General features: G+C 43.3%; 2 protein-coding genes across 3 annotated transcripts; one reads left to right on the top strand and one right to left on the bottom strand.

Annotated features, from left to right (window-relative positions):
• The first annotated feature begins 1,941 nt into the window (after nt 1–1,941).
• On the top strand, nt 1,942–11,824 carry slc38a8a (solute carrier family 38 member 8a). Its single transcript, XM_088939023.1, has 10 exons — nt 1,942–2,130; nt 5,924–6,122; nt 6,515–6,671; nt 7,398–7,502; nt 9,001–9,058; nt 9,268–9,382; nt 9,613–9,760; nt 10,214–10,413; nt 11,135–11,198; nt 11,722–11,824. The coding sequence occupies exons 1-10, from the start codon at nt 1,942–1,944 to the stop codon at nt 11,822–11,824; spliced, it is 1,338 nt and encodes a 445-aa protein (XP_088795149.1).
• Nucleotides 11,825–13,087: 1,263 nt separating this feature from the next.
• necab2 (N-terminal EF-hand calcium binding protein 2) lies at nt 13,088–107,903 on the bottom strand. Of its 2 annotated transcripts, XM_088938551.1 has the most exons (13): nt 107,552–107,868; nt 100,957–100,981; nt 79,905–80,013; nt 73,998–74,023; nt 73,175–73,272; nt 47,505–47,641; nt 46,666–46,790; nt 39,276–39,355; nt 33,207–33,263; nt 21,646–21,758; nt 18,472–18,549; nt 16,206–16,297; nt 13,088–14,141 (listed from the first exon to the last, which is right to left on the bottom strand). In XM_088938551.1, the coding sequence occupies exons 1-13, from the start codon at nt 107,852–107,854 to the stop codon at nt 14,113–14,115; spliced, it is 1,272 nt and encodes a 423-aa protein (XP_088794677.1). In that variant the 5' UTR covers nt 107,855–107,868; the 3' UTR covers nt 13,088–14,112. The 2 variants fall into 2 exon arrangements, with proteins under 2 accessions (XP_088794677.1, XP_088794678.1); XM_088938552.1 differs by lacking the exon at nt 33,207–33,263 and having other exon boundaries at nt 107,552–107,903.
• Between the last annotated feature and the right edge of the window lie 8,600 nt (nt 107,904–116,503).

Raw genomic sequence — 116,503 nt, 5'->3', positions numbered from 1 at the left:
CGGCCGTTTCCCGTAAACGCCAAATGTAAACCCGGCCTTCCGGCACTAAACCGTATAGTAATAGACTGTTACACGAGGGACCTGAAAATGTGGTCTTAACGCACTTGAGTGAATATTATGTGGATCCCTGGTTTCTAAAGCGCCTGGGGGATAAGTCACAAAAGTGCGCTTTCAGTTGTCCGAGCTGTGAATTCAGCTAATTCCAATTAAAGGTGGTCGCCCGTGCTCTCCAAAACCAGCTGATCCGCTTTTAATCGGAACAAGTGGCCTGTGAAAATGTCATCCGCGCTCTCGGGTGGCCAGCTCCGATAGATGTTAATTATCAGCCAAACATGAGAACTGACCCTGTGACCAGTATCTGTGGCTAAATGGATTTAAAATCTTTCCTAAATGAGGTCACATGCCCCCTTTTCCTGGATGGTTCCCAGCTTTGTTCCGACTCCGGGCCGCCGCTGTCCTCAGATTCGTCTGAGTGACGGCCTGTCCGCACCCCCCCACCCGTGTCGGGTTTATCAGAGCCGGCCGAGGTGACCCGGTGACCCGGTGTCCAGCTCCGGCGCACGCGGTTCCCAAGGTGACCCCAGAAATATGCCCAGGGTACACAGATCGCTCGTGCTGCCTTACAGCACGCAGGTGAAACAATTTCTCCGGAGCCGTCGTCCTGAGCTCAGTGCGAAAACGGGCAGGACTTGATTTGGCAGGACTACGTGCAGTATAGATGTGTGAATCAGGTGACCACAGGTCAGCAGGGTTAGAGCGTAGCCCTGCTCCAAAGGGCGCAGTGACAATATCCAGCATTCGCAATTTTAAAGAAGAGAAACATAACTCCCAAGTCATCGTAGGGATATCAGAGACCTTCCTACCGATCTCAGAACCATTCTTACGGACAGATTGGCGTTTTTAAACAATTCAAAAATAATTTTAAAACATCTCTTGAGCTGTGATAACACAAAACAGTCTACCTTTTTTTGTATGTGTGCGCACTCTTGAGTTCGTATTGAACTTGCTTTTTTAAAAAAAATATTGTTGCCTCGTATTTTACTGATGACCGAATGGAGGAGCGCCGGCCGCCTGCGTCGTGCTGTCCAAATAATTTAACAGTTTCAAGCTAAACGCGGCCACGGGTCATTCTGCGGGTGAGCTGCAGCGAGACATTTTCTACTCATTTTCAAACATTTCACTCCACTTCCAAAGGTGGTACCCCCGCGTTAATTATAAAGACCCATTTACGGCAAAAAAAAAAAAATACTTGTCGACCAGGTAACAGATTCAGCACCCAGCCGTTCGGTTTGTTAATCTGGGTAGGGGCTATTTCAGCTTTGGCTGTGTGGTTTAATTAAACTGCGCTTGTCTTGGACTGTGGACCTGTCTGCTGTATCTGAGGAGAAGGGCAGAAGAAGAGCTCAGAAGAAAAAAAGTTCCTTACTCATCAGAAAGTCCCCGCAGAGTTACAGTTCCCACGGAGACTTTACACCACGTCTGACATCATTACACAAAGAGGGATTAGACATTCTGTCCAGTTACTGGAATTCTTCGTTCAACACAGATAGAAAACTACAAAAGTACAAAAAACAACTTATTTCGCCGCGGAAGACATTGAGCACCTGATTGTAACCAAGCAATCCTTTCTCCTGCAGCCCCCCTTTTCACTCGGAGTGAACTGTTGCAGTTCAGCACAGAGTGAGGCACGGCACACCTGAAACAATCCACTTCACTAAACCATAGCTGGGATCCATCCATCAAAACGTTGAGGTTTGGGATATTAAAGTAGGGAGGGAAAAGCTAGTCTGGACCGGGCTGGAAATTTTGGCTACACCTCCACTAACACCAGCGCCTGTTTGACCCAGATCCCCACCCCTCAACGTGAGCTGGAGAAGTTCCCTCGGGCGAAGCCGCTTGACTGGGGTTGCCTGGGAATTTAAGCCGAGAGCCCGCCCGAGGATGGAAGAACTGGCCCGAGAGAGCATCAGCCTGATGGCCAAGCCTGCGCTGGACACGGATGGGCCGAAGCTCTCGTCGTCCGGGGCGGTTTTCATCATGCTGAAGTCCGCGTTGGGCGCCGGGCTCCTCAACTTCCCCTGGGCTTTTGAAAGAGCCGGGGGCATCAGTACCGCTATCGCGGTCGAAATGGTGAGCTACGGATCACTTTCCAAACTGATTAAAATTCATGTTTATTTTTGTTAATTTTGCTTGTCCTTACAATCGCCGGTAATTATTTTAGTTTTCATTGATGTGGATTTCTTCCACTGCCTTACAGACCGGTTTACGGCGTGAGATGTCTTTTAGGAAATAGAGCAAAAAAAAAACAACTCGAAGTTCATGGTACGTATCGCAGATGGTTATAGAAACACGCACCATCTGGCCTTTAACATACATTGTGCAGCTTAACCTTTGAATCATCCTCCTCTGACCCCCCTGACCACAACTACTGCATTAATAACTTCAGCGCACTATTTGTCAGTAATATCTGAAATCTATAGAAGATATGTTAACTCCTAAAAGCGGTTGATGCTAATTAGGTCCGCGGTAAATCCTTGATGTTTAATTTCCTTATAGTACCAAAAACATTACTTGTGTTATGCAGGATAAAATAGTATTAATACTATTGTTTACCATATGAATGTACCTATATGATATCATATGGTACATTCTGACAGGCCCTCATCATTTCTATTGCTTCATTTTATTTAACGTGACAGTTTCTCGGAGTGAAACAATCCCGTCATTGTGACACCTAGCAATAATCGGTGACACTAAGAATTAATGATGCCAGAGAGCCTTTTTTAAAAAGAGAGCCTTTTTTGGCTCTTTGGGGTCTTCTGCTAAAACCAATGTGCTTATGGTGCTGTGTGTAGAGGCCATGGATGTTGGAAAGTCGATCCCTGGCAACGTTAACGTAAATAACTGTTTTTATCATTGTGTTCAATTTCATGGAGCCTTTTCAAACATGCTTCTCTGAAAAGTGTGAAAACACAATTATTGTCAAGTTACAGCCTAAAACAGAGTAGTAAACCGTGTTGAAGTGAGTGCATGTGACCGTCTTCTGTGGACAGCTCAATCAGCTTTGGAATAATACACATTTTAAAACAAATTCAAGATATGATTTTCTTCTTTGTGGAACCAAACTACCTGAACGTGGCTTCTTTCAAGCCAAGTACAGCCCAGTGTACTTTGTCATAAAATGATGGGGGACTTGTTATTCCTGCCATCACAGCAGAACACACCATAATAACAGGACTAATTGAATTCAGACTTGCAATGTAGAATGCTGTCAACATAGATACACGAGCTAGATAACAAGCTGTTATCTGCACAGAAATTGAAAAGAAGGTCATGTCCAAACTGTCTCTTCTAAGTTCTTGTGCTTAGAGAAAGCAGCACTTATTATGAGAAAAGCTTTTTTGAAGGTAAGCAGGCTAGTTAAAACTCTAGGGCTCTGCTTTGTCTTTCTGATCTGGACAGGTGACTTGATTGTACCCCTATGCCACAGCATGTCTAAAAGTGGACCCTGAACATATAACTGCCAGGTTGCAGGTTCGAGTCCCTGCTGCAGACACTGCTGTTGTACCCTGAATGAGGTGCTGCACCCCAGTTGTTCCAGTCCGCCCAGCTGTTTAAGTGGGGATCAGCATCGCTGGGGGGGTCATGTCTGTAATGGTTGGTGATGGACTCACGTCCCAGCAGGGCCAGATTTCGGGGTTCGTAGGCCCTAGGCACTTTCACTCCGAAATGTGCAAAAAGAGGGGTCAACGCCAATTGAATGACGTCGATTGACACGATGCACTTTAAACTATTCTAATGCTAAACCACCTGATTGATGGAGCAAGTCGAGTGGCCATCACTTCAATACTTCTAGTTTCTAGAACAGCTGCTAGACAGCGTATGATTATTGATTTGGAGCGCCTAGAGTCGATCGCAAGCATGTTGTTTCAGCTCGTTTTTCATTAGTTGTTTCATCCTTCGCAGGCCCTAAAAAGTTCGTAGGCCCTAATGGGAAAGCCGGCACTGGTCCCATCGAGAGGCAGGGAGGAGTCACATGCTCTCATTCCGCTCACCGTCACCCTGTCTTGTTCGTAAACCCCTCCTCTTAAGGACGCTCCAGCCCTTCCTAGTTTTCGACTCATCCCCCGCACCTGCTCCCCGTTCGAACCCCCTTTTCAGTTCTCCTTAAACGCCAGGCGCTCACTCTGTTCCGGGCTCGGCCCTGGTTTCCGTACCAGGCGAGTCCGGACCTGGAAGCGCCTGGTCCCGTCAAGGTTTTAGTTCCTGTTCCTGTTCCTGTTCCCGTGCCGGTCCCGACCCGGTTCCTGTTTATAACCCCGTTTGTCTTGGATGGACCGCCCGGCTTTGGACTTTTGCCTCCTTTTGGATTCCCCCTTGGACTTATTTCTGGATTGTTTGCCTCGGCCACACCTCCCCCGTACACCAGCGCACCATGGACACGCCCCCTGTTTTCATTCTCGACTCCCGCACGCTTTTCCCCCGCGTTTTCCCCCACTCTACCCCGGATTGTGTCGTCTGCATAGGGTCCTGAAAGAACTCTTTCGTGACACACCCTAACCAGAGGTAGATGACCTGGGGACAATGCTTGCACAGCACGCCAGGCTCCTTAACAGCCTCCCACACTGCAAGGGTGAGGAAAGCAGAGCAATCCCAGGCACGCTTTCTAGTAACGGAGTCAGTCCTCACCTTGGCTGGCAGGAGGAGCTGCTGCAGGTGCCAGAGCTGAGGCTGGCAATGAACCTGAGCCAGTCGGTGCCCAGGGGGGCTGGGGGCAGGGACTCTGAGGCTTTTGTGGTAGAAGAGGAACAAGAAAAGTATATTGAAGTATCTGGCTGCTGGGGGTGTCGTAAGGCTGAATTCCAGTTGTCTAGATTCTCAAGGCCTTTTTTCTGTGCTGCGCCGTTCATGTTTTGCGTATTTCCACTGGTTGCAGTAGGAAAAAGTGGAAAAAGTGCATTTAAAACTGAGAACGGGAGGCACTTCTTCACCCAAAGGGTGGTGGGAGCATGGAACAAGCTATCCAGCCATTCTGTTGCAAATGACACCCTGTCTTCCTTCAGGAAACAGCTGGATGGGGTCCATCAAAGGGGATCCCAGCCGGCCTCCTTTCATGTGTAGCTGTTCTTGAAAAGCACTCACAATCCCTTAGATGAGAGACAAAAAAAGGCAAAAATAGTAATGGCAAGTATTTTTAATTTCCAAAGGCTGATTTCTATTTAGGATACCACCAAAACTCTTTTATAAACAGCCTGACAAATTCCAAAGGTAAGTATTATCGTTTTTTTTTTGTTACTGTTAGTGCTCAAGAGCTGAGTGAAAGTAGGCAATGCCTGTATAATAATGTGATATATGGGTCTTTGTTCCTGTGGGGTCAGCTCCTGGGTTCCAAAGTGAAGGCTCGCAGTCTGACTGTTGCTTGAAGACTTTACTCAGTGAGGTGTGAACTTGGCTCAGCTTCTCACAGGAAGGTGCTAATTGAAGGACTGGGAGGGGGAAAGGGGACAATCTCCTGATCTGCATACCTTCTGGTTCCTTGAAGGTCTGATCACGTGGTTTTGGTATTCCAAGAAGTAACAGCATGTGTCTGGCAGCTCGGCACAATCCCAGACGGATTTTGGCACGGCCGCACAAAATCCTAGGTGGGTCCGTTGGCATGGCTCTCAGCCAATCAGGTGCTCTGTCTATGTAAAACCGTGCAACTTATGTTACAGTGGGTGTGACGCCATATGGGGCTGCACGTGTTTTGGAAAAAGAAACACACGTTTCCTTTTCCTTCAGTGACATTCACTGCAGGTTTTTTTTTAAAATCTGCCCCACAGTTTTTAAATTGCGCTTAGAGTTCAAGAACCACTAGCTTGCCTCTGTAGGATGTGCCATTACAGCCGAAGTGCCTCTTCCCTCCCGCCCCACTCCTCCCCAGGTGTCTCTGGTCTTCCTGATCAGCGGGCTGGTCATCCTGGGGTACTCCTCCTCCATCAGCGGCCAGTCCACCTACCAGGATGTGGTGCGGGCGCTGTGCGGCCTGGCCGTGGGCAAGCTGTGCGAGATCTGCTTCGTCTTCAATCTCTTCATGATCTCCGTGGCCTTCCTGGTGGTGGTGCAGGACCAGTTGGAGAAGTGTGAGTACACGACCGCGTGTGCTCCCTTGCTTGGTGGCAGCAGCCTCGTCCCTCATCCTGTGCTTGCCGCCGGGCAAAATAGTCTTTTCCTGCTCTGCTTTGAGGAAGCCAAAGCGTTTTGCTAATTTAGCCTAATCGGGCGAGACGCTGTAAAGCTGCCTGCAGGGGTTAATTAGCAGGCTGTAGTTTCATAGACTGCAGTGGTTTTTAATGAATACGGCCCTTTGATTCTCATTTCGTTGCTCCTTTGCAATCATTTCTCTTTAATGTGAGCCGAGAGGGAGATTGTTCAGGGCCTTGAATAACAAACACGTAGCTGGGCTTCTCCAGCAGCTCTCAAGCTGCTTGTCACTGTTTGGTGAACCGGGATCTCAGTGACTCTTCCCTCGCAGTGTGTGACTCCCTGTACCTGACTGTGATGGCTACCGCAGGGGCAGAGGTGCCCCATCACTGGTACATGGACCAGCGCTTTGCCTTGTTCATCCTGTGTGTCGTGGTCATCCTCCCTCTGTCCATCCCCAAAGAGATCGGCTTCCAGAAATACACCAGGTGAGCGACTGGAGCAGGGTCCCCTGGTATCTCTGTTAACTGTTACCACACTACAGCACTCGGCCTGTGTCACTCACAGGATTTATTACCTTGGATATCTCTGTAGTATGACTTGCACTTATTCCCCTCAAAATTTGCTGCGCCAAGCCCCAGGACTTTGCTGTACTGCATGTAAGATTTCTGTTTCAGTGAGAAAGCCTGCCTAAAGCGGTACAATTCCTTTATACTTCTTTCTTCCTCCGGTGAATCTGGCCGTGGGCTGGCGTATGTCCCCACCCTCAGTTCCCGAATCCCGCTGGCCGTGCCTGCGGTGCTGAAGGCCTGGCGTGACCTCAGCTGGCTGCTGACTGACGGGTGTTTTGATAAGGCAGGGACCTCAGGAATGGGGGGCTTTCTTTATCTTGGCATATTCGCACAATAAATGGGAGCTCAGCTCCGTCCTAATGAACTCTTGATTGCCCAATTAAACTAATTGTTGTCTTAACTGGAGCACTGCAGGATGGTGTCTTTTTTCGATATGGGAGTGATTTAAGGAGTAGAATTTGACTGCTACAGCTCTAGGCTGTACTGTGCCTGGTTATGTGAGGCCGCTAATACAGAGCGAGGCTCTGTTTGGGTGGCTCAAGGATATACAGAGCAGGCATCCAGCAGCTAATCACTAAGGAAAAGAAGCTGCTCATTTCCGTGGAAGATGTAGCCTTGGCTGACCACGGTCTCCTTGCACAGTATTTTAGGTACTTTAGCTGCGACCTACTTGACTGTGGTGATCATCGTAAAGTACTGCCTGACGGAGCACAGCGGTGTCATCTACACTCCGACCCACAGCACTGGGTGAGTCAGCGCCAGCAGGAATCCACCCATAGCAAGGGTCTTCCTGGGGGTAGTGAAAGCAGCCGTTTCCATTTCTGTATGAGTGCGTCACATGTAGAAATAGCTGTAGTTTTCTTATTTAGGCGCCAATGTAGGGGTGTTTGTGTCTTCCAGTGTCCACATCTTTATATTGTAGCTCTTAAGCTTCATTGTGTCAAGTATTGCAGTATATCGCGTGGTTTTTCAAAATGCTGCACCTATTACAGCACTGATATTCACTACTGAATATTCACTACTGAAGCCATCACTTTGTTTCTGGTTCTCATTCCATTCCAAACCCTAAATGACTCAATGTGATTCAAGTGCTCATTTAATTGGAGAAGGTCTAGTTTCAAAATCAATACCTGAAAGAATATTAGGTGACAAAAAACACTAAGGAATGGTTTTTGTTATCCCTTCACCTCTGCTGTAATATGTTCTTGACTCTTTTCATTAAAGACCTGGAACCTTTTTGTTCTCAGACTTAAAGCGCCTCTTACTTCAAAGGTTTTGATGGCAGTGCCTCTGACTTTCTGAGTTTCCTCAGCAACATCTCCTACCCTGCGGCCACAGCCCCTGTGCTGTGGCTTCTGTCAGCTAATGACTGTCACCGAAAGCTCTCTAGACCTCTGTGTGAACAGAAAGGTGTTAAATGGGCTGTGAAGTTCATCACAAGACTTGGGTGAACACGCCAGAGGGGAAACTAGAATGATGCTTCACAATGACAAAGGAATACTGCAGGTTTCTGTTTTACGCCGTCTCTGAAAAAATGGCGTATAATTCTGGGATGGAAGCAGACCTTGATTTTCATGTGCCTGTTCTGCAGGGGTTCCTAAACCAGGTTTTGGGGGAGACACAGACCTTCTAGCTCTCATTGTGGCCAAAGTGGAATTCCTTAATTGAACAGACAATAGGTGCAACAAACACCTTCGTTAGCTTTCTTTCAACACAGGCTGCTTATGAAACACACAAGGTAAAATCTCCGACGCGTTTAGCAAATGAAACCAACTAAAGAGCTCCATTGGATCTGGTTTTGAGGTCCATTAAGAGGGTTAATGATATGACACAGAGCTCAGCTGGAATGAAAACCAGCAGGTGTGTGAGTCCCTCAGAAGCAGGACTGGGAACCCCTGCAGTACAGTTTCCACTCCTTAGATGAAACCCTCAGTAGTAAAGCTTCTGAAAACATGAAATAGTAATTAAAAACAACCGTTAAGTCACAACCTGCTTAGTTTTTAATTTTCTTCAACGATAAATGGCAAACTCAAAGGAGCACGAACGTGCGGGTTTCATTGGTCAGTTTTTTACAGTAGGCTACAGCTGACAAAAATGGCGTTGCAGTGTCACAGAGGTCTGGTGCCTGCTAGTGATTTGTAGTGACGGTGTTAATGTGCGGTTCAGATTTCCTTTAAGGTCAGAGCACTGACCACTCATAGGAAGTGGGACTGAACTGATTGGACTTTTAAATTTGATTTTCCAGGATAGGCTCTTGGGCTTCCATGTTCAGTGTCATTCCAACCATTTGTTTTGGATTTCAGGTAAGCCGCCTTCGTATTCCAGTGCCTTGAAATCGTTTTTTGCTGTTCTGCTTTAGGAACGAGCCTAGTCTAGTGTACAGCTGCAATGTGGTTCAGTGAGAGAGAGGAAATAAAGGTCTTAAATTCTAGTTGAAAAGCTGTCCAGATTCCCAGCCTTGTGCTTATGTAGGGTCTGCACGAGCTGAGTAACCTGCCTGTCTGTGTTCCAGTGCCACGAAGCCTGCATTGCCATCTACAGCAGCATGGAGAACAAGAGGATCTCCCACTGGGTGATCATCTCTGTCACTTCCATGTTCTTCTGCTTGCTCATCTACACCCTCACTGGTGAGCTGGGCCCAAGTTGAGAAAAACTGCTACTGCTTCAAATACGCAACTGTTGTGTTGTGATTCTAAAGCCTCCCAGGATACATCCAAGTTTTACATGTTTAATCACTATTGTCCAGACACTAATTTGGGAACATTAGCACACACAAGTGAGATGGCCTGCCTTTTTGTTTTGGGGAACCTACTCTTTCTGTTTCAGTTCTCTGGGAAAGTCTCTTTTTTCAATTCAGGTGTTTTTGGATATTTAACTTTTGGGAGGAACGTGGCTGCAGACATCCTGATGTCCTACCCTGGAAGTGATGTTGTCATCATCGTCGCCCGGCTGCTGTTTGGTGTGTCTATCATCACCATCTATCCCATCATTCTCCTGCTGGGAAGGTCAGTGGTTTCAGCCCGAGACAGAGAGTTGTCACAGCTAAAAGTGCAGGGCCCTGAGTCACCAGACACTGGTAGGCTTTTGACATTCGGTCTGAAGTTTTTGAACTGTCTTCAAGTTAGGTACTGCTAACCGTGGGACCGTGGGGGTGTGATTCTGAATATCCTAATTCCACACAACAAAATACAGATGCTTTCTTTTATAGTGCTTCTCATGCCCAGGCATCCCTGAGCTTCAGATCCCAGCTGGACAACGAGTAGCACAAATGGCAGAGTTTTAGAATTGGTGTCAGATTTAGAAAGGTGTGAGCTGTGGAGAACAAACATCACATGCCTTCTAAAACAATATCAAACAGCTAGTGGTCATTCTGAGTCTGGGGAAAATACGGATGGTTTATATCCCACCCGGAATTGCACCTCTGCTCAGCTCGTCTGCTCGTGTGCTCGGCCCTGCAGGTCTGTGATCCAGGAGCTCTTCCTGAGATACCGCAGGCAACGTGCGGTTGTCACGCAGTCGTACGAGAACAGGACGCAGGTCGCGCTGACCGTAGCCTGGATCGCCGTCACCCTCATCATCGCCATGTTCGTGCCGGACATCAGCGAGGTCATCAGTGTCATCGGGGGCATCAGCGCCTTCTTCATCTTCATTTTCCCAGGTCAGAGGACTGGCCACTGTAGAGATTTGCTTTCCCCCCGCATCACTTGCTTTGCGTGAAAAGCAGGCCAGATTAGTGCATGAAGCTCTATCACCTCACTACTTTATTGTACGTATGTCAGCCAGCAGCTATATCAGCCTGCAACTCAAAGCTAGCAACCAACTTAAGCTCAGCAGGTGTGAGCCTGGTCAGTACCTGGATGGGAGACCTCCTGGGAAAACTAAGGTTACTGCTGGAAGAGGTGTTATAGGGGCCAGTAGTGGGTGCTCACCCTGCAGTCTGTGTGGGTCCTAATGCCCCAGTATAGTGACGGGGACACTAGACTACAAATAGGCGCTGTCCTTCAGATGAGGCGTAAAGCCGAGGTCCTGACTCTCTGTGGTCATTAAAATTCCCAAGGTGTTTCCCAAAAAGAGGAGGGGTTTTACTAATTTTCCCCTGGCCTTTACCAATCATGGCCTCCTAATAATCCCCATCTATGAACTGGCTTCATCACTCTGCTCTCCTCCCCACTGAGACTTTGTGTGTGGTGAGCATACTGGCATCCGAGTGGGGGCTGCACATTGGTGGTGGAGGGGAGTCCCCATTACCTGTCGAGCGCTTTGAGTGGAGTGTCCAGAAAAGCGCTATAGAAGTGTAAGAAATTATTATTACCTCCGATATGTCGATATGAAGGTCCGCAATGTGGTCAATTAAACCTTTTAATTTCGTTCTCCTGCAGGCCTGTGCTTGATATTTGCCATGCAGTCGGCATCTGTTTCTGAGACTGTTTCGCCAAGGACAAGGTAAGCATGGCCTTTCAGACAGCTCCCAACAGCTTCAAGCGCAAACAAGACGCCGGCCGTCTCTCGCGGAATGTCATTTCGCACTCAGGTTTTGGTGCGTTCAAGCGCACTTTTAATTTTCTCCTGAAATCAAACAAACTTGAGTGATATTCATTTTCAAACCTCGGAATATTTGCATTCTGCAGCAAAAAATAGATCCTAATGTCTAAATTGCTAATATGCACCTCCCGCTTCCTTGTCCTGGTGGTGTTTGAACCTGCATCATTCGTGGGGAAAAAGCGACTGGCTTATTGGGGGTAAACTGCATCCCCAGTGCCTTGGAATTGCACAGAAATGCCAGGAAACACGACTGTTTTGCTGCCCCAGTCTGTGCTCAAGAGGAGCTTCTCAGACACTTTGAGAGAAACGTGTTGAAAAGCGTTCCGGTTAGGGTGTGTATCAGGTCGCGTGGTTTATCAGAACTGTATTAAAAGGGTACCATGCCATCCTGCTCTCTCCCCCCCCCACTCTTCCTCTTTTCCAGGCTTGCCCTGTCAGCCTGGGGCGTTCTCTCCGTTCTGTGCGGAGCCTTTATCTTCGGCCAGAGCACCACCATCGCGATCATGGAACTTTTCAACAAGTTTTAACTGGAAGAACCGGGGTGTCGGAGTATGACGTTTTCATACCTGCCTTGAAAATCATTTCAGTTGGGGATGTTTTTTTTTTTTTTAAATCTATCAGTTGTTTTTATATGTTAGGGGAGAGAAACTGTTTGAACTGCATGTTTTAATATTGTTGCCAAAGAAAAAAATAAAAAAAAGAATTAGAATTGATCTCCATTTTATTATCATCGTTATTTTCGCATCCCTCTTCAATAACTGTTCTGTCACGATTGTAGTCCCTCCCCCTTAAGGGCGCTCCGGCTCTTCCTTGTTGGCCTCATTCCCCGCACCTGTTCCTTGTTCTAGCCTCCTTCCAGCCCCCCTTAAAAGCCAGGCGCTGACGTTAATCCGGGCTCTGCATCTGATCTCCGTATCGGAAGCGCCTGGTCCCGTTAAGGTTTTATTCTCTGTTCCCGTTCCCCTCCTGCCGGTTCCGACCCGGTTCCAGTTTTTAATCCTTTGTTTTGGATGGATCTCCTGGCCATGGACTTTTGCGCTGTTTTGGATTCTCCTTTGGACTTCTTCCTTGGATTGTTTGCCCCGGACTCACCCCCCTGGACACCTGCGCAGTTTGGACATGCCCCCCCGTATTTATCCCCGATTCCTGCATGGCTTTTCTCCCCAGTGTTTCCTCACTACCCCGGATTGTGTCGTCTGCATAGGGTCTGGAAAGAACTGTTTTGTTACATGTTCAGACAGGGCTGGAGTGAAGTGGAGTTAATCTGATAGACAAGGCAGGATGGACCCTATCCATTGCAGGGCACATCCACCCATTCATAAGTGAGACAATTTGGAGACACCAGTTAACTATCCTGTCTTTGGACGATGAAATCCACTGAGCTGCAAGGTGAACATGCAAACTCCACACATAATGTGCTCCAGGCTAGCACTGCACCTAGGACCCAAGAACTGTAAGGCAGCAGTGCTGTTCACATTTGCCACACTCGTTATTTAATTTGACTGAGTAGTGTTTCTTTTCGTTTCCAAAATATATATACGGTTGAAATTGGCTTGGAAACTGCATGTGTTTTTGTGAACAACTTGCTTTGAGCGAGTCAATAAAAACTGAATTCCAAAAGGTGACGCAGCATGCATTATTAAATCTCACCCTGAGACGTTCTCTAGAATATGAGGCTGGTATTGATTAGTCTTTTGAGCTTCTGATACCACTGGGACTGAGGAATTTTTCCTTTCACCATTAGTTGCCAGTTTTTCAAAAGCATTAAATGAGGATAAAAACAGATTAAGTTTCTTTTCAACAGTTTTATTTCAGTTTTTGTTCAACAGTTTCAGAGTACCTTTACTGTACATGAGCTATAAGTAAACTAATTTCAGATGGAATATAACACATCCCTGCACTCCCGATGCTCAGAGTAAAACAGCAATAGGGAGCATACTGAAACACAGACTTATAAGTAGTATTTTAATCAATGCCATAAAAGTGAATTGATTGACCCATTTTTTTCTTTCTAATGAGCCAGCTGTAGGATTATAAAAGAAATTAGAAATGCACGAAAATCCATTAAAAGTAGCACAGCTAAATTCTACTGCAAATAAGATACTGGACGCCCAGACTACATGCACTTGCTTGGAAAGTGAAGGAAAGCAAAACAGAGTCAGATCGCAAAGTTCATGTGAGGCAGATAAGTAGAATGCGCATCTTGAGGAGATCAATGTGGGACGTTACCCATCTCTTCGGAGTTAAAAGTAAAATCTAAGACTCAGTGGCTCCCATAAAATTCTGTTAAGAGCTCTGGTGTTATTCTATCTAATATCTACAAAGAAAGCCGCTGGGGACCAATGCTGCCTCCTTTGCTGAGTGAAAAGACAAATCAAAACATTTGTCACACACCTTCTAATAGATCCTGTAGTCTCTGTTTGAACACTGTATGTACATTCATAGAAAGTGAACCGTGAAGGAGCTGTGAGTTGGATCTGGGCTGAGAAAGATCACATTGAATCTTCCTGTATTTATGGCACAGTTTCTATCCAGTAGTAGTTATGTTCAGTCCAGGTAGGTGGAATTACATAAATATTGATTCGTTTTTGTTTTCCTTCACTTTTTGTTAACAGCAACATCACAAAGCCCCTCATATACCCAGCATTCCCTGCGGTGTGCTCGGTTAAGTATCTAACAGACACTGTTTGTAAACAAGTCATTATAAAGGAGAGGAGAGTCGTCTGCAGCCTGCAGTGGGGGTGGGGGGGGCACTGGAGACGGGGCTCTGCAGACAGCGGCTCAGGGGCGTCTGTGCGGGGAGTCGCACCCCCAGTCAGTCTCTGTTCAGGCTGCACCAGGCCGCTGGGGGGACGTGGAGAGAGAGAGGGGAGCATTAGAACTAGCACAGCCTCACAGCAAGGGGAGCACAGCTGCTGGCCCTGCAGGATTCAAAGGCCTCTTTCCATGGAAGGAATCCCTGCTTTTTAGGCCCTCAAGAACCGTCTTACTGTTTTGTGCACTCCTAGCTGGCCTACGTTTCTTCAGGGTCTCTCGAGTGGAGGTGTAACTCATGTATCCTACCAGAGATTGAGCAACATGAAACATGACATCAGCGACAACGTCATTGGAGACACTGGGGCCAGGATGCTGGCCAAGGCTCTGCAGATTAACACCAAGCTCAGGTATCCAGGCACAGAGTCTCTCAGGGAGTGCACACCCAGAAGGATAGAGGAGATCTCCTCCTGATCTGTATGCTGCCTTCTGTATTGACTCTACTCTCAGCTTGCTCTGCACTGAAGGAACCTAAGCCTGTTAGGAATGAGCAATTAGGCCCTCAAGAACCATTTTACTGTTTTGTGCTCTCCCAGCTGTATCTGCAAGGTCTCTCGAGTGGAGGTGTAACTCATGTATCCTACCAGTGAATTAGCAACATTTAACAAATGAAAGGGAACAGGGGTCTTAGCTGATTAGGGTCTTGGTTAATTGCCCAAGGCTGACCTAACTGCTTAACTCTCTGACCTTGTTTACACCTTATAGGGTAATAAACTGCTACCGACCAATCCAAATGCATGGTTTTTATATGGAAATGTGCTCATATTCAAGAAAAGAAAAAGCCTGTTACTGTGAGTGAGAGACGAGATTCACTTGGTAACTTCATCGGTCCTCCTTTCTTTACTGCGATAAAGAAAATGTCCAGTTTCCTTTACCAAAGCTGTGTGGTTCACAGAGGAAAGACTCTAGCACCATGAAGAGCTGGGAAAAGGGACTGAAGCTGTCTGATTCTGCTAAGACTTCAATCAGGTGGACTACAGCTCAGGATGAGTGAAGAGTGAAAACTGGATCTGCACTCAGACCTTTATGGCCTTGCAGGACTGGAGCTGTGTTTCACCCCCCCCCCCCCCACCATTGCCATCTTTCAATCTCAAAACCCCAGCCAGCCCATGCAATCCTCTTGATTTCTTAGGTCTTTGTAAACTGTTAATGGCTCTTGACCTGGAATTGGTATTTTTTTTTGGCTCTTCAAGAATAAATTGTGCAGAGGATTGTAAAGATGCCAGAAGATATTTAAAGTAGAGCTGCATAAATGTACTGGTCATTCGCATGTAATAAGAATGAAAGGTTTTATGCACTTAAATCCAATATTCATTGAAATAAAGCTATTTGTGAAGGAAAGCAAGAGCTCTTAAGAGGTTAAAAAAGCCTTTTCCGTCTGATTATTCACTCAGGTTTCAGCTCGCATTTTCATTTAGTAGAGAAAGGAACATTCTGTAGATGAATACCGATATAGAAAGACGTGGGAAGGTAAGAACTGTTAGCAGTTCTTGCTTTTCTTTGATGGGCGCCGAGAGGAGCAGGTGGCATTATGAGCTGGAAAACCAAAACTGATCCCACAGAGAGATTTCAGCTAAAATGGAAAACCAATTCAGCAGGCTGCAGTTATACAATATTGATTCTCTTCCAGGTGATTCCTGCATTCCTATTGTCATGGCCCTCTGGGTCCAGACCAAACTGTATAGATCCAAATGGCATTAAGATTTCTCTTTCACTGACTCAACTCTCCTCTTTCTGTCTCTGTGATCCAGCATCTTAAAGAGCCCAGGTGGTGGCGTGCTGGGATCGTGGATTTCTAAAGCTTTTCCTGACGGAAGTCTTGTTTCTACTGGAATGGAGGCAACTGATGAAATAAGCTCAGTTGTCTCAACTGGGCAAATGTTCAGATTACAGAATCACCTAACAAAGCTCCACCCGACACAATAAAAATGAACGATGCTGTGCAGGTTGCATGGTACAAGCCTTGAGATGAGTAGGCAAGGGGCTTTTTTCATAATTGTTATCATGCCCAGAAAGGGCCCTCAAGATCAAAGGCTGGATTTCAGTCTCCAGAATGGCCTGTTTAATATTTGTTTAACATTTATTGATGCTGACCTGGCACTGCCACAGTGGAGACGGCCTCGGGCTGGCACAGAGTATCCACCTTGACGTGTTGGAACACCTTGCAGGGCACACTCTGGAGATGTCTGGCAGGGGATGGGGTGAGAGGGAAGGGGGGGGGGTTATAAGAAATGATTAGAAAAACACCTCCTGCTTTTACAGACAGTGAGCAACACATTTTGGTCAACATAATCTATGCAAACAAATATCTCTTTGATTAAGAGATCTGTACGTTACCTACCCTAAAAACGTCTTAGATTTGACAAAGGACAACAGTTGAACACTTCCAACATAACATGAGGGAGCAGTAGCCCATAGGGTCTTTAGTGGCACTGGTGTTTGAGGCAATCACTTTCAGTGTGAACAACAGGACTCATCAGGGGAACACGCAAAGTGCTGTGATAAGAGTGTCAAGGGGTTTTGGTTTTCTGGGCTTAATCCCCTCTCTGCAAGGCTTGGCTAGGCCATGAGATTCTGCTGCCGAAAAGCTAACTGATAATATGCTTATAGTGCAGCACACAATTGGTACATGGCCTTTGAAAGACAGGTGGTGTGGCGCAGAGAATTGTACAGACCTCTTCCCTTAGACTGACAAATGCTTTTCCTTGGCAAAACTCCATCGCTGTACCAGGCAGCTGGCCAGATCAAGACTTGTTTGTGCGAGTGCAGGTACATAAAAGTGTCATAAAAAACCGTCTGTGCTTGTTGGAGGTTCAAGTCAGTTTCATTGTCAACACAACAGGTTGTTTTAGCTGTAAATGGGAGGTAACACGTGTTTGGAAATAGCTTACGAGAGCTGACAACATTTCTGTACCTGCACGTGCACGTGATCGCTGGCTGTTTGTGGTTGAAACACTGAAAGCAGCTGATTTTTTCTTCACACATTGAAGTTTTGGCTTGAAGGGGGTCAGCAATGCACATAGCCCCCCTTCAAAAGACACCTTCTCGTGCTTCTTGGTCCATGGCAAGACTGTTAGTTTCTTGAAATATATCTTGCTGTGGTGCCAGCCCCTCCTCACATTGTGTTCATGCACTCGTGTTTGTGCAAAAACAGAAGGTTATCACTTTTGCGTCAATCTCATCACTTGAGTACTATTTCTGTAGTTTGTTCAAATGTTAATTGAAATACAATGAGTTGAACAATTTGAAGGGATAGTGTAACAATGAGTTGAACAATTTGAAGGGATAGTGTACTTAATACTTGAGTGTTTGGAGTGAACTCGCTTGGCTGAAGATCAGTGCTCTCACAACACCCCTTACCTATGAGGAATGAGCCAAGGAGGCAGCAGTAAGAGTGAAGATGAGGTAGAGGGAGACGAGATAGAAAAGATGCATACAGAGCTGTGGACAGCTGGTGAGTATTGATATGTAAGAGAGCAGAAGTGCAACAAGATTACAGTTCAATGTCATCCTGAACTTTTGTTTAACACTATTTTCTGGAAACAGAATCTTACCCATGGGCAATGCAAATATGTAAAATCTCTAAATCTGCTGCTTCAAACAGGAAATAAAACACAAAATTTGTTGGAAAGCATTCAACTGGGACAGAAGACTAATTCAAACTTTTATAATCCAAGCTTTTACAATGGCCAGATATATGTATAAAAAGTTTTTGACTCCCAGCAGCAGATAGCCTGTGAGCCCAATAATGACAATTGTGCTACTTTGTTATTAAGAGTTCTGCCAAAACACATGCACTGAAAGGAACTGAAATTTTAAATAGCAACAAGCAATAACATCGGAATCAGTTATATGTACGCAAAGTAGTCCACTTGGAAAGAGACAGTGCTGCCATAGTAACAGCATTGAAGAATCTGAGTATTTAACACAAGCAATCAAAGCCTGCAGAATCTAGGCCACAAGCAGCGCAGCTATAATAAGGTGAGCTACAGAAATGCTCAGTAGTGCTTACTCAAGGTTAGGATAAGTGGAATGCCACCAATGAACACGATTTGAAGGAGACAAAATGAGTGCAGAATAATTATTGTAAACTTCTGTAATTGTGCCCTGCCTGGCATCAAAAATGCTGCAGATTCTTTAAGCCAGACATGGAACAGCATGATTCAAGGCACTTTTTTTTCCACAAAGGAGTGAGGAATGAGATACCCAGCCATGCTGTCAAACCTGAAACCCTAGCTTCTGTCAAATGGCTTCTAGCAACTAAATGAGCTGGGTACAATTATTCTGGCTCAATCATTTTGCTGTCTTTTGTGGAAAATGCAACATCTCCCCCCCGATAAAAAACCCCAATAAATATTACCTCTTCCACTCCTCCTCTCCTTCCCAGAACTCGTAAACGACAAAGGTCATTCCGTCGGGGAGCCTTACAGCAGTCACACTGAGGAGAGAAAAGGGAGCGCAGCCCATGAACGACTGGACAAGGATGTGTCCCACTGGGAAAGCACTTAGTTCCTGCAGATGAGAAATCTCGGCACTCCAGCACAACAGGGAAAGCAGTCTTAACAATAACAATGCAGGGATTCTCAAGATTTTGTGCTCTAAAAGACAAAAAGGGTCTCTCTGCTCTCTGAAAAGTAAAGTGTAGGAGGTGAACATTTTACTAGGAGATAATTTTAGCACGACAATAGCAAAAACTTTTTAGAAAGTTTGCTGGCGTTTGTTTGGAGGTAAAAAGCTTTAAGCATCTTTTACTTTGGACTAAGAGGCTTTGAATGTCTTCAGTGTATGTTATCATGCCTGTTCAGCACAATTTTAAAACTTACACAATGTACCAGGTGGAGGAACATTAGGGCTTTTGTTTTTACATTTTCTGGTTAATTTGAGCCCCTAGGTGGCAGTATTTTCTCAGGTATGTCAGAGACACAGGAATCACAGAAACAAAAACTGATATTCTAAAGTTCTATAAGAAGATATTCTTTGTTGTGTGTATTAGCATGAGCAGGGTGTGAAAGAGCACAATCTTGAAATTTTCACAGTTCTCCTCCTATGAATTTCGACAGGAAGCAGTCAAAGCAACAAGCACAGGAGAAAGATGCTATGTGCTGCAGTTGGATACGTGTGCAGCCCTTGGGCTCTGCTTGAGTTCTAGGCTGGTATGTCTTCTGTGAGGAGTTTGCATGTTCATGGGGCTTTTGGCAGGCTGTTTTGTTTTCTTGACTCTTCCAAAGACATACTTGTTCACTGGTGTCCCTAAATTGTCTCTATGCATCCATGCATCTAGAATTTAGTCCCTCCTGTGCTTCCAATATATTGAGCCAAGCAAATTCTCTGGAGCATTGACTGGACTGGGTGGGTCAGTGTGATTTGTGAGCATCTGTGTAGAATCCATCCTAACCTAGTCAACTCTCATTAAATGATCTTCTTACAGTCACATGTGCCTGCTCCTGCTCTTTGAAAGTCAGGTCAACTTTCCTCTCGTCACAAAGCAGGACTGATATTGGATGCTGCTTGCACGACTTTTCCTTCCTCTTTATCGAGTGGAATGGGACTAACGCCTGCCTGTGATGAAAAGCCATGCGCTCCTGCGAGATGGAAAGGCTCAAAGAGGAACAGCGAACGCCAGACGTATGAATGGGTGATTCAGGGGCCGAAGGGCCTCCTCTCGTTGGGAAGCTGAAGTGCCACAGATTATTTATTCCCGATCAGAGCACTTCTTTGTGAATTTTTGATCACTGTGGTCCTTCAGTCCTCTCCAGGAAATAAAAAATCAATACCAGCCTTGAAATGTCAGTAGTGCACTGAAGGGCTGGCTGTATTACTAAGCCGCCCCAGTGTCTGCACACTACCGGGCCCTGTTGCCGGGCTTTGAAAGTGTGCTGGGTTACACGGACGGGGTATCGAATTTCTGTAAATGAAAATGCAAGGAGGCTGTCGGAGCTGAGCCAGGCGGAATGCTAATCGATGCGCCGCGACGATCACAATTTACTTTCACACTCGGTGTTTCTGCGGCACTTCTTGTGTCCTTGTGCCCGGGCGTCTAGAGGATCTCCAGAAGTCACAAGGAGAGAAGAGGAGCTCAAAAAGCAACTTTCAGACAGAGCAGAATGCCATTGACGAGATTTCATTAAAAGACTTTATTGCTTTTTGCTTTGGGTTTTGGTTTGCTTTTTAACGGTGCGCTGAAAAATATACTGTAATGGTTTGAGATTCCAGCCAGCGAGATGGGCAGACCATCATGGACCACACTGCACATTGAGACTCACCCTTTTAAGGAAGGATCTCCCACTAAATAACGTGGATCTAATTTTCCTCTGCAGAGGTTGGTAACAATGCGGAGTTGAACAGCATTTGGAGAAAACCCTTTGTTTCTTTCCCTCAGCACTTTTACTGCCTGGTTTAATATTAACTGGAGGCAGTGCAGTGTAGGAGATGAGTCTCTGTCCTCGTGGCTGCTGGGTTGTGGGTTCGAGTCTTTGCTGCTGACACTACTGTTGTACCTTGAGGGAGGTACTGTATCCTAGTTGCTCCAGTCCAACCATCTGTGTAAGTGGGGATCAGAACCAGTGTCCTTTCCAGGGGGGCGGTTATGTGCTCTCTTGTCAGCATAACACTACAGAAACCATTACCATCTCTGGTCCAATGAGATGCTGTGGCTCGGATATGGAAATAGACAATTATATGTCAAGTGAAAACTTGACATTAACATTGCAATGATACAGTCTTGTATTTCGAGGTCATTTGCATTTCTCTTTATTTGTTTCAGCCTCGAAGTGTCTTCATTTCCTTATTGTCTAATGTCATTTATTTTTTCAGACAAGGCAACTGGGTACAACTCAAGTACAAAACATGTTGCAGATGGATAATGAGGCGGCTACAATTTGCACTTTTTTAAAAAGGACAAAAATCTAACGATCAGATTGGGATACTAGAGAACAGTCTGGATGTTCACTGTGTCGGCACGCTTTCATTTCAACTCAGTATTCTTCATCAAATGGCAAGCGCTATACTGCTACAGTGTCAGACTGACAACACTTTGGTTGGGGATAAAACTATTGATCACCACAGAGTGATACCATAATGATTGTAGGATTTAGCAATCTACTTCTTGAAGTGATCTTGTATTCTCCATTATATTTGAATTGTTTTGCTCTTTTGTGAATTTATGTGCGATATCTTCTAATGAAGATATTGTACAAAAACTAATTATTAAATCCCGAAGGAGCTCCTGATTAACTTCTGCTCTGGTGCTATGCAGCTGTGATGGGCTTCATATTATTATTTAATAATACATGCTCGATAAATCCACTCCATGATCCACTATATTAGAGAGTTTTCAAAAGTTCTCCAATTCTATTGATTCCTGTCTTTAAATAAATATTTGGGATAATATTGCCTCTGAGAAAAATTAAATTCAAAATGTTCACAGAAAAGAATGCATGCAGGTTCAAAAGGTATTCACTAACAGATGAGCATTTTCTAAGTAGATACAAGACCTGCCATCTTAATTTTCACACACACAGGCATCTATACTCACTGGAAACAGTCTCTCTGGGCAGAGACATTCTTCAGGTACTGTTTCAGGGCCTCGCAGAACTCTCCCAGGTGCTTCTGGGATACCGCCATCTCTTGGCGCACCAGATAGAGGGACTGGAAAACGACAGAGGGAAGAGTGACAGGGGGACACGGAGACCCACAGCTTCTGGCTATGAGGACCCTTGCTATCTCAAGTGAAGGCTCTCACACCAGGAAAAGCTCAAGACGCTGGAGAAGAAAGCACAGGTTAGAGCACGTGGGACTAGAGGAGAATGATGGCAATTTGTGAGAGAAAACCTCAAACGATTTGGAGCAGGGATTAGTCTTGTGTTGGTGTTATTTTGTGTCTGACTGACAGGGGTATTTTAATGCCGTCTACCTGTAAATCACTTCCTAAAAACCTTTCTCAGCCACTCCTGTGTTACTGTACTTCAGCATATCTGGTACAGTGCTTCCCAGACTCGAACGAGAGAGAAGACTCGACAGGAAATTAAGCTTTCCGACAGGTCTCCTGTGTCAGCCCGAGAGGAATTGTCTTCTTTCTCCTGTCAGTGCTCTGTACATTTCAATCAGGGAGGGCCTGACTCCCTGACAGGTCGTTTTATCAAAAAGAAGCCTGACAGGCCGCAGTGGCAAATACTGATGCAGACCAGCTCAGACAGCGAGCAGATGAGACCCTGGTACACAGGCAAGGAGGAGTCATAGCTGCGTTACTGCCTGAGCCTGTCAACATTTAGGACATTTAAAACTGAGAACAGGAGGCACTTCTTTACCAAGAGAGTTGTGGGAGCGTGGAGCAAGTGACCTAGTCATGATGTGGAAGCCATAACCTGAATGAGACCATCAGACCCGTTAACTGCCAACTACCAAGCAACCTGGATGGGCCAAATGGCTCCCCTCATTTGTATCCTTGTACTTCTTTCCTGCCCCCCTGGAGGAAGGCAAAGAGAAGTTACAGTAGTTAAATATATTTTAATGGAGTGAAAACTTCAACTGTTAAATTTGGCACCCTTTTTTTTGCAGGACTTACATGAAGTATAAAATATTAGTAACACCAAATCTGATCAGAATGTACAAATGGCAAATCATGTTTGCCTGCTTTTGTAAGTTTGGACATTTAAAATGATGGTTTCTATCTCTTGGGTGTAATTCAGATCCTGGGATTTGCAAAGGTGAGATGCTAGCAGTACGGGGACTCCAGATTATTAAGAAAAAGTGACATAGGTAGGACTAGAAAGAGCTTGAAAGTTCGCAATCGTTTTATTTAAAACAAAAGGATGACATCAATATGACAATACATTAACACTGCTACAATGAATGATCAGCTGCAATTGGAGTGTTATGTCATAATTCAGTTTGAAAAGTGGCACACAAAAATGCATTTACTTGTCATTTATCATCTGCAAATAAAATAAATGCATGTGTTTTTTTGTGTTGAAACTGGTTATCACATTTCTCGAAAAGTCAAAGTCAAACCTTAGTCCCACAACACAGTGGTTGCAACAAATTACATAATTAGGGGTACTAATTACATTTTGCCAAGAGAAATGTTTTAATAGCAAACAGGATCCTGTTAAGCCATCTAAGCTATTTCTGAAACAGCACGACAGGGGCATGAGGATTTTAATTGTTTCCTTTTATTTCCTTTGTGCTAATGAGCATCCAAAATGACTAAACAGAAAAGAGAAGTTTGGTAGAAAGCTCTCTGCTCAAGAGTGATACAACACATACACATTTTCCTTCTGTCTGTTTCTTGAGCTGCCAACTCAGGCCACTGGGAAGCAGAACTGAGATCCCAGACTATCTTTGTTCATAAGCTACCTGCCTTTAAAGCGATCCTTGACTCAGACTCACAGCCAATCAATGCATTATAAATTCACTCCAGACCTACAACAAATCTTTACCTGACAAGCTGCCAGAAGCACCACTGATATTCAGTCAGTTTGCATGAGATGCAAAGAGTTTCTAGATCAGTTTCTGGATGACACTGGAAGATGCTCATGATCGATTTTCTTGATTATAAAATGATATATTAAAAATAGAAGACAGCAAAAGCATGCACAAGAAATTTGGAACATGTGGAGGATTTTAAAAGGCTACATTAGGATAGTAACCTAAGTCATGTCACCTAATTTCAGAAATACAAGGCAGACACTAGGTATCACCCAGTCTCTAGACCTCTCACCTATCAGAACTGTAGGATGAATGTGATAGAAAATTTGAGAGATGAAATACAGACAGGTGGAGCATCTAGTCACAGGAAAGTACTGGGTTAACACAGGTTACCTACTGACAGAAGCTACACAGATTTCATCATTACAGTAGACATCTTTCTTGGAGTGAGACTCCCAGAGTAAGAAAATAGTGACTGTGCGGTTAATTGTCCATACAGCAACAGCTTCAGCATTTCACATTTTTATTAAGTGACAGCAGGATCATTTTATGAAGGCAATGATGCTACACTGGCATTAATCAGTTAATTAAATGTATTATTGCAAAATGCAGATTCGCTAAATTACACTTCTGGAAGCATTAGAATTTTTACATCTAAAATCCAATTTAGAATTAATGTTGGTGGAAGGGGTTGTCACAGTATTTTTTGCCATATCACAGTTTCTATTTTGAGAACAACTGAAATGTACTGAAAATTTGCTGAAATACTGTTCTCCTATAGAATCCATCCACATATTTATTTCATGCAATAAATCCAAATATTGCTGAAGCACTAAAGATTGACTGAGGAGGAATCACACGTTTGTGTGGTAGCTCTTATGTAACATGATGATTAACCACAAAAATGTGTTACTCCTGCACTTTTTTGCTCACATACTCACTGTGTCAACGTCTTTACATTCCTTCTCTAACATCAAATTCCAAAAGACAAAGTCTGTTTCTAGATGACCTACCACACGAAACATCTAAGTCACCACCAGTCATACTAGTCTGTTCCTGGTAGTCAAGACTCTGCAAGTCTATCAAATTTCTTTAATTCATCACCTGCTTAACAACTGGCAGAATGGTAATAGTGGGCAATTAACTACTTAAAAAGGTCAACTACGTCCTGAAGCTTCATGATGGAATAAAACCCTACAAGCACTGCAGCTCCTTCTTGCACAAACCTGTCTTGGGTTTTGCTAGCTGTTTCACCACAGAGTGGCTATTGAACTGCAGGAGGTTTATCTGAAGGTCTTTGTGCAGATACAGGTAGGGAGAATTTCCCAGACGACCCCGAGACTCTGGGCCTGCTGTCTGAAACACGGCTCCAATTACATCTGAGAAATCCAGGCTGTCTGCTTTTAACTGGGGCAGCTAGCTCAGGTTGGGTCTAGTTAATAAGGTGCTATTGAATCAAAGCCGTCCTGATGTCATTGCTGAGCTTTTTGTGGGCAGCAGTTTCTTCACACATCATTCACACATTTTAATACAAAGAAGTTTGCACATCCACTACTCAGACTTTGGAACACTGCTGGACTACGGGGAGTGACAGTGGTCATCAGAGATGAGACCTCGTGGTTCAGCTCAAGGGGTCGGAGAGTGGTTTGCTTTGTGGTTGCACAATTCCTGCCATGTTCGGATTTGCATTAAAGTTGGTGCTGGGCTGCAGGGATCCGTAGTGTGAGTCATCACAGTCAGATACAGCAGCTGCAGACTGTCCCGCTCACAGCTGATGGTTTCTAATAAAGCAGAGGCACAACCCCACCCCACACCCCATATTCCTGACCCCATATTCCTGCTTCTCCTTTTTTCCTTGCTTCTTTTCAACTTGCGATGTGTACAGTACTTTCAAGACAGTGTGTGACTTTTAGATAGCACTTTTCTGAATTGATCTTGTATCGGTTTCACACCTGTAACAAGCATCCTAGGTTTTACTTCAGGGTACAAGATGTCTGTTGCCACAGAATCAACAGGTTGGAATGAATTGTGGGGAAATGGCTTAACAGGCTAGCCATGCATTCATCTTAACAAGCAACTCCACCACGTGGTTGAAGAGGAGACCCCTGCTTCCTTCAAGAAACAGCCGGATGAGATCCTTAGATCAATTAACTGCTAACGTTGGGCAGATGGGTCAAATGGCTCCTCTCATTTTTAACTATTATTATGTTCACTGGATACAACTTCCTGTCTCAATCCTCAAAAACCAAAAGTAAAACAAAAGAAATGTGCTCTGCTCCTGTGTTAGATCACCTGCTATGTCTTCCCCTTCATTTCCAGCAGAGTGCCCATCGCCTGCAGGAGGTTTATCTGAAGGTCTTTGTGCAGATACAGGTAGAGAGAATTTCCCAGCCGACCCCGAGACTGTGGGCCTGCTGTCTGAAACACGACTCCAATTACAGCTGAGAAATCCAGGCTGTCTGCTTTTAACTGGAGCAGCTAGCGGACAGAGCTCAAGTTGGGTCTAGTTAATAAGGTGCTATCTAGCCCCACAAACAGAGTGTTGCTTCATATTAGCTTGACCCGAGAATGCAATGGAGTGTGACTCTGTATATCGAGACAGCCAACTGACCTCCCTGAGAAAGTGTCCAGCAGTGGGAATGAACTGCTTTGCCACAGGAACTGCCCTATTTTAAGCCAGAAAGAAGACAAAGTCAGACTACAGACACAGAGGCCTGGCTTGGGAACTTGAGAAACAGATGAAAAAGTTTTCTTTTGGTCTGTCCCCTCCAACCCATCAATTTTACACGTCTAACTTCAGCTCCTGGTTGCACTCAGGAGGGGAAAAGAAAATCCAAATTCCAAAAGCTCCACAGGGGCTCCCAATGCTCAAGCAGGTGAAGCAGAAAAAAAACCAAACACAACGGAATTATCACAGCCACCACCTTGGCTAAAAAAAAATCCACTTCCTGTGTGAGACTTCCCCTTTTAAACTCTACTGCCACACAGGAACAACTTGTGACAGAACACCAAGCATAAAGCGCAGCATGCACAGACAAAGCTGTATCATGGTCTTTTGCATCATAAAGGCCCTGAAGCAGATGCACGTACAGTATGTAAATAGTTCATACAAAACTTTGATTGTCTCCAGCAACAGAACAATAAATATTCATACGCGGTATGCTCAAAGTAATCACTGGCAATGATTTACTAAGCCTGAATCTGGCATGCACAAACTTGTCTTCTTACTTTGATGAATGATTAGCCTGAATGATTTTTTTTTTGGCACTCCAGTTCTGTATCCGGACTACAATGTCAGAGAACACTTGTTTCCAGATGGATTTTATACTTCCATGCACATTGTGATGGAGTCAGTGTGTCTCAGGCCAGGGGACCCATCCTGATCAAGCAGCCCCCAACACCGGGTCTTTGCTCCAGCCAAACTCTTTCACACAACCGAACCTTTAATGGACTTTGTTGGAGTGCTGTTGCCTTCTTGACGGTTTTCAACGCTTAAACTACTGAAGGTTGCCTTTTAACTACTGCATTTCATATGGAAAATAAAATGTCATATTCTGAGTAGAAAAAAATGGCAAATATTCCAATTCAAGCTACTTGTTAGTTTGATTAAGGCTTCAATTAGGCAATTAAGCTCAGCTGGAAAGAAACCCAGCAGGTGTGTGGGTGTCTAAGTGCTGGACTGGGATCCTCTGACTACAGGTGTCATTTAAGGAACAGAGTTGGGAGATGTTATTTTGTGACACTCAAAAGTGTTAGGTGAACATGTGTGTTTGAAGGGCATGATAAGCATTTTTCATATTTTGTAAATCTGACAACCAGAAATGTGTCCTTTAAGTCCAGAAAAGTGTATTGAAAAGTGCAATAAAGGTATATGTGTTGGCTTCTATTTTCCTGAAGAAAAATGCCATTTGATCTGTTGATGTTATTGTTGCATAAATGTCAACACAGCTTGCTTAGTTGATGCTGCAGTCATATGCAACCTGTTAAATCACTGAATAGTTTATGAAGTCAATCTCTTCTTAATTGTTCATAATTATGTGCTATATTTGCAGCGGACACATTGCTGAACTCCTGTAATTAAACTGTGGATACCAGCTTCAATTTGGTTCTGTCTCCAAAGGATGATCAGGCATCATTCTTGATATTACAGACTGTTTATATACCCTTTTCTTGCCAGGTGGATAATTAGAACCCTCTCAAAGCAGCATTTCTCAATCCTGCAGACATCCTCTTCTGGGGGAATTATAAAGCTCCTAAAAATCTTTTTCAGGGGAAGATTTTACACTCTTTAATAAAAGTCCCATTACAAATGTTACATAAAGGAACAATAAAATATACAGTGTTGGTGGTCTGCAGGTAATAGTAAAGCATTCTGTACAGCATAAAATTCCTAAATGATTAAGAAAGTCTTCTGTGCATTGCTGATATTTTGGAAGAGAGGGGAAAAAACTCACACTACATTTTAACTGAACACAACACCATCCATTTTCGAACCATTTTATACAGGAGTGGGTTGCGGAGTAGCCAGAGCCTATTCCAGCAGGCAACAGGGGCAAGACAGGGTACACCTACAGTCTTCAGACCATGGGAGGAAACTGGAGCCTCCGGGTGAACCCCACGCAAACATGTAAACTCCACACGGGCAGCCCCCAGGAACTGAACCCAGGGCTCCAGGCTCCAGGCAAGACAGCAATGCTAAGCACTGATCCCTGAGGGGTTAAGATCAGGTGTCTCGAACCCCGTCCCTGTGTCTTCTGGTTTTAACTCCTCTCCAGCTCTCAGTTATACAGTTGCCTAGTTATGTTAACTAACTCCACAAGTATTCAGACCCAGAGTTGGTTTTAGAAGGAACCTGTACATTGAAGGAGTGCATGATCTGAGTAATCAATGGTAAAAGACCGTAGGGAAGATCCTACATGCTGTGTGCTTAGAGGAATTCCATAGAGGAATGCGGCACGGATCTGTAACCCCTCCGTTCTCTCTGGTCTTTCAGGCGGTGCAGCTGGCCGTGAGCAATGTGTGTGGAGCGCAGAGGGGCAGATCTCGATCCACTCTGTGTAAGGAAACACAGAAGCGCCAGGCGAGACGTACGACACTCACAGGGCTCTGTGTTTTGGAAGAATGGCGGAGGAGCACAGCTCTCGGGCAGGCAAGGACAGGCTGGGGACCCCAAAGGGAGCTGGAGGGAGGAATCCAGTGCGGGCCCACGCAGCCTCCGCACGGAGACAGTGGGAACAGATGTGCGCCCCCTGGGGCTGTTGGTGGGGGGAGGGGGCAGGTGGGGGGAGGACAGGCCTTCCACTGCAGGAGCCGAGTGCAACGGTTGCCATGGCGACCTAGCGATCCTACCTTAGTAACCCCCCCCCACCTCCCACCACAACACCCCCTCCAAGCACCATGTGGCTTTTCTCTCGCACAGCTCTCTGTGGCAGCAGCAGTACCTGCCAACGAACACTGCTGCTCCCTCTCCGAGCAGAGCCAGAGCAGGATTATTTATTCATTTGCTTGCTTATTGACCTATTGAGCCTCTCAAATCTTTTGAAAGAGGGCAGCTGTTCTAAGGATGAAACGTGGCTCATGAGCTAGGGCAGCCAAATCAGAACACAGTGACGGAATCTGACAAACTCTTCTCTCTCTCTCTCTTTCCCAAATAATGCCAGAAAATCTCTTTCAGATGGATGTACCTCAAGGCTCTTTTCAAAGATCTTGTTTTTTTCTGAAAAGGCAGTTTCATGGCAGGGAGCCCTGGAGGATGTATATTTGCATGGGTATAGTTACAGTATGTTTCTACATTGAAATCCTAAGTTACAGCAGATGAAGTTTTAGAAATAAACTTTATTATCCCTGCCATGTCTAATGGCATTTATAGCACATGTGCACCATTGAATGTGTATTTATATACAGCATACATATATACATGTACAGAACACACTCTATCTCCCTGTTTGGAGTACACAAATGATACTCTATGGGTGTGTATATGTACTTATAAGGCAGTGAGCTTTTAAGAATTTGTGTTTGTGAAAAGATCTATCAATAAACTGCAGGAGGTGAAGACTGAACTATAATAGCTGTGGCAGAGCAGCCCCCATTAGACTCAAAGCTACACTCCCCACTCCTGCCTTCGACTCCTCAGAGAGTTCATGACAGGGATGATTGCCTTGGTAGCACTGAAGGGCAGCACAATTTCTGTATGCCCTACTTACACTGATCAAGGCTGAAGCGTGATGGCAAAGGAGAAGCCTCAGCATGGCTTTCTGCCGGGAAACAAAGTTGATACTTCACCTGTCAAGTGAAGGACTGAACTTTTTTTTAATAAAATCACCCGGCTGGTAGTCAATAGTAAATAAGCAGCACCTCAGGAGAGAGAACTTAGCATTAATCAGCAAATAAATTACAAAGCCCTGCTTTTAAACTGTGCTCACAAATCTCTGCCAACCACTGCACGCCCATAAGGACTCAGATGTTTCTGAAACATAGCAATCTGTTACGCACTTGCCTTGTTATGTCAGTCATTACAGTGAACACTGACACATGGCCTGATGCCTTGGTAGACCATTCACAAGTGTGTGGTCACTCAGTGTAGCAGTACTGCTCCTTCTCTGGTCTCTAACATCCAAAGAGCCCAGCAAGGCAGGCTCTCCCTCTGACAGCCGTGCAGCGTGTGACAAGACATGAGAGCCGACAGAGAGCGGCTGATTACAGAATCCATTGAGAACCTAGAGCTGTCCATCACCATCTCATATCAGCCACTGACGCACGCCTGCTGTTCCTCTCCGGGAATGTGGCTATAACAGTGGAGCCTGAGTTGGTGTCAACTCCCCTGGTTTTGATTGAGGCTAGATAATTCCTTCACACGGCACACATTTGAAAACCCTCAGGAGCTGCAGGCTGTTGCGTTTTATTCCCACACCTACTGTCACCAAAGTCCCAGTGTTTTGAGCCTCATTATCCAGGTATCAAAGGGACGATTGCTGTTGTAAAGAGGAAAAAAATGATTTTTCAGGGCGCCAAAACATACAGCTGCCAGCTATTGCTAAGATTATTAGTCACCAAATTTTCAAATGTCCATAAAACCTATTCCGTTGCACAAAAACTTCACATGTTTGTAGCCACTTAAGGGGAACTGATGCAGCATGAAAATAATGGGGTTAAGTCACAAGGATTTTTGTTCATATTGAATTTTGAAACATGTTTTAGAAAGCCTCTTCTCCAAAACTCCTTGTAGCAGAAGTGTGAACCTATGTCCACAGCAGGGCTGGTGTTAGCTAACTGGACTTCCCTGAACCTTCAAACTATAAGCATAAGAGACAATGCATTAATGCTTCGCACTTTAAAATGCCACCAACAACATAAAGTTGTTCATTTAGGATGGCTTTCCAATGGTTGACCTTTTTTCCCTGCAGCTTGTCTTTGTTTAAGTGCTGCTCAGATAGGAACTCTTCATGGATTGTGAACATATTTTTAAAGTTAAATTTCTCCCTCAGGGTCTAGTTTACTTTTATGAGTGTGAGTGTCTGTGATCTACCACCTGAAATTGAATGTTGCTGACATTCACAAGTTTTGAAAGAAGAAAAATGTAGGGTTCCCCCTAGTGGTTGGAGGTCAGATGATGAATAACAACAGAGTTCCAGAAGATTTTTGCTAAAATCTCCAGAAGAGCTGACAGTTTGGCCCTCTGTTTGGAACAGCCTCAGAGGTATGCATCATTCCAACTGGATTATTGACCTCATATGACTGAACTCAAGCCCAGTCTTATCTAGTTCAGCAAGTTCTCAATTACGAGATCACCTTAAACGGACAGCAGAAGTAATGTAATGATTGTGCACAATGTCTGTTAGCAGGCCCTTAAACAGCAGCTGTGATTTGTTCTGTGGCAAGAACCTGTGCTAGTGGGATCCAGTTCATCAGACAGCACTAACTAGCTTTGTGTTACCATGTGCTAGCATTCCTGGTGATCTCAAGGCACCTGGTTTGCACTCTTAATTCATCCCAATACACATAATAAAGACATAAATCAATGAGAGAGCACAAGCAAGCATCAGTCATATGCTAGGCTGTCAGGTAAACTTGTGGTAATCCCACTGGGAGGTATAAATGGGAAAGCATAAAAACTGACAAGGACAAATGTAATATATATTTCCCAGGTAATAAAGGATGATTCAATTTCATATGATTCTTCGAGAATAATGCCAGAGTTAAATCAATTTTGAATTCCTGGGGCTGAGCTCAAAATTGTTTTAATGTATTCTTCTGAGGGAAGGGACGGCTACCAAAAGCCATTCTTTCACAGTCCTCTTCACTTCAGAGAAAGCGCATTTTTCAAGTGCGTTTTGCACACCACAGAGACAGAAGCCATATCTACTGTACTATGCCTGTAACCAAGGGCTGTGTCACGTGACTGGAAAAATAAAATAAATCCTTACATTAATTAGCATGCTGGCAATTAAAAAAAATAAATTTAACGGGAACAAAGCAAATGCTTGCCTTGAAAAAAGATATCTTCACACGGAGAGCTGCAATTTAGGTTCTTAGCACAACTCATGATTTTCCCTTTATGGAAATGTACATAAAATGTAATTTCACATTTTTAAAATGTACCCGGCTCACTCATAAAACATTATTCAACATTATCTCTGTCAGCAGACTCACGAGGCTGTAGTTAAATCCACTGTTCACATCCTACTGAGAAACCTATCAACCTTACAGTGCTTCCCTGCAAATCTAAAGAGCTCCATACTACTCCTTTTAAAACAAATACAACACAAACATATACTGCAGAAACATATATTTGTGGTTCTTCTACAGTACATATTACACTGGATATATAACAGCTATTTCCTTTAAAATAATTTGCATTTATTTCCAGTGAAAAAGCAACTTTCCAGCTTTTCATGCCATCATATATTATGAAAGTATACAAGTGCATTAAGCACAGATCTAATTCTCTAATCTTGTCCTAGGTATGAACTGAGCTGTCCAAAGTTCACTTCCTTGTTCTTTAACAATGAAGAATATGGGATTGTTTTACCTGGTCACTTCTTTACGTAAATACACACAAAAGTGATCTTACCTTTGAGAATGTACAGTACTGTATGTACTTCAAGTGAAAAGTTCATGCACCACAACATAAAGCATGCTCATGCTTTAAACTGGCTACAAGGACATTCTCTGGCATTCATACATACTAGGAGCAGACTGTATAGCAGACAATGCACAATTTTGCAGGCCACTCTGTATAAAAGAATCTAAATCCACGAATCATTGCCCAACCGTTAACCCATTGGAAAAGAGCCCATGACAAGCATCTCACTGCAGTCTGGGTTATACAGCAAAGACACTGAACTGCACCACGTGTCACCTGTGCCAAGCGCTTCTGAATCCTGCCAACCCGAACTGTTGGGAGTTGGGAGTGATGACTAAGCAGGTGCAAAGCAAGCCTGAGACCCAATCCCACAGTCTTCGAGACAAGAAAGTCAGGACAAACATGTCTGGGGTGAGGCGCGGTCCGGCACGTGGTGTCAATGAGGAACATGGGAACTGAAAGGCCGTTGCTCAGAGCACATGCATGGTGCAAAGTGAGGATTTCGGAATGGAACTGTGAAATGTCCCAAGAAGCTAAAAGTGATTTGTCCCCACAATGTGCTCCACTGAGTTCATGCTACTTACTGCGCTGGCTGTGCCATCAGTGTCTGTTAGCCTCTGGTGCAGGTCAAACCACACTGTCTGCAACAAGAACCACAGAGAACCACACATGAATTTCCACTGAGCAGGTCGTGCTGCAGTACCCAGTGGTGGGACCGGTATTGCTAACATCTATGGCTGCACTTATTTTATAAAAAATGATTTTAAATCAATCACTGTCTTCATAGGACGACGCTTTTTTTTCTCCGGGCCTGGAAACGTATTTCTGCGTTCTCTACATCATCACGAAAGAAAACAACAGGTTCACGTTTCTAAGTACTCAGATTGCAGAAATAAAAATATCAAAAATGCCGCCTTTGTTATAAGAATGTCCTTTTCATTGGCCCACAGTCAAAAACGATAAAAATGTCAAGTTACTCAAAACAGCCCACTATAAATCTGTTACTGTAATGATTAATTAATTATTACTGAAAGCTATGCAATGGAGTGGGGGCTACACAGTAATGGCTTGATAATTCCACACAATATACTGGGGTGCTAGCCTGCTTTCAAGCTCACTGCAGCTACTGAGCAGTGGAATTCTGGAACAATACCCTAGAATATTCTTCCTGATGGAACACAGGACTCGGTTCTGTAGGAGCCTTCCCTTCCTTCCCATAAATTAGTGGACTAGTCCTTTTTAGGTTAAAATATATGGTATCTCTGCTACCTTAACTTGCTACCTCTCTAAGTTATCCAGAACAATTAGTTAATGAGCACCGGAAAGCAAGACTGTTAGAGTTTATGGGCTACCTTCAGTATTTCATGACCTAAACCATCTACATGTAAACCAGTGGTTCAAAATAATATTCCTGTTTCTCCTTTAATCCCATTTTTCCTGTACTTATATGGGATGTGACAATACAGATGGTATACTGTAAACTGAGCTTTGAAAGCTATTGAGGAACAACATTCTTCATTTCTGCAAAGCTTCTAATCTGCATTCCTTTTCTAACGTTTTCATAATTTCTGCTCATTGCATGGCACATTTTTGACTTATTTTAAATGTATTCGATGTATACAGACTGAACTGATTCCGTGATTAAAACAAATGATTTTTCTATACTGCGGTCTCCCGTCCTTTTGGAACAAAATCAATAACCATTGAAATACGAACAAAATATATCGCTGATGCTTCAGCTCTTCTGAGTGCTGCTTTTCTGAATGACTGTAGTTATGCCATCAGGGCCCACTGATTCTTTCATTAATGCAGCTGATGGGTGCAGTACCCTACAGTAAGCAGAGAGAAAGCACTATAATGAGCCTTCACCACATTAAAACGAACAAAATGCAACCTGTCTCTGCGAAAATCTTCACTTGGCATGTAAGTGAATAAAAAATAATGGCTTGGCTGCAATAAATACAGTACCCCATTTATTTTACACCTTTTTGCTGGCAGTCTCAGTGCTGGGGTGTAGTAAATTGGTGACAACTAGTAATTGAGAGGTATCTCCAAGGTACAAGGTTATAAAATAATTCACTTCCCAATTGTGAGAAGAGACTGGAAGATCCGTTATTAAGATTTATGAGTTACGAGACGATTTCTGCAGGCAGAACAAAGTAGCTGTTCTAGGGAAATGCCACCTTGCTGTTTGTTTCAGACAAAATTGCTAAAAAACAGGAAGTCCACAATTCTTCTTCCTGGCTGTCCAAACAGAGCATATTTATTCCACAGGAGGAGAGACAACCCTTTCTCCGCGCGAGCTTCAAAGTGGCTTCTTTCATTCTGACTGTTGGAGTATTCTTTTCTGGGGGCAAAGCGACCCTTGTTTGTCAAACGTTGGAGTTGGTAAAAAAATAATTAGGTGAGAATGAAACTATAGAGAAATATGAAACTGTGTTCTCTTCACAAAGCAGAGCAATTCATTTCAACTGCTGGCGGCACTTTGGGACACTACAGAGAATATGAAACATCTGTCTGGAAATTTTCAAATTTGGAAAAATAACCTCTACATATACAAATAAATACAATTGTTAACGTTAGATTTTCCTATACCTTTGAAGAGGTGTGGGATCATGTACATTGGAATGTAATTACTACACTGGATTAGTCTGCAATGTTGGATATTATGATATAATAATACCACGAAGATTGTGAACAGCAGGCTTTTAATTGTGAGCCAAAGACAGAATGACAACAAATGGCAGTCACAGTCACTTAAACTCTAAAATTCCTTAAATGATCTTGCTTATTCATAAGCAAGAAGAAGCCAGCACTTCAGCCATAATGGCATCAGCAGACTTTCTGGTCCAGGATGACGAAGCTCTGTTCAGGGACTCCGTCTTGCTTGTGACCATATTCATCATAAGCCATTTCACATTGGGCTACACCTTCTGCAGATTTTTGAGACTTGAACTCCAAAAAATCCTGGGGCTTTTATGGGCACTGCCCACTGTATCTCAGACTATGCAGGGAGAGATGGAGTGGATCTGCTTGCTTGCTACTGAAACACTGCTGGATGAAGCTTTGGCATCTCCGTGTGTCAATTAGGTTAATGAGGAGGATTCTGGGAAGTCGTGCAAAGGTCAGGAAACAGCATTATGTGGAATGGGAGGTCTGACAGGAGGTGACAGAGCGCAGTACAGTGTGTGCTGAAGCTAGGAACCAATTTATATTTGCCTGGAAACCATTGCCAGTTGTCTAGAGTTGAGCATTAAAAATTCACCTTCTGGAACGATATTAACAAGGAGCAGAGTCAGCTATCTTCCTACTGTATATGCATGCTTTTGCAGCAGACAAATGCAAAATATTGGCACAGCCCACAAATCATGGCAAGGTCAGCTTTTTCTTGAGTCCACAGCTCACCAGCCTCTTTTCATGCTCTCCAAAATAGGCTTCAGCCTTTCACCACTCCTCAACCCGGCTGTGTCCAGCCATCGATTGATAAGCCAGCAGGCTAAAGAAACTGGAGTTCAGGTGAACTTCAGATGTAAATGAGCCTCAGTCATGGTGATGCTTCAGATTGTCCATTTGTGAGAAATACGAAGCACACGACACAAACTGTCTGTTCTGCCACTGAGGAGCTAGAGTCCATCCCTGATTGTCTTTTTAGTAGACCTGTCTTGCTGCTCATGTAGTACTATGTAGTACGATGAGTAAGGCAGTGCTTTGAGTTTCTGACTGCTGTGTGTTAACGATGACTTCTGCACATCTCTGACTCTTGATCGGCACAGCTCTGTGACAGTGACTGTGAAAGGTCGGGCCAGGTTCTGCTGTCAGAAGAGTGCACTGTCTGAAAGAGTGTTAAAGTTTCAGCCGTGTGGAAGAATCAACCTCTTTTCAACGGCCTGTTCTAATCAAAACATATCGGTACAGCTTCTAGATGTTCTCTTTTCCTTTTTAAAGTAACATGGAGGACAAACATAAAAATGAAACCTACTCTATAAGTCACTCTTTGTAAAAATAATTAATAGAGAGGGCGGTTGAGATTGATGTATTTCATTGCTTATTGGCATAATTTAATATGTTGAGTTTTACACCACAACATTAGGTGTGCTGTGGGGGAAACAGAATTAAATATTATACAGCGATGACTGAGGGAATAACAATGATGAAATTATGAGCTAGGACAGTATGCCTTTTTAAGGCGCAGTGCTGGGGTGAGCAGGACTGACAAGGACTGTACTATCTTAATAATTCACTCATGTGTCTTCATGCTGCTGAGAAATGCTTTATCATACCATCCCAAATGCCAGAAAGAGATACCAGTACACCTCTGAGAAAGAAGGTAGGATACTAATGGGTAAGTAAGGATGGACTGAGGGGAGAAGTGAGGTGGAGACTCTGAAATAAGTATATGCCAGCAGCTATATCACCCTGCAACTCACAACTAGCAACCCACTGAAGCTCAGCAGGGGTGAGCCTGGCCAGTGCCTGGATGGGAGACCTCCCAGGGAAAACTAAGGTTACTGCTGGAAGAGGTGTTAGAGGGGCCAGTAGGGGGCGCTCGCCCCACGGTCTGTTTGGATCCTAATGCCCCAGTGTAGTGACGGGGACACTATACTGTAAAAAAAGTGCTGTCCTTCAGATGAGACATAAAATTGAGGTCCTGACTCTCATTCCATTAAGAATCACAGGGTGTTTCTTGAAAAGACTAGGAGTGTCCTGGCCTTTACCAATCATGGCCTCCTTATAATCCCTATCTATGTAATGGCTTCATCATTCTGTTCTCCTCCCCACTGAGAGCTGGTGTGTGGGGAGTGTACTGGAGCACTCTGGCTGCCGTCGCATCATCCAGGTGGGGCTGCACACTGGTGGCGGTGGAGGGGAGTCCCCATTACCTGTAAAGCACTTTGAGTGGAGTGTCCAGAAAAGCCCTATATATTATTTATTTATATGGAGAAGGCACCATTTCAATGAGAACACATGCAAGTTTTCACTAATGTAGCGTACTAGGTGGAGTTGCAGTCATTTTGCAGTTAGCATGCCATTTTTAATGTGTCTTGCAAAAACACTGCAGGAACAATCCAGGAACACTGGTTTGATCTCACTGTGAGCCTTGAAGACGTTTGTTTTGCCTTCACATTCTCCATGGTAACTCTCACTCCTTGTTCATATTCAGCTTATCGTTTGGTGCTTATTTCGAGCTCTCTGGAGAAGGTGGCACCGGACTGCAGCAGAGGAATAGTCACCCCATCATGACAGGCAGACGTCACTAACCCCACTGTGCTAGAACTGTACATGATGAAGGTCATTTTGACCTCTGTTCCTTTTGACCAATTAGAGGACGCTTACCTTCAGAGCAAGCTAACGAGGAGGACAATGATCTTATGTGACTCTGTCCAGCACGAAGTCTACCTCACCCCGAATCCTGAGCTGAACGAGTGACAAGTGGCACACGAAGACAATATTACAAATAAAGTCCGTGGGGAATGCGATGAAAAACCCAGACATTTTACCCCCTGATTTCCCGAAAGAGAAACCGAAGCTGAAACAGATTCAAATATCATGTGTTCACCATGAATTAAAAATCCTCTGCTATTAATGAACCTGGTGCTTGGTCAAGCTCTCACTGTGCAGTTTCCAGAGCTCCTGCAGGGGCAATGTGACGTAGTCGAGGCTTAAACTCTTGCTGGCTAAAATGATTAGCCATGCTTACCAGCATGATGTTTCTAAAAGGATCTAGCAGATCCAGTTAGGACTTTGACAGTGGAAGTTCCTGTTAGCTTTATAGAGGGAGCAAGTTCTCAAAAGCCTTCAACCTTGATTCCTTCTAAAACCAGCACAGCGTTTCTGAGATGTCTGTGCTCACAAACCTGCCTATTATTAGAAGATGCAATAAACTGTTGCCTCCAAGAAAGGCAATATTAACTGGAGACTCCATTAGCTCATGTTCAGTGATTGTAGGCACAAGGAATGGGCGAGAAAGAGAGGGAGCGAGCAAGAGACATTGCTGCACATTCCTCTGCAATTGAATGTCAGGCCCCTATAATTACTCTTTCTCTGCCCATACAGTAGCAAAACAATAATAACCAAGAAGTAAATTGCTGGGTTACTGCAGGGCATTTCAAACACAAGCAAAGATGAAATCTTGTTATCTGGCCGAGAATGTTCAGAGAATAATTAGGCTGGAGTTTTTCGTAGCTTGCTGACACATTTTTGAGGGTTTATTAAAGCCAGCAGGGCCATATTTTAGATGGATTCTGGCCATTGTCTGAGTTTTGGCCGGTCTGTTTGTCTGACAATAGGTTTAGCCTTGAAACTTGATAACTAGATCGTAAGATATAGAGATTGGGGAAATGAAGGCAGATGTGAGAAAAAAGCTTCTGAAAGTCTCTAAAGACTCCCCACCCAGCAGCACCGGTTACAGACATGAAGTAAAAGTCAAGTGAAGGAGTTGCAAGAGCAGGGCGATGGTACCCTCGGGGCTCTCTTGCATAGCTGTGTGCCTTCAGAACGAGCCTTCAGAATTGCGCCACTGCAGAAGAAAGACGGAACGATGCGAACAAAACCACAAAAGACCAAAAGAGCGGCACTTCAGGGGAACTCGTATTGTGAGGTGTGGATTCAGGAGACTTCAACAGTTTGCAAAGAGTCTTCCGGAGAGCTCTTACCTTGTTCTCTAGTCGTCCAATGAGCTCTGCCAGCCTGTTGATCTGGGCCTCCAGGCCCTCCTCTCTCATCTCCACCGTTCCTGCGGGGGGTCAAAGGGAACATGGGCGTGTCAGGCAGGGGCTCACAGAAACCCCCTGCCCTCACCACGGGCTGCTTCTGCATGCCAGAAATGGACACACTTCAAAATAAAGCTGCATTCATTAGTGTGCATCTACACTTTAATTACCTTGTAATTATGTGGCACCTACATTTTGAAATACAGGTATTTTCATCTAAATCTCATGACTGATACAGTAAATACATTGTTATTAAGAAGCACATTTTACAAGGATAGATTGGAGGTCACTGGATCCTGTCGCAGGATTATGTCCAATAACATGTATAGAAAAATGTAACTACACTGCAATGTACAGTACTAGAAAGCAATATTTCAGAATGCAGATTAGACATCTGGACATGACATAATCAATAAATTAATAATTTCACAATGCAGATATGATATTGGTTATATGGTAAATAAATCAAGTACATGCATTTCAAGGAGTACATATCACACAATTACAAAGGAATTACATTGTTATTACAATTCTTAATTCTGCAGTCCTTGTTTTCAAGAGCCTAAGTCCAGAAGGTTCCAATTGGAATGTGATTTAAATCTTAAATCTGATGAGATGGGTCCTTTGGTACAATTAAGTATTCATTTTCTGTGTGTCTCAGGCTAGTGGTTAACATTAAAACTTGTTTGACAGCAAATCTAAAGGTCTGGAGCCTAGCATCGCCTCTGTAGCTGATCATGTCAGTAAAGTTCGAGATATAAAAGGAAGAAGTAGTATGAACTTGTAGAAAATGCAGAATTATCATTGATGTTTGATCATTTTATTGCGTTCCAAATGATTAGTTCTTCTAGAAGCTACTTGGCCATTTTCTGTATTCTCTCCATGGAAGCAGCCTTATCTACATACACACTTCACCCCACTGAGCTAGCCTGCTTTGTAAATATCAGCGCATATTTTTTTATAATCAATTTTCCTTGGCAAACACAAATTGTCAACACTGTGGGATTTGAGGGACAAAATATTTCCTTCAGTGTTGTATTGATCTGAGCAATTAATTAAATGAGTTAATCGCTGCTAGCATTTTAACAACCGGGCTGAGCTGAGCCCCTCCGTACAGCTGGGGTTTTGCTTTTCCCAGAGCTGTCATTGTGAAGCATGTGGGCTCAGATCCCTGTATTTAGAAAGTCCCAACTGGCACGAGTTCCTTAATTTCAATGACACACTTGAATTGTGGGAGGCATGATGGCATGGGGTTTACTGCTGCTGCCTCCTGGGTCCTGGGTTCGATTCACGATTGGGGTGCCTTTTGGGGACTTCCCGTGTGGGAGTTCCATGTTGTCCACATGCTCACAGGAGTTTCCTCTGGGGACTTCGGTTTCCTGTCACCTCCTGAACAGACACTGGCAAGGTTTGATCAGCAGGTCTTTCTTCATGACCTTGTGACGGACTGGCTTCCTGTCCAGAGTGGTCTCGCCCTGATTGCTTTAACTGGATAGCTAAAGTATGGGGAATAACGAAGCTGGGGTTGAGGCCAGACCAATCCTGTTGTGATAACAACCATCCCACTCTTCCTTGATCCATAACCTGCTTTTGCCCACCCGGATTTTCCTTATGAAGAAAGACAAAACAGTACATCTCCCTTCAAACCTTTAAATCCACAGCACTCACTTTGTTATGTACTATACTAACTCTTCCCTGGTGTAGTCACTAATCCCTTGACTGCTCTCCCCACCACTGGCCTGACTCCTGGATTAGCTGAATAGATGACTTGCCCAGTGTTCTTTCCTCTGTTAAAAGAGAAGTTGAATGAAACTCAGCCACCACAGATGTAACTCTCACACCCCTCAGCAAATACCTGCACTTATTTTCTCTTGAAACTGTCTCAAAGACACACACCTACAGCTCTCAGTCTAACACAGACAGCTTGGAGAGACAGCTGCTCTGGTACAGGGAATCGCGAGTGGAGTTCTGCATTTGGACCTTTGAATAGGTCCAGGAAAGTGACCAGTTGAATAAAGGGGTACAAACAGAAGTCACCCACGTAAATGAATAAGCATAGGCTATGCTCTATTTAAGCAGTGAAAGCCCACCCCACCTCCCTGGTAACATTTAGTTACTCTGCCATAACCATCAACAGAAAGGACTGTTCTGCAAGAGAAAAAAGACAACCAGGACAGTTGTTCTACAAAACACTGGCTAAACAAGGGAGGCCAAGTTAATTTGAGCCGCACTGCAAAAGAAAGTAAATCTCATTATGGCTGGCTTTAAAAACTCCTTGAAGAGCAATACAAACTTGAATGCCACTTTAATTTCTCTCTTCATTGATAACAGCTAATTAGTGGGTAAAATGACTTTCTACTTTAACAACGTCATTGTGACTTACGGTGCCAGTTCAATTTCGAGCGGATGTTCTAGAGTGCCAGCAAAATGAACAGGCTACAATTGGTTAATGCCTGAAGGTGTCACAAAAGACAGCCGAGCTGGCAATTGGCAATTACTGCAATAGGTTCACAAGCTACAGATTGGAAAATCACTGTGCCACTTGTTAACATCTGTAGACTGCTGCATGTGTCATTTAGTCTGTGTCACAGGAAGCTGATGGGAGCTTCTATAATATAGATGGTTGAAGAGCAACTCTGCAAAGACTCCTGGATTTCTGCAGCATGTGTCTCCCCTGTGCACTCTCTCTCCATTAGCAGCAAATGACCATATTGTCCAGCATATGGTTCCTCTCATCTAAATAGAGAGAGCGTCTGTATCAAATACCTGGGAACACAGATGGAACTGTAGAAGTGTCTGGAACACTGAAGGAAAACAATGCGTACTGAGCATTCCAGATTAGGGCTGTGAATTAGGAAGTATGGAACATACCTGGGAATTCACAGATTTTAAACTGAGATTTATAAATTCATTTGGGATTTCAGAGGTAAAGGGAGCTGACCTTAAAAGTCAATGTCTCTGTAAAAGATCAGCCTCACAGATGCTCCCCAACATTAAATGGCTAGATTTCATATAGAAAACAGAAAGCCGAAAATGAAAGGAAAAAGGGATTGTAAAATCAGGAGGCACAGGACTTACTATTTAATGGACATTGCCTATCAAACTTAATTTCTGAGGGGCATAGTGTCTTCTGATTTTTGGTCCAACCGAGCTGTCAGTCGTATAGTTTAGTCTATTTATTTAACTGCTCGATTGTAACTGCACCTTTAATTAATTAAATAGTTTTACATCAATTGTAAAATAAATATTTAACCTACAAAAACAGTAACATGTTTTGAATGGATACTCAGGGTGAAACAAAAAACATAAAACACTAGGCTTTCAGAAAATGACATTTAAGATGTCTGTTCTAAGATTGATCTAAGGACCATTTAAGATAACCATGTTTGAGCACACACCTCTTTCTGTTGAGATAGATCATTTTTAGAAAGGAACTTCCCTTTTCTTGCAGACTGTATCTGTAGTGTCAAACTGCAATCTTTTAAAATTAAGCACAAACACCTTTGTAGCTGTGCTTCTGTGCTTGTAACAGAGGCTACCTGGAGTACTTGACCTGTAATATTCTAGATATTCTAGAGAAGTTAAATCCCCACAAGCTTATTGATAAATGTGAATAGTGCAGGCAGACCACAATATCGAGCAGCAGGTGAAATACAGGATCAGGGCTTATTTTAAGACTTATGGACGGTCTTATCTCACTGCTTTATTAATAAGAGGTAAATTCCTATTTCACCAATTGACAATTACAATGACTCATACCTGAATATTCTCAGATTTAAACTGAAATGTAAAGGAATTGCTTTCAGAGGTAAAGGGAGCTGACCTTAAAAATCAATGCTTGTTTAAGAGGTTGGGCTTGAAGTTGGAAATACATGTGCTTTTAGATTCCTGTTGATGCTCACTGATATTAGACAGATTTTACATTGAAAATGGGAAGCAGAGAGAGGGAAGAGGCATGGTAAAAATCAGGAGGAAATCAGGAGGCACAGAGCCTGACTTACTATCAATATACACAACCTGTCAATAAAACACTTCCTCAATTTATTGGAAATGTTTAATTAAAGATGTGCACATTAACAGAGGTGAGTAGCTAAGGGACAGACTGGCAGGATTCTGGAAAAAGGATGATCGATAACATCTGGACAGCACCCAGGTAGAGTGCTTTAAGATTGCTATCTGTCTGCAATTGGCACCCTCACCCCCAGGGAAATAAATGATGCAGAGCCTCCTCAAGCTCTCTAAAGGCCCAGAGTGATTTAATGACTCTTTAAGGTAGTATTTAGCCTGTCAAAACCCACCCAACCCTGAACTGGGAGCTGGGAGCTCCAGCCAGGTCTGTTGTGCCACAGGGAGTTGGGCTCATCAAGTACTGTGAGCCACAGCTCAATGGAGGACTCAGAGCATCTCCTACACATGCCACTCATTCGCACACTGCCAATCAGCTACCATAGCACCTTGCCCGCTGGAGCCTGAACAAAACATGTCTCTTAAACTCGTCAATATCGGCAGCTCTATTCCCGGCCATAGGACATAAATGCTGCATCGCGGTCCCAATATGTATAACAGTGCTTGCAACCAAAGAAGTATTCAACTATCTTTAAGCATGTAAGAGCTCTATTTTAATGAGGGGAAAGACCATTATTTTAATTGGTATTTTGTTTTGCTGTTCATACAATTATTTTTCTCATCATCAGTACAATGTTAAATGGTATAGATATACATGTACCGAAGACATTCGTTTCTCCCTCCTCAGCATCCACCACTATGCCTGCAGACAAGACAACTTCGATGCTGATTATCTTCCATCTGCTGTTGCCAGCATGAATTCCATCTCTAGTCAAACACATGGAGAACATTTGATACCCTGATGCCTGAGAATCTTTAACAAAGTAAGGTGGGAGAGGAGCCTGCAGCTGAAAGCCGATACAGAGCACTCCAGCCCCTGCATATTGTCCATAGCCTTCACCATGGGCATAAGCTCTAGCTACAGGCTTTATCACAACAACCTCAACATAAAATCACAGGGGTGTGCCACACCGACTAAAGTCAGTGTCCATGAACTGAAGGCTGTGTGTGGCCTCCCTGAGCACGTCAAGCAGCAGTTCTGTTGTGGAATGGCTTCATCACAGTTTATTCCCAAGCCTTAAAGTTTCGTGATCTGCAATGGACCTGTTATAGCTCTGTCACGCTGCAGGGACAGGGTCACAGGAAATAAGCCATGTGAGGCTACCAGCCCTTTCTACACAAAGTCACTAATGCCTTAGCATACTGTGAAATCAGGACTATTGAAACACAAGTTTAACAGAAACGTGACCCATGTGACAAGCTTTAAGATATGCAAACAATCTTCAAAGAGCTGATGAGCCCTGAGTGACAAAATGAAGGGCCAAAAGCAATAGCGTACCACGCAGGAGCTCTCATGCCTCGCTTGCACTATTAAAAGGAAATGAAAACTATTGATGGACAGACGCAGGCGAAGAACAGGGATTTATGTATTGAAGCACACCTGGCAGGTGACTGCTTTGACAGCTCTCCAGGGAACAGATAACAGAATTGAATGCCTACAGATGTTGAATCGAGTTGTAGGGGAGAAGTTAAAAACACTGTAAGGAGATGAGAAGCCAGGTATTTACAGATACACTCCCTCGGCTCATCTTCCCTTGGAGAGACATCACCTGAAGTTGTTCCAGTCCTCATTGCAGTTACCACACGAGGCACACGCCAGGTTAGCTAGATAGCAGTTCAGATCTGCAGTTACAATGGCTGCACTAAACAGCAACAGGACCTATTAAATGTGCCCTCAGACATCTCGATCTGCAAATGTATGGGCTCACTAATGAAAGGTCCTTATATCACAGACATGTAATATTAAATTGTAGACCATTACTACCAGAACACTGCAGTGCACTGGGCCACATGGTGCAGTTGATGAGAGTGTGCAGTAATCCTGTACTATCAGGTCAATTCTACATTTAATTAACGGCCTTTGACTGCAGGTGACTAGCACACCACATCCTTAAAACAGCATCGAGGGAGGCTGCAATTCATGCAAGTATGTCAAAAAATATCCTGCTTTGTACACGGCATTTAAAGGAAAGAAAAATAACAAAAATAATATGAGAAAAAAAATGTGCTGCATTACAAAGAGATTCATTTACATCTGTCTCTGTAACCAAACTGCTGCATTTCATTTGTGAAGTTGGAGCCAGAAGGACCTTCTTCCTATTTCCTTTAGAATTCATCTTATTAAAAACTGACAGAAACATGAGACACATCCCCGTGGCTATAAAAAGTCCTACCCAAAAGTATTTTATTTACCATTTTAATACAAGAGATGTGTTTGAAAGCTCATTTTATGTGACTTAATTATGACAACTTCAGTAAAAGCTTTAGCTCAGCCCTAATAAATACTGGAATCCTATTTTTTTTCCAACTGTAGATAAACATTTCTTAAAGGGAACTTGACTCAGCTCTGATACCAATGCTTACTAAATGGAAGAAAAATGACCAGACACAGACTGCATTTTGAGCAGTCTCCTTATACATCATTCTTCCTGAACTTGAGTCGTTTTCGGACCAGACAAAGTTGCTGCAATTAAGTGCCCTCACAGATATTTTCTCTTGTCTGTCTCCTGCTGGCGACTATGGCCAATTAGCTAAAAGCCAAATTTATTTGACTGCAATGTTCTAAATGAGAGGACTCTGAAAGGCAACTGTCTCCTCCGCAAGTCTGAAAAGGCCATAGTTATTAAAGAGACCCATTCTAACATTAAAACAAAACAATCTAATGAAGGAGTCCATGTTGCCAGTAACACTAAGTCATTTGTGTTTGTGGGTAATTTGAACGAGAAAAACTGCAGAGGTTTACTGCAGTAAATTATAATTATCTGGAGGAGGGGGTACTTTAAGTACGGAAATAAATTACCCAAAGCCCTGAGGCAGTGTCCAGATTAGAGGGGAGCTTTAATCACATTGAATTTAATTAATCAGATGGGCGTATGCAAAAACACCCAGAAGGAAGCTACAGTTTATTGCTCAGCTCTACATGTACAAAACTGTCACAACAGTCTGATTGCACATCCTTGATCTGTCTTCTTAAAAACTCTCCAAGAGTCCCCTGCAACTTCTGTTATGTCCACAGGCACAACCTTGACCTTTGACCTGCCTGGAGCTCTATATACAGCTTCAATCCTGCCCTCAGTCCAAACCCTAGTGATCACTGTGTACAGCGTTCAGCAACAATGCCAGTGCGGGCACAGCAGGAGTGTTTTCAAATAGCTTGATCAGGAGCCTGTGTGCAGAACAGGAAAGAGTGAGAGAAGCTGTACTGTACCTTTACCGGTCTGGATGTTCTTCTTGGCCTCTTTGGTGGTGACTCTGTTGTTCGGGGGGTACTCCGGGACAGGACTCTCGTACCTGGTATCTGCTATACGGTGACCCCCCCTGCTGGGGTAGTGTCTGTGTGGGAGGAGAGCAAATTCATTATACTCTTAGCAGTTGTTATTATAAAAAAGGAGAAAGAAGAAAGCCTACCCAAAGCTGATGAGGTTCTGTCAAATAACTTGTCTTTTGTACCAGAAAATGTCAAGGTTTTGGCATTTATTACATCTAACATCTCATTCCTTCATTTTGGTAGTAGCAAATGTAGCTCTCATATTTTACATGTTTCACAGTTCTTAAATCCTGTGTTTCTATTGGGATTAATGTTATATAAATTTTCAATTCTTTAAAAAATCCCATAATCATTTATCCTCTCCCTCATGAATATACTGTGATGAGGGGTCATAACTTCAATGGCCAAAAAGACAGCTATCACAGTGAATTAAGAATTTTAAAGAATTTGACTATTAGATGGATAGGAAGTCCTGCCTTGTGCCTTGTAGGATATAGCAGCTACAGGTATGAATGATGGATAGATGAATAGGTTTAATTTGCCTGGCATTTAAATACCCGGTTAATTATTTCAAATACATTTCTATTAGTTTTATTTTGTGTTGACACCCTGTTTCACAGAATAACACTGCAAAGGCAATTGGACACACCCACTAAGCCTGAAAGGTGCCGCCCACTCAGTTAGGACACTCCCCCTGCCTCAAAGGTCCAGCCTCCTGAGATGCAGGGCTTAGCAGTTTTGACACGCCCCCTGTGTCTCAACAGCCTATCCTGGCTCACCCTGACTGGGAGGACTGCTCTTCAATGGCATCTACAGCGCTCTCCACAGAGTTCAGCAGGGACTGAATCTGATTGGCCGACTCCTTCAGCAGGAAGCGGGTCACAAACTGGTCCACATTGGTGCCTCGCTCGTACACCTAGGAACATATCGGAGACAAAAAAGTGGTCAAAACCTTTGTCTTACTTTCCTCAAGCAAGCCGCTTACCACATTCTGAAATTCCTCACAGGTGGAACTGCGGATATACAGTATGTGTTCCAGAAACCAAAGCACGCAGCTAAATCCTGGAAAAGAAAAGCATGCTTACTCTAGTGAAGGATAACAAAGGGCAGGGAAAGGGAAAAGAAAAGTTCAAACTTGAGTTTGGAAAGTACACCAGTTAGCTCTAGCTGCCACAGGGCTGCAGGGTCTTGTCAGCGATGCTGCACCTTTACAGAGACAATCTATAAGCAATCAAGTACTGATGCACACTTGAGCGCAATCCTAACTCCTTCCACACACTATCCCCGTGCTGCATTAATTACTCCCAGAGGAGCTCTCCGTTCATCACCTCGCTGGAGAGCAGCCCAGGGCGGATACATTTACCAACGAAGACGAGCCAAGCCAAAGAGCTCTTTCCTGCTGACCACACGGGGAAACACGTCGCCTGTTCCTGTTCTGAAATTACACCTCTGAGCTTTGCAATGCAGGCCTTTGAAAGAAAAGAAGAGACTCTGGCACGCGAAACAATCACAAAGTATCAAGCATAAGAAAAGCCTGACCACGACTGATGGAGCTGGGCTGATGACTCTGGAGCACACAGACTGATATTGTTTTCCTCTCGTCAACAGGACTGTATGGTGAGGACAGAAACAATGCCCAGACTCGCATCTTAACCCCTTCGGATTTCACAGCACAGCTCCAGTTATAAGCATTTTCTTTGATTCAAGCAACACTCGTAATATTAATAATGCTCATAGTATTTGTGCGACACGCTGCAGTGCAACATTTTCAAGTAAAGTGATGTCCAGTCCATGCACCTGTTTGCAATCATCACAACTGTATGTAAAAGCACATATCTTTTGGATAGTGCACAACAGTTCAGGCTTTTTAGTGCTCCATTCTGTAAATGAACAATTCCACTATTCAGCAAAAATGTGTTCAGCTTTTTCTGTTGTCGCAGCTGTTTGGAGGTTTTATATCTTAGACAGTATTGTCTACTGGGGGGGTCTTTGGCTGTGAAACATTCCTGGCTTGGCCCTGCCCTAGTGCCCCTTGCTAAGGAGTTTATGGCAGTCAAAGCTGAGCTAGAGCTGCCTTTACTAGCATGTAATTCATTTGAAGAAAACAGAGCTGCAGCACAAAAATGATCCTAACTCTAGGATAGCCTTAATCCACCTTTCAAGTTTCATGGCCACGTTTCATATTTATTGTCAGATGTCTCCTCACATGACAAATGACAAAACAGGAGACATAGCACATGACATCACAAATTGTTGGAGGCAGGAACACGGCATCTTAAGCAGCATCCAGATAGCAGCAATGTGGAAGTTTCAAGCAGTGGCAATATTTTGAGTGAAGAAACAGCAGGGTGTCAGTAGGGGTAGGGAGATTTAAGAGGTGGAGATGAGGAGTTTTATGGCTGTGGGGTAGAACCGAGGGGTTCAGAAGATCTATGCCTTTCTGATCATGCAAAATGGCAACACACCCCCTTCTAACTCTAATCCAAAAGCAGCATCTGAGTGTGGGACTGAAGAACCAGTATGGGGTCTGACCCAGCAGAGGTGGAGACAACGCTCCCAGCAGGTGTTACTCCTGTATGAGTCTATAAGGACGTGAGTGCATGAATGCTCTGGGCTAGCAGACACTCCTGTTTCTTGACCCCAGAGTCCTGCATTTGTCTGCAGCACGTCCCACAAGCTTTCACTTCCTGCTGACAATGTCTTTTTCACATTCCATTTAAGACCCGATAATTGCAAGGTGGAAAAACTGCTTAGTACAGAGGGGCAGGCCTATGAATTATGGCTTGAACAGTATGTGGCTCGAAGATTATCAGTGCACATAAGTGATTGTGTGGCACCAGTCTGAAAGCTGCATCCATGCTGGTATAATTCCACCCACTGAAATGGCCAGAGGAGTTGCAGAGGAAATTCAGTGAACAAAGAAGCTGCACAGAAGCCAAGCAACAGGTGCTGAGTAAAAGGCTTGAGCTGTGTCTGTCCCTGAGGAGATAACATACCTCAGCAGGAGGATTATGAAGAGGCTTGAAGCAAAATGTGTGAGCCATAGTCTTTTTTAAACGTGGGGGAACAGCTTGCTTTGTTCTTGTTTTGTTATTTTACATAGCACTGTAGCACACTTATTCAGGATATATAAATATATTGTATACTCTAATACTTAGCTGTGCAAGTGAACTATTTTCTAAGGAAAAAAAATAATTCAAAATACTGAGGAAATGAAAGCACAACAGTGTACTTTTCTGATTATACAGAGACCCTGCTTTTTTAAAACACAGCCTCAGACACCAGATAGCTGGAGTCCTACTGAATACTGCACTCAGTTCTTTAATGAATATCAGGGCTCTGCTCATGGGTCATCTTGCCTCTATTTGACTGTGTTTCATCTGCAATGTGATGAATGAGCGAGCTATTCTTTAAAGGCAGCAGACATTTTGCCCCTGTCTCTTGGGGCAGTCACAGACGTGAGCCTAATCTATGGAGCCTAGCCATAGTCATACATACATAGCCTCCAACCACCCTTGCATTATCCGACCTTAGCTTATTTCAAAGCTGGAGAATATCCTGGACAGAACAACTCTCCATCACAGGGCAGACACGGACCAGCATAACTTAGGAAGGTGTTGAAAAACCCCAAAGCACCTAAAGAAAGTTCACAGGAAGACAGAAGACGCCCCAGTCTGGAATCAGACCTGCAACCCCGGAGCTGTGGGGCTAATGGTCACACCACTCAGCTATGTAACAATACTTACTGTATTTATTATTGTTTTACCATACAAACAGATTACATACACACCTACACTTTCTGAAGAGCAATGCGCCAAGGAATCAATACAAGACATGAACAATGACTCTAATGCAGAGGCTGAGCTAGAGGTCTCAGACTGACGTCTTCCTACTCATTTGTCTGAGCCAGAGACAGGGGGATTGATCCTTTTCACAGATAAATCTATTACACTGCTTTATGAAACTCTCTGGTCTGGTTGGACTAAATAACAAAATGAGCTGTTATTCATGCAATAATGTTTTTTTTTTTAAAAGGATCATGGGAGAGACATCAAAATGCTTTTTCCTCTGAAGTGCCTTAAAATGATGAATGAAAAGATGATGGTGTTCATGAACAGAAGAGCTCACTGCTGTCGTGACATAGCGCGATGCTAGTCTGGAGCACAAGCAAGATATATATACGACTGAAGTGCAGTGAGGATCGAAAGGCTTTTGAGAATTAGCTCGTCTTGTAGCCACTGTTGCTATCTGCCAAATTAGCACAGCAGGTCTTTGATTAAACACTTATGTGGAAAAACAATCTATTAACTACCAATGCTCTTAATAAAAAAAAAAAACAGGACAAAAGTGCAACAGTCACCGTAGATAATTAATAATGACCAGACATAATTGCACTTAATTGATGCACTTTGCTAGATTAAAAGTCTAATGATAAATAGGAGGCAGTTTTATTTATTAACAGAGGCACAGATAGCATGTCTGATGATCAGGCCTTGCTGAGGCCCTAGATGGTCATGGCTATCCGAAGAAACCCTGCCTGCTATGGACTGACACCTATCTTTCCAATGGTCCAGTGTGTTCTCTGCCGGCTCTGGACTAGGAATACCGTCTATGTGGGCCTGCAGACAGAGGAGGGCAAATGAACACATCCCAGGATCAACTGGCATGGTGAAGAAGCTTTGTTTTCACCAGATAAGACCATTATAAAAACACAGAGGAGAGAGGGGGCTTGGAGACAACCAACAAGCTTTTCCTGGAGAATTAAGATTATCAGGTGTAAAGACGGGTCCTTTCATCAAACCACATGAATTGCAGAGTGACTATCCTCCACACAGAAAGGAATAAGGAGGAATTTCGTATCTCCAACCAAGCAAGTAGCCTCATCTTGCTTACAAAAGTCCTCATGGTCTTAAAACATAATCTGATAAATGTGCCGGTTCCAGCTGATTGCCTTCTTTCTTCAGCTGTGGCTAAAAAAGTGGTTAAATGTGAAAAGACCATTTTCCCCAAGACAGCCACCCGTCCAAACTCAGCAACAATAAAGGCACAACATGTGAATACAGGCTGCCTTGCAAACACACTCAGGTTCAATGAAGTGGTGCTTCTGTGTTTTCTGACAACTCCAAGCAAACCCCCTATGTGAACAGCAGCAGGACTGATTGTCATTTGCCAGCCTTCAGAGTGGCTGTAGTCTCTGATCCGCATGACAGGATGCTCATTCACTCACACTAATGTGAATATAATCAATATAATCAATCTTAGTAATGTGCTTCATCTGGCCTTATCTCTCATCTCATGGACTTAATAACCCCAGCTATTGCTCCCCTGGGAACCTGTGCAGTTATTAGGAGATTTATTCAGACAACTTGGGTTTTTTACTTTTTTTATTTCCTTTTAGGTCCAGTTTTTAAAACACAAATTGTGAAGGAGAGAGGACTGAATTGTGTTGCTTGGTAAAAATAGAAAGTGCTTGGGATATTTGTGCAAATAAAGCCCCCACCCCCCCCATCAGCAGGGAATGTCAAGGCTGCAAAAACAGCTGAAAATGAGCGCAGGCTCAGATGCAGAGACTTGAAGAGGAGGATCATCATTTTTGACTGCTGGCATTGAAGAAATATACTCAATGATCACAATTGGTTGTGCCACTCACTCAAAAAAGTATACAAACACCTCTGTTGGGTGTCTGAAAACTGAACCCCAAGGTTAAAACATAGCGTTAGCATTTGTACAAAAGATAATGCAGATTTTACTGATCTGGTTACATTGTGATAAAACAATATATCATCCCTTCAGATCTATTCCTGTTGCTAGGATACAATTAATAGGATACAAATGCTTTGATTTAACAGCTTCCTTTCCACAAACATGTTTGCCCTGGTCTATAAACATGTTTTTCCTCTTGTGTGCTCTCTCCTTGTCTTAGGTGTCAAACCAAGTTATTGAAATGCAATCCCAAATCAGAGACGTTCAATCAATAAATAATCAATTGATTTGTTCAGTGTGTGCATATTTGATCTAACTTCAATATATTGAAGTAAGCATGTCTCTACACTGCTTTTTTCCCCAGACAGTTCCTGAGATTAGCAGGCAAACTGAAATGAGGCACAAATGCCATTACTGAGAAAATGATATCTGACCCTGTGACATTCTTCCTCGGCTGATATAATTACACGAAATGCCAACACGCTTTCACCTCTTTGTACTTATTTGTTCTTAAAAGGGGGTCCTGTGTTAAGGAAGCTTAAAGTCCTGTATTTGGGATAAGTCGTCTTAAATGGAACCTAAGTCTAGCCAGCTACAATCACGAGATTAGTGAAAGCTAATACTTATTTCATTCTTTCACGCTTCTTAGTACCACCCTAGAACTTGGTCTTTTGATACAAACCTGTGTCAGATAAGTGATTGGGGGCTGCCAGGAATGAACCTAGCTGGGAAAAAAGGAGCAGGACTCAAAAAGGATCAATTGAAGTGGGGTTTGGAGTTGAATTAAAGGATAATCTTTTTCAGGCAGGATGTCTATTCACTTCGGAAATCACGCCAAACCTGTTCTTAATGCCTGGGTTTAAATCACAGCTCTGAAAACACAAACACAAAAAAGACTGCAGGATTTATTTTTCTTCTTTACAGCAGGGGGGCAATCCCTATTGAACAAAATGTTGTAGACTGCACATTCAGGAGAGCCATTCAGCAGCACACAGCTTAGCGCTCTTGGTTGCTGTATTGGGACAGATGCAGAGCCGGTTACAGTTATCTTTGATTCAAACTTGCTTGGCTGAGAGACAACAGCCTGACCTTGAGGATAAAACAGCTGAAACACTGTCTCTGTTTTAAGTACTGAAGCATCTTTCTAAGGAAGAACTTGATAGTATCCCTTTCCACTCCCTGCAGGACGTTAGGTAAGTTGGCTGTTTTCTCTCCTGAGGTTTTGTTTGTAAACTTCCTATAATGTGTCTTTAATCTCACAGCTTGTTTTGTTGTCCACCTTTTGCTTTCATTTTTTTAAGGGTACAGACTCTTCACATCAGATGTCTCAGTCTGAAGACTGACTGCTTCTGAAACCTTATGAGGACAAGGAAGCTGTTTCCTGTGATGGCTGTACAGTCCTTGAGTGCTTGTACAACAACTGCAAGCCCACATAACAATAAAACCCTTTAGCCCATGCTGAGACAAGGAGGCTGTGGAAATTACTGAGCTGAGATTGAGCTGGAGGAAGTGACTTCTACCACTCCCAGATTCAGAGAGATTTCTAACAAGTGATTTATTTGCACCTAACAGAAATCGGAATCTGTACTGTGAAAAATATTTTTGAACAGTTTTTAGTGCCTGCCCTGGTCAGCTCTCAGTGCCTAAAAAGCATTTTAATCTCTTTAGGCTGTAATCTTACCTCTTGAATAAAGGAGACCAATTGCTTTTGTTGAGTAATAGATGTCTACCTTCTGGAAATTGCTAGCCATTTTTTTTTCATGTTGAGGTGGTCCGATTTCCCTGATGAAAGCCGGGAAAAGCAGGAAAAGCAATGACCTGGTTTATTCTTGCCCCTCTGCAGAGCCAGAAATAAAATCTAAAAATGGTCTACTTGGAAAATAAAATGTTTCGGATTCTACATAAAGCTGGGCAAAGCTGGGAATTGATTTTTCCAATCAATTTGGAATTGCAAACTATTTGTCTCCTCATATACCCACCTTAATTGTAATTGAAAATGAATGAAGAATATGTGTCTCGGTTGACAGCGGTGACCCCTATAACCTCACAGAGTGAATGAGGAAGCATAGATGGGTCTCAGCGACTCACCTGCCCATTGAGCAAGTTCTCCTTTTAGCAAACTACAAGCTCTGCAACACCATACAGGAGGAGCCGTGCTGATTGGAGGGGAGGCACCTCCCTCAATGACATCACCGAGAACCAGGAAGTGCAAGGGGAAGCTTCTGGGGTCGCTGTTTCCGGTTTCAGTTGGATTGTTGAGCCCACTCTGTACTATTGCTCAGGGAATCCAGGCCACAGTTGGCTATCGTCAGGATCCAGGATCAAACAAGTGACATCTGGACCACAGAGTCTCAACGTTCTCTTGGGAGAGAACGTTTTCACTGGTTGAGTGGTTTTGGAGCCCCATGACAGGGAATTGTTTTTTTGTTTTCCCCACAATGAAAGAGAACAAAATGACAAAATGAACAAAGTTAAAGAGAACAAAATGACAAACCAAGCCATTGAGACCAATGCTTTACAGCTTGCCCTTGTGACTCTCCCTCGAATTGCTGGAAAGTTCAGGTCTGTCCTTTTGAAGCAGAAGGCTGTATTAAAAAGCTTAACAATGGGAGCTATTAGTGATAAGCCCTGCAGTCTTTCAATCTTTGCTACTGATGATTTAGTGCTGTGAAAACTCTCCATTTTCTTAACTTATCCAAAGCTATAATGGTCTGGTCTGATCTGCTGGAGACGCCAGGTTGAAGTAAAAAGTCTTTTATATTTTAAACACTTCGTATCTTGTAACTTTCCATTCCAACGGTTGTGAAAGTATATATTTCTGCTTTTGTCTATATATGCTGAATTGTCAACGTATGTTATGTCGCAAGGCATAACTGTCATATGTTCCTGGTAGAGTTACAAAAACAATGAGGAACTTGCTTGACTGCTCTTCACAAGCACAGCCAATGTTAAATCCCATTTATGGACAGGTTTTACAGACCTTACTGTATCAAAAGACCACTCTTTGTAATACTTCTTTGAGTCTGGCCTGCAAGAGCTAGGCTCCCATATGCATATGTAATAAGGAAGACTTCTGCTACACGGACACCCGAATTGCTGTCATTTGTTTGACACAACAGTGTCTAAAGACCAGGAAATAGTAGTAATACAGACCAATTAAGTGACCATTTGATTCAAGTGAATCTTGCAAATAGCCATTTGTATATACAACGGGACAAAAACCCTGAATAAATACTAGAACCCGACACTGGAGAGTTATCCCAATCTTGTCAGAGAGCACTAGAAGTTTATAATGTAAACGAGTGACAACGAATTACATTACAATTAATAGATGCTATTAACGCTGAAAAACAAAATCTTGAATTATAATCACTGCCGCCCTTTTAAAGCAATTTTAATCATCTGAATTAGCCTGCTTTGTGTTGTGCGCTTTCTCTGGATGGCAGAGGATGGGGAGTACATTCTATTTCTGTAAATCTTTTGTGCTCTCTTTGACTGGGTCACAAAGCAACCCCCTTTATCTAAACATCCTGTAATCAAAATGACAGTGCTGCTGCATGCATTGACAGAGAAACAAGTACAGCAGACAGGGTTAATGATTATGAGCATTACTGTAAGAAAGAAAAGCCCCCCTTTACAGTCACACAAAGTTAATGATTCTGACCCCAGCTCTAAACACTGAACATCCTTCTGAAATAAAGGGAATATTGAGATGCAAAGTAGGAGCGCCAGTGACTGCAGACCTGCACTAGAATCAAGCCTGCTACTCATTTTATGCCACCAAGTTCTCTGATTCCAAGACATGAATACATAATTATGGATTATTACTCGTGTGAGGAAAAAAGCCTTTGGTAAGAAGAAAACTGAATACAGTAATTAAAGAGCGCAACCTAGCACTGAAGCATGGACAGTGACTGAGACTGACACTTCTATCCCATCAGATTAATGTGATCTGGATATATAATAGTCACCAGGACACGAGCTGAGTTTTTTTTCTCCTGGCACAGGCGACATGGGGCAAAATTAAATAGCTTTTCCACAATGTGTTTCAGGGAGATAATCAATGACATTCAAGGGGTTTTGCTACCTGAACTAAATCCACACACTAATAAAGTGCTGCCTTGGAACATTACAACTCTCGACAATCCCCGATACTACGTACAGTTGTCAATGTCACACCTGGTCTTTAGGAATCAGGATAACCACGGAACAGGAAAAGGACAAAACTAGAAAAAATAGTTTCTTCGCTGGCTGCCTTGATTCTGCATATTAAATTATACTGACATGCATTGATAAAATACTGCATGCACATATAATATTTATATGAAACAAAATAAATATTATCACGTGTAACTCCTCTATAACATTTTTTTAAGTTATGACACACCATAGATAAAATTAGGAACAGCTGAAAGCATCTGAAGACCTTAAAAAAAGGTACATTGAATCTATTGTACATTAGTCTAAGATAACACCGGCATTTCACAGAACAATTTCTTCATATTTCTCTATCTGAATGCTTATTCTAGAGCAAATGGTAATTTTAGGGTAGGAACATCATCCAGTTACTTGGCAATCAAAATATAATCAAGCGTTTCATGAAATCTACAGAAAAGAACAATGGTTTAGATATGGTGTTTTTTTCATGGTATAATTTCCACATTTTCCATCTTAATGGTTAAGCAAGCAGGAACAAGAGTTAATGTTCTGTAGGTACATCACCGCACAGAACTAAAAGAGAGAGAACATTATTGAATGTAAATTACATTTCTGCCAGTCAAGCACAGTTAGGATGATCTGTGTTAATTTTTTTAAGTTGAAAGATAAAAATCCACTAACCAAAGCCTTTTAAACTCGCTCTTCTGATCTTTACATTTATCTGTATATTATGGAAGTTTGCCTACAGACACCCAATCTCAAAGTTAAATGGAATGATCTATAGATGTCAGCTTGCTGAAAAAGATTCAGAACTATTTAATGAGTTTTCACTATCATAACTGAGATGCATCAGCCACCGAAAACCATGGTCAAGTCACAGGTTACTTAACTGCAGTGCAAGAAAGCGTACTGTAATTATTTCTGCAGACACAAGCCTTTGATACGAAACAAAATATCCTTTGAAGCCATAGCTGGAAAATTAATTTCGTCTTGCTCAGATAATTCAGCGCCTCGTTAAGTCCTACTTATTGAACCATCAGAAAGAAGGAAAGAAAAAACAGTTCAGTTCTGCCCACCCCCTGACAAGCTTTTGAGAAGCATAAATGTTTCATAGTTGCTGAAGCTTCAACCTTAAATTTAACAACAAAGAGAAGGCATCCAATTAGGTTTTACCATGCTCAGCTGGCATCAGCAGTTCAGCTGTTTTCTCTCCTGCCTTATACAACACAAAATGTGTGTGATTAATATTATCCTTTCAATTCGCATTCTGTATTTTGGTATTTTCCCTCTGTTCCGGATTTTACAAGCTTGTTTTGATGCAGTATGCCCTTAGGGATTCTCTGTTCGAAAAGTGATCAATAACAGACAGTTTTAGAGTGTAGAAGATGTGCTTGAATTATACAGCGGTGTTCAATAATATTCCAGCTCCTTTAGGCGACTGGTGCATGTTTTCCTATTGTCTTCTTCCATAAGAGCATGGCAAGCTAAAGCACAGAAGTGCCTGTCATCTAATCAGGAGCTCCTGAGGTATCATCTAGTAGCTCCTACTGAGGCAACAGAAGGAGCTGCAGCAAGCAGGGTTCAGTTAACTTCTCAGAGGAGCTCAGTACTGGTTTCTAGGCTCGGTCAATCAGTTCTGTGATAATTCACTGTTTAAGGTGGTGTTATTGATTTTAGTAGGTTGCTTTTGTGTTTGTTATTTATTCTGCTGAGCTAACAAAACTGGGTGCTGTGATCCATAATGCAGCCCAGAGATTAATCAGTTTGAGTTTATCCTAGTACATATTAGCAAAGTTAAATATTATAGCGGGTACTTGTCAGGACCATGTCTTCACCCCGAGGAGACGAACACACACGGGCCAGGAAGAACCTGGTCCATTGAAAAAACATCCAACAACTATCAAAGACGAAGAAAGCAGATCCCCGATCCTCTCCAGAGAGCTCCAGAGATCCTCTATGACTGAAAAATGAATAAAACCCGTCATGGAATATCTTTTGATTTTATGAAAGCATTTTTTATTTTACCTCCAAGCATAGCTCAGAAATTAAACCAGCAGCATCTTCCTCCATACCGGAGGACCTTTTGGCAGTGGATACTGGGTCGGGTCTTTGGATAGGGATTACTCTCTCCTCTCCCTCCCGCATTTACAGAAAACCGGTACCGTGGGCAGCGGGAATGAAAATTAGTCACAGGTTGCCATATTGTATGAAGGCTCCTAATTATTTCTCAAGCATGAAACAGCTAGAAGCTCAGCCTGCATCTCCTGGTTTCCTTGGTGCTACTGCACCCAGAAAAGCGCACGCGCACGCACACACACACACACACACACACACACTAAGGGACTGACCAACCTGTCTTTCTAACTGGCCCTGTGTGAATGACAGAGCAGCCTCAGCTCTTAAACCCAACAGAATATGGACTGCACGAAACTAAATTACAGCATTCACCAGCAGACCATAATCAATATACAGTATGACACATAACAACATTTTAGCGTAATTCTGAATAATTAAATTAAATAATGAGAATGGTCTTCTCAAACTAAAGCCTGCATTCTCTGAATTCCTAAGAGCCTCTGTCCTAGGACAGTTATCATCTTTTGATATTGATCTTTAAGCAAATAAAGTGCTTTACACTGAAGGTTGTTGGTTGGGAAGACTTAAGTTGATAACAGAAAATGATGAGACAAATCGTGTCTTTTGTTTTGTCTGATGTCTGAGGATATTTACAAAGATCCATACAAAGTGTAGATTTATGCACAGGAAGGCAAGTAGGTATGGGCATTAAATTGGCAGAAACATGCTAGTAAATTCATAGACATAGGGATGGCAAGTGAATATTTCAGACAGCGCGAACGCTGTAGTGGCATGTGGAAGTGGATAGGTACGGAGTATGCAGGTAATTGGATACTCTCTACCTCCCCGGGCTGATTAAAGCTGGTCTGCTTTGTGTCGCTGAGGAACTCTTTATCAAACACCAGGGCTCAAAACACTGACGCAGCTTGGCAGCTTTTCATCAGGGTGATGGTAACCACGACAACCATGGACAATGATGGAACAGGCGCCACACAGAGGGGGGGAGTCTGACGACTTGGTAAGGGGCACCCCTGGGACCCTCAGTGCAGGGGGAGGGGGGTGCAGCTTCTCCTTGAACACTTGCTATTCTTTATCTTTACTAAGAATGGAGTGGCTTGATTGACAGTCATAAAGACTGGGAATACGGTCCACGCAAAGCACTTTTCTTAGTATGAGTCTGAGCTGTGCACAGTTTAGACTGGGGTGGTAGCAATACAAGATCAAGGGCTTTTCTTCAAAGAGGGCCTGGTCCCGTCTACCCAGACGTATACCTACCAATGTTATGAAAATAAGTCTATGTATTTATGAAACTAATTAGAACAGCAAGGATGCATTTCACTATCTGAACAAAAAAGAAAATTTACATGCTTACTAGTGTATTTGTACTTATATACTTTTTGATTTAATCTTTATTTAATCTCAAATGACTGGCTAATTAGAATCTAAATTCCAATAGGTCCTTTACTAATCTCTATCGTATGACCACAGTACAAACACAATCTTATGCCAATTAGGCACTAATTGTATTCTCATAATTTCCTAATAAATCACACTGAGCAATTTGTCTGTAGTAAGAAAGTCAGGTCTAATGGAGTCTTCTCTTCTGTATACATGAGACTTAATAAAAAATCTGAGACAGCATAAAGTCAACATCTGCAACATCATACATCTCTAGCAAGTACCAGCAATCATTCCCCCTTTTCTGTACATCCATAAGCAATTCTAGAATAAGCGAATTAAAACAGGTTCGAATTACACCCCCGTTTGACTACTCCCAAGAAAATGGTACTTACTTGAAAACTGCTCTCAAAGCCTGATTTATGGGAAGTATAGGATATAATTATGGGATATCCCTTCTGGCAGTATTTGACTAGGATTAGAGAGGAACACCATGTTCAGCACCACACAAGGCTGGACAGCTCCAGATCCGAGCAGGCTCAGCAGGGGAGGGAGGGGACCACAGAGCTCTGGAAGGGATAAGCCCTTCCCTTACATGAAAACAAAAAGGGAATTTAAAACCCAACACTCAGCAGTCTGCGGAGAACCCTGAACACTTGCTTATTTTAATGTAAAGGATCTGAAGCTGCTCAGTCCTTCTCCTCCTCTGCTGCTGGTATTTTGTTCCTCTCAACCTCTCCCTCAACGGCTTAGTCCTAACGTCAGTCTCTGGCAAGTACTCAGTTTCCCCTGCAACGCTGAAATTCAACTGAGTTTAGAAATTTCAAGCAGCTGTGTATGGAGGGTGCGGGGATGGCAGATTTAAGCTGCCATGGGGCGGAGAGATGGCTCTGTGGCTCAGGATCTGCGCCTGTGGCAGGAAGGTTGCCGGTTCAAATCCCGCAGCTGGCAGAGGAATCCTACTCTGAATCCCCGAGCAAGGCCCTTAACCCCAACTCCTCCAGGGGCGCTGTACAATAGCTGACCCTGCGCTCTGACCCCAGGCTTCTCTCCCTGTCTGTGTGTCTGTGTGTCTCATGGAGAGCAAGCTGGGGTACGCGAAAAGACGAATTCCTAATGCAAGAAATTGTATAGGGCTAATATGTTGTTGTTGTTGTTAATAGATGACAAGAAAAAAAACAACAACAACAGGAAATTCTTAGACTTTTCTACACCCTCCTCACTCACTAGCCCCCTCCTCTTCTCCCCAGTCTATCACAGACTGATGCGCACACTCTCCTCTTCTTCCCTGCTATTCAAATGAGCCCCATTAAAACAGCACGAAAGACAGATCTTTGATCCATCGCATTAATCTGAAGAATTGTTCCCCATGGGAAGAAAGGAAAGTGTGTAGTTGAGTGTAAAAATAGGAACTCTCCTAACATCCTGCCATGTACGTTTAGGCGCCCTTCCTATCAGAGAGGTACAGGTTTCCTGAGATTTTGCTGTAAAGCTGACTATGCTGGGTTTGAAAAAAAAACTCAAAAGTGGCAGGACTGGTAGTTTTACATTCTTTGAAACCGGATGTGACAATAGCCATTTGATCCTTCTTCCTGATCTGCAAAAAATAGCAATTGCTTAAGTCCTAATAATTTTCCAAAATCGATCATTGTATGTATCGCATTCAGATGCTAACAAATCTAAAGGCTACTGCTGTAACCATGGGTAGAGAAGAATCAGTAAACATCTTCTCCTACAGTAGAACAAGCAAGAACAGTGCTCACTCCATTAGCTTATGCAATCTCGTGTCCTGCGCTACTCTTTGCAGGTCTCCTGGAAAATCCTTCAGCTTTGCAGGAGTGAAAGACCCTGCCCTTCATAGTAAACCCTTAGAGAATAATGACTGAGTGCAATGAAGATGTCTCATATAAAACTGCTGTAAGATTTGTAAGTAAATTGAAACACTGACATGTACTGTAATTGCAAAGAAACCTTTTTGATCACACATTTAAATTAGCCAGTGATCAAATATCCTCTGGATTTATGAGTTCTAGCCTGAGCTATTGTGACATGAAGTCATCAAAGCATTTTAGACTAGACCCATGCATCTTTCTTAACCAGCAACCTCCCAGTCAATGAATCCCTGCAGACAACAGAGAACGACTCTTACTGAGCTGAGCTCCTGCGGTTTTAGAAGCTTCTGCATCAGATTTTTTCTGCATTCTGGCATTTCAAAGAGAAATCTGGAAGTTTCACACCTTAGAAACAGACGATCCTAATGTGTTTGAAACCAATTCAAGACCTTACAGGAAGTCCACGAAGCTACAACAGCACAGGGGAGACATGTCTAACAAGGGAGAATGATTATACAGCGTAATGAAGTGCCGAGAGAAGCCTCTTTCAAAGGCTGTCAGATAAGGGGTGAATACTCAAATCCAGGTGCTGGAATTAGTGGAGATAAGTATTGAGCAGATTACTGGAGGGCCTGATTTCACTATTCAAAATCCTCAAAGGCATCGACAAAGTTAACTCCAGTGGACATCTGCAGAAGAAACAGTGAAACACAAACCAGAAGGGACAAGTGCAATCTATGTGAAAGTGCATTTAAAACTGAGAACAGGGGGCACGTCTTTACAAGTGCTGTGGCTACCCAGCCATGTTGTTGAAGCCAACACCCTGGTTTATTTGAAGAAATGGCTGGATAAGCTCATCGGATCAAGTACTGTAACTACTAACGGACAAACAGACTAGATGGGCCAAATGGCTCTTTTCGTTTGCAACCTTTCTAATGTCCTCAAGCCACAAATCTATTCTGCTAACCTGCATCACACGCCCCCCCCCCCAGTACCACCCTGGACCACCCTGGAGCAAATAAAGCACCACTCAGTGTTGGAACAGCACACAACCCCTCACCAAACCACCACTATCTGTCTCCTCCTCCCTTGCTAGCTATTCCACTGAGACTACTTGACAGCATCTTAGAGGAAATCAGCTTCTTATCAGACAGAGCGAGAACGTTTATGATCCCCCAGAAAAACGAATGTTCGCTTTGATCCTAACTGCTTCCCTATATAAAGACCTTCCATATAAAATGCTGGTGGATGTTTTTAGGTTTTATGTGGTGTAAGCTGTCACTAATCAATGTGGTTGCTAGCAGAGGAGAAGACGCTGCTGCATCGATTCTTTCTGCTTTGTATTTCAGTGCAGCTGGAGCGAAAGAAGTCCTTGACTCTGAGCTGCAGGAATCGCAGTGGTTTGGAGAATAATGCTGATCCCATGATATCACAGTTGGTATAAAAAGGCGACCTTGACAAATTTAACAACAGAGAAAAGCGTCTTTCGGACGCCTACAGCAGCGCTGGACAACGACAAGTGCTGATGGCTGTCCTCAGAAAATACAGTGTAAAGTGTACAGGTGAAGAGGTGAAGAGGTGATGGCAATTTCACCCGGAATCATAGCAGGAGAAGAGAACATGACACATAAGACTGTGATGAATGACCATCAGACTGGTCACACACACACGACCAGTGTGTGTGAGTCCACCCGTTATAAAAAAAGCCAGATGGTGTACATTCTAGACATTTGGAGGGTGAGAGGAAAAGAGTCTGACAAGACATCACACAGAGAGCACATGCAAACTCCACACACAGTGTGCCCCAGTTTGAAATGGAAACCAAGACAGGTGAGCTCTGAGGCAGAGTACTAACTGCCACTGTGCATCCCAGCTTGAGTGGAATTTTAAAATTAGTTAGCTTGCAATTCCGCTTCTTCCAGGCCCACGGAAATATTTGTGATGTCGTCCCACGTTCTCTAAACCTGGGCACCAAGAGTACCCTGTACAGCAGAGGCGCAGACCTGGCTCCCATGCTATTTCCTTGTTTACCGCATGTAGCATAAGCATCAATGTTTCAAGGGCTTTGCTGCATTACCCAGCTTCTGCTCACTGGCAAATTAAATCTTTAAAAGAATAATTAGCCACTTTAAACAGACTGCACCGAGGCCTCTGAAAACATTTGCCTTTTGAGATATTCCCCTGGAGTTTGGAACAGCAGGCTCCAAACCCCAGGACATCAGCCACACAGCCACACATGACACACAGCGCTGTCAAAGAAGCTTACTGGGAAAATAGACTGACTGGAAGAATCACAGATTCATGCGCAAACTGGTACACACATACAGAGGCTCAGCAGTGTGTAGAAGACAGAGTGTAGAGACAGAGCACTGGGCTTTGGCACAGTCCTATTCCCTAATTAGAGAACTGCCACTGCAAAGACACTTTCATGTGCTTGCTGTCCTGCCTTCCTTACCACAGGAGACGTATATCTGTACTGCGCAGTGCTGCGTGTGAACCACATGCAAGTCCTTCCTTTAACAGGTGTTCATGTTGAGGAGGAATGTGCCCAGGTCAGTGACACCAATAATGTCTTTTAAGGAATGAACTGACCCTGTTTTTCAGGTAACAGCTCCTCTTAAACTGCGCATGGCCACCTGGCACTCCACAGAGCTGTTGCTAGGAAACCCTGTAACCTAGGTCACCGAGGTCGATGAGAAACAAAGATGGTGTGTATCTACTGGTGGGGGGGGGGGGGGTTTCATAGTTTTTTAATATCGAAGGAGCCTTTCTGTGAGACACAGGGGAAAATGGAGTGGTGAAAGAATGTAGTCTCAAGAATGGAATTGTTCTTGACCTTTCAAGTTCTCTGAAACTTGAGAAGTCAAAGAGGAGCAATTAGATTCCGCCTTCTCACACCTCCTTTGAGCTGCCTATCGGCTGCATTAACACATACAGTACAGCTCTTTAGACGGTGCACAAGCCCTTGAGCGGAGGGCATGTGTCCCTTTTTAAAGAAACTGGAGTTCTGTGTGAGCTCGTGACAGTGTCCTCAATTCAGCAAGGCAGAAAGGTGCCGGTTTTGTATGAAGTTGCTTCACCAGGCAAGCAGTTTGCTTTTTGTAGGGTGAGGGGGTGGATCACTAAAAATACTACCAGAAAAGTATTTGTCATGGGAATTGGGGAATTTATTGGTTTTCTCAGATTATTCTCCAGGGTGAAGAAACCATGCTAGATCAGCACATGTCCACTAGGAGTGGAATATGAAGAGGACACTTAAAGGCACTCGTTTGCTAGCTCTTGTAGTAAATTTTATTCTTACCTTTTTTTCACAAGGTGATACATTAACATGAAAAATCTGAATTATTTTCCATTATATGGGACAAAGAAGCACTTCAATAATTGATTAACTGCCTAGATTCTATGCCAGCAAAGACAAACTGACATCTGTTAATAATTTAATCACTCTGTATAAGATATGACCTATTCCATTTCCAAACATTTTTAAGTTCACCCCTATTTAATCCTAAACTAAGAATTAATTCATTTTCAACAAACTATGAACCCTTGTCAGGTCATCATTGATAAAGCATTCAAAAACCCTTAATATCGGTACCTAACTCTAAAGTGTTCCCTCTTAAATCTGCAGCTCAACATTAAACCTTTCGACAATGTGTCTAAAAGTTGGAGATTAGGAGCGTGTGATCATTGGACTGCACTAATGTGCTGTGGGAATGCTGTGAAAGGTGAGGCAATTCGGATACTGTCGGATCCATTCCTGCACTGTTGTTTTGCTCTCACATTGTGCTGTGACCTCCTGCTTTCAGCTCTGGGTTGCTATTTCGCTGCATTAAACTTTAAAGCCGTGCTTCTCCCTTTGATGCACTAGCTAAGAACAACAGCGGCTGCAAGTCTGGCGCACGCTAAGAATGACCTTCCCTCCTGCCGCAGCAAAGACCAGAGACGAGAGGAGAAGAAAAGGGTGACGACCGGAATAATGCAGCGTTTAAACAGCTGTGCATCCTCCTGGAGCATTTATTTAATGCATCAAACTCCGATTCATTCAGGTTTTGCCAATTACGTGGAGGAGGCAGAAGCTACAGATGGAAGAGCCGTGAAAAAGGCCATTTAATTTACTGTGCTGACGCTGCGCAGATCTGGGCAGTGAAGGGAGCGATCCAGACATCTCCACTGGAGGAGACTAATGAGAGCATCTCATTAAAACAGGTTGGGCACCAAAGCAGATTCACGCCTGGGAACAGACAGGGGGAGCTGAAATTTGCTTTAATAAATCGGAAATGGTGTGGAGGGGGGAGAGAAGTCCTCACTCGCGTCTTGAGTCCCCGGAGGCTGTGATAGGCTTTTCCACTTGTTAAAGAGGCAATTAAAAAGTGTTCTGGAAAATGTTCTTATTTCTTGTTTGCATAGAAGTATTTATAGCACTCAAAATGTTATTTTCCGCTTGTAGTTTAAGGTTTGAAGTTGTTCCAAAGAAGAGCGAAGGCAACCAATCAAAGTGCATTCTTCTTCAGTTGTCTTCATTGGTTAGCATAGATTTTATTGCACTTTTTCGCCCCACAATGAATGCAAGAGGCTATCTGTAGGCAACCAAAACCAGAACAATGCTCAGGGAAATTTGGTTGTCGGAAAAGAACTTAGTGCTGAAGCGGAAAGGCATTGAGAGTTCCAGTGGGTCGCACCACCGGTACTCTCAGTCATGAGGAGCAAGCTGAGAGAGCAGGCTTAAGAAAATCACAGAAAAGGGCTAGGCCGCTGTTTCTTCTCTTTGATGGACAGAGAAGTTGGCACTCTGAGGGCTCAGAAATTGCTTCTTTCAGATTGCCATTTATCTTCCATACCTACTTGTCCCTCACACATCGCCTTTAGTAGAGCTGACTGAAAAAAGTGCCATTCACAATGCAAGCCCGTGCTTCACGACTGTCCCCCAGCTGCTGAAAATGACCCTGCCGTTACAGCCAGGCCGTAAATGGCAAAAAGGAGAAGATCCCAAACCCAGAGCACAGCCCACTTTGTTAGGCATGCCTCAAGGTCCAATTTGAATGGCCTGCTGGCCATTTACACTGCAGAAGTGTTAGAAAAAGATGGCACGAATTGCCAATTGACAGTTTCTCATGACAGGTGAGGGAAAACAGTCCTGTCTGGAGTGATGCAGGTTACTGAGCAACCTGGGAGCTTCACCTGCTCCAGTAGCAGGTGTACCATCACTCAACTGCTCTCTTGTTTGTTCAAACAATCAATCAACCAACCAACCCACCAGAAGGAAAACATTTAGCCCCTTCAGTCCACTCACTGGTAACTCACTCCGAGAAGAAGACCGAGATTAAAAATAGCCTGTGTGAGACGGGCAAGATTCTCCATGATTAGATGGAAGAAGCTTGTGTTTACCTGATATTCTAAATCCCTTGCTTGGCTGTTTCTCGGCTTCTCTGCGCGTATGTTAAAAAGCAAAAGAGATTCTTACTCCCCAGTTACAATTCCCAGCAGTGAATCCCTAATTACTGCTGCAGGGTCTGGGAGCTTTCCAGGGCGAGGGTGCAGAAACATGAAAGTCAGCATTTTGATCAAGTGAAAATGTGTTTCTGCATTGTGCCGAGAACGCATGTGTCTGTATTTGTATTTGTGTGTGGGTAAGAACAAGTGTACATGCTTTAATGAGCGAGTGTTTGGCCAGCTGTTAGATGTATGTTTGGCTAATGGCTGAACAGGTGCTTTGGTAGGCGTGAGTTTGCATGCATGCATCTGGGCATCTACCAGGTTTTGATAGAGTTTTCCTACAAAACAAAGATAAAAAGCCAACGAGAGGCAACACCAAACAAAGGATATGCTATTAAAAAAATAATGTATTTTTGGGTTAATTTATACCTGCCCTTTTTTACTTCTTTTTTTATTGAACACCCGATTTGAAATAGCCCATTTGTGCTGTTCATTTCCCGGCTCGCAGATCTATTAACCCTGTGACCGCACACGGGGAGAATGAGGCATTGTGGGTAGACTACTCTGCTCCGCCCACCTTCGAGCTTTTCTAGCACATCTCGGACAAGGCAGCCCCTTACCAGAGATTCAATAGCAATGGAGGACATGTGCATCCCTCACTGACAGCACTGCATCTCAGGTGTCAGTATGTCACCAAGAGCCAAAAGAGTCCTGGTTGACTATTCCAGGGGAGGGCCATGCTGCTCCCTGATGGGGCACAGTTTCTAAGTCTCTTCAAAGCAGCAGCACCCGAAGAGCTGGGAGGAGCTGTAATATGGGTCTCATATTGAGCCTATAATCTGCTGTGTTGAAAGAAAACCTGCACAACAGCACCCCCTCCTGGATCAGGGACTATTCTCACCCTGTCCTCGGCAACACTCATCCCATGAGCCCCAGCTTGGGGAATCCTGGTCACAGCGACCCAAGGGGCCCTGACCCGGGCACTCCTGCCCAGCTACACAAATGGGTCTCCAGGTTCTTAATGTAAAACAGAATTTGTTCTCAAGTTAGTTACAGGGTAAAAATAAAGGGAAAAAATACAGAAAGCTGGAGCAGCTCTGTAACTTTCCTGGGAGGCGTTCCTGAGCTGCAGTGTCAGGTGGTCACAGAGGATATCTCCTGGGCCAGTTCAGAGCACAACAATGCTTCTCCTGGTGCCTCCTATACAGATTTATAGGAGACACGAACCCTTCAGTCAGTGAAAGCCTTGAGACAAGTTAGACAAATTGAAGCAATAATTGATTCAATTTAATCATTAAGGGCTCATTTAGCATGGCATTTAGAAAAAAACTGTGGTTTTTCCAGGACCGAGAATGAACTGCACTGAGATGGAGTCTTTCGATTAGAAAGAAAGAAAACACCATCAATTTCCTGACAAAGATTGTCTAGAGATCCCACGTGTCTGTTTTAGATTCATCCATGTAAGTCATTTGATTTTTATGAAGCTTGTTTTGAGTGAGGGTGATGGGTCGTGCCTGGTGGCGTTTGCTTTGACGCACTGTGGGTCACAAAGAATTTGCTGTGATTTACCAATAACAGATAGTGCCACCTGGTGGGGAAGATTGTAAGAGGATTCTCATTTAGAAATATACTTTTGTATGGTATATGGAAATACTAATTCTTCTTGCTGCACTTTTATAACTACATCTTTTCTGGAAGAAACTGCTTTTATGGTCACTGCTCTCAGTGCACTCTGACACCTCACAAAAACTTTTTCCACAAACGCATGACAGTTGTTTCTTACTGGCAGAGTTCAAGTAGTGAATGCCTTAAGAGCTATTCCGACTTTTTAAAAGGGAAGAGATTTGGGGCGGTAGTGACAGACTAAATTAATGACACCTGTGCTATACCTGTGAAAATGCAGAATTACTGAACCCTGCCCCCAACACAAACACAATCCAATATAACAGTCACTTTCAGATACAGTTTCTACACTAACAGCCAAGAGACCCCACAAACTCACCACAGAGGCTCTGGCTGGGATATTAAAAGAAGCAGCATTGAGAAGAAATAAAACTGAGCTACAAAGCTCCTTTTTAAGAATTCATCAGGATGCAAAACAACAACAAACTCTTCTTCAAATGGCATAAGTTCAAACTGGTAACCTCCTCCTGTGTTTAAAAATGCACTCCTCTTATAAGCAATGAAAAACACAAATACTTAATGACAGTTAATTCTGCTGAATTTCTTCAGTGTTTTAAAAGAGCTCTACTGAACACAAAGGGATGTTTTCGAATGACGGCAAGCTAAGATGCAATACGGTTTTGTTCTGCACAATTCTAAATATGATTATTAAGAACAATCATTATTATATTTCCTTGAATTTACAAGAGCACCTTTCATAGACATCACCTAACCGCATCACAGGAAAAATGTGAAATAAGACAGAAAACTAACAAGCAGCTGTCAGCCAATATTCCTGGTAAACCCAGCCAGTATCTCCTGAGGTGACAGCACAGTGGAGGAAAGCAGCTGCGCAGATGCGATCATCACAGCCTTCATATTGCCAATTATCCTTCCCCAGATTCTATTATTGGGAAACGATGACAAGCAATCCTTTTTTTTTTACACACTCGGGGTGTAACACCTCCTTAACCTGCACACTGCTATACAACATCAGCGATGTCAGGCTCACAGAGCAGGAAAAAAAAAACAGAGAAACAAAATTGGTTTCGTTCCAATCTTTGTAGAAAAAAAAAACGGAGAGGTGCAAAGATTTATTGACCCTGCACCTGTAAAATTGGAAACGCAGACACAGGCATGAATAGAAACATACATTGTTCTCAGGCTCTCATGTACAGTAGCATTAACACTGACATGAACAACTACTGTACAAACTGAAACATTGCCCAGCCTGAAACCTACAGTACATCTCATCACAAACCAAACACAGGAGTTAAAACTGCATTTCATTTTCATCCCTCCCAGGATGGGAATTAGTTGGTTCTGGAGGCCCATATGGAGATATATTACTGTATGTAGGACAATCGTTACTCCACTACCTGTATACCACTACATATACAACTAATGTGCTGAACAGACGAGATTCTGGCCAACACGCAAAACAAACGTGAACATGAAATTGCGAAAAAGCCTTGTATTTTTCAATAAGAGATTTATGAAATAATGCTTATTTTATATTTATATGATACAAGTATTGACATACCTTTGGGATCATGGCATTCAGTTTTAAGATGGACTGGTATTTATCTCAGTTTATCTGTATTAAAATGAAATATGCTGGAGCTAGAAACTGTAGCCCATAGCCCATAAGAAGAATCCTACAGAAGAAACAAAGGACACCAGTGAAGCATAAGGTGAAGAGCTCTTAAAACTGAGAACTGGAGGCATTTCTTTACACCAGTCATGTTGTGGAAGTCGATATGCTGGCTTGTTTGCAGAAAAGCTGGTATTTACACCACACACCCTCACAAAACCAAAGGCCCTAAGAAAACACTCTTTGTAATTATAGCAAAGTCAATTAGTCAAAAATGAAAATGGAGCAAGTAAATTATGTACGCTAAGAATTTGTGCATAAAACAGGAGTCCTTTAATATTCACACTCCGCAGGGAATATTTTTTTTTCAATCCTTTATGTGACAAACATCCTAGTAACAAACAACAGGCTCAGTGTCTCAAGAATGAAACAAGAAGTTGGTTAAAACCCATTCCAGGAAAAAGAGAGAATTAAAAAAGCTACAAAAAATGATGCTAAAATATGATCACTTCTGATTTTTGAACTACTTTAGTATAAACATTTTGGTAGGACTTTCAAGAATCAGGTTGTCTTTTGAAGTCATACATCTACATACAGTAAGTATCAAGTGGAAGCAAGCAACAGGACAAGATTCAATGAATTCCAAAAAATTAAAAAGAAAGCTCTCCGGCCTGGTTCTCCATCGGCCCAGGAAAGTCAAATAAAAAGGGTACAGTTAAAATGTACCACACAGCATGCCTCAAACTTGAGCCAGCAGAAAACTCAGAACTGAAGAAACAGAGGCAGACTGGTCAGAGGCAGAGTATATATCCTGAGCCCAGTATCATCATACCACTCTCCATGCTCACAGGACTCAAAGGCCTGCTTTCAAAGCCACTCAAACACTGCCATGTCAGAGATAAAAAGCACACACAGGGCAATTCTGAAGCCTCACATGTACACTGCTTTTAAACTGGGAAAAAGGAAAAGACGGGTGTATTAAGACAGAGGATTTGAAGCATCAAAAAGAAAACAAAATGATTCAATTCTGCACAGATTATTCAAGGCAAGAATGGTTACAAATGTTGGTAACTACCCAGCCAATTTGGCAGCCAGTAGTTAATTGACCCCAGGTTTTCATCCAGGCATTTCTTGAAAGAAGTCTGGGTCTCAGATTGAACAACATGGCAGCTTGTGCCATACTCCCACAACCCTTTGTGTAAATGAGCGCCTCCTGTTTTTGGTTTTAAATGCAGTTTTGCGTACTTTCCCCTTGTGCCCTCTGGTTCATGTCTCATGGAGCGAAGAGGAGGCGTCACAGCGCACTTGTCATCTGAGTTGCTGCTGGGTTGCACTGTACATCTTGAATCTTTTGCAAGGGAGGGAGGGGAGAGTGGCTGGCAGTTTCCACCAGGAGCTTTTGTGCAGCATTCAGAACTAATGGGCTTCCTGTGCCTGTCCTAATGGATGGCCTGCTGTCCTCATCCAGAGCCGCCTGAAGCTCACCAATCCGTTTCTAACATGAGGAGTCTTTGCCAGTTTCCAGGCTGACCTGGATGACTTCAAACATTTTTGCACCGGCAAAAAAAATGTGGCTCCATTTTCTTTTTAAGGGAAAGCAGAAACTGCCTAACTTTAGGAAAAACTTTAAACGTTTTAGCATTCTGCTTTACCTTTCCCCACTATCTTCTAAAAAAGACATAATATAATAAAGTATTAGAATTATGTAGTGCATCTTACTCACATCTAACACCAGGAACTAACACAGTTTGAGCTTTTCAAGTCTTTTGTGACATTTAGATAAATTATTGAAGTTTGACTAAATTCGTGTGGAATGCTCAGGGGTGGGGGAGTGAGTGTGAAGGCACTCCAGTTTAAAATATGAGCTCAGAATGACAGCGCTTGCATTCGGTTTCCATAATCCCCCTTGTATAACAGCATTCTTGGCTGTCTTTAAGCATTTATTAAAAGAGAAGGGACACATTCTAAGTAAGACACAAAGCCATGTGCCAAATCATTAACAAACTGGTGTTGTTTACACCAGAATGTGACCGCAATGTGAAGGATTGGCTGCACCACAGAGGAGACTGAGAGCAAAGAGAGCTACAGATACTGTAGGATCCCACCAGCTTCACCCACCCAGCAGGAATAACAAGAGCAGCAGCTCTGAGATGTACTCAGATATTCTGAATGGCTTTGATTTAACCAGGCTGTCAAGGAGAAAGGGAGTGTTACAAGAATCAGACACATTGTTCCAGCTTGAATATCCCTGTAAAGCAGAAGAACTCTTTGCATGCTGCGCTGCTTTGGGACAGCAACTCTTTTACAAGATCCTCATAGCAATGTTTAAATACTCAAATAAGCAACACTAAAGACGCAGACAAGAGACGCTTTGTTGCACTAAACAGTGGAGAAAATGAAGGCGACAGCTGAGAACTGTTTTGCTGAGGAACGTCTCGACACAGCTGCAGAGCTGAGCAATGAACCCCTCCCTGCCAGCAGAATGCTTTTTGAAGAGGGACAGGTGTTTTACAACTCAACCCAGTAATACTGTGGCATCTAAAGGTCCTCCCCACTGCACTGCACGCAGTCACACAGGAACAGGAACACTTACCCTCTTGGTATAGTCCATAGCTTTCAGGATGGACAGGTTGAGAGTCTCCAGGGAGGCCAACACATCCTCATAGTCACCCATGTGAGAGGCGAAATAATCTGGGCAGGGGAGCAGAGGAATATGGGGTGAATGAGGTGGAACCTCACCAAGCACAGGACTGTTCACATGACCTTAATATCGCTGTCTCAGCAGACCTGCCGCAACGCTCACTCCTCTTTACTGAACATTCTATGGCCATGTTGCACAACAAACAGGCCTCTTGTTGCACGACTGCCTGATCCATTTCAGTTTCTACGAACCGCAGGCCCAGAGAAACACATACATCTTAAAAACGTCTTCATGTCCACCCTTTGTCTGTTTAAATGTACTAAAAATGCAGTAACACAATTTCCAGTGCCTCCTGCAGGGCCCCCTGTAGACAAGAACATGCAATGTGTAAATCACAAAATGGCTCTAATTACCTTTTTTATCACAACATCTGTGTTATGAAGGTCAGGGGTTATGTAACCTGAAGGGCACTTTTTCGGAATCCAAAAATGTGCAGATGTTTGGAAGGTATCACAAAAACCTCTGCATTACCTGATATTACCGCTGTCCTTAATCTGTTCTGCCTTCATCAAGATCTTAACACCTGCAGCATGCATAACCTTACAAGGTACTGCAATGTCTTCTTGATTACTGAGCCAAGATCTCAAGTCCTGTCTACGTTGAGCAGAGCTGGATGTGAGGCCCAGGCAAGTGCAAGTCTACAGATGAGTGGTGATTTAACCAGAGACACCAGAGCTTTGACTAAAGACCAAAGTACCTCATTAGCTATACTCACCACAGAGCTCCTTGGTGTCAACATTACTGTGACACCACAGTAAGGGCAGCGGGAGGGAAAGAGAAGAAAAGAATTGGAGAAGAAAGGAGTAAGACACAAACTTAAAAGAACAAAATAAAATCAAATAAAACACAGTCTATTTCCAATTAAGAGGCTGTCCTGAAGTTACCGTCACACAGTATCTTCTATAATATTGTCTCTATGTCTTCAGACAAGCAAGGTCAGAAGTGCGATAGGTTTTGTAAGTCAGTGACAGCAGTAAGGCTGTAATTACAATAACCTCTGACAGCACAGAGTGTCCTAAAAGAAAAGGCGTTATTTTTTGTCACATGGTGTAGGTTAGGCTGGGCGCCTCCGGCTCTGTTTAATTACCAGCGCAACTTTGATGAATCAAACTTGAATTGCCTTTTTCTGCAGCCGTTTTCTCCTTTGGCTCCCACAGAAAGGTAGACTCTGCAGCGGACAATTATTTCTTTCACAGCGCTTTAAACCCCAAGGGTGGAACCAATTATCTTCAGCAAACACAGACAGGAGCTGGTACCAGCAGGAAGGGATACATGAGGAGAGTTTATTTGAAGGCAGTGAACATGAAGTGGGTCAATCAAAGCATTTCGAGTGAGCTCATGAGATGTTAACGGCCTCTTCCAAAAGCTTCATGCCTTCCTCACTTCCTTGGAGATTTCAAACTCCTATTTTCATTAATTAGTCTTAATTATTGCTGTGGGATCCTGGAATATTTTGCCTGCACAATCATTTTTTTAAAAAACATTTTATTTTTTTATCGCAGCGATGTGGATTATCTAGAATTACAGACTTATCAAGCAATAACACTGCTTGGATTATCTAGAATTACAGACTTACTGTATCAAGCAATAACACTGCTTTTCTTTTTATAAATTTGGAATTGCCAATTATTTTTGTTGGACTCACCTGATTCAGAATCACCAAATTTAGTTTCTCATGTCTTGGCTCAGAGCTGCAAACATGTTGGAGTATCATGGACGAACTGAAGAATGAGGACGTTTAGACACACACCTCTGACCTGCCAACTTCCAGCCAATCATCTTTTAAGACACTATGAATGGAACCATCATTGGGTTTTGTGCCCACAATGGCAGGCACACATTTAGTATTCTAAATCATTTAAATTGCACATTTTTTTTAGAAAACCCTCACATCAGATAAAAAACAATTTGGGGATCCTAAGTAGTGACATTAACACAACGTTTTGAAATTGCACAACAAAAGGTTTGAAAACATTAAGGAATATCATTAAAAGCCACTTCCTCCTGTCTTACATCACAACATTTTCTCAATTTCCAAAGTTTTTTTTTTAATTCTTTACATCTTATAAACATAATGCTACTCAGGAAATTGGACGCTGAGAAGCTCGCAAAGTATAAAGCATTTACTGTATGCAGCATCCCTCCAGTCTTTGCTCAGATTTGCTCTCTTCAGAAATACAGCATTTCAAATCGATTCTGAATAAAGGGGGTCTGCTATTTTGCAAAGCAAGCTAATTAAGCGGATTGCCATTAAAGGACAGTAAATTAAGCCTGAGAGTGAATTAACTTAATTAAAAAAAGAGGTGCTTTGTTAAGTGGAAGGAAGTCTCTCCTGCACTGCTGGGCCGAGATGCGGCAAAGTTATACAGTATGTCAGTCTTGTGTATGAAGTCCCAGTTGCTGTTACACAGGATTAATGCAACCAGCCACGTAGATGCCATTTATCAGAGTGGTGCAGGCCTCATGCCAGTCTCGTGCTTCTCTGGATTAATGCATCCTTAAACGATAACGAATGTGGAGTGGCGCAGGCCAGCGTCCCCCCTGCACGGGCCTGATGCTCTTGTCATAACAAGAGTGCACGCAACGCAAGCCTGCAGGCTACCGTGCCAAATTAGCCCCGCTTGTGTCTCTCCTCTACAACAGGATCGCACTCAAAGCTCAGACTAGCAGCACTAAAATATATTAATTGAACAGTCCACGCATCTGCGTTTTCAGTGTAGTCTCCATTAATATATTAAAGACACATCCATTACATAGAACATTACTCTGTCCCGTTTTCTGAACGGTTTCTAACGTCGGATGAAGGCAGCTTCTCTCTCGTAAATCGCACAGGTTGCTATGCACGATTCCAGGTTGTACTGTGTGTAGATTTATGACTGGTTAAGACCACATGTGGATTTAGACACACTGCGTCAGCTGTATTTGATAAGAAGGCATCTTAGCAGCAATTGGAGCCAGGGGAGATGGCCATAGCTACCGACCTCTTTTCTAATACAGTACCCCCAGCGGAAAGCTGGGGTTATTTTACTAAGAATTTAATTATTCAAGAGTAAAATGTGCAGGGTTGTGCTCGTAGAGATCTCGGCTGAACAGTGCCCTGATTTTTAATTTTTTTTTAAATTAAAAAAAAACAACAAAATGCACAAGGACAACTCTAACCTAGAGAGAGAGAGAGACGACAATCAAAACTGCTTTTTGAGCATTATTGGCGCTTTGGCCGTTATGGAGCAACACCACCACCAGGAGCAATCTGGACAAGTCGATCAATACTTTCATTTTACAGTGATCTGAATTACAATCCTTCACGTCAACGGCTTCGGTTTTTAATTTTATTATTCTTTCCTTCATACAAATCACCCTGTTGATTTCAGCCTTCTTCTCACTTGACTGGTTACAACACACTCGCTCAGAATGACATCTCCATCTGCAGGTCGAGAAGGAGGAGGGAGAGCGACAAGGAGAGAAACGAATGACCCAACACTTTGTGCAACTCTCTTCCCAGGAAAACAAGAGGAGACGATAGGCGGAGAGCGAGGGGAAGGGAGACAGGGAAACATGTTTCTTTTTTTCCTGCAAATGAGGGGGAAAGAGTGGATGATGGTGGCAGGGGGAGCCGATGACAGGGGTTGAAGCTCAAATTCCTGACCCTGCCTCTCGTAGCAAAGCTTTCCAGAAAAAAAACATTCCAATTGCTTTTCCCCTTTGAGTAACATGGAAGACATGGTACCTCCATCCCTTATCTCCATTTCCCACCACTGCACCTCACATTGTGCTAATCACAAAGAAGCCGAAATGTTTTCGATGCAAATGAATTCATAAAAAAAGAAAAGATAAAGGAAGCTGCTTTTCACTACAGAAATTGATGGTTTGAGCACTTGAGGCTGCAGATCACAACTCTCTTTGCTCCATGGAGCACAGAGGTACAGTTCTGGAGCCCCCTTTTCTCCTCCTGAAAAGAAGAAGCATTATTTTTAAACTTTTTAATCTTGGTGCCATATGTTTACCATCAGCTAAAATTTCAATTAACATTCAATGCTTGAGCTTTTTTAAACTGTACAGTTTATTTGATGACATTTTTATTTTATTCCTTCATTGCAGGAAGTTTACTTCCTAAAACAGAGTCACAGCATTATTGGCATTTATTGGCCTCATTCAACATCATGACAAACAGTACAAGAATCTCTGGCAAAGAATTTGAGTTTTCCCTGAATATTTGCAGTTAAATAGGTCCCTTAATTGTAATTCATGGAGTACTCCTCTGAGTCGTGGCATATTGATACAAATGTATTAAAGTTATCTATAACTTTAGAGCCTTTCTCTAAAAATTAAATGGCTTTCAACATATCATTCTTTAACATCAAGAAACAGGAAGTACCTATAAAACTATAGCAAGAAATTACAAATCTTTACTTCGGCCACGCTTGTTTGCTTGGTCCTTCCTTTAAAAATGACACCAATAACACACAGGGCTGTGATAGACTCTCCTGGGAGGACACAGCTGTCGCTAGTTAGTACCCTGGTAATGACCCATCTTCAGCAGGAGAGCCAACAGCAGCCGTAACCAGCAGCGGAGAATGCTGGCAGCTGCAGGAGGGTAACTGGCAGACCTGGAAGACTGAAGGCTGATGAGTCAGATACGTGGGCAAATGAAAGAGCCTACTCCACCTATCCTCGTTGAGGAACAGCAGCACAGAGACATTTGGGGTCGCTTTTATTTTAGTTTTTGCACACAATAAAAGGGAATGTTTCGCAAACCCCAAATGTGCACACAGCCGTTCTTCCCTTAGCCTTTTACAGGCAATAAATAAATGGCTTATGAGTCTCCCCCTGAAGAGCTGCAGTAGTAGAGGCACAGTAGAAGGCTATTTCACCAACACTCCACAAGGCTGCCGAAACGCCTTATAAAAATCCTTTCTTCCGCTGAATCTAGTGAGCACAGCAGCCAATGTCTGTCAGTCTATCATTGCATGGTGTTCGGCTCTGATGGGAGTTCCCCTGAATATTCTGTGCTCCCAGTGAGGTCTCCCTGCTCCCCACACTGCACACTGTGGGCACGAGGGCAAGGGAACTTAGTGCTACTGAGATTTGCATCATAAAGTTTCCAAAATTTGCCTTCGTCCCAGACCATTTATCTTTGCCAGTGGTCATCCTGATTTAGCACCTGATAAACATTGCACTCAAACTCCATCTTCCTGTGCTTTGCAGCTTGAAAATGAAATTGTCTGTAGGCCAGGGCTTTTTTTTTTCATTATGCACTTTGTGCCTGTATATCAGAGAGATTACATCCTTGTAAAATTGCCTAAGAGCCATCCTGGCATCACAGCGAAGGGGAACAGGGAATTAATACAGCCAGCCATGTTACGGCTCCCGGGATTATTGCCCAGATAAGGGAAATGCTTTCTGTATATTTCATGGCCTTCAAACCAATTTTCAAGGGCATTTCCAACAGTTCTTAAATATTGAGCAGCACTCTATTTCAGAGCTTGGAAACTGCCCAGCACTCCTTAGGATCAAAACCATTACAAACAATGACAGGTTCTGGCTATTAAGCATCTTATTCATAAGTCTTCATGCATAGATGCAAGGACTTTTCTAATTAAGTATTTAGTTATTACGGCAATACCGAAGGACAAAGGATGATTCCCATAATCTCATTGAGGTGTGAGTTATGGTAAATATATACTGTACAGGTACGAGACCATAGTTCACTCTTCAGAGTGGAAGCACAGTCAGCTACTGCATGTTGCTGCTCAAGAGCATGATGTGGAAAAATGAAAGGTTTTTCAGAAATGCTAATTCACATCAAGATGGAACTCTTTATAAACAAGGTGGATGACTGGATTTAATTTATCCTGTGTGCAGAGCCTTCCATACGAGCTAGCTGAGTTTCATTCAAAGATGAGGAGCAAAATTAGCTGCAGTGTGAGGCAGGGAGAGAAAAGACAACCCCAAACCCTGCCCTAATGAATCAGGGAGCTGCAATGCTACAGTGTATTCCACAGCGGAAAATACAATAAAGCATTCTCATAAACACAGGTTTCACTGCTCAGTCTCAGTGCAAATTTTAATCAAAATGACTCGGTAAGCTCTGTGCCCTCCTCTTCTTAAGCATCCTTCCTGGAAACCAATTGAAGTTTATTGCCAGTGATTATTAGACTATTATATCTTGCAGAGCTGCAAGGCTGGACCACAGATTTGAATTCAATACAAGGACAGCATTTCAATCAAGAAATCTACAGCTTCTGAAACTTCCAAAAGAACTGACAGGAGTGCATGAGCTGCTTTGGGATTTCCTGTTTTTCAGTGGCCGAGAAAGGTTTCCTGTAAGGAACCTCTTATCGGATCCATAAAAGCAGGCCTTTTGGCTTGGAGACAATCGAATTGGTATGGACAATGTCAGGGTTTTACAGGTATTTTAATGGTACCATCACATCCAGCACTAATACAGTAAATCCCAGGTATCCAACAGAAGAGACGAGCACAAGTTTTGTATTTATATATTCACCACAAACACTGCAGAAAGCCGACTTACCTAACCTGAGAGATACTCTAGATGCAGTGATTCTGGCCGGGTGAACATTATAGACATTGTATATTCATGAAATCTGGAAAGGGTGCTTACCTGGTGTTATCTGAGTCAATTGTGTGAAAGAGTTTTTCCAGCTCTTCTTCATTGAGAGTCCCGTCAGAGAAAAAGGCCTGAAACTCATCAAGAGAGAGCTTTCCATCATCTGAAAAGGAAGGGTAATTACAAATCAGTGAAAGCCACATGGACAAGCTAGCTTTTTGGGTTGCCAGTAAGTGTAGCTAAATGACCTGGGATCTCATCCAGCTGTTTCTAAAGGAGAAGCCAGGGTATCAGCTTCAACAACATGACTGGGTAGCTTGTTCCATGCTCCCACAACTCCTTTGTTCTTCTGTTTTAAATACTTATTTCAAACATTTTTCACTTCCTCTGTGTACATTCAAGACCCAACACACTAGACCTGAACAATACATTACCCACCCTTGAGAAAGAACGGCTGGATGTATTTGGGCATCTTTTGCAAACAGAAAGTGCTGTACTGATTCCTGGATGGAATATGAACTTCACTGTCATGGCCTCTAGTGTGCACACAGTGGACCTGTACATGGACATTTTCTGCATCATTCACCACAAGAAGAATCAAAAGACTTCAGAAAAGAAGTTGTAAATTTGTTTGTGACTGCAAAGATATTTAACAGTTTATATTAAAAGGGATAATAATCTTTGACAGCTTAGGTCTGAATTGTTGGCATTACCCAGTGCGTAAGAAACAATCAACGCTAATGGGATCCTCATAAAACTAGGTTTTATGAGGGAGTGTTGATTGTTTTGTATTTTATTTATTTTTCTTGATTGCAGCTCATTGTAATCAGGTTTGGGTGCAGGATAATTACAGACAATTTTACGGTCAGCAGACAGGCTCAATGCAAATTAGCAGCCAAAAATTTACACACTGGAGTTCGAGCCAGGCCTCTCTGTGGGGGTTGAAACCTAGGGAAAGCAACACTTAAAGAGCAACAGCACAGAGGGGTGAGATTACAAAGAGAGTTCTGATGATTTAACCCTTTCTAGAGGGGTACAGAACCCCTGAATCTCTCAATCAGCATCAATGTAGCTCACTTTGCCTCTTTAGCGCCCTCTGCAGGCATGGCATAGATTGTCTTCTGCCTCATATTAAGCAGCACATTTCATTTTAATTGACGTTGACAATGATATTTTACTAAGACAATAAGTAGACACAAATAATATTTTTTCTCTTTTCATAACGATAGATGTGGCAATTTTTGTAGCCGTATGACAGCTTACTAAACATCTAGCCTGCGGAAACATGAAGCACACATCTGGTTGTTGAAATTAAGGTATGAAGGCAGCTTCAGGTTCATGCATCAATGAAGTTCACATCTGGCTGGGAAGCTTTCTTGTCTGAGTGTTTTACTTAGCGTGTAAATTACTCTGCATTTTTATGGTTTTGAGCTCCGTGCTGTCCTCTCTCTCTTCGGCTACCCCAGCATCACCTGCAGTTACTCTTTATTATAAACCAGAGCTTTGGAGCCCAGCTGCTTTTATTCAAAAGTTAATGATTTCAATAGTAAGCTCTGCCCATTCCATTACAATGTAATAGGAGCATAGGGGGTGAAGTGGACAGATGGACAATGTGGTCAGGCAAAGTGGAGAAACACAGACTTGGACAACAGAGCAAGCAGGGCACTGATAGGCTAATGAAGTAGAGGCTATTATAGCCAGGAACCTCCAGGTACTCAAGTAATCCTGGTGGTTAGTGACTTCTTCTAAGATGCCAAAATTTAAAATCATAGAAACTCTGTGATCAACCAGAAGCAGTCTTTGATAAAATAGGAAAACAGCATGTACATAATTGTGCTGTTGTCGAGATAACCTATACTCATTTATTACTGCTACACTGCACATTGGAAAAGATTCTGTATGAACTAAAGGATAGAATTAAGGTCTTCCATACAGTCAGTAGCAGAGTGCTTAAGTATTCACAAAAGAATGTCTTGCAAGCAGTGAAAGCCTGCCTGTATTGTCCAGAGACTGCAGAAATGAGCACAGTGATGTATGCTTACATTTGGCAGCTAACCCTCTCCCCACCCCACCTCTGCCAGGTGTGTCCAGCTGTCAGAAATAGGCACAAAGGGGAAAAAAAAGCTTTTTTGTCCTTCCAAAGGTCTTCTGATGCCTTGTGTTGTGATCCAGTTCTTTTTAAGGATGTCTTCATCGCAAAGGTTACTATAACTAAATTCTCCTTTATCCGATCTTTAAGCATGATAGGGAAGTTTGTGATGGGATGAAAGCCACTGCTGAGCGGGGAGAGGATCTGCAGGTCAGTGGAATTGTGGTGTGTTGCAGTCTGACAAACACACACATACAGACCAATGCAGAGGCTGTCAGTTCAGCCAGATTTAATGATCAGCATCTGCACTCCGGTCCTCCTACTAAACAGTAGAAGGCATTAGAACAAGGTGCCACACCATTACAACCACGCTGCAGCTAGGCAAAAGAATGTGTCTAACGTTTTGTGACTTTTTATTTTTTTCATTTGTATTTTTTTTTTAAGATCACAGAGGTGTATTAGTAGAGACAAGCTCCATCCACAGAAAACAAACTCGTTTCCATTTCCTTCCTTTCAGTCTATCTAGATGCAGTGTGTGAGATGTGGAAATATACAGTATATAAGGTAATTTGGAGGTCAACCTAGTTACCAGCACTGGAATTCAGAAAAAGAACTGTGAAGTGTGTATGATTTCAATTGTCCACAATGCAAGTTCCCTGTGTGGTGCCTGAATAATTTAAAGAATTGTTACAATCCAGAATGTGCTGGGATTGGTTTATCTTGCATTTTAAGGCTGTAGTAATGCCTTACATTAGTCTGTAGACTGACATCTTTGGCCCCATATGAGAGCTTTATACCACACAGAACAAAAAAAACAACTTAATCATCCTGACCAAATGGCTCCCAGGTCCAATCCAATCAGCTACAGAGCCATTCTGCTGATGCTGAACAACTGCATCGATACTGGAGAATATGTGCAATTACTGCATTTCATTATAGCACTACCCCAAACCAACCCTAGCGATGCTTGGTTAAATGTAACCTCCATGCAACTGAAGTCACAATTTCATTCGGGCAAACAGTCCATTCAGAAAAGCAAAGAGGGTATTAAAGACCAAGGTTAAGATGCCTAATTATAAGGTACATCTTTCCAAATGTTACCAATGGAACATTCAATGGTTTGATATCTCACTACATTATACTATCAGCTGCATTTCCAGTTCTCCAAGTGGGTAAACTGGGTGCAATCACACTCTCTGCTGTGTGACTGCAGACAAAAGGGATGCAATTAGCACTCGTTCTCAAGCTGGAGGCTGAATCCTTTCAGATCTACTCCTCCTAACCCTAATAGCTAAAAAAAAAAATCTTCTTTTTTATCTAGGGTATTTTGTTGTCATAGTAACCTGAGAACAGAAGTGACCTTGTTTACGATGAGTCCATATTGGTCTCGCTTTGCACCGTCCTTAATTTGGAGAGGATATCTGTCACTCTTAATTGCCGAGATGGTTTCATTTCTCACCCACCGCCTCCTATATCTCCCACTTTCATATTCCCTGATCTCTTTGTTCCACTGACCCATCTGCTTTGGGGGAAAAAAAAACATTCATTTTCAGAAGCTCCATTTCTCTCTCTTTTTTTATTTCTGCTTGGCCTCGGCCGATAGGGATTTTATTTTCCATTTTCTCCAGTTACAGGTGTTGTGTCTTAACGATAAGCCTCAGAGCCTCGGAGAAAGAATAGCTGTTATTCTTAGGAAATAACCCCACGGGCAGGCAGAATCTTTTCTCCCAGGGAACAGAGAGTCTTCATTAATGCACAGAAAAGAGCGAAACTGGAGGAGTGTAACAGGCACACGTCTCAGAAAAAGAAACGTCCATAGCCTTCAACCATATTTGAAAAGATGGGGAAGAGCCAACACAACACTGTAGGCTAACACCAGTAACTCATCATCTGTAAACTGGGAATAAAGTCTGAACCCAGCCAGCTCAGCCATTCTTGATACAAATTGTGCCTTGAATTGACCCTTCCAAGCAGAACCAAGCCTAAATCGTCATCTCAGACCAACCTAATGGCATCCTCCATATCAAATTATTCCCTGCACTAGGTTAATGAGTGCAATAAATATTTGGTAAATCTACATTTGACAAAGACATTCTGCTCTCCACTTAGTGGGCTCTTCCATTCATCTTATATAAAGACCCCTGAAATGGCACCTACTGTAAGAGTCAGGGTGTTGATATCTCTCCAGCTCTACAGAAGCTGTGGGACTAAGCTGAAGGGCTTCCCTGACTACTACTGTAAGTCACCTGAAGGCCACTGAGTTGAGTATTCCTGAGGCTCAGCCTTCATCTCTAGCTGAGTGAACCACTTCAATTCACAAGAGAGAGCAAGGCTCTATGATACGTAAGCTGAAAAGTGCTCTGGTCCGCACACAAAGTCACGGAGAGGGATGTCTGTGGAGAGCCAGACTCTACTGAAAAGGTATGAAGTGGAAACAAAATGGCTTTGATAATCAGAGTGAAGGGCAAGTACCCTACCGAAGTCTGAACTGCAGACGTGTAGATGAATCAAGTGTGTGTCATCAGGAAACAAGAACAAGGCCTCACAATGATACAGTAGGTGTCAATAATTGCAATAAAAGTGAGAAATGGTTTGAATAACATACAGTATATATATATCCAGTATGTGCTGTATTAGAGTGAATTATGGGGAAAAAGTGTGGTAAACTTTCACAATGCTGGGATTCAGCACTACTCATTATCACAATTCACTGTGACTGCGTACTCCCAGAAAGAACCTGCAGATAAGTCCCTTTCATGGGGGAATGGGGGGCAAGAGCCACCATTTTTTCTCGACCATCCGACACTGGAGGTGGAGGTGATGTGGTCGGCATCACTCTCCGGCCAGCCTATTACCCCCGGAAGGATTAACCCCTGGTACTCACTTGGAAAGCAGGCTGAGTGGACCTGGGAGCTATCTGGAAGGAATTAGAGCAAGCTCCATCGCCGGCCCCTACCTGGGATTGAACCCCGGACCTTCCAGTCAGGAGCTAGACGCCCTTGCCATAACCCTGTATGTAAATAATGGATTGTGAAATAAACACTGTGAATACCTGTGATTATGCTACTGTGTTTTAAATTGCACACAACCATCCGCCCACACATTAAAGAATATAGGGAGGTCTGAACTTTAACTCAGATTTGACTTGCTCCTGAAAATAAGCCTTTGAAACACTGGAGCATAATGACATCAGGAAATGGACATGAAACATAAGTGAAAAATAGCAAAAGTGCCCACACTGAGTCACTCCTTTAGATCACCGGTAAGATGTGTTAAAATAAAAAAAAATACTAATTAAAAAAGCAATCTGGAGCTGATGTAAAGCTGTAGAAGAGTGGAAGCCCGTGTTATTTAATATTTTCAGATCAATAAATAACTATTTATCTCTTCCACTGGCTTGTTTATCTTAGTCCCTCACCTCGTAGCATATTATGGAAATGAAGGCTCAGTCAAGCCCCCGATGAAACCGCAGAGATGAATGCCACACAAATGATGAATTCAGAAACAGCCACTCGTCTCTGCAGAGAAATAAATGCTAATGTTACCCTTTCCATCTGTCATTCAGCGAGCAGACTCTAAATATAAATTAACAAAGCGCAGTTGATTTAAAGCATAATGCATTTTCCTAATAAGCAAAAAAATTCATAGCAGATTATGTTAAATAACTAATCACTCCGCTAAAAATAGAAGCCTGCTTTGACTGTTCTTCTTACAAAAGAGAACTCGGAGCGCAATTTCTTAAGTTCTCCTAGGCGTGATTGGAGACATCCTTAGTGCCAGAGACAGGGACAGGGACTTATTCAGTGTGGAAAAATGGAGCAGGGGAGAGCGGGGAAAATGAATAAAAGATTTTACTGGGAGGTCCTGGAACCCCATTAAAGAAGTTCAGAATCCCTGGGATGCAGCAACAGTGCTCTGCTGACAGATTGTGGATTACCCCTCAAGAGAGGGGAATGCAATGGCAAAAGGACTGCAGTCTCTGGATCACACAGCGCCAGTGCACATGCAACCTACAAGCCAGAGGAAAGTCAGGGAATCTGGTAGGGAACCAGTGAAGGTTCCTACTGAAAAGCCTTGCTTCTCTGCCAAGACCAGCTGCTGATTAGGAACCCATCAACGCTGCACCAGAAGAAGGGTCCGCTCTGTTCCCCCCCAGGCCAGAAACACACACCTCCTCCAGCTCCCCCACCCTTCCCCGGGAACGTGTTCAGCTCAGATCATTCTGTCAGATCGGACCACGTGGCCAAAGCAGTCCGGTAGCTCACTGCCTGGATTCCAGAGAAAACAAAAACAACTATTCGATGCATCCAAAGGAACCCAAGGGCTATGAATCGGCACCAAAGTCCTTGACTGTGCAGAGCGAACGAGAAGTCCGCCAAAAGGAACGTCGTGGTTTTCTCAGCTGCATTAGGAAAAGACTTGTTCAGCATCTCTCAGGCCTTTGAAATCCTGACAGCACAAGAAAGGAGGAAGGAAGGAAGGAAAACAGAGTGGTCACTGTCGGTATTTCCTAAAGCACGAGAACCAAGGGGCAGTACAGTTGCATAACACTGGAGACTGCCTATTTAATGTTCAAACAAAGGAGGAAATGAAATCGTGCCACCGGTTTCCTCCTCTAAATATTAGCCCTAGGTCATGTCAACACGTCGCTGCTGAATGGTCCACAATTTACTTCACATCAGGGTAATTTTATTTAACGGTTGCCTCTCATTGCTGAGTTCACTCTTTTTTTTCTGAGCTTTTATTGCAGATATTAAACGCGAGCCAGTCAACCACTGCGAATGTCTATCCAAGAGCGCATTACCGTCTTGCGGGGATCCTGGGCTGAGTGCAGCAGAGTCAGCGTTAAAGCGACACCTTCACATTTCATTTCCTTCTCCTCCTGAAAGGGCTCGAGAAGAAATTAAAAAAGGCGGCGAAACGTATACCCACTTTTATTTGATTTGTAACAGAATCGTTTTAAGCTTGGAATTAGTTTTGCTTTATAGAGGACAGTATGCCAATCACAGTAGTCACTACCAATTTGTACTATATACAGTACTGTACACGTATATTAGGAAAACCTTTATAGAGAAAGACTGGCTTCCTCTCTGTACTTTAGAAAATGCAGGTATATGTCACATGAGTAAAACTGATGAGATTCACTTTAAAAGCATAAATTAGTTTTTACTTTTACGAACTGCTTAGCCAAGCAGGTGATCCGATCAGTCTGGGATCCTCAAAGATGGGGCTGGACTTAAGGCTTTGAGAAATGGATTAGATATGAGCCACAAAAAAAAATTTAAATGGGACTAAATGGACAGCCTCTCCCATGTTTAGTCCTTTCTTTAGAGGGTGACAGATTCAGATTCAGTGACAGTTTCAGATTCTCGTAGTGCTGCGCACGGACATTTTAAACCCTTCAGTGAACATGACAGCTTCCTTTCACAGGGGGATGAAGCGTGTTATCTAACGGGAACATTATACAGCTACCCGGAAAAAAAATCACTGAACATTTTTCCATTTTAGTAAGGCGTTAGCGAATTTAAATCCAGACTGAAGGGAGGAAAATGGCGAAACAGCCACCCCGACACCTTTTTGCGAAGGAGACAGAACTCTAAGTAACCAGGGGCAACGGGAGAGGGAGGTGAGGAGAAGGCAGCAGGGCTGGTGAGGAGATGGAGGGAAGGAGCAGAGAGAGCGAGGAGTGTGGGAACTCGCCTGTGTCAGAGCCCAGAGCGGCCTCCATTTACTTGAAAACAATACAGCGCCAGTTACACTCCTGGGTGCCTATGTGCACATCTCGGTCACTCATGGGACACAGATGGAGACTGCCGGGCTAACAACCTCAATAAGACAGAGAAAAAGGCTTTCTATCCTAGTTATCGGCTTTAGTGTGGAAGGCTGCATCTGACCAAAACCTGTTCTGATCCACCTCTTTAGATAATAGATTAAATATACCAGATAAAAACCACATGAACAAAAGCATGAAATAGATCATGCAGACTCAGCCCGGAAACAATCAGCTGTAAAGACACTCTGATCTGCAATTACAAGGATTTCTTCGGACGCATTAACTTCAACTCATCATTACTGCTCCTCGTTAAACACATCACTTTCACTGCGTTTTGCATTCATAACTGGTTCGGAGTGCTAGCGCTATTTGCCCTGTCAGATGCCCCTCATAGCTTTGTATGTGTCAGCTATTAATTAATCAAGAGACAATGTACTTTAATTAAAGGGCTGCCAGTGTAAGACAGTTGGCTTTTACAAGTGCTGCTATACTTGAGCATCATCCTAATATACTTGTAATGTATTCAGAATTCATAATAAGCTTTCACTGTACTGCTCATAAAAGCTAACATTTTAGACATTTATCTTTCTTCAGTAAAAATGGTTTGGGGTTTTTATTCTTGTTTTAAGCTGTTTTTGCCTCAGGCAGTTAATGACAAGAGGCATTTTTACGCAATGCAAATATAAGGAAAAGCAGTACACTAGGATTCAGACAGCTTCCATACACAATAACCAGTCAGAGCACTAATTAACTCACGCACCGAAATGCTACTCTGACAGCGCACACCCAAATCCACACATCTCGCATCAGACGAAACTGAATGCCACAGCACCTTCCTGCAATTATAATAAAAAACGTCAGTGTTTACTTTCAAAACTGGAGGATTACTTTTTGCAATGATCAGTGTTTTGTTTGGGATGTACATTATTCAGAATTGTCATTTTGCATTAATGACAGAACATTGGTGAACTGCCGTCCAACCTGAGCTGAAAGCAGAGTATTTTCACAGGCCGTAGGACTCACAGACATTAGATCTGCTCCTTTGTATTCCAGGTGGTTGTTCTGCAGCAAAATGTCCTAGAAATAAGCATGTGTACAGTACATGCTTCTGAAGTGCACCAGGTCTACTACTGCAATTGCTCTCCCCAGCTCAGTGCCTCTTGTCCATGGTTCTGTGTCATTTCTTCCATGCGTTAAGGAGTCATGCAAGCGAAAAGCAGCCATTAGCAAAGGGTTAGCAACTTCCTGGGGATTAGCCAAAGCATAAGAATGACAATAAACTAAGCCCTGTAAAAGAAAAAAGGAAAGGTGCTATTTAAAATAAAAAGCTATTCACAGTACCTCTCTATTCCAGAATATAACCAGCTTCCTTCTTGAAGGAAATCACTAGTGCATTACTGTGATCACTCAGACCTGAAAGATTCTACGCAAGACACTGGCACAGTAGGGATTGTGGCCAGAACCTGCCCTATACTGTACATCTCCCCCTGGAAGCGCTGTACCAGTTCAGTGAAGAGCACAGCAGGCCCTCCTGGGTAAAGATGTGACAGCAGCACCACAACTGCTCGCCCATTGTGGCTGAGTTTGGACTAATAAAAGTACTGCTGTATACATTCACACCAGTCGCCAGGCAATCTCTGCTCTGGAGCCAGAGAACAATGCACAGAGATGCAGAACGATGTGTGGGCACTACTGACTTTGTTTCTCCTGACAGGCTTATTGATTAGCAGTGGGTCTAGAGGCAGTGGCTGGATTTCCTGGGAGCAGTCCAGGAGAGGTGATTAAACCTAAGGGGTCAGGAGTAAATTCCTGTTTAAAAGAGGCAAATAACATTCACGTGCAAGACATTAGAGTACTGGAACGCCGACTTTGGTCACCCAAAGGTGGCGATTCAACAAGCTTTCTGGTATCGTTTACAGCACGGACACGGTATCTGAACTTGACCCCTTGGAAGGGAGAAATGCCAGCTAGAACTGCATTCAAACACGGAAGCCTGGGAGGAAAACCACTGCAGGTGGTCAGCCTGAAGTCCCTCCCGTCTCACTTGATCGTTTTCCTGCAAAATCGACTCCGTGAATCCCCAGCGATAGACTACTTGACCAGTAATTTGTAATGTCCACTTTGCCATCCCACTGAAGCTCTTGTAGAGCAATAAACACACAACAAGTGCACAGAAAATGACCCTTGCAGGGCAGCTATGGATAGTCCTCTCACTGTGCCAAGCCATCCTTCCAACACGTGTGCTCATTTCACCTTCTGTTTCTGCCATTAACATGCTATTCCAATGCAGGCCGGAACCTATAGGTGTATAGAAACAAAAGGCATTTCTGGTCCATTTTACTTGATGACCCTACACTGTGTCCATATTTTACACTATATGAGCCTGCTCCTGAACTCAGCTGCAAAAACAGCCATGCGTCTGAATTGCTCGTTATTGAAGCGAGGCATCAGATGATAAATCCGGGATCTGTGCCATCCCTTTTCCCCCCCGAGGGTGCCTGCAAGCTTGCCTGCCCCTTCTTGCTCCCTTCAGGGAAGCAGCAGAGTCACTGGCGTTTCCCGTTATCATCACTCGGCACACATGAAACGTGGGGATCCCGTGCTTATCCTGTAAGCCAGTAAAATCTTAACTGCTGTTCACACTGCTTAAGAGGATAACTGTTCGTAAGAAGTGGGTGCAGGTGTAGTGCCTCAGCTGGCGATTAAAGTGTACTCAGAGGACGAGCACTGATCACTCCTTCCTGGCTGCTGTAGGGCTGATGTACAGTACTGATTGAAAGCGATGCATTTCTCCGTTGAACACAAGGCGTCCGACAACCGCACCTTTTGGGCTAGATTTCAGCCCGCCGTGATTTGGAATGCAGGGGAGCAAGAGCTCAGGCATCTTTTTTTATTTGCTTTTCCATGCCCGCTCCCTGTCGCTCATCTCCCGGCAGCTGTGGCGCTTCCTTGCTCACTGGAGAACATCGGCCTGTCTTCTGCTCCTCCGAGACGCGAACAGCTAGTGACAGCTAACATCGCGCACCGACTAAAAAAAAAACGCTGATAAGTGCCAGTGTAGTTTATCTAGGTTAAATAAAGCGACAACAGAAAATTCTGCTGCTTGATAAACACAAGCTGACAAGACTTCTGGATGTGTTCTTACTACCTGACTATCATGAGCACTGTCGCTTACTCACTCCGCACTGTCAGGCTCACAGATCTGCAAGACACCCAGAACTAAATAATAATTATTCATTGGCTAGATGAAGAATTCTTTAAATATTTTTTTGGGGTTCTTTTATCCAGAATATTTTTTAAAGACAAGACAACTGCTGCCCAGTGCAGTCTGGGAACTTGCCTGTATTGGGGACTGGCATCTGTATACTGCTGTTGCTGTGTTGGTTTGGACCCAGAGAATATAACCTCACTCTCCTACTCAGTACTCCTAGGGCCAGCCCGCGGACCTGGAGTCCCAATTTCCAGCAACACCAGAGACAGTCCCTCCACCAGCACGCGAACAGATCCACCTCCCTCTCAGTCAGTTAGAAGCAGCGCTGGCAGAGGGGTACGTGTGTGATGTGTGAGGAATGACGCAGAAGACTGACCCACCCGACAGAAATGGTGTAGGCAGACAATAGACAACAACCACACTGGATTATTTCTGCTTTGAAACAAATGTTCCTGGTCTCTTTTGAATAGTGAGTACTTGTGAGGAGAAAACAATGTATGCAGCTAAACTAGCAGTCTAGGACTGATTACACTATTTGGTTAACTAAATGGGACTGTAATTAATGAAGTTATGCACAGCAAACAGAACACTATCGCATTTCTATTTCTTTTTAACACGATATTTCTGTCTATTGTTACTGCCACAAATCACATTTTCTCTGTAAGTGTGCAGCTGGTACTATCAGTCCTTTCACCCACAGGTGTTTCATATTTATTTGCAAACACTGACAAGCTCTCTAGAAGAAGTTTTGGCAGCAACTAGGGAGGTCACAGCTCCTGCTTGACACTACGGTGCAATGACCACTGTACCTGCAAAGTCACAGACTGAAGGTCTCAGGCACTGGCCTGAGTGCTGGGAGCCCCCACTGCATCTCATGGACAAGCTGGCGAACTCCTCTCCGCCCCTCTGCCTGTCAAGAAGACACCGGAGCGGAAAGGAGAGGGGAATTCTCAGCTCTCCTGTGCACAGATGTGGAAACTGGCTGCTGCCGCAGCAGTGATGAATCGGACAGGTTTGTAGGAAGAGGTGGTGTAAGCTCTCCATCACTCAGCGCTGCCAGAGGGCATTCTAATGAAGGGAGCACAGAGGAAACACTGCCCCATACAGAGTCATACTGCTGAACATCCACTGGGGCAACACCAGCTTTTGGAACACCTTGACAAAATGTCTTAAGTGACGGTATTGTGAAAATCGTCATCTGCAGTTAGACAATTTGGTTCTTGCTGGCTGGAAGGGCTGTTTAGATGGCGCAAAAGAAAGATTCAGAAAGCCAGGGGAAAAAACAAAACATGGAAACCTTATGGGAAGCTTGTCTCTGAATAGACCAGCAATAACCAATATCTGAGTCAGAGTCCCAGGCACGATCCATCTGCATGTGCTCAAAGGACTAGAATGTTAACATTGCGTACAGTATACTCCATTTGGTCTTCCAAGTACAGTATGGGGCTGCTGGTAGAGGAATTGCACTGTGCCAAAAAGTGACTTCAGAAGGATCTGTCTACAGCTGGCTTCTAAGAGACAGGTTCATCTCAGGGTTTTACTGAAATTCTCAAAAATGTTTAAAGGCCTCCTCCCATGTGTCCTGTATATCCAGTAGTTCAATTCGCAAAGGATCATGGGTCATGCAAAACGAGACTTTTGTCCACAGCACACCATCAGATTGGTTTCTGCAGATCTAGGAAGAAGCTAAGCTGCAGATCTCAATCACTAGGCAAATTCCACACTGTGCAAGTAAAGATGACATTTAAGAAAAGGCTACAAATATGATATGGAGGAGCAGTGATAAACAGGCAAAGGTGATGTGAGACTTTTTCATGGACTGGCAGGAGGTCATATTTTAAACATTCACTGTGATCTGGGCCTTCTCCAGCTTTAAGTGCTCTAAATAAACATGTCTAACTAAAATTAGGGTGTAAAGAGCTCTTAGTCAGTTCTAGATTTGCATCATTTATGTCAAAGCAAAACAAACAGATGTATTTTATAGATTATAAAAAGGTGTTTAATACAGATTGATCAGCTGCTAACTGAACCCCTTCATTTTTTATATAGTCTCTATTGCAACACTGGTCTCTGGTCTAAAAAAAAAGATAGCAAGAACATTTTCCCCAAAATTGCATACCGCAGTCCCATACTGTCTGACGTTACAGTGAATCATCTTCCTAGACATCTGCCATTTTTGTATTTTATGTGTTATTACAGTTAAAGAAAAATAAACATGGGCAATGAAAGGCTTTTCTTGCTTCAAATCACAACAGCTGTCTAGTCTTTTGTAGTGCTAAGGTCTATTTTTATAAAAGAGTGCAAAAAATATATACAGCATATACAGTCTGATAATCTAATTTTTATGACTAAAAACATTTGCTACTTGAGGAACCATTTCTTACTTCTTTTAATTAAACATTGGCTTACAAAATTAGATTACATTAAATGAATCTGGATGGTGGAAAGAAGAAAAAGATGTTAATTAAGGAGAAACTCTTTTGAAACTGATAAACTCCACATAAAAAAAGATACAAAAAGCATTTATAACTCCCCTTGTTCTCTGTCATTACTGGATCTCAACACTGAAATCCTTTGTTACCTCCTAAGGGATGAAGAGGATGCAAGACAGACTTTTAGCTTTTTATACATTTCCCAAAAAAAAATTAAAAAAGGAGCTATTTTGATCGTTTGCCTTTGAACCAGCAGTTAATCTGTGAATAGCTGGACTTTAGCTCACCAGCAAGAAGGCTGGTAACGAGTTCGAAAATGGAGATTGGATTCTAATTAGGAGTCCCCAGCCGCAGTTCTGAGCCAGCGCGTAGTTTTGACTTTCTTTTCATGGCTGAGCTTTAAAAACGTGTCTGCCACACTGCAGGGATGGGTCACGGCTTTCTCAATTCTTGAAGGAACTTTTAAAAAAGCAACAGTTAAAAAGAAAAGTGAAAATTGTAAAGAAATTGTAACTCTACTGTACCATCAGATGAGAATGGGTGAAAAGGCCGCAGTATTATCAGAGCATCACAGGGGCACTGTCCTTATCATAACATTAACAGATCTCCAAAGTGACAGCAAAGAGGATTCCAGCCTGGACAAAAGCACTCAAACAGAAACTGCTCTTTTAATTGAACACATCACTGTCGATACAAACAAAAAAAAAATGAGCTGTGCCATAAAATACGTAACTGGCTTACAAAAACGAGAAAGGAATCGTTCATTTGCCATGGCATCCTTTTCAACAGTCTGCCACAGAGGGCGATATGGAACTGTAGAGCAGTTAATGATTCTCCCAGGGCTCGGCCTGCTCCTGCTGCCTCCTCTCTGATGGGCGCACGGAGCGACGGACGGCTCTCGGTACAACACTGTCTGCGATAAACTGCTAGCTCCTCCTTCATTGCACATCACCGGAGAGCTGCGAGCAGCAGCCCCCAGCTTCCCTGCAAAGCGCGATGCTGGCGTGAAGCGCCCCGAAGAAAATCACCATGCGTGGCGCTCAACGGCAGCAGGCGGCCAGGAAGGGAATTCGGCAGGCGTTGGAGCCCAGAAGGGCGACTGCTGCAGCTCACGCATGGACGGAGAGCAATGCATCTCTACTTGCCCTGAAAGCCAGATCCCCACAGAAGCAGATGTGGGAGGGAAATTAGCCATGCTAATGCCTGCAGTACATGCAGCAGCTTGCTGCTCTCCAGCCATCCACTGCACGGATTGACTTCCATGAGCAGCTTAGCTCATCTCTAAGGAAATCAGCCCAACAAGTTACTGGACGTCCAGGAAGCAAGCAGAGTCTGAGCAAGTTAGGCTGGGATGCACAGGGCCATACAAAGCTTGAATGGCCAGCTCCTAGCTCCTGTCTGTGTGGGTCTGGGTGCGAGCCCCATCAGTAGGTAGCATAGGGTACAGGAGGTACAGGAGCAGCCCACTTGCAGCCCACTTGCCCACACTGCAGCCAGGATGGACACAACTGTGTTCCCGAGCCTCTACAGTGTCCATAGTGCTCCTGATTAGGGCCACTGTCAATTAACATCAGCCCAAGCAGATATTTTGGAAAATCTGAAGGCGAGACTGATAATTGCCTGGGTACATAGTTAGTTACCAGCCCGCACAGAATTCGATTTCCAAAACAATAACAGAAAAAAACAGTAAAATGAACCACAGGTTCCTCAGCTCAGGAGGATTATTTGATTGTGTTAATCCAGTCATGTTTCAGAGCTCCGTGTGATGATCGCACACGCCCTTATTCCTACCCCCTAGCTAGTGTAAAAGAGGTACACAGCAAGCTTGTGGCAATACGTTTTGCGGTTATGGTGTAGAATGACCATTAATATGCTAGCCACACACCCAAAAGCAGATGTGTGACACATTCAGGACAGCACTGCCTGAATTGTACAGGAAATTAAAGCTTTGCAGTGCGGTTGGCACTGGGAAGAACACAAGCTCCAAGGATCGGAGTCTCTCTCCTGACGAGCAATGAGCTGGATGCAGTTGCTGGAACAGAACTGGGCAGGAGGAACATCAAAAGGTCTGCAAGGGATGCCTGGCTGCCGTACCAAGACACAAAGACCTTGCACATCCATTTCTGACTACCAGCTGTTTTTCTGTGCAGAGGGAGAATTTGGTGGCTAAATGTTGGGCTTACAGAACAGTTATGGGCCCAAACAGGAATAATTTGTGCCACCAGTGCCACTACATGTCAAAGTCAAACCACACAGCAGGATATAATTAGTCACTCCGGGAACACATCTGTACCGTAGGCCAAGGCAGCTCCAGCGTATTTGAGAGAAAAAAAGGATTGCAGTCTGGATCACACATGCAAACATTCTTCACACTACATGTGCCTCATACAGGAGGAGCAAAACAAGTTGAACTTTTCCTATGCTTGTACAGCAAGGCAAGGCTTCCTCTTATGGGTGTTTCTGTAGGGGCCCCCGACTGTAGGCTATAGAACACTGCTACACATTTTTTATGAATCAGTGGTGGCGGCGGCCATCTTCTACGCTGTTGTGTGCTGGGGCAGCAGCATCATGACAAGAGATGCAAATAGGCTCAATAAACTTATCAAGAAGGCTGGCTCTGTGCTGGGGATGAGCCTTGACCCCCTGGAGGTGGTGGCTGAGAGGAGAATGCTGACCAAGCTCACAGCCATCATGAACAACGCCTCTCATCCGCTTCATGGGACTGTTACTGGGCAGCGGAGCACTTTTAGCAACAGACTGCTCCAGCTACGGTGTTCAAGGGAACGTTTCCGCAGGTCTTTCCTCCTGGCAGCTGTCAGGATGTATAACGCTGCCCTAGGCTAGGACTGTTAGCCCTTCATTTGCTCATCTATGGACAGCATGTTGCTCCATTGTACTTTTTGGACAATCAGTCTGTATAAACTTATGCATATTTTGCACATAGTTTTATTGTTTCTACAGTGACTATGGTCATCACATTTTGCACACACCTATGTATTTATTATATAGGTATTTTATATTTATTTTGTTGTCTTTTGTTTTTATAACTATTCTGATGTCTGTTTTTGCTTGTCTTGGGCTGGACTGCTGTAACATCAATTTCCCTACGGGATTAATAAAGTCTTATCTATCTATATCCAGTGCATGCTCAGCCAGGTCAACATGCAGCGATACGGAGCTGTGGCCAGGGCTCTGAACCACCTTCGCTGGAAGGTTGTGAGTTCGAGACACTGCTACCGGACCCTTGAGCAAAGTGCTTCATGCTGAAATGCCCAGCATTAGAAACGGGTGCAGATGGAAGTCCCTTTGCATGAAAGGGTCAGCCAAACGATCTCGGGAATAATAACAGCAACCTCGGGGTCTGGGATCTGGATGGGCTGGTCAGTCATGGGCTCCACGAAATGAGTATTTTTTAAAGGCTCCTGGGGGTCTTGTGGACCAAGGTTCCCTCTGACCCTCATGCTATTTCAGCTGGGAAAACAGAATGCCTCTCTGCTTTATTTGTAATAAGTTAACACGTTTCTCACAGACGTGCTCATTTGCCATTTTCAAGCCTCTTACAGTATGTAGTTTGCAAGGTTGGAGTTCTTGAGATTCAGGATGTTAACCCTCTGGCTTTGTAATAACAACAGCAAAGCAATTAGATGAAAAGTGCTGCAATCCTGCTGAAGGGCACTGTAAGGGCTGGTTATCATTTTAAAAGTAGCTGTAATGAATAAATCATGTGTGATACACGAACAGCCAGCAGCCAGCAGCCATATCACCCTGCAACTCACAACTGGCAGCCCACTGAAGCTAAGCAGGTGTGAGCCTGTTCAGTACCTGAATGGGAGACCTCCTGGGAAAAACCAAGGTTGCTGCTGGAAGAGGTGTTAGTGGGGCCAGCAGGGGGCGCTCACCCTGTGGTCTGTGTGGGTCCTAACGCCCCAGTACAGCGACGGGGACACTATACTGTAAACAGGTGCCGTCCTTCGGATGAGATGTAAAACCGAGGTCCTGACTCTCTGTGGTCATTAAAAATCCCAGGGCGTTTCTCGGAAAGAGTAGGGGTGTAACCCCGGCGTCCTGGCCAAATTTCCCATTGGCCCTTACCAATCATGGCCTCCTAATAATCCCCCTCTATGAATTGGCTTCATTACTCTGCTCTCCTCCCCACTGATAGCTGATGTGTGGGGAGCGTTCTGGCGCACTATGGCTGCCGTCGCATCATCCAGGTGGATGCTGCACATTGGTGGTGGTGGAGGGGAGTCCCCATTACCTGTAAAGCGCTTTGAGTGGAGTGTCCAGAAAAGCGCTATATAAGTGTAAGCAATTATTAATTATTATTATTACATGAACTGCATCTAACACTCTGGCCAGAGTGCTGCTTTGCTTTTTGGCTAAAGTCAGATTTCTTAGGAAAATAGCTTTTTCTTTCAAGCCATATAGCGAGCCCACAGCTACTAAAATCTTGTAGCGTTTAAGCATTTAATCCCACTTGTTCTGTTTTTACCTTGAGGATGCTGTTACAGGATGCTTCTGAAAAAATCCCGGAAGAAAACCCAAAACAGGATTCAGGGTGAAATCAGAGCACATGCCTTCCTAATGATAATGCGGTCGGAGTAAAATCTTATTGCTTGTTAATAGAAATTATTCCCTTCGCCCCCATAGCAGCTTGGAGAGGAACATTTCTTTTGTACTGTGTGTAGAATTTCAATTGTCAGAGGAAGCCAATTAAATTTCTGTTACCACACATTGCTCTATAATTACAGTACCTGTCACCGAATGGTTACTTTTAAAAAGCTCTGCTTTGCTGTTTAAAAAGGGAAGCTAGCGTGAACTGTACTTGTATCCAATAGTTCCCACTCCTGTTTTAGGGCAATTAGCAATTCTGCATCGGACTTGCAGAGTCTTCCTGTTCATTTCAGAGCAAAGGGTTCCAAACTCAGTGAGTAGTGAATAATGGACTAATAGAACTGTCTAAAACCGTATTGATGTTTTTTTGGCTGTGATCTCCACACCAGGGCATGATAACAGTAGCACTGGAGGTGTTAAAAGTCCCCCAGACACACACTTCTTTGACATTTGGGACTCAGCCACATTCTTTCTGAGATTCTAACATCAACTGCCATCTTACTGGTCTAACAGCCATCTAATAACCTCTGGCATCTCCTTCGCACTGTCTGGACCACAGCAAAAACTTGCGAAGTGCTTATTAACGTTTCAATTCTCTGCAGAGAACTGCAGCTTGAGTTTTGTTGGAACTTTTGTGGAGTGATGAAACTCATTTCTAAACCTTTATAAAAAAAACCCAACTGTTCCCTGCACTGATTGGCAAAATACTGTCAATTTCAAATTCAGAGAGCTTGACTGGTGTGACCACTGGAGCACCATGCTGACAAAGCCATAAGGACTAGCAAAACATTTACGGACAACAAAAGCATATTCAAATTTGACATTTACAGACATTTTCAACTGTCTTCATGAAGGCAGGTCAACACTCATGCTGTTTTTGCCTGTTTCACTCTTCTCAAACACCTCTTGAAAATCTGATATTCCAATTTATGTCAACCTTTTGATATTTAAAGGAACAACACAGCTGTAGCCCGAAGACACACAATATTATTAAATATGTCTCACATTAGAGCGTTGTTCTGTATTTTATAGTAAACCCGTCTTGTTTTCCAAGTCAACGTGAAAGAGCAGCTTCCCTGAGGAATAATTAATTACTTTCCCTTTCAACACAAATGCAGCGAGCCCAGGGGTGTCTGAATGACACAAGACGGGTTATTGTTTGTTAAAGGGTAATTGTAATTGTTTTCAAAGCTAATTAGAATTTAATGAAATCTGTATACTCGCTTCTGCCAGCCAGGCTACTGCAGTAAACAAGACTGCACCTTCCAATGTTTACTGTTTAAATAAGCTGAATAAATTAATCAATATCTACCTGAATTAATAATTAAATCAAAAGGCTCTTTGGTGAAACAAATTTCAAGGAGGGGGGGATCACCTGGATACCTGACCTTATTTTACCTTACAATGAAAAATAAAAATATGTGCTATAACCACAAAAAAAAAACAGCTACAATATAGTAACTGTATACACATAGCATACTTTGTACTGCACAGTATATGCTTGTTTGGACAACACTTCTACAAAGCGCCCATTGAGCAAACATTTAGGTTTCTGAAGCTCAAAAGAAAAATATAAGATCAATATTTAGGCAATCAATAATTGCAGCATTCTGAGGCTTTAAAAATAAAGAGAAGAATGCATTAGAAGATTTGGTTTTCATCACTCCTGTTGCTGCAAGATGCTAAGTGCCTTTTGCTGATGCATGGACTGCACTAATTCCCATACAGTCAGCATCATGGACTGAGTGACTAACTGGCTGTTGCATTTAATGGCATTATTACAGGAGTTCCAATTGCCCGGAGCCGACAGATACTTTCCTCGCTTAGATTCACGAAAAAGACTAAAACTCCACCAAGCAAAACAAAGCAATATGGGAATCTGGGTGATTTGCAAGACAAACAGCATTTGCTTCTCTCTTAAATCAGTTACTTTCCTTTTTATAGCCTGATCCCTGGAATCAAGCATAGCAAATTAATGCTGGGTTCTCTGTAACTGTTCGGCAGTTTGTGGGTTTTTTTTAAATCACAGGGTTATTCTCACCCCCCGATTCTGAATCTGAATAATAAAAAAAAAATCAGGAACATTTGGCCACGTCTGCAGCAACAAGAAAAGAAACAGTTTGACATTTGGACATGCTGTACCAAGTGTCATGACTACATATCAAGAGAGTGAGTACAGATGAGCTATGTGGATATTAAGATGTATCTGACACATCACAAGTGCTGGAAATGTCATGCTGGGTTTAACTGACCTGTGGCAATATTGGTGGCAAACAAGTTTCCTTGTCCACTCCTCTGGTCATGAATAGAGCTGGTGCCTCATTTCACTGCTGATGGGGTCTAATCTCTTTTCTGGGGCTCAGGGGAACAAAGGTCACTTGCACTGGTCAGAACCTGAATAAAGAGGGGTGGGGCTGGAGGATCTATAAGGGGTGGACTAACCTTCTATAGTCCCCACTGTACACCTCAAGAGGGATACTGTATGTCTGAGGCTGGAGTACACTGGCCTACAAACGTGGGGAAAATGAGAGACCTGGAACAGGGGAACCACCTGAATTCGCAGCACAGGGAGTGGTGCATCTTGGGGAGACAGAGGTGTTTCGCAGTCCACACACACTACAGGACTACAGGAGAGGCTGCAGCCTCTGTACTTTACCAGGACAGACCCAGGGAGAGCACACAGCTGCCACACACTCCAGCCAGACCTGGCAGGACACAGACCTGCTCAAGAGCTGGCCTGAATTTAGCTCCCAGTAAATCCACTTGGAGTACTATTATTTTTAAAAAGACAATGTCGGATTTTCAAAGAATTATATGCACTAAAAGAGAAGGTTAGCCCTAACCCCTGTGGTGCTTTACTGCTGTACTTAAACGGTGACGTTTCAATGTTGAGTGCTTGGCAATTGCTTGTCTTTTCCTAATGTTTGCATCAGCAGTGCATTTTCCGCTGCAGGTGTTTGTAGGTTGGACAGTCTCCTGACACTCACCATTTTTGTCCGCTCTTCGGAATATCTGAAACGAAAAGAAGACAAAAGGACACATCAAAATGGATGATAGAAGATTCTAGTAACAAGAGAGGGCCTGAAACTTAATTTAGAATGAGACGGGATTAGCCTACTCAGCCTCTGATCTCACCAATCAGTTAAACAGCATGAGAAAAATCAGTCCGTGACTGATTAAAACACATCACACAACAGGATGTATTTCTGGTCACTTTGTTAAAGCTATTAAAGGGTTGTTAAGAGTAGGAGTCTTTTATTATTTTCCCACAGCCTGCTAAAATCATACCTGAATGAAGTGAAGTGGAACTGGTGTGGTTTTTGGATTCTGGAACTAAATGCATTCATTTCTTGTGCTACCGACGCCCAATAGCCTGAGCCCTGAGAGATCAGCCTCTTCTCCTCATTCATAAGCCCAGGAGACGAACTCAGCACTGGGCATCTGACAACAAGCCCACATACCCCCACTCTGGAATCTGGAAGTCTAGACCCAAGAAGACAGACCCAGAAAACCTCCACTACTGCACTTGGATAACCCTGATGACAGATCCAGGATAGCAGGATCTCAGTCCTTGACATTACAGGAATTGTGGGTGGTTTATTATGATTTTTGCACCACAAACTCATTGCCTGGAGGAGGGAGACAACTATCAGGCCTGAGAGCCCCAGAGGTTTCTTTCCTCCCTCTGGGGGGGGGGTTATTTTCCTCTCCTCCGTGTCCACATGGTCACAGAACGGCTGCTGTACAGCAATATTAAACGCTGTATAAGTCTTTAAAGTGTGCTGTGGCAAAACATTGTGAAGGGCTCTATAGCAAATAAAAATATCAGCACTCTGTGAAAAATATTGAGCGCCTCCACATACCAGCATCTCATTCACAAACACCATTTAACAGAGAAAGGGCTTAGAATTGACGTCCAGCAGGACAAACATGTACTTTGTGCGTACACAAATTATTATTCCCAAAAACATAAAGTCATTTTTTATATAAATGTTCTCTGTTGAGTTTGAAGAAATAAAAATATTGAGTTGTATGTAATCTCCTGCAGGAGGCTGAGAGGCTGAGAACTACTAAACTATAGACACATTTCACAGCAGCCTCACAGCTTGTCCTGTTTTACCACTTAGCTTCTGGGTGATATTTCATATTTCACAAATTCCCACTCGGTCTCGCAGATCTAACCTAAACCTTAACCTTAACAAACATTACGATACATTTCATGTCTTTTTCATTATTACTATTTGATCCCTAACTCACAGAGTGCTCTTAACTGACATCTGCTTTGGGACATTGCTGTGTCTGATTTACCACAACAGAAACGAGACAAGAGGAGACCGCTGGGTAAACATGGGTCTGAAAGCTACAGGTTCCAGGAAGGAGACAAAGCTTTTTATAAATCCACACTAAATCACACATGAATGAAGTCAAGTAGAGCTTGCGTGGGTGTTGGATGCTGAAACTCAATGCATTCATTTCTTGTGCGGTCGATGCATAATAACTTGAGTCCTGAAAGAACAGCCTCTTCAGTTGCTCATTCATAAACCCAGCAGAAGAATTGATTGCCACTTGTCACATGGAAAGAATAATGCAGAACATCTGACTAGCCTCTGTGGGGTTACTGTACTGTAAAATACCAAAGAAACCTGAACCTGCATTTCACAACAGAAAACCACTGAAAACACAAGCTGCAGTTAGATGTGTCGAGCTTTAAACTTCTCACTGTGTTCAATTCTTCTTTCAGATAAGACAGATAGGCATGGCCTTGCCTTCCCAAGTGACTCTGCAAAGTGAGACCAGCCAGCTAGAACATGAGAAATCTGCCTCTTGGGAAACCACAACTTAGAATCAATAAAGCAATCGATTTTGCATAGCCCGCAAAAAGGAAATATTTTTGTCTGTGTGTGCTAGTTAGAAAAGGATTCCCCTTTTAGGACAGTATTTCCTCCAATGTTGGGAACATTCGACAGTAGGTCAGTGGTGTCTTGGGAGGCCATAAATGACGCCTCGTCTTTCTTACTGAGATAAAACCAAGGCTTCACAGATGAAAACTCAGGTTTGGCTTGCTGTTCCTTTCCTGTTGTTGGGACAGGGTATCAATCTCCACTAGCATACCAAGCATTGTTATGGAGACACAGCAGTAACCCACTGTATCAGAATAAGCAGTTTACTTTGTTTTCAGTCTGTGAAGTTTTAATGCATGAATTGCACTGTTGTGGGCTGAAAGGTGGGAAAAGATTATTTTTTGGAAGTGCCAGATCTGCCCTTTTATCTTTTTTTATTTGGACAGCCTTTTAAGTCAGGCTCATACAGAATGCCAACATCTTATTCTAAGAGCACACAGGGCTGATCTGGGCTAATCTTAAGTGTCGGGAAGTTTTAACACATAGACAGGAGTTCATTTGTGTTCAGCCTTGGCCCATGCATCTACTCAGATGGTCTCCTGCTGATGTCCACACAAATTCTTATTACCACACGTTCACTGTTTGATATACAGTGTACTGTGCGTGTTCCAAGTTTGATATATCTGCGAAAGTAATTCAGATCAAGGGGAGCTGAGAAGTGTCTCACACTGAGCATCTGCAGCTGAAGAAACTCTGATTCATGACATCTTCAAAGGCACACATGCAAAACAGGACCGGGCCAGAGCTGTGTCACAGACGCCATGCCCGTCTGTCCAGAAGCTTTGGAGTGCTTCGGTGTGCTGCAAGGTGGATCAAGCACATCAAAGAATAATCTTGCTCCTCCCATGGAATGAGCAAGCATGAAACTCCCTGACGAGGGGGATATTTTTAACTCTCCACATTAATAGTGTCTGTGGAGTTAAAAAAATCAAATTCTGTACTCGGCAGCAAAGACCACAGATACAGGTAAATACTGTACTGGCAAGGAGTGACTGTTTATGCAGGGGGAGGAGGGGCACACTGTGGGATCATCTCCATCAATTCCACCGAGGTTACATGATAATCAAATCAGCCATCTGCAGCCTCTGCTGCGCGGCTGTCGACGTGCAACACTATAAATGATAGATGAAGAAAGATGCCCTCCCTCCACATCCCGTTTGATTCACTGAAGAGATGAGGGCAGGACTAGGGGCAAGCTGAATCTGGGGATCTGGGGTACAGTTCACCATCTTTTTCTAATACCTTTACCGTGTCTTTTGATCAGAATGAGCAGGACTACACAAAGTAGACTACACTAAAGTGTCTGTTGCGCTGTTGGTAAACTTTCAAATTTGAATTAACGAGGTCTTTTTTGCTACATTTGAAAGATCATGTCTCCTACAGTTTGCCTTTGAATGCACTCTGCAAATCTGTTCTAAATCTGTACATGCATGGAGGACCACCAGTGACTGAAAGAATCACACTGTTTCCATTGCATAATACACTCAATTGATTTCTTCTTTATCAGGGGCTTTCTTTAAAGTATGGTGTCAATAACAGCTTGGAGGAAAAGCTTTAAAGAAAGCTTCCTGCCATATGATCGTGTGTGAGCTTTAAATGCTATTGCTCTAATCTTCACATTACTCTGCCTGTGCTCAAAGACTTGCCTTCCTGCCCCCATGGGGAAGGTGGTTCCTGCCTCTCTTGATTTTTCCTGGAAAACAATTTTACATTACAGAGATAAATGCTGAGTACACATCCAGTTGCCAGCTGGAGAATGGGACCACTATGGAACAGCACAAGACCATCACCCACAATCCCCAGCCCATTAATCTCCATCTCTAGGAATGCTGGGCTGAGTATCTCTGACAGATCACACTTAGCCAGCAAGGCTGGGAAAAACCCTCTTTCTAGGACCTGTTCTCTGAGCGATTTGCTGATACAATTCAGCTCAGGAAAGCAGATCCTTAGATCCTTCAGAGGCTCAAATTTTACTTTAGGAGCATTAAATACAGGGCAGCAGACTGTACAATTGTCACCACAGCCTGAAAGTGATTCCTTTGTTGGAGGCACTTGTTACTGATTAGGTTTAGGATTAACAATAACTTACATTACAGAGTATCAGCTTTGTGCTGATAGATAAGTGTAGGAGAAGCCTGGCTCCTTCCTCGTTACAGAACCACTGCTACACTGTACAGTCATCTCTTATTTGGACCTACAGTATAAGATAAGAGATAAGATCACTTTATTGGCCATATACAATTTCTTGCATTAGGAATTCGTCTTTTGGCGGACCCCAGCTTGCTCTCCATGAGACACACAGACAGAGAGACAGAGAGAAGCTTGGGGTCAGAGCGCAGGGCCAGCCATTGTACGGCACCCCTGGAGCAGATGGGGTGAAGGGCCTTGCTCAGGGGCCCAACGGAGTAGGATTCCTCTGCCGGCCGCGGGATTTGAACCAGCAACCTTCCAGCCACAGAGCCACTGCTCCACCCTTTTTAAGATATGGCTGCACAATCCTCTTTATAGGACTACCGGGGGCTCTGAGTCTCAGTCTGTAAATTGCTGCTCATTCTATCAAACTCTGCACCAGACACTCTTCAATATTACTTCACCCCCACCTGTCTGAGGTGTTCCATCCCTCTGTATGCACACCTGTAGCAAAGTGCCCAGGTTCCCAAGACTCCAGCCCTCACAGGTGACAGCTGAGAAAGTGAATGTGTGTGGATCTTTCTTAGCAGGGGAGAGGGGAGCGTTGCGGATGGTGTCCTCTCTCTTTTTGTTTTCTAACTGCTGGTGCTGTGGACAGGACATCTTCCGTCTGCCACTCTCGTGGGAGACTGTCCCATGAAGGACGGAAGAGCTTTATTCCTGCCGGTGGGCGAAGGAGAGGAGGGAAACGGGCACATGGACGAAGCCATCCACGTCTGTGCTTTTCACCTGGCGAATCACTACCCTGCTGTGGGTGGCATCAGGTTGAATAGGTGGGACCGCAGGTGCTCGGACACTCGTGCAAGAGCACACAACTGCCCTTCCTCTCCCTTCACTAATGAGATACAGCCTGGCTTGTCTTCTCCAAGACATTATTGAGAGATGACATAAAAGCCGACCAAGAGAAGACTAATGCTGATTCTCTCGAGACAAATGTGGGCTCTGGACACCTTCTGTCTTCAAATGAATAAAGATACAGTATGTGACACCTCCCTGTACTTTTAAAAAACGCGAAGAAATAATCAACGTTGCAGAAGTATCAACGCGTTTCTGTTTCATACTATCGATTTGCCAGTGCCTGTCTGTCCGGAGATGTGATCCATAATGTTTTTAAACACAAGTGCGCAGCTATGCGAGCAGAGTATTCAGAAGAATTAAAACAAAAAAAGTTGTTCTCGTTTTGTATCAGAATAAAATGCCCGTTTTTGGTGTAAGGCAATTTCTAAGAAAAGATACAAAAAGCACTACAAAACATTAAGAAGGGGGCACTGAAAACAACAAAAACAAGGGAAAATAGGTTGAATTAATTTTCCGAGACGCCATTAACCTTTTTAGCTCAGATAAGAAGTGTTGACGATGTGAACAGTGCAGTCCTGTGCAGGACGGCCTGGGCTCTGGACAGCGCTGCTGTTATCAAGCCTGGACGGGCGCGCTCAGCGCTGCTCCAGCTGCAGAGAGTTCAGGCTGATTTGTGAAAGTCGCCAAACTGTAGGAACCACCGCAATGTTGTCTGTCTCGGCTTGCTGGGTTCACCTGAGCTGTTAAATGCATTTCTGAACACAGAATCTGACAGTTACTGTACCTTTGCTGATCACACGGCACAGTTATCAGATTTGATCTCATTAGATTTCTACCTTTGTACAGCAATTGAATCGGGGGCACGAGGCCACGGTATCCTATATACTGTAGTGAATTTTAATACGACTCTTTCACCATTCGTAATTGTTCGATCAACGCTAGGCGCTCCGCAATAGAATAGTCTTAGAATAGAAGAGAACAAAAAATAGCCTTCATTATCTGAAGGGTTCAAATCTGGCGTCTCTTTTTGTCAGATTTCTGTACTTTTTAATTTCAGTTTGAAAACTTCATTGAAATTAAACGCTTAGAATTTCTAGTTTCACGGTGTTATTTCATATTTAAAGTTTTGAAGAAGCACTATTTGACATCTATACCGGTCTCTAGCGTCTTTTGAATCAGTTGTTTATATCCCTTCCAAAGACAGGGCAAATTACGGAAAACTATTTTTTTTATATCTCTTTTCAGCGAAGATGCATTCTGATAGCTTAGGTTTGACATTCGCTTTTAATTTAATACAACAAGATCCCAGCTTTAATATTATGTATACCCCTATACATGTTTGTATAATGTTTGTATTTTTACGATACAATGTATAAACCTAGAATCTTAAGACAGCCAACTCATCAGAGTCTACTGCCGGATTCCCGCAAAAGCCTATGTCCCATTTTCGGATCTGTCGGTGCGAACACGCAGAGGCTAGCAAGCGATGCAAAATCAAAAGGAAATTTCGACCACACTGAGGGTTTTTGTTATCCTTTTCCCCCCCGTTTTATTTCCTAACGCCTCAGCCGTGCGCGCCCGCGTTGGGCAAGGGAACGCAGTTCAAACACCCTATCCTCCCCCCCGAGTGCCGCGTCTAAGTCTCTCGGACCCTTCCTGCCAGCACCCCGCTCTACTACAGTGAGATACCTACATCCAGGATGACGGAGATGCCCTTCCGAGGCTCCGGGTTGAAGAACTGCTCCCGGGCAGCCCCCGGCTCCTCCTTGAGGAATTCTCGGGGAGAGATGTTCTTGTTGTCGCTCATCTTCGTCACTATCCAGCGGACTAGCCCGTCTATTCCACCGAGCTGGGCGCCGCTGCTGCCTGACTGTGCAGCCGTTGCTGTCTCGCTGTTCTGAGCCCCGAGTTTGGGTTGTTCTTTGTGGAGCAGTTTGTGGACGCCGTCCCTGCAGTACCGGGCTGCCTGCTCACACATCCTTTCGCCAGAGAGCATTCATGCTGAGAGCTATGGGGTATTCCCCTCCCACCCCGCTTACATCACCCCGCACACACCCCAAAAACACACCTCTCTCATTTTACATCATTACGACAGGGGGGTAAAAGCTTTTTGACTTGCGATGGCGAGCATTTCCAGCTCATACAACATGAAACAGCCTTACAAGCCTCGCAACTTCTGAGAAGTTTCATTGGCATTAGTATCGCTGGACGCAACCTTTCTAGTCAGTTTTGAAAGCAATAAAAGGTGAGCCCAAGCCCAAGCGACACCTTATTGCTTCTGAATTTTTGTTCGGTTTTTAAATTCACGGTTTATTTTGTTTTGCTTAGTTATAGCAATAAGAACAATCTGTACCTTTCAATTGCGTTTCATGTCTGAGGGTAGTTTTTTTTTCTTTCTTTTCCGTCGTCTTTACTTGTCGAGTATCAGCGCAGGGCTGTTGTGTAGCTCTACAACAGCAGACCGTGTCCACTCCCCAACTAGGACACTGCAACGCTGAGAATAAAAGCGCAGACCGTGTGTTTTGCTAAGGTTTGTGGCTTAGATAGGTCAGAACAGCTGAACCTTTTGTACCGAAGAAAATCATGATGTTTTACATTTCCAAAAGCAACTGAACAAATCCACGCATTTCTTTGTCAGGTGTGGCGTGGCTGTCAGGACCAGATGACACTCATCTGCGTTCATAGAGCGTTTTCTCCGAATTCAGTGGTTTTTCGGTTCCTTCATTTGAAAAGCTGTAGACTTTAAAGGTGTAACTCGTGAATTTAATAAAGAATAACATTTGCGCGCATAGCACCTGTATTTTCTATCATACGTACTGGTATCTAATGCATTTCAGCTGTGATTTATAGGTTATTCCTTTTAAATAAGAGATTAAATTTGCAGCAACCCTTTCATCAGTACAGCCCCTTATCTGGAAATTCGCAGACACCTTCTGTGTTAGACAGGGGTAGCCAGTTCTTAGACTGTACTGCAAAGACAATCTCAATGTGACGATATCCGAGCAAACGATCAGTGCTTACAGTGGCACTTTTATGAGATACACCACTAAGCCTTCTTCTATCACTGCTTGTATGCTCTTGCTCGCTTTTACACCGTGGTATGTGTCATTGACGGTACAACGATGTCGAGGTTTTTAAATAGCCTTTCCTGTACAGTAAACATAAAATGCCACATTACAGTGTTGACAAACAGTGTGTGTTCTGTGATTTTCCCCCTTTGTTTTGTATTATAGTTGTAGTGACTTGTGAAGATCGACGACAATGTACAGTAAGTATCGATAGAGGCAAGGGATGCAGACACCTGTGCAGTTCCCCTTTCAAGTCCAGCACTCTCTGAAGAGGGCTGCTTCGCCCGCCCAGGGTGGCATTTAAGTTAAAAGGCGCCGCGACTCTGCCCTTTCATGCCGTTAATTAAGGGACTCCCACCGAGCCCTAATGGCAACTTGAAGCAGAAAGACATAACTGGCCATTCACTGAGCTTTCTTCCCAGCTCGGATCGCGTCAGCAGACATTGCTTCGACGCTCCACTCCTATTGATTCATAAAAAAAGAAATCAATGGGGAAAAAAAAAGGATGCTACACTGACATGGATGTCCCAAACAATTAGATCCAGGTTTGCTTGGTCATTGCAGGCAGAGCAGGTAAGATAAAACCAACCTAGACCTCCTGCACTCGCTTGAGAACTAAGAGACATTACAGTAGCTGAGGCTGTTGTATCATGCATACTGTATAATGTAACAAAAGACATTAAACCAGCTAACAGAAGTAATCACACGAGAACAAAAGGCACACAATAATATCAACTTAAAAGTAATGGGCAAAATTATTCACATGTCAACTGATACAACTGCCCATTATAATATACTGCCATCAAGCTGAAGGGGGTTGATTGAAATAAAGGCAGAAGAAAGCTTACCCCCTTGATGAGAGCAGCCATTACTGATTTCATCATGCCAGACGCAGACCAAAGCCCTCAAATCGCAGTGAAAACTGAGATTATATATACTGTACTTGTGGAAAGGCTCCAGGAATTTGCTGGCAATCAGACCAAGAGTGGGTGTCAGTGTTATTAGAAGAGCTGTGCATTTCTTTCTCCCAAGGGGGCTGAGGCCCAATCACAGCAGTGGGGCTCTGCCATTGACCGGTGGAGCCCGTTGGGTTTTATGAGCCCAGGTGTCTGAGTGGAGGATCTGTGGGGTGTTTTTTAACTCGGGTTAGTCAAGCCCACGCTGCCCTGCCAGCCCATGGTGAAGACTTTGCCTGCTCTTGTTACTTCTCGGACTGGAAAGCCCAGAGGGTAACTGTTATCCAATCAGAGTGCTCCGTCAGGGTGCCGGGCAGAAGGTACAGCGCGTCGCCCACAGGCCCTAGCAGCTGTGACGAAAGCACCCAGAGAGCATCGTGAGGTCGCCGAACCAGTCGCTTTGTTTGAAAGACAAGCTTGAAACTGACCTTCAGCTTGTGCCTGTTTACTGATCCAGCATCAAGCGAAAACTACTAGCCTGCATCTCAGCAGGGAGGTCTTCTCTTCTGCGTCCCTGTTCCATTTTGTTCTTCGTACCGTTGCCAGGCAGTGTCTAATGAGGCCCACCCCAGCTGTAACACAGAAAGCACAATTACAAAGAGCAGAAAATAAAGGAAGCACACTGTGTGTTTCTGTGTACAAATTCTGCTTCAGAGTGGATAAAAGCATATTGTAGATATCTATGAAGAAAAGCAAAACCCAGAAAAATTATTACTCTTTGGAATCACTAATATGAGAAGGTTAAACTGAAAACAGGACAAATGGCAGAGTGACAATTGTCGAAAAACAATTGCTGCTGCAAATTACAATTGCAATTACAGTGAAATAATTCAAGACTCAATTGCCTGGAGACAAATCATCAGCTGGCACTGGAAGCAAAAGAACAGTGTGATTCTAAAATATCCAAAATGGAATTTATTCACTGAGATATTAATGACTAACATGCTAATCAGACAGCACACTAATTACTGTACATTCCCAGGAAATTCATTATTCACGCTTAAAAAAGCTGCAATCGCAATGATAAAGGCATACTGTACACCTCATCACTTCAGCCATCAGCAGACCATTGAAACTGAAGTGATGCTTCATCTCCGCAGACAAACTGCTAACCTGTCTGACTCTCAGCTCTCATCTCACTCTGGCAACTTTAACAGATACAGCCCAATGGCACTCTTTCCACTAATTGCTTTTCGCACATGCCAGATTCACAGTTTGCTTTGTTACTTTTACCTCGGAGCGGCTCAGAGAGAGCGGTCGCCTTTCTGGGTGCTGTTTGCACCATTTGCCGCGAGCAACGTCTCGCTTCACAGTGGCCGGTGTCGATCTGACCCGGTAAAGGGCAGAGCACAGGGATCGCTGCCCTAAACCTGTCAGGGCAGCTGTGGACTGCAGCTGGATGTGAAGATGAGTGAGTGGCTGAGAAGGACAAAAAAAGTTGCCTGTGAAAGAAAATGTCAATGAGACGTCACCATCTATCACCGTTACTGTCCACCAGGGGCAAGAGGAGCCCGCTGTGGAGGAACGAGACACAAGACACACATGAGAGTGTGGGACAGTGAGTGAGACAGGGCTCCCACAACCTCTCCAATACATTTTAAGAGGAATAATAACGCCTGAGAATCAGACGCTTTGTGAATGTTTAGGAGTATTTCAAGTGGGATAGTTTGGGGTGAACCTGCTTGGATGAGGGGCAGCCGTCAGGCCAGAGGACGAGGAGGCTGGGACCCCCATCCAGAGGGAGGAGTGACCAAGGGGCAGCTGCAGAAGTGGAGATGGGGTGGAGGAGCGATGCAGCAGACAAAATGGAAAAAACATGTGTTTTTCACTCGTTTTTCATTGTCCTTCCTGAACTTCATTTGAGATCTACCCTTAAACACAGCGGATACTATATCCAGAACAAACAGGCTTTCAAAATGTCACTTTCTGGATTCTATCTAAATCTTTGCATAAACACTGGTGTGAAATATTCATTAACATATTGTCCATTTCCTTTTCATTAACAGAAATGATCCCATTATTAAATCTAAGATACTTCATAATTTGCTCTTCTTTTGCTGTTGCAATACTGATTTTATATTTTTGCCTCTATTGCAAAATTATTTTCTGTCTCTCTTGCATTTCTAATATCTGGTGTTTCTTATGCGTGCCATTTCTTGTACTCAATTTATTTCTAAATTGGAAATTGTGCTCAATTCATTTTATAAAGTGCTTTCTTTCTTCTTTTACATATTATTAATTTACTTAATTTCCAAGCCCTGGTTTTCCTTCAGGTCGTAAATCAGAGTGTTATGCACTTTAAGCAGAATATCTTTAAAACTGTGCTGTCCATTCTCTACTGATTCCATACCTTGCCAGTTGCATTTTAAATTTTAAATTATCTCTTGCATTCAGTCTAAACTTCAGTTTCAAAGCACACTTCAAAAGACAGCTTAGTACGACCAAAGTTCCCTAAAGGCTTTCTAACCTCTGTTGTCCTCACTTAATTTTGATTTTTCTAAAAAGACTAAATCCCTCTTGCAGGTACATCTCTGTATTTACTTATCTCCCATTTCAGTTTCGGAGGCTGACATCCCTAGCACTTTTTCCAGTCTACGTGAGGAAAAGTTCTCCCATGACCACTTCTTCCCTGAAAAACACATTCCCGATTTCATTTGATTAGACTGCATTATAATCAATATCTCAATTTGATGGCCAATAGCACAGACCCAACACTATGCTCTTCAGATGTTTTTTTATAGGTCTGACCCATTATAGATCGCCAGACTCTTGATTCATTGAGGTCATATTCCTGTGCATGAGTGCTCTTCATAATGTTTAGTGCTTCACCTCTTCTGTTTTTTTGCGGTCTCTCTGCAATGCTTTATATTGACTTATCCTGTTTTATTCTTCATAACTCTTTGTTAGCCATGTTCTGTGACTCCGGTTCCATCATTATTAAATGCTAGCACATGAGCTTCTGTTTTCCTCAGAGGTGGAGCCTTTAGCAGTGAAACAGCAACAGAGAGTAGACAGTACCCGGTATTTGTCTTCCTCAGTAGCAAAACAAACAAAAAAAATGATCCAAAGGACTAAGCACAAGAGCTGTTGAAGTATTATTCCTAAAACTGCACTTGTTACTAGATGATTTTGCAGCCTGCAAGGGCTTGAATGTGATACAGTCAACACAGTGTATTTCATTCTATAAGTAGCAGTGTACACTTCTCAAAAATGTGTCTATATAGGTTAGTATGTCACAGCACTGAGTGCATGAGAATGAGGTATGCTGTCTTTTAATGAATTATACTGCTTTAATGCAGAACAACACAAAATGATTTACTCCTATTCTGAAGTGGAACTGTGTTTCCTTGCACTTTATAAAAATGCCTTGACCTCATTTGGCACTGCATATTGATTTCAAAATAGATATCAAACAGTTAAGAATCTTCCAATATAGCACTCCTGTCTCAGAAGACAGAGAAGAAAGAGGGAGCTGAATGAGCATGAGCCTTTTCCTCTACTGCCTTTTAACTATTGGGATTGCTGAAGGTGTTACTGCTGTTAGTAATCCTAGACAGGCAGGTTTATACAAGGATAGTATGCTGGCACAGTGGCATGTTTTGGTGCCTTGTAGCACTGGATTTCCGACCTCAGGTCTGGATCTGGGGCGCTGTCTGTGTAAAGTTTGAATGGGTTTCCTCTGGTTTCCTCCCACAGTCCAAAAACATGCTGGTACAGTAGTTGAATCGGTTTCTGGGAAAACTGGCCCTGATGCAGGTGTATGTGTGTCTGTGTGTATCTGCCCTGCGATAGTCTGGTGTCCCATCCAGAGTGAACCCTGCCCTGCGCCCACTGCGTGTTGGGATAGACTCCGGCTTCACTGCAAACCTGAACTGGATGAAGTGGAAATGGAAGAAAATGGAGGGATGGATGTTAATGCAAAGCAACTAACATTGTTTTACATTAGGGCATACAGTAAGTAAATTATTGGAGACTCCAAATGCTGTCTGTAAACGAATGATTCTGTTATTAGTACATCGCTCAGAATGTGATTTGAATATTGTGATTCATGCAGTCTAGGGAACAAAAAAGGGTGGGGATGGAGGATCACACTCCATGAAGCAGAAACACTGTCAGAACCTGATGAAAGATGCTCTGACGAAGGCTGAGAAAGCCTTGAAAAGAGAAACCTGTTCGTTTTTGCAGTGATTTTCTGTGGTGTCAAAAACACAGATTTAGGAGAGACTTAACAAAGACTTTGGTGTCAGCTTGTTATACAGTGAAGCATTTCCATGAAAACGCAAAATGTTTCTGTTTTATCATCTGTACATTTGTCAAAAATGGAACAAATAGCAACAAAAGATGTCTGCACCACCTCCCCACTCCCACTTTCAAGAACAATCCCAAAAGGAAACTCCAAGCCATATGGAGCAAACATATATTTACCACATCACACCCTCACAGCCGACACGCTGTGTCTCTTTTCTTCTCTTTTCGGCAGGGAATAAACCTTTACTTGTTCCTATATACAGTACAGTGCAGTATTTAACACTTGGGAGATTTTTTCTCCTTGCAGATGAAGTCTTCACCTCCTTCGACCCGCTGTGCACTGTTCACTGTGGGAACCTACTAGATATATTCTGAGCCTAATGCCACATTCAACTCAAAATCTGATATTTGCCCGTGCTGACTCCTGCGCTGCTCTGCAGTTTAAGCTGTAAAAATTCAGTTAAACCTGGTCCTTATAGGGGAATCCAATTTTCTATTCAGAAGAGGCTGCAAATATCGCTGCTTTTTACAGCTGTCTTAATCCCTTCAGGTCTCTACCCAATCCACAGCTTCCTGAAAGAGACAAAAGCACTATGTGGCCTAGCGGAAAGTTTCCTTTGAAGGGAACTTGCAAGGTTCATTAAGGACTGTAACAGCTGCAGAATTTATCATTTTAAATGATGCCTAAAATAAGCCTTTAGCAAAATTACTTGATGATTCCCAGTGGAGGTTCTAAATGAATTCTCCATCATGACATAAAGACATTACGACTTTCTTTTGATTAAAAAATTAAGAAAGTGATATTGTGTTTTTGCATGGAATGTTTCTCTCTGTTGTCCCTCTAAATTGTTCTGGGACTATCAGGCAAACGTTTAACAAATAAACACAAACAAGAATCCGAAATATCTGCCACCATCTGTAGCAATATGAAAAAGACAAATTATGGGTCAGGGCTAAGGCGAGTATTTTAAATTGAAAAAAAAAAGAGATTAAATAAGCTTTTCTTAATTTTGTCAGTCCTGTACTACTGAGGAATTATGAGCATTTCAACACATCACTTCCAGCTCGGCTTTTTTTGTGCATTAAGAAATAAGCAGGATCCCTGTTGTTTCTGGTGAACATGGGTTTTCGAATGATAAAAACCATCATCCACACAGGAAATGTCCTTTGGAACAAAAGATCCACTAAATGAGTTATGTCTGCATCAGGAGTGGTGGTTTTAGAATGTAAAAGGAGGTATGTGTTCTTCCTGTGAAAACACCCTGATTTATCCGGACTTGAAACATCATGTAAATATTTGACGGCATTTAAAACTGCAGCCCATGAGGAGAAAGGTACCAATTATCTTTTTCCCTGTGGCTCCAGGATGAAAACGAGGCTCTATTAAAACTGCTCCCAGTTGCCTACTAAATCTCTCATTAAAATAAATTCCACACTTCAAATTAAAACTGCTTATCAATACAGTTCAAAACCTTGCTCATTGCTTCCTGAATAAGAACGTTATTTCCTTTAGTGACTGAGAGCAATTGAGTTGAATAAAGCAGTCATTCCTTAAAAGAAAATCTGTTCTCCAAGTAACTGAAACAGCATGGCTCACAGGTGCTAAACTGAACTTGTGCTCAAATCCCCAAAACAGACAAAAAAAAAATTTAAGTTGCGTTCTGTTTTCTGATCGTAAATCCAGCCTTTCTTGCTGTAAAAGTTGGCCGATGAGAAAAATAACTTTTTTTAATTACAGCCACTTAAAACAGCTCCCTGCAGCCTTTTCCTCTGTGTTCTTGGTTTTTCCCTTCAGATCAGGATATTTGGAACTAAATCACAGCATGTGCTAAAGAAACGGTTCTGTACAGTTTTGCTATTATACCCCCATCCAAAAGGCAGTTTTAAAGCAGCAGGAATTGCCTGAGTTGCAATGCGGCAGCATGTGTGTGTGAAACAACTCGTTAGAAAAAAAAATTTTGCGTACTTTAATGTGGTAATTAATATGGTGGAACAGCTTGCTTGTAAATGCAACTTCACAACATGTACACCTTTGCTTGACAAGAGTGCAGTGTGATGCTAATAAGGAGGATGTCTGACTTCCTGATTTAATGATCCCATCCTTAATCATCTTTTCTGAACCCAAGTGTTGAGAATCTTTCCGCACTGCCTTGATGACCCTTGTACATCCCATACAGGTGCCTTTTTCACCCCACCAGTGATCTGTGCGCCTCTGGCTGCCAGAAAGGCTTGCTTGTGACTCCTGTTCTCAGGACACTGAGTTCTGGCTGCTTAGGTGGCCACACTGGGTGCATCTTGCCATCTCGTTTTGCCTTGTACTTCCACTTTCTGCTGACCTTATTCTTCATTTTGTACATAATTATTAGTGTAAAT

The sequence above is a fragment of the Atractosteus spatula genome, chromosome 21 (assembly GCF_055471065.1).
Source record: "Atractosteus spatula isolate fAtrSpa1 chromosome 21, fAtrSpa1.hap1, whole genome shotgun sequence".
NCBI lineage: Eukaryota > Metazoa > Chordata > Actinopteri > Semionotiformes > Lepisosteidae > Atractosteus > Atractosteus spatula.
Note: the sequence above shows the minus strand (reverse complement) of the source record. Positions and strands in the feature narration are given on the sequence as shown.

What these genes read in the sequence shown, in the direction of transcription:
- slc38a8a (XM_088939023.1), top strand. Translation starts at nt 1,942, where the DNA reads ATGGAAGAACTGGCCCGAGAGAGCATCAGCCTGATGGCCAAGCCTGCG. An exon ending in CCGCTATCGCGGTCGAAATG is followed by an intron (nt 2,131 to 5,923) that starts GTGAGCTACGGA and finishes ACTCCTCCCCAG; the next exon opens with GTGTCTCTGGTCTTCCTGAT. An exon ending in ACTGTTTCGCCAAGGACAAG is followed by an intron (nt 11,199 to 11,721) that starts GTAAGCATGGCC and finishes CCTCTTTTCCAG; the next exon opens with GCTTGCCCTGTCAGCCTGGG.
- necab2 (XM_088938551.1), bottom strand. Translation starts at nt 107,854, where the DNA reads ATGCTCTCTGGCGAAAGGATGTGTGAGCAGGCAGCCCGGTACTGCAGG. An exon ending in CCGAAGAGCGGACAAAAATG is followed by an intron (nt 80,014 to 100,956) that starts GTGAGTGTCAGG and finishes CTTCCTTTTCAG; the next exon opens with ATGATGGAAAGCTCTCTCTT. An exon ending in GGAGAGGAGGAGTGGAAGAG is followed by an intron (nt 16,298 to 18,471) that starts GTAATATTTATT and finishes ATCCCCTGCCAG; the next exon opens with ACATCTCCAGAGTGTGCCCT.